Source organism: Elaeis guineensis, chromosome 6 (genome assembly GCF_000442705.2).
Source record: "Elaeis guineensis isolate ETL-2024a chromosome 6, EG11, whole genome shotgun sequence".
Classification (NCBI taxonomy): domain Eukaryota; kingdom Viridiplantae; phylum Streptophyta; class Magnoliopsida; order Arecales; family Arecaceae; genus Elaeis; species Elaeis guineensis.
In genome coordinates this window covers 82,948,767-83,092,945 of record NC_025998.2, presented here as the reverse complement: position 1 = coordinate 83,092,945, position 144,179 = coordinate 82,948,767, and positions in this window count along the sequence as shown.

Genomic DNA, 144,179 nt, shown 5'->3' with positions numbered 1-144,179 from the left:
GCATCCAATGCCTAATGGACATGGTTGCATCTTTCTGATGCAACTGAGCCACTGTAACCAGCCGAGAACAATCAACCGTGGGAAGGGCCCGCGCATCCACAATGGTGGAAGACCTAGACTTAATATTTTCTTAGAGAGATTTGATTTAGGTTTCATTAAACTTGACTTGATATAGTCATAACAATTATGACTAACCTAGTGGCATGGGTTAGCTCGAATTGTTAGCCACCTCTAATCAGAACTGAGTCGACACATATGGCCAGGTAAGTGAGACCGGTGGGAGGGATATGCCATTAACTTGACAAGAATGCATTCGAGTCGAGTAGCTCCCAATTAAAAATCAGTCGATCGTATCTGCCTAACTTACCTTAGACACCAAATTATCGAAACAGAACTAATTGGGTTAGCCTACAATCCAGGCTCTAACCACTGAGCCAAATTAGGTCTTAACTTGATCGAGTCACATCTAAATATGATTCGACCTTGACCCAGACTTAATCCTGTTAGACTGGTCAATTATTAGCTTTCATGATCCCACCTAACCAACTCTTGATTCGGTTTGATCAACTACTAGACCTAATTGAGCTACCCAAGCCAGAACTCAATTTTATGAAAATATCTTAGATCTGAAATTTTCAATTTTAGACCTAACTTAATTTTATAAGCTGAATTCATTAATTAAGTTTGGGTTCATAAACAAAGCATGAAAAATAAATCCTAGGGTTTCAGGATCTAGAGTTTTGCAGAAAAGTAAGTTTTGATTTCTGATAATGGATGAACGCGCGGCACCCCTACACGTCATATGAACATCCCATTGAATGGGAAGAGAGGGTCTTAAAACTCTACTTTGTTCTTATGACCGGACGATCATGAGGAACACCTTAATCAAAAATATAAATTTAACTACAAAACTAGTTAGATCTAAATTAACATATCACATATACAATTTAAGATCTAACTAATACATACTTTGTGTTGGGCATAAAATACCCACAGCCGAAGTCCTCAGCAGAATCAACTCCAGGAAGACTCCGCCCAGACTCCTACAGGAACCGGGCTCCGCCTACGACTCCGACCCCAAGGGGGACTTCGTCCGGACTCCTACGGGAGCCGGGCTTCGTCGCCAACGTCAACCGCCGGTAAGGTCCGTCCGGACTCCTACGGGAGCCGGACTCCGCCGACAACTTCAACCGCAAGCAGACTCCGCCCGAACTCCTACGAGAGCCGAGCTCCGTCGCCAACTTTGACTGCCGGTAAGATCCGTCCGGACTCCTATGGGAGCCGGACTTCGCACCTGACTTTAGTTGCAGGGGACTTCGTCCGGACTCCTACGGGAGTCGGACTCCGCCGACAACTTCAACCGCAAGTAGACTCCGCCCGAACTCCTACGGGAGCCGGGATTCGTCGCCAACGTCAACCGCCGGTAAGATCCGTCCGGACTCCTACGGGAGCCGGACTCCACCGATAACTTCAACTGCAAGTAGACTCCGCCTGAACTCCAACGGGAGCTGGGCTCCGTCGCCAACTTCGACTGCCGGTAAGATCCGTCCGGACTCCTACGGGAGCCGGACTTCGCACCTGACTCTAGTTGCAGGGGACTCCGCCCAGACTCCTACAGGAGCCGGGCTCTGCCCGTGACTTCAACTCTGAGAGGACTCCGCCCGAACTCCCACGGGAGCCGGGCTCCGCCTACGACTCCAACCACGAGGAGGACTCCGCCCGAACTCCTACGGGAGCCGGGCTCCATCCTCGACATCAACTGCCGGTAAGCCTTGTCCGGACTCCCACGGGAGCCGGACTTCGCCTTTAACTTTAATTGCAGGAAGACTCCGCCCGGACTCCTACGGGAGCCGGGCTTCATCCTCGACTCCAACGGCTGCAGACAGACTTCGTCCGGACTCCTGCAGGAGCCGGACTCCACCGACGACTTCAACTGCAAGTAGACTCCGCCCGAACTCCTATGGGAGCCAGGCCCCGCCCATGACTCCAACCGCGAGGAGGACTCCGCCCGATCTCCTACGGGAGCCAGACTCCATCATCAACTCCGACCGCTGCCGAACTTCAGCCGACGGATCTGCACTCCCAGGCAGGCCACAATAACGGCCACGATCCTGCTCCACTTCCTGCGGCAGATTCCGTGCAGCTCCATCACTCCCTGACAGGCCGTAGTAACGGTCACAGCACTGCTCCACTTCCTACGACGGATCTCGTGCAGCTCCACTACTCCCTGGCAGGCCACAATAACGGCCACGATCCTGCTCCACTTCCTGCGACGGATACCGCATGATTCTCCCATCCGTTGGCAAGTCACGACAACAGACGCCGCTCTACTCCCCACGGCAGACTCCACATGGCACACCCCGGTGATAACCATGGGTCTACTCCACTACTCTTCGCAGCAAACTCTGCCTGATCCTGGGCAGCCCACTGCCAGACGGTTACAGATGTCGCTATCAGGCTACTGCCCCCTCCGCCTATAAAAGGGGGCTCCAGATACGTTATTCGATAAGCTCTCATCTTTCATCTAAAAACTCTGCTAAATTTTCCGTTCGAGCACTCCATTCTTGTTGAGGCAGAGAACTGACTTGAGCGTCGGAGGGTCTTGCCGGAGCAACCCCACCTCCGGTTTAGACTTCCTTTGCAGGTCCCGACGGTGACCGCAACTTCCTCGACTCCAGCTTCTCCGGTGCAAGCGGATTTTTGCACCAACAGGATTGGCGCTAGAGGAAGGGGTGTGTCTTCGCAGTACCCTTATTCTTGAAGGAGCGTTCAATGGAGCCGCCCCCGATCGTCTCCTCCGACACCCACTCCTTGTTTCCCCCATGGGATCCATACTTGATGCCTCCTCGCAAGGCGTCCACGCGATGGTCCACGGCCTCCGCGGCCAGATCCCAGGCTCCGGCCTCCCCTCCTGTTTCTCAACCTCCTCCTCCTCCTCCGGCGGCGGTGGTCGGTGCGGAGCAGTTTGACCTGCTGGCGCAGTAGGTCAGAGGCCTCACCGAAGCCGTGCAAGCTATGCAGCAGCAGCAGCCGCAGGCATCGGTACGCCCGGAAAGGGCATCCCCGGAACACCAGAATCCAGCGGTGGGGCGGGCCACCTGGGCCAGCCGCCCCGTCCTTCCTGGGAAAACGAACCCGAGGGTAGAGAGCCCTCAATCGGACCATGACTCCACCCCTGGAAGATCCCTGCCCCCATTCTGCCAGAGGACCCTCGAGACTCAAAGTCGAGAGGATTTCCTAGACCGGAGGCTCCAGGAGATGAACCGACGGATCGAAGAACTCCGCCATGCGCCCCCCGCTTGTGGTGAGGATATTTGTACTGACCCACCCTTCTCCCAAATGATCATGCAGGAACCAATCCCGCCAAACTTCAAGCTTCCCCAGTTCGAAAGCTACGATGGGACTTTGGACTCGGTTGATCATCTGGAGGCCTTCCAGATGATGATGCTGCTTCACGGTGCTCCTGATGCCATTTTATGTCGGGCCTTCCCGTCCACCTTGAAGGGAGCGGCGAGGAACTGGTACTCGGCTTTGAAATCGGGTACCATTTTTTCCTTCGATCAAATGAGCCACCAATTTGTGGCCCATTTTGTCAGCAGCCGGCGCCCTCGAAAGGGTTCGGAATCCCTCATCAACATCAAGCAAAGGGAAGGGGAGTCCATTCGGGCCTACATCAACCGCTTCAACATCGCGGCGCTGGAAGTCCGGAACTTGGACCAATCAGTCGTAATGGCCGCCCTGAAGGGTGGCCTTCAGAAGAATGATCTTTTGTTCTCTCTGGAGAAGAAGTATCCCAGGGATTTTGCTGATTTGCTGGCCCGGGCAGAAGGATACGCCCGAACGGAAGAAGCCTTCAAAATGAAGGATGAAGAGTCGGCGAGGGAGCGGCAAGCGGGAGACTCGAGTAAGCCCGCAATTGAAAAAAGGCCAAAGGAAGCCCGACTGCGTTCTCGATCCCCTCCTGGGCATAAGCGCGCCCATACTCCACCCCGGGCGCGCAGGCAGAGAAGCCCGGATCGTGGGGTTTGGCGGGGTTCCCCACCAGGGAGATTCTGCAACTACGCCCCCCTCAACACCTCAAAAGCCCAGGTATTGATGGAGGTCAGGGAGCAGCTCCCTAGGCTGGAGAGGATGCGCACACACCCCGGGAAGCGCAACCCCAACAAGTTCTGCCTCTACCACCGCGACCACGGCCACGACACAGAGGAATGCATCCAGCTCCGGGACGAGATCGAGGAGCTCATTCGGCGAGGCCGACTCGACAGGTTCATCCGACGCAGGCTTGAGAGTAGAGGAGATCGGCCAAGGGCCCTTCCGCAGCCTGAACCACCAAGAAGGGAGGAGCGACCCGGGGACCGGCCTCCCATAGGGACCATCGACTCCATCACCGGAGGGCCTCAAGGAGGAGTGGACCACCCGCGACCGTGGGACTCGAAAAATCTGTAAATGTATCACTTACGATTTCACCTTGAATCTAAATTTCTTTCTACTTGACGTACTCTTCCCATCTGGCGTGGATTTATTACGACTGGATATGACCCCTCCAAATGCTTGAAACAAAGTTATGTTAGGAACGGGGGAGAACCCCGTCCTAACATACCTAAAATGAAAGTCCGACTATCTCGAAATCGGATTGGGGGAGAAGCCTTACAGCGCCCTGATGTGCCCCCACAGCAATGTCAGGAACAGGAGGAGAACCTCGTCCTGACATGAGCAAAGTCAAAGGCCCGATTCTTTTAGACCGGATGGGGGGAGAGGCCTTACAGCGCCCTAATGTGCCCCCACAGCCATGTCAGGAACAGGAGGAGAACCTCATCCTGACATGAGCAAAGTCGAAGGCCCGATTCTTTTAGACCGGATGGGGGGAGAGGCCTTACAGCACCCTAATGTGCCCCCACAGCCATGTCAGGAACAGGAGGAGAACCTCGTCCTGACATGAGCAAAGTTGAAGGCCCGGTTCTTTTAGACTGGATGGGGGGAAAGGCCTTACAGCGTCTTAATGTGCCCCCACAGCCATGTCAGGAACAGGAGGAGAACCTCGTCCTGACATGAGCAAAGTCAAAGGCCCGGTTCTTTTAGACCGGATGGGGGGAGAGGCCTTACAGCGCCCTAACGCGCCCCCACAGCCAAACTGGGAATGGGAGGAGAACCTCGCCCTGGCTCGAGCAAAGTGGAAGGCCCAGACTCCTACGGGAGCCGGGCTTCGTCCACGACGCCAAGGAAGACTCCACCCGGACTCCTACGGGAGCCGGGCTTCATCCACGACGCCAAGGAAGACTCCACCCGGACTCCTACGGGAGCCGGGCTCCATCCACGACGCCAAGAAAGACTCCACCTGGACTCCTACGGGAGCCAGACTCCATCCACGATACCAAGGAAGACTCCACCCGGACTCCTACGGGAGTCGGGCTCCATCCACGACGCCAAGGAAGACTCCACCCGGACTCCTACGGGAGCCGGGCTCTGTCCACGATGCCAAGGAAGACTCCACCCAGACTCTTATGGGAGCCGGGCTCCACCCGCGACTTCTGCAGCAAGGGCTGATGGTGGCGAAAGCTGGCCGCCCAGCAAGATCGGATGAAAGGAAAAAGCCCTTCAACGGTACCTCCTCGCTTCTATGCAACCCCACGAAAAGCAGGGGGAGGGCCCTCACTCTGAGAAGAGGAGGAAAATTAAAAAGGAAGGATGACGAACTACGACGGGAACAGATGAAGGATGAACCGCACCAAAAGACCTAATGGACTTCATCCCAACTGAAATGGGGAGTTCCTACCGAACACCCCCGGCCTCTAAAAAGACTTTCGACACCGGTTAGGAAGACAACGACATCCCCGAAGTAATGCGGAGCTCGGACGGCCAAGCTCGGGCTTGCGGCCATGTACGACGAGAAAGGTGAGCTAATGCATCGACGACCGGGCGCCCCCCCAACGACGTCTACATCAGACAGGTCAAACGACAAGAAAAGTTCGGCGGACGGCAATTTAGTGCAACGTGCGGATGAGGTAAAACAAAACACCCTTTTTATTCCATTTTTGATATACACGCTACAAAGCCCGAAAGGCCAAGGAAAGAAAGGCAAAACGACAAAAAGAGAAGTAAATACATGGAAAGACAGAAAGACGAAAAGAGCTCTAAGGAGGCCCTGCTCCCTCCGACCTAGAATTATCTACTCCATCCCTTAACCAGGACTGCCTTAGATTCTCAATTTTCTCTTCTAGCTCTTTCCTCTTCTGCAGCGCATCCTGGAGCGCCCGACGAAGTCGCTGGCTCTCGGCCTCCGCCTCTCGATGCCTCTTCCTCAAGACCTCGGATTCTGCCTCCGCGTCCGCGACGGCCCACTGCTCGTATGCCAGTTGGATCTTCAGTTGTTGCAGCTCAGCCATCTTTTCCTCGAGGGAGACAGAAATCCCCTCAACGGTGCCTCTTAGGGCTTGGAGCTCATCAGAATCTCGAGCGAAAGTAAGCTGTGCCCTGCTGGCCAGCTGCCTCTGGAGACGGACGACTTCATCGACCGCCGCCCTGAACCTCCCTTTATATTCTTCCACCTACCTGCGCCAGCTAGCCCGATGCACGTCGTGGCTCACCTCGGCATCCTGAAGTTGCCGCTGAAGGTCGGAGACCTTCTTCGACCACTCTTGGTCACCATCGACCTGGGCCAAGAGCCGGGATGAATTTCCTTCCAGCTGGCCGATCTTCCCCTTCGCAGCTGACAGTTCCACCTTGAGGGCGCTGATCCTGGCGGCCTGTGCCCAAATTCGATCGCTGGCACTCTTCTTGCATTCCTCAAGTTCCTTCACGAAGTCCGCCTTCCTACGGCTATACTCCATGATCCCCTTCACGTGGAGATTCCGAAAGTGGGTGGCCTCAGCGGTGGCTTCAGAATGACCTTCTCTTAATCTGCAGAGCTCGCCTTCCATCTTCTTTAACTTCTTTGTCAGGTGAAGGACTTCCTTCTTCAGCCGCTGGATCGTCGATTTCAGCGAGACCCCCAGGGGCAGGGGGAGTGCTTCTGTAGGAAACTGCCATCGGAAGGCAAAAGCGTCAAAGCATGACTCATTGCAGGAAGGAGAACAGAGAAAAGGAGGGGGGGAGGAGAAGCCGTCCGCAATAAGAAATTCAACTTTATTGATTGGATGATTTTTGAAGACAAACAGAAAAGAAAAATTACGATGAAATAAAGGTACAAGATCGGAGGTCTCAGACATCGGGGGCAGGGGGTGGAGAACTCGGCATCCCCGGCAAGGGGGCTGCGACAGCGGTGGCGGCTGGCGAGGGATCGGTCTCGTCTTCAGACTCCTCGCCTAGGAAGCTGAGGTCGAGCTCTGGAAATTTTTTGGCCACCTTCTCTTGGCAGAGCTCGAACCCCTTTATGAACGCTTCCTGGCCAAATTGGACCTTCAGGTCCCTCATCTCCGCGGAGGCCTTGAATTCCTCTACCGCAAGGACTCTGGCCTCCGAGACAAGGACAGGAGTTTGCTCGATCAAGTTGGCGACCTCGGCCTCCGCCTTTCTCGTCGATTCCTCCAAGGTCTGCCTCTCCTCCTCCCGGGCTCGTTTCTCTCTTTCCAGGGCCTCCTGGAGGGTGACTACTTCGGCCGTCTTTGCTTGGAGGCGAGCAACCTCGGCCTGACAGTGTTCCTCCACCTGGAGGACGTCCCTCCTCGCACGGCTCGCCGCCTCGATATAGGCGAGGAGCTGGTGCCCAATCTGCAAGGGCGGCTAGGGAATTAGAACAAAGGCTGAATAGCCATGAAAATGAAGATTCGCTTACCTCAAGGAAGGACCCCAAAGAGTCCCAGGCCCGCTGCTCAGGATCGGTGCGGTCGATCCTCTCAACGACGTCAGGCAGAATGCAACCGTCGATCAACCGCCTGATCAAGTCCCTATCATTGAAGGGATTCTCCGACCCCTCTTCGGAGCAGAGGGACTCGTCCGCAGTAGTTTGGCGGCTACTCGCCCTGCGGGCCACCGATTTCCTTCTTTTCCTCTCGGCTATGGGCGCCTCCGTGGGGCGGACCCCCGAAATGGGGGCCCCAGTCGGCGGACTCCTCGAGGAGGCCCGGGGAGCCGTTGGCTCGGCTTCCGAGGGAATGTCGATGGCCGGGGCCACCTGGACGGGTGCAGCTAAGCTCGACTCCTCCGCCCTGGCCCTCTTCGCCGATCCGGAGGTCGCAGCACCCTTTCTCTTGTGGGCCCTAAGGCCTCTGGTAAGCATCCGCGCTGCTTCGGCATCCATTCCTAAAAAAAAAAAAAAAAAAGAAAAAAAAAAAAAAAAGAGAGAGAAAAGGAAAGAGGAAAAAGAAGCAAACCAATCAATCAAGAGTCAAAAAAAAAAAAAAAAGAAGAAAGAAGAAAGAGAAGGAAGGGGAAGAAAGAAAGAAAGAAACGGAGGGGAAAAAGAGAGAGAAGGAAGAAGAGGTAAAAAGAGAAAGGAAAAGGAGAAAGGCATGAAAAGTGAAGATAAGGTAAAAGATGAATACTCGCTGGATCTTAGAGACTCAGGCCGATGTTGAAAAAAAATTGCTCCCTCAGAAGGTTGGGAAGGGAAGGAGCGGAGTAAGCTAGAAGCTTCCGGGCAGCCTGGAGGTCATCTTCCCCCAGGCTGGGGGCCCGGCGGACAGAATCCCTCAGAGAGCCCCAAGGGGGCAGGCCCAGTCCCAAGGTCGGGCAGTAGACGAAGAGATATTTCTCCTTCCAATTATGGATTGAAGAAGGGGCGCCTTTCAGCAACCCCTTCTTGCCGAACTGGAGGGAGAAGTACCACCAGTCCTTCACCGAAGGATGGCGCTTAAAAGTGTAGAAGTGCCTAAACAGGGAGAGGGACGGTTGGACCTCGACTACGTGGCAAAGGGAGAGAAATCCTATCAAAAACCTAAAAGAATTCGGGGCCACGGAAGCCAAGGAGATGTCTAAGAAGTGGAAGAGGGCAACAACAAAGGAGGAAAGCGGAAGCCGGAGTCTGGCGCGGAATGCTTCCTGGTACAGACAAAAATGACCAGATGGGGGAGTGCTGGCCCGGTCAGAAGGGCCAGGCAGCTCTAGGTCGTACTCCGGAGGAACTCCATACTGAACCCTTATCAGAAGGAGTTCCTCCGAGGTTAGGGAACATGGAATGGTGCCCGGTGCAAAAATCGGGTGGAGCCCAGCCCCAGACGCAGGTTCGTCTACAGAGCAGGGGACTTGGGGGTTTGAGGTGGAAGAGCTCCCGAAACTGCAGGGAGCGGAAGAGCCGGACGACATTTCGGGTAGTTTCGAAAGAGGGCTCTAAAGGTCCCGAAGAAGGCGGACGGGATGGGGGACGAGAGGCCACAGGAAATTAACTCAGAGGGATGCAAAAAAAATAATGATAGAGAAGAAGTCCCTAGGCGGTGGGAAGAAGGTTGAAGGTGCTGGAACTAACCTATATCGCTCTGAGGGACCAGAGGGACGAAGACAGAGATAATTTGGAAGACACCTACGGCTCGAGAAGATGCCCACTGGAACAGGGCTCTCGAAGAGAAGGCAGACACTGATAGAAACTCTGGAATGGAATAGGGCACCTAAAGGCGGGAGGACGGGTTTAAATAGACCCTGAGATCCGACGCCATAATGAACACGAATCCCCCCAAGCCAGTCCACACCCGGCACGTGTCCCACTCCCCCCGGCAGGCGGCTAAAAGCGGCTGATGGATCAGCAGGGCCATTATGGCACCGTACCTAGGCCAGTGTACCGGCGAGAATTTCGAAGGGTCCCTTCGTATCGCCCCGATCCGAAAAGACTCTAGCACGCGCACATTTAATGTCAAAATATTTGGGGGCGGCAGTGCGTAGGATTTGAGGGGATGGTTTTGGCTGTGCCCATCTCTCTGTACTTCCTTCATTCGAAATTCAAACTCGAAAGTAGGGGGACTAGTGTTGGATATAAAATACCCACAGCCGAAGTCCCCCTTGGGGTCGGAGTCGTAGGCGGAGTCTGTCCGGACTCCTACGGGAGCCGGACTCCGTCGATAACTTCATCCGCAAGCAGACTCCGCCCGAATTCCTACGGGAGCCGGGCTCCATCGCCAACTTTGACTGCCGGTAAGATCCGTCCGGACTCCTACGGGAGCCAGACTTCGCACCTGACTTTAGTTGCAGGGGACTTCGTCCGGACTCCTACGGGAGCTGGACTCCGCCGACAACTTCAACCGCAAGTAGACTCCGCTCGAACTCCTAGGGAGCCAAGCTTTGTCGCCAACATCAACCACCGGTAAGATCCGTCCGGACTCCTACGGGAGTCGGACTCTACCGACAATTTCAACCGCAAGTAGACTCCGCCCGAACTACTACGGGAGCCGGGCTCCGTCGCCAACTTTGACTGCCGGTAAGATCCGTCCGGACTCCTACGGGAGCCAGACTTCGCACCTGACTTTAGTTGCAGGGGACTCCGCCCAAACTCCTACGGGAGCCGGGCTCCACCCGTGAGTTCAACTCTGAGAGGACTCCGCCCGGACTCCCACGGGAGCCGGGCTCCGCCCACGACTCCAACCGCGAGGAGGACTCCGCCCGAACTCCTACGGGAGCCGGGCTCCGTCTTCGACATCAACTGCCGGTAAGCCTTGTCCGGACTCCCACGGGAGCCGGACTTCGCCTTTAACTTTAATTGTAGGAAGACTTCGCCCGGACTCCTACGGGAGCCGGGCTTCATCCTCGACTCCAACGACTGCAGACAGACTTCGTCCGGACTCCTGCGAGAGCCAGACTCCACCGACGACTTCAACTACAAGTAGACTCCGCCCGAACTCCTACGGGAGCCGAGCCCCGCCCACGACTCCAACCGCGAGGAGGACTCCGCCCGGACTCCTATGGGAGCCAGACTCTGTCATCAGCTCCGACCGCTACCGAACTTCAGTCGATGGATCTGCACTCCCAGGCAGGCCACAATAACGGCCACGATCCTGCTCCACTTTCTGCGGCGGATTCTGCGCAGTTCCATCACTCCCTGACAGGCCGCAGTAACGGTCACAGCACTGCTCCACTTCCTACGATGGATCTCACGTAGCTTCACTACTCCCTGGCAGGCCACAATAATGGCCACGATCCTGCTCCCCTTCCTGCGACGGATACCGTGCGATTCTCCCATCCGCTGGCAAGTCATGACAATAGACGCCGCTCTACTCTCCGCGGCAGACTCCACGTGGCACACCCCAGTGATAGCCACGGGTCCACTCCACTACTCTTCACAGCAAACTCCGTCTGATCTTGGGCAGCCCACTGCCAGACGGTTACAGATGTCACTATCAGGCTACTGCCCCCTCCGCCTATAAAAGGGGGCTCCAGATATGTTATTCGATAAGCTCTCATCTTTCATCTAAAAACTCTGCTAAATTCTCTGTTCGAGCACTCCATTTTTGTTGAGGCAGAGAACTGACTTGAGCATCGGAGGGTCTTGCCGGAGCAACCCCACCTCCGGTTTAGACTTCCTTTGCAGGTCCCGACGGCGACCGCAACTTCCTCGACTCCAACTTCTCCGGCACAAGCGGATTTTTGCACCAACACTTTGCATACATCTTATGTATAAAAAATCAATCTAATTAACATGCTTTCAGATCTGATACATCACATGTAATATCTAAAAAATAAGATTTAAATTAAACTATTCAAAATTAAATCTATTCTAGACAAGTTACTAGAATAATTCTACAACTAGTCTAGGCATGCAGCAGATCAATTTTATGAAAAAACTAAAATTTTATTTTTTATTTTTTGATCTAATTATAATACTTATAACATCAAAAAAACAAAGAATAACTTAGATTTAATTTATATTTTAATCTCATTAAAATATAAGACTTAAGACTATTCATGGATTCAACTAATCCTAGTCTAGTCATGCATCTTATGCATGTTAGATCTTCTTAGATTTAATTTTTAAATATTTTAATTTTAGATCCTATCACATCTGATGTGACATCTAAAATCTTTAATATCAGATAAATAAGAATTAAAATTAGATCTAAATTAGATCTGAAATAGAGCCAACAACTTGGCTCTGATACCAGTTGAAGGAGGAAAACCACTTTTTCTCGTAGGATCTTCCAGAATTCACCAAATCTGGGGTGGAATAAATTTAAAATTTTTTTATACTACATGTATTTGAAATCTAAATCTCTAGATCTAACCTTATTATCTAATATTTTAAATCTAAAATTAAATCTAAAACTATGATGAAAGAAGAAATACCTCAAGGGTAATCTGATTACCCTATAGATGATCTCTGCACAGCCCGAGGTTCTGATGTAGCCATGCAAGCACCTGGCCTCTATCGGTATCCACTCAGGTAGGATTTGAAAAATATTCTTTTCATAAATCTATGCTCCAAAAATCAGATCTCTATCTGATTTGAAAGTGCTTCAGAACTCCTTCTGAAGTTGGAGCAGCAGCCTATCGAAGATGTCCTGCAGCCTTTTGTTCCAGGCGTCACCACGCCTTGGATCTTTGCCAGATGGATGTCCAATTCTTTGGATGTGAAGAGGGGAGGAAGGAGAGCAGGGAGGATGTAGAGAAGAGGAGAGGAGGCAGCAGCTTTTGGGTTTTGTGCATAAAATAACTTCTTACCTCGAAACCCTAGGCGCAGCAGGGTTTATATAGACCGTGTATGCTGTGCAGTGCCACATCATTCAACCAATCAAAAAATTCTAATAAATTTTAAAAAAAAATTGATTGGTGGAGTGATGTCATCTGATCATATCAGATAATATCCCCACCTTATCTCCAAAAGATGGCACCAACATTGGATAAGCACAAATAGAGGTGGCGCCCAAGAGTTTAAATTGATTTAGACTCTCCAATCCTTATCCACTTGGGGTGCCCACTTTAATCCAATTGGGCTCACACCATAATCTGATTATGGTGCCCAATTTGATGTGGCTTGGCTTGTAGACACTCCATAAAAATCCTCCAATGAGCCCTCTTCAGTTTAAGAGCCATATATCAACTTTTGATAGATATCCTAAAATAAAATTGGCAGGTGCTAGAAATTAGCAGGTATTGTCTTAAATTCATCTCATGAATTAAGACAAACCTTTTCTTAGCTGGACAAGCTTCATTTAGACTGAGAGAAACCTTCTTAAGGTTCTCTAGATAGGTCAAATCACATTTGGCTCAGTAGAGACAGAAAAGATTACACAAGGAGAAAGTTAGGCTCAATCGTGTGCTAGAATGATTTTCTTGAACCTAATTGGATCTTATCCAAATCAATTGGGTTAGCCCAATTGATGACATCCAGATCTTAACCTTGTTTGTGTGACCTAGTTAGGTTCAGTTTCGTATGGTAATGAGACATGTCATGATCTCATCATCGACATCATCAAAACTTCTTTTGATGGACCAGAACTCTTCTGACTCAGACAATTAGAATGATCGATCATCAATATCATTCTAATTACTCCCAAAATCCACCAGTGACACCTAGCAGTATGTGGTGGCAACTCATCAGAACTGAAGATGAACCTCTTGGTACAGCTATCTGTGTGATTGAGTTCCTCTATCATGAGTCCCGACTGAATTAGGGTTAAGGTGAACTCGTCAAACCCAACATCAGTCATATGAGTTAATCGATCGATCCGAGTCCGATGTGAAACCTTAGTGGAAAACTCTTTTCTATTATTTCACTCTATCATGGCCATGGGCTTAAGGACTCGATCTTTCAATTATCATAGGATTGTTCCTCTCATCTACCGAGATTGATAGATCCCATCTTAGAGCGACCTAGTTCTTACAATGAATATGCTACAACCAACATACACCTCAGGATTTTGAATGGCTAGGAGATCGAGTTATTGTGTAGTCAAACTATAACAGTCTCAAGGTGAATTGTCGATGCACCTCAGGTCAAAGAACTAGACACACAACTGCAGCATCGAGCTAGTCATTGACGAGAAAGTAGACTTCGTTATGACTGCTCGAAGTGGTCACACTCAGTACTCTCGTTCACAATGAATACCTGTACTCTCGCTCTGATATCTTCACACCATAGACTCAAGACACATCTATCTTAAGAAAGCAATCGTTCACCAACCTTTCAGATCGATCACCATCCTCGTGATGATCCTATGGTTAGGAGCTGTTTATGAGTTAGTTATGTAAATTCATGCCTTAAATTTTTAACTCTTGAAAATATAAATTTACATTCCTACTAATTCAAAAGATGTATCACAGACACAATGTACACAATGTGATAGAAGAATAACCCTTTTATTCATTTATAGTCAAAATTATAAATTTGCCCTTAGATTTGTACAGGAATGTGTCAGCCTATCTGGCATCTGGGGCACACATCTAACAGCCCAAACCAAATCTAATTAAATCATATTCAATTAGACTTAATCTCAACCTATTGGCTTAATCAAATTAAGCCAATTAGCAATCAAATTGCTAATCGATCTTCCTGTAATACTTGTACTAGGTTAAATGTCTATCATATCGATCATTTAACCCTAGAATGATTCTTAATCATTGATCAACCATCCGATTGGATCATGAATTATAATGTGTGTGACCTCATAGGTCCGAACCTAAGTCAGTAGCATAAAAATAAATTTTTATATCAATCAAAGTGACCATCTAGTAATGGTACCCGATGGTCGGATAAGTCAAATGTGTAGAACAACATCCTTAGAATCCATACGGATATAGTTTCCATATAATTCATCCCCTTGACCAAAATACTCATAGGACACCTCAAAGTTCAACTTTCAACTCTGATCAGGTTGTCCACATTGTATTTCAAAATATCAAATCCATCTGATGGATTATTCTGGCCAAGATTTTGCTAAATTGAAATATAGTGACTCATTCTTCTCCAACTCATGGAGTGGTCAATCCCATCTTGATCACACTATGAATTTGCAAGTGCTTGACTATGCCTAGAAGCCTTCGATCACTAAATTAGAAATTCAGTTAGTCCAGTACCAAAGCACAGTGAGTTACTTGCAAGTCACTGAGGCGATCTCAAGTCTAAGGGATACTTATACCTATATCCCATCAGAGATATTCTCGATAGCAAAATGCTCTGGAGTTGGTCATGTTCAATGATGATGTACCCTTACATCTCACTTGTATGCCATACCAATATCTCTACACTCCTTGGTTAAGAGGATAACCAACCCATATGACCTACAGCGACCTATGCTCGATAGAAGCTATCATCCTTATTAACAGCCTATCATTTGATCGTGAACAGTTTTAAGGACTAATCGATAAATCCTCTCTTTATCGAACCTAAATAGTTCTAAGGACTTCATCACAACAACGGAGTTTATTAGAAGATGAAAACTTGTGATGAAAATGCCAAAAATATATTTTATTTATTAACAAATCAATGACAATACAAGGTTGCTCAACCATCAAAAGCTTGACGATTGGTTTTTGAGATATATTTTCCAACAACTCCCACTTATCCTAAAGCCACTCGGTACAGTATCTAATACCCATCTTCAACTTGTGGTTGTTGAACTCCTTTATTGCCAAGGCTTTAGTGAAGGGGTCGGCCAGGTTCTCCTTTCTATCGATCTTCTGAAGGTCGACGTCATCTCGATCCACAATCTCTCAGACCAGATAGAAGCGGTACAAAATGTGCTTCGTTCACTGGTGTGTTTTGGGTCCCTTCGCCTGAGCTATGGCACCAGTGCTGTCGTAGTAGAGTAGGACCAGACCATCGAGGGAGGGTGCTACTCCAAGCTTGATGATGAATTTTCTCAGCCACACAGCTTTCTTTGCGGCATTCGATGTTGCGATGTACTCTGCCGCACAAACAGAGTCTGCCACAGATATTGCTTGGAACTCTTTCAGTAGATGGCTCCACCATTCAGAGTAAAGATATAACACGACACGCTTCTACTGTCATCCTGATCAGATTGAAAGCTGGAGTCTGTGAACCCCACAAGTTTCAGATTTGACTCGCCATAAACCAACTATTGGTCCTTAGTATTTCTCAAATACTTAAGGATGGCTTTAACCACTTTCCAATAGTTTTTTTCAGGATCAGATTGGTATCTACTCACTACTCCTAGTGAGCATGCCACATCTGGTCTTGTACATGTCATGATGTATATGATAGATCCCACGATCGAAGCATATGGGACTCTACTCATACGCTCTCTCTCTTCAGGAGTTGTCGGACAATCCTTCTTAGAGAGAGAAATTTTATGGCCTATCAGTAGATAGTCCTTTTTGAAATTCTTCATACTGAACCTCTTCAGCACAGTGTCTATGTATGTGGGGTGGGATAACCCAAGCATCCTTTTAGATCTATCCCTATAGATCTTTATTCTTAGAATGTTGGATGCTTCACCCAAGTCCTTTATGGAGAACTGCGATTATAACCAAACTTTTATTCCCTATAGTGCAGGGATGTCATTTTTGATTAAGAGAATGTCATCCACATACAAGATAAGGAATATCACAACTGGACAATTTGCCTATTTATTGATGCAGGGCTCTTCTCCATTCTTAATGAAGCCATACATTTTGATCACCTTATCAAAATGCATGTTCCAACTCCAAGAAGCTTGCTTCAATCAATAAATGGATCTTTGAAGCTTGCACACCTTAGACTTATTTGTGGATGTAAATCCCTCAGGTTGTATTATATACACCTCTTCGGTCAGCTCTCCATTCAGGAAAGCTATCTTTACATCCATCTGCCAGATCTCATAATCCAGATGGGCAGCTATTGCAAGCATTATCTGAATGGATTTGAGCATTGCCACAGGGGAGAACATCTCGTCATAGTCAATACCATAATATTGATGATACCCTTTGGCAACCAGACGAACTTTATAGGTCTCCACCTTTTCGTCTGCGCCCCTCTTCCTTTTGAAGACCCATTTACACCCATGGGTTTAACCCCTTCAGGTGGGTCAACTAATGTCCATACATCATTGACCTTCATGGACTCCATTTCGAATTTCATGACTTCAAGTCATTTCTCAAAATCAGATCTCTATATTGCATCCATATAGGTGATCATATCCTCATCATTCTCATTGAGTTCAATGGGATCACCGTCTCAGACCAAGAAACCATAGTATCTGTCTAGTTAATGTGGTACTCTACCGGATCGCCTTAATGGTGCAGGTACATTGGGCTTCAAATCTGACTCAGGTTCAACTATTGGTGTCGGTCCTTCTACCTATTGAACTTCATCAAGTTCAACTTTAGAGGCAACAGTTCCATCATCGAGGAACTTCTTTTTTAAAAAGGTTGCCTTAAAGCCAACGAACACCTTTTGTTCATCAGTATGGTAGAAAAAATATCTTTTGATCTCTTTGGGGTACCCTATGAATGTGCATTTGTCAGACCTAGGTCCAAGTTTATCTGTAACTAACCGTTTGACATAGGCCGGGCACCCCTAGACCTTAAGGTGTGAAAGTACTAGCTTACGTCCTGTTCATATCTCATATAGAGTCTTATTTACAGACTTACTTGAAATCCTATTTAACAGATGTTGGTGCAAAATTCTGCCGATGTCGAAGAAGCTGGAGTCGAGATGACCGCGGCCGCCACTGGGACCTATAAGAAAAGTCTAAACCAGAGTTGGGGGTGCTCCGACAAGACCCTCCGATGCTCAAGTCAGTACTCTGCTTCAACAGAAATGGAGCACTCAAATGAGATTTCAGCAGAGTTTCGAGATAGAGTTTAGAGCTTAGAGAAGAACGTATCTGGAGGTCCCTTTTTATAGATGGAGAGCATAACTGATTGATAGCGACGTCTGTAACCGCCTGGTAGTGGGCCATTCGGAGCCACGCGGAGTTTGTTGTGGAGAGTAGTGACGTCAGTGGGCCGTTCAGAGCCACGTAGAGTTTGTTATGGAGAGTGGAGTGGTGTCCATTATCGTGACTTGCTAGAGAGTGGTGGGGCCACGTGGAATCTATTACAGAGAGTGGAGTGGGGTAGTGGCCATTGTTGTCACTTGCCAGAGAGTTCGGGTCTAATGGTCGAAGCTCGGCTGGGATGTCTGATGAAGCGGAATGGCTCTCTGTCTCTGCAATCAAAGAGAGACTCGAATATTTTTGAGGTTGCTGACGAGTACACTGTTGTCGGATGCCTAGAGCGCTGATGCTGCAGGCGAAAGTCATCTGCTGTAGAAGCTCGGATGGGGACTTTCTGTTGGAGAAGTCCGATTTCATGAGGAATCCCATAGAGGGTCGATCGACAGTGAACTTCGGATGGCATTGTGGAGGTTCGTCTACTGGAGGAGTCTGGAGGATCCTGTGAAAGTTCGATTGGCGTTGTTGAAGTTCGACTGACGCTATTGAAGATTGATGGCTGGAGAGGTGCGGTAGACACTGGAGGCGGTCGGCCGTTGTAGAAATTCAGCTGCTGGAGCCCGTCTGTTGTAGAAGTTCGTCCGAAATCTATCCACTATGGAAGTTCAGATGGAGTCTGGTTCTTTTAGAAGTCCGGATGGGGGACCGCTTATTGAAGAAGCTCGGCTGAAGTCCGTCTGTAATAGAAGTTCGAAAGGAATTTGTTTACAGTAGAAGCTCAGATGGAATTCGCTTACAGTAGAGATCCAGAGTAGACCGCTTGCAGTAGAAGTTCGGAGTAGACTGCTTGCAGTAGAAGTTCGATTGAAATTCGGAAGGCGGTCGACCATCGTAGAAATTTGGATGGAGTCTAGTTACTGTAGAAGTCCTGCTGCTAAAGAAGCTCGATCATTGACGAAGTCCAGAGGAAGTTCGGAGTAAAGCCGATCGTGGCTGGGAGAAGTCTGGAAGAGATTCAGAGAATAGTCGACCACTATAGAGAATCGGCTGAAAGTGAAGTTCAAAGAGCATTTGGAGCAGTCCGATAGATGAATGGAGAAGCTCATGATTGGAGAAGTCTGGATGGTATTATGGAAGCTCGGACAATCGGGAGAGTTCGGAAAGATGCCACACAAGGTCAGAAGCTGGAAGAGCCCTGGAAGGGTCGGCCTTTTACGAACTTTGACTGGGGTTATTTTATACCCAACACCGGTCTCCCTACTTTCGAGTTCGAATTTCGAATGAAGAAAGTACAGAGAAATTTTCACAGTCGAAGTTGCCTCCCCCGATTTTCGTACTCGATTGTTTCTAGATATTTTGGCATTTGGCGAGCTGGTGCTGGAGTCTTTTCAAATCGAGGTGACCCGAAAAGATTTTCTCAAAATTTTTGCTGGAGCACTGCTCTAGATATAGTGAAATTTCTGCCACTTTCAGCCACCTGCCACGATGAGTGGGCCATGCGGCGGTTATAGATCAGCTAGAGGAGACCTGCAGTCATTATTGCACTGGACACCGTCGCCCATCTAAACCCGCCTCCCTCCTTCAGGGATCTCACTTTGCCTGGGAGTTTCTTCGATCCCTCCTTCCTCCTGAGAGTTCCGTTCTTCCTCAGCATCCTTCTCGGCCTTAGGCATTCTTTGAATCGTCCCCATCTCTGCATCTTTACATCCTTCAGACCAGCCTAGGTTAGCTCCAGAACTCTCCTTTTTCTATGGCTCTATTTCTAAACTATGCCGATCTTCTTTCGTTGCAGATATGGACGTGGACACGGCTCAGATGTTAGCCAAGAGTCTCAAGGCCCACAAGAGGAAAGGTGCTGCAACATCTAGGTCGGCGAAGAAGGCGAGGGTAGAGTAGATAGATCCGGTCGTGCTTTGCCTTGATCGCCCAGAGCCCGCACTTGTGGTACATCTTCGACTGTGAGTACTTTCCGATCCCGTAGAAGGGGGAAGCAGAAGGGGGACTGGGAGAAGAAGTCAGATACTTAAAGCAATCCTCGATGATGGCTGGAATCAAGAGTTCAAAGTCTGATGAAGCCGAGCTTCCTTAGAGCTTTTTTGCCTTTTATTCTATGTATTCCTTTCCTTTCTTGTTGCTCTTTTCTTTTCTTTTTTTTTTGTCCTTCAAAGGCTTTGTAACACGCACTTTACTAATGAAATGAAAAGAAAATTTTTCATTACCTTGTCCATTCTTACGTTAAGTTGTCGTTTACCGAACTTCTTTTGTCTTTTATCTTGTTCGATGTCGACATTGTTTGAAGGTTCCTAGTCGCCACCATGTTGATTTGCCCCTTTCATTCATGATCGAAGGTCTTTTCGAGGCCACTCAAGTTTGACGTTTCCTTTCGATGCTTGAGCTTGGGGGCCCGAACTTCTCGTTAACTTGAGGAAGTCGATTTTCTCCTACCGATGTTGGGTTCCCTCTTGGAGACTGAGTGTTTTTGACAAGAGTATCCTTCCTCGTTGAGATGAGGTTCCTTGTGTCTTTGATGTAATTTGATTTTTTCTTATCACAGGTGGGGCTCGCCGCTTTCCCTTTTTCTCTCTCCTCCTTTTTTTTATGTTCGAGTGAGGATTTTTCCACTGTCCTTAACGGGGTCGTAGGAGTGTAGAGGAGCCAATGAGGAGGCTTTCCTCCTCATCCGGTCTGATCGATCGGGTCTTCATTTATCTCAGGATGAGGTTCTCCTCCTGTTCCTGACACAATCAATTTCAGCTCATGTTAGGATGAGGTTCTCCTCCTGTTCCTAACAGGATTGAGGGGGCACGCAAGGGCCGTTGTAAGGGCCTCTCCCCCCATCCGATCTCTAAATAATCAGGCCTTCGACTTTGCTCATGTTAGGATGAGGTTATCCTCCTATTCCTAACATGGCTGGAGGGGCACATAAGGGCCATTGTAAGGGTCTCTCCCCCCATCCGATCTTTAAATAATCGAGCCTTCGACTTTGCTCATGTTAGGACGAGGTTCTCCTCCTGTTCCTAACATGGCTGTGGGGGCACATAAGGGCCGTTGTAAGGGCCTCTCCCCCCATCTGATCTTTAAATAATTGGGCCTTCGACTTTGCTCATGTTAGGATGAGGTTCTCCTCCTGTTTCTAACATGACTATGGGGGCACATAAGGATCATTGTAAGGGCCTCTCCCCCATTCGATCTTTAAATAATCGGGCCTTCGTTCGTGTCAGGATGAGATTTTCCTCTTGTTCCCAACATGCTTAATTTTGATTGTCTGAAGGAGCTACTCCCTGTTGTTATAAGCTCATACCAAAAGCAAAGATATGCGAATATGGAAGAAACTTTTATTTAAGACAAAGTTATCGATAGTACATTCGTAGATTTTTCGAATTCCATGGTCGCGGAAGGTCTGTTCCTCCGAGCTCTTTCAAATAGTATGTTCCGGACCGAACCGCCTCCCTGACTTTATACGGGCCTTCCCAGTTAGGGGTGAGTTTTCCTTGATTCTAATGTTGTGAGACAGTAGCTCGTCGAAGTACTAAGTCCCCCACTGTGAAGGCCTTGCTCTTGACCCGGGAGTTGTAGTAGCGGGCCACTTTCTGCTTGTAGGTGGCCATCCGAACTTGAGCTGTCTCCCGCTTTTCTTCTAATAAGTCAAGATTGGCTTTGAGATCCTGTGAGTTGCACTGCTCGTCGAATGCCACAACTCGTGCCGATGGGAGTTTGAGTTTGATCGGGATCACGACTTCTGTTTCGAAGGCTAAGGCAAAGGGGGTCTCCCCTGTGGGCAGTCTTTCGGTGGTTCGGTGTGCCCACAACACATGATAAAGCTCATCTGCCCAAGTTTTCTTTGCTCTTTCAAGTCTCACCTTGATCCCTTGCAGCAGAGTCCTGTTAGTAACCTCGGCTTCATCGTTTGGTTGCGGATGGGTTACTGACGTAAAGTTGTGGGAGATGTTTAAGTCCTCACAAAATTCAACAAATCTTGCCCCAGTAAATTGTCGCCCATTATCAGTAATGATAGTTTTGGGTAGGCCAAACCTACAGATAATTGACTTCCAAACGAAGTCCTGCACCTTAGCTTCTGTAATTTTTGCCAAAGGTTTAGCTTCGACCCACTTGGTGAAGTAGTCAATTGCCACCAGGAGGAACCTCCGCTGCTCGGATGCCATGGGAAAAGGTCCGAGGATATCCATCCCCTATTGTGCAAACAGCCATGGGGCACTCAAGGGTGTAAGTTTGGAGACGGATTGTCTTTGGATATTTGCATATCTCTGACACCGATCATACCTTCTAACATATTCGATGGAGTCGTGGTACATGGTAGGCCAGTAATAGCCTTGTCGGAGCAGCTTGTGGGATAAAGATCTGGCACCCAGGTGACTTCCGCAAACTCCCTAATGTACCTCCCACAAGGCAAAGTCAGCCTCAGAAGGCTGAAGACATTTTAAAAGGGGCAAAGAGTACGACCTCTTGTACAGCTTGCCTTCATAAAGAATATATCGGGAGGTCTGGTTCCTAAGCTTTCGAGCTTCTTTTGCATCAGGAGGAAGAACCCCGTCCTTGAGGTATGCAACGAGTGGGTCAATCTAGCTGGGTTCATGGTCGACCTCCATCACAAGCCGCGGTTCTTCCGTACTTGGGCACTTCAGAACCTCGAAGAAGACTTCCTTGGACAGTTCAGCCAGAGCCAGTGTAGCCATCTTAGAGAGAAGGTCGGCCCTGATATTTTATGTTCTCGAAATTTGCTTGATGTCAAAGCTACCGATGTCAGGGATGATCTCTTTCACCTTTTCGAGGTACTTGGCCATACTATCCTCCCGAGCTTCATAGTTTTCACTGACTTGTCTCACCACCAATTGGGAGTCACTGTAGACTTGGAGCTGATCTACTTCTAACTCTTTGACGATCCTCAATCCTGCAATCAGAGCTTCATATTCTGCTCTGTTATTTATCGTAAGAAATTTGAAGCGCAGTGCATACTCCGCAATAATTTCTTCTGGATTAACCAAGATCAGGCCCACACCTATGCCGACATGTTGGAGGAACCGTCCATGTAGAGAGCCCAAAAACCATCAGAGAGATTCGTTCTTTCTTCAGGAGAATTCGATTGGAGTCCTGAGTTGTCAGCTTCACCTTGTTCAGGTTCGGCCTCATTTGGAATAGTGCACTCCACTATGAAGTCTGCTAATATTTGGGCTTTAATCATCGGTCGAGGTTGATAGTTGATGTCGAATTTCATGAGCTCGATTGTCCATTTCGTTATCCTTCCGGAAGCATCCGCTCGATGCAGAACCGCCTTGATCTGCTGGTCGGTGAGCAGTATTATGGTGTGCCCTTAAAAGTAAGGTTGGAGCCTTCGAGCTGCAATCAACAAGATGTAAGTTAGTTTCTCTAACTTAGTATACCTGATTTTGGTGTTTCTCAATACTCGGCTGATGTAGTAGATCGGCCGTTGAATTTTTGCTTCCTCCTTAACCAGGATTGCTGCGAGAGCCACAGGGGAGACTGCCAGGTATAGGAACAACTTCTCTCCAGGTTCGGGCTTTGCCAATAATGGGAGTGAGCTGAGCAGCTCTTTAATTTTTTGAATACTTGCTGACATTCAGTGGTCCAACAGAAGTTCTTCGGCTGCTTGAGGGTCTGAAAGAAAGGCAGGCATCATTCGACCGACCTTGAGACAAAGCGATTCAGAGCTGCTACTCTCCCAGTAAGACGCTGAACTTCCTTTATTGACTTCGAGGCGGCCATTTCCTAGATGGCATGAATCTTTTCCAAATTTGCCTCAATCTTGTGCCCCGACACCATGAAGCCCAAGAATTTTTCTGAGGTTACTCCAAAAGCGCACTTGGCCGGGTTTAGCTTCATCTTATATTTTTGGAGGGTGCTGAAGGTCTCCTCAAGGTCGGCGATGTGGTTCTTTATGGACTTGCTTTTTACAAGCATATCGTCCATGTAGACCTCCATGTTGCGATCGATCTGCTCTTTGAAGATGTTGTTCACCAGCTGTTGGTAGGTCACCCCTGTATTTTTGAGGCCAAAAGGCATGACCCTGTAACAATAAAGACCATGGTTAGTAATAAAAGCAGTTTTTTCTTCATCCTCCGGTGCCATCCTGATTTGATTGTAGGCAAAAAATGCATCCATGAAAGTGAGAAGCTCGTGGCCCGAGGTTGCATCCACTAATTGGTCAATTCTGGGCAGAGGGTAACTATCCTTCGGACAGACTTTATTTAGCTTTTTGAAGTCTATACACATCCTTCACTTGTCGTTTGCCTTCTTGACGAGAACCACATTGGAGATCCAGTTCGGGTAGTTGACTTTCCTGATGAACCCGGCCTTCAGGAGTTTATCAACTTCCTCAGCTATTGCCACTTGCCTTTTCGATGCATGACTTCAAATTTTTTCCTTCGTCGACTGATGTTTGGGATCAACAGTCAGGCAGTGTTCCATGACTCCCACATCAATCCCTAGCATGTCTACTGGGACCCAAGCAAAAACATCTGCATTCTTTTATAGAAAATTAATGAGCTGTGTCCGTACCTCTTTTCCTAGATTAGAGCCGATCTTCACCACATGCTCCTCATTCCCATCGTCCAAAGGAATTGAGACAAGATCTTCAATTGGCTCACCCCATTCTTCAGCAATGTCATCGTGAGTGTCCAATCCATCAACCGGACAGGGGTCGGACTGTCCCTTTCTCTGAAGGGCTATGCTGTAGCAGTGTCTTGCTAGAGCTTGATCTCCTCTGACCTCTCTGACTCCTTGGCTAGTAGAAAATTTCAGCTTCAAGTGGTAGGTCGACACCACAACTCAAAGGGCATTGAGGCCAGGTCGGCCGAGTATTGCATTGTAGGTAGACAGTGCCCTTACTACCAGAAAATCCACCTGCGCTCTTGATTGCTTTGGCTACCGACCTGCAACCACGGTTAAAGTTATTACCCCTTCCACTAGTGTAGCATCGCCAGTGAACCCTACCAACAGGGAGTTTATCGGCCCTAATCGACCATCTGAAATGGATATTTTTGAGAATACCTCGTAAAATAGAATATTAGCTGAGCTTCCACTATCAACAAGAATGCGGCATACATCATAGTCAGCAATATTTAAAGAAACTACAACCGCATCATTATGTGGGAATTGAATCTCCCAGGCATCTTCTTTTGTAAAGGTTATAGACTCTTCAGTCCTCTGCCGCTTGGGCGGTATGGCCAATCCACTGGTTGCTCCCCGTCGAGGTCCTCTAGAAATGGTGTTGACGATCCCGGTTGGAGGCCGATCTTCAGGCTGTTTCTCCCTCCTTGGCGGCTCTAGCTGGGGTAAGGCCCTTGATCGATCCTCCCTACCTTCAGGTCGACGTCGGATGAATCTGTCAAGCCGACCTCATCTGATGAGCTTCTTGATCCACCAATTCATTTCTTAGAATCTTTGTCCCAGGAGGTCCTCTCGCTGTGAGTCTCGAGGGTCTTCTGGTAGAACGGAGGTAGAGACCCTTCCGGGGTGGAATCATGATCGGACGGAGGGCTCTCCGCCATCTGCTTCTCCTTTTTGGGGAAGATAGGGTGACTTGCCCAAGTGGCCCCCCCAGTCGTCGGATTCTGGAACTCCGATAAATGCTCTTTCCAGCCGCACTGATGCTTGCAGCTGCTATGGCTGCATGGCCTACACTGCTTCGATGAGGCCCCAAACTTGCTAAACCAGCAAGTCAAACTACTCCATACCGACTGCTATTGTCGGAGGGGGAGGAGCCTAGGAAACTGGAGATGAGGTCAGAGCTTACGGAGCTCGTTGAGATCTGACCGCAGAGGTTGTGGATCGCCTGGTGGATGCCTTTCAGGGAGGCATCAAGTGGAGATCTGGCAGGAGAAGGGAAAGAAGATGTCGGAGAAGATGACCGGAGACAGTCCCGTTGAGCACTCCTTTAAAAATAAGGGTACTGCGAAGACACAGGGCCCTCCTTCTAACGCCAATTCTATTGGTGAAGAATTCCACCAACGTCGGAGAAGCTGGAGTCGAGATGACCGCGGCCGCCGTCGGGACCTGCAAGGAAAGTCAAAACCGGAGTTGGGGGTGCTTCGGCAAGACCCTCTGATGCTCAAATCAGTACTCTGCTTCAACAGAAATGGAGCACTCAAATGATATTTTGGCAGAGTTTCAAGATAGAGTTTAGAGCTTAAAGAAGAACATATCTGGGGGTCCCTTTTTATAGACGGAGAGCGTAACTGATTGACAGCGATGTCTGTAACCGCCTGGTAGTGGGCCGTTCGGAGCCACACGGAGTTTGTTGTGGAGAGTAGTGGCATCAGTGGGCCATTCAGAGCCATGTGGAGTTTGTTATGGAGAGTGGAGCGGTGTCCGTTGTCGCGACTTGCTAGAGAGTGGTGGGGCCACATGGAATCTGTTACAGAGAGTGGAGTGGGGCAGTGGCCATTGTCGTGACTTGCCAGAGAGTTCAGATCCGATGGCCAAAGCTCGACTGGGATGTCTGATAGAGTGGAATGGCTCTCTATCTCTGTAATCTAAGAGAGGCTCGGATGTTTTCGAGGTTGCTGATGAGTCCACTGTTATCGGATGCCTAGAGCGCTGATGCTGCAGGCGGAAGTCATCTGCTGTAGAAGCTCGGATGGAGACTTTCTGTTGGAGAAGTCCGATTTCATGAGGAATCCAGCAGAGGGTCGACTGACAGTGAACTTCGGATGATGTTGTGGAGGTTCGTCCGCTGGAGGAGTCTGGAGGATCCTGTGGAAGTTCAGTTGGCGGTGTTGAAGTCCGACTGACGCTATTGAAGGTTGATGGTGTTAGATGTATGCCCTAGATGTCAGATCGACTGACACATTCCTGTACAAATCTAAGGGCAAAATTATAATTTTGACTATAAATGAATAAAAGGGTTATTCTTCTATCACATTGTGTATATTGTGTCTGTGATACATCCTTTGAGTTAGTGAGAATGTAAATTTATATTTTCAAGAGTTGAAAATTTAAGGCATGAATTTACATAACTAACTCATAAACTGCTCCTAACCATAGAACCATCACGAGGATGGTGATCGATCCGGAAGGTTGGTATACGATCGCTTCCTTAGGGTAGATGAGCCTTGAGTCTATGGTGTGGAGACATCAGAGCGAGAGTACAGGTATTCATTAAGAATGAGAGTACTGAGCGTGACCACCTCGAGCAGTCATAAGGAAGTCTACCTTCTCGTCGATGACTAGCTCGATGCTGCAGTTGTGTGTCTAGTTCTTTGACCTGAGGTGCATCGACGGTTCACCTTGAGTGTGTTATAGTTTGACTATACCATAATTCAGTCTCCTAGCCATTTGGAATCCTGAGGTGTATGTTGGTTGTAGCATATCCGTTGTAGGAACCAGATCGCACCAAGATGGGATCTATCAACCTTGGTAGATGAGAGGAGTAGTCCTATGATGATCAAAAGATCGAGTCCTTAAGCCCATGGCCATGGCAGAGTGAAATAATGGAAAAGAGTTTTTCATTGGGTTTCACATCGAATTCGGATCGATCGATTGATTCATATGACTGATGTTGGGTTTGACAAGTTCACCTTAACCCTAATTCAGTCGGGACTCATGATAGAGGAACTCAATCACACAGGTAGCTGCACCAAGAGGTTCATCTTCAATTCTGATGGGTTGCCACCATATACTGCTAGGTGTCACTGATGGATTTTGGGTGCAATTAGAATGATTTTGATGATCGATCATTCTAATTGTCTGAATCAGAAGAGTTCTGATCCATCGAAAGGAGTTTCGATGATGTCGATGATGAGATCACGACATGTCTCATTACCATACAGAATTGAACCTAACTGGGTCACACAAACAAGGGTTAGGGTCTGGATGTCATCAATTGGGCTACCCCAATTAATTTGGATAAGATCCAATTAGGTTCAAGGAAATCGTGCTAGCACTCGATTGAGCCTAACTTTCTCCTCGTGTAATCTTTTTTGTCTCTACTGAACCAAATATGATCTAGCTCATCTAGAGAATCTTGAGAAGATTTCTCTCAGTCTAATTGAAGCTTGTCTAGCTCAAAAAAGGCTTGTCTTAATTCATGAGATGAATTTAAGACAACACCTTCTAATTTCTAGCACCTGCCAATTCTATTTTAGGATATCTGCCAAAAGTTGACATATGGGTCTTAAACTGAAGAGGATTCATTGGAGGATTTTTGTGGAGTGTCCACATATTCAAACCACTTCAAATTGGGTGCCATAATCAAATTATGGCATGAGCTCAATTGGATTTAAGTGGGTGCCCCAAATGGATAAGAACCAAAGAGTCCTGATAAACTTGGACTCTTTGGCGCCACCTTATTTGCGCTTATCCAATGTTGGTGCCAACATAGGAGAGAGTATGGGGATTCTCATCTGATGTGATCAGATGACATCGCTTCATCAATCAAAATTTTTCCAAAATTTATTAGAATTTTTTGATTGGTCGAATGATGTGGCACTGCGCAGCATACAAGATCTATATAAACCCGGCTGCACCTAGGATTTCGAGAGAGAACTTGTTTTATGCAAAAAACCTATTAGGTGCTGCCCCCTCCCCTCTTCTATATGTCCTCCTTTCTCTCCTTTCTCTGCTCTTCACATTCAAGAAGTTGGACGATCATCTGGCAAAGGTACAAGGCGTGGTGATGCCTGGAACAGAAGGCTGCAGGACATCTTCGACAGGCTGCTGCTCCAACTTCAAAAGGAGTTCTGAAGTACTTCCAAATCAGATATTGATCTGATTTTTGGAGCATAGAATTGCAAGGAGAAGATGTTTTGGATCCTACTTGAGTGGATACTGGTAGAGGCTAGGTGCTTGCGTGGCTACATCAGAACCTCAGGCAGTGCTGCGATCATCTATAAGGTAATTAGATTACCCTTGAGGTATGTCTATATTTCTCATACTTTTAGATTTAATTTTAGATTTTAAATATTAGATAATAAAATTAGATCTAATAAATATTAGATCTGAAATAGTGTAGGATAAAAATTTTTAATTTATTCTGCCCCAGATTTGATGAAATCTGGAAGATCCTACACAGGAAAAAGACGGTTTTCCCTTCAAGTGGTATCAGAGCCAGATTGTTGGCTCTATTTCAGATCTATTTTAGATCTGATTTTAATTTTAATTTATCTGATATTAAATGATTTCAGATGTCATATCAGATATGATAGGATCTAAAATCAAAATATTTAAAATTAAATCTAAGAAGATCTAACATGCATGAGATGCATAACTAGACTAGGATTAATTGAATCCATGAATAGTCTTAAGTTTTATATTTTAATGAGATTAAAATATGAATTAAATATAATTTATTATCTATTTTTTTTGATGTTATATTTGTTATAATCAGACCAAAAAATAGAAAATAAAATTTTAATTATTTCATAAAATTGATTTGTTGCATGCCTAGACTAGTTGTAGAATTGTTCTAGTAACTTATCTAGAATAGTTTTTATTTTGAATAATTTAGTTTAAATTTTATTTTTTAGATATTACATATGATGTATCAGATCTGAAAGCATGTTAATTAGATTGATTTTTGATACATGAGATGTATGCAAAGCATGTATTAGATAGATCTTAAATTGTATATGTGATATGTTAATTTAGATCTAACTAGTTTTATAGTTAAATTTATATTTCTGATTAAGGTGTTCCTCATGGTCGTCCGGTCATAAGAATAAAGTAGGATTTTAAGACCCTCTCTTTTCATTCAATGGGGTGTTCATATGACGTGTAGGGGTGCCGCGCGTTCATCCTTAATCAGAAATCAAAACTTACTTTTCTGCAAAATCCTAAATCCTGAAACCCTAGGATTTATTTTACATGCTTTGTTTATGAACCCAAACTTAATTAATGTATTGAGCTTATGAAAATAAGTTATGTCTAAAATTGAGAATTTCAGATCTAAGACATTTTCATAAGATTGGATTTGGGCTTGGGTAGCTCAATTAGGTCTAGCGGTTGATCAAACCGAATCAAGAGTTGGTTAGGTGGGATCATGAAAGCTAATAATTGACCAGCCTAATAGGATTAAGTTTGGATCAAGGTCGAATCACATTTAGATGTGACTCGATCAAGTTAAGACCTAATTTGGCTCAGTGGTTAGAGCCTAGATTGTAGACTAACTCAATTAATTCTGGTTCGATAATTTGGTGTCTAAGGTAAGTTGGACAGATGCGACCGACTGATTTTTAATTGGGAGCTACTCGACTCGAATGCGTTCTTATCGAGTTAATGGCATATCCCTCCCATCGGTCTCACTTATCTGGCCATATATGTCGATCCAGTTCTGATTTGAGGTGGCTAACAATTCGAGCTGACCCATGCCACTAGGTTAGTCATAATTGTTATGACTATGTCAAGTCAAGTTTAAAGAGACTTAAATCAAATCTCCCTAAGAAAATATCAAGTCTAGGTCTTCCACCATTGTGGATGTGTGGGCCCTTCCCAGGGTTGATTGTTCTTGGCTAGTTACAGTGGCTCAGTTGCACCGGGAAGACGCAACCATGTCCATTAGACATTGGATGCTACGGATTAGAGGATGGGTTGGGCTCAATATTTTGGATACGGTGAGGGACCCAATCAGAAATCTAGTTCATGTAAATGGTGGGTTTGGCTTAACTAAGGATTGGAGCAATATCCTGGATACGGTGAGCTTCATGAATTAGAGACCAAGTTTTGGGTGCACCATGATTAGAGAATCATTGGACAAGAGTTGTCCACTCATCGGTTGACCCATCACCAATAACTATTAGGTGAGGTGATGAGCCAGTCGGTGAAACTGCACCACCCATTAGAAATCACTAATCACGAAGATTTTCACATCTCTACCAAGAGAGTGTAGGGATCTGAGAAAATAGTGAGAGCCTAATTTATTTTAAAAATAAAAATCCTAAATAAATTGGTTGAGTCTGATTACAAAATCTAATTAGAAACTTTTGACTCTCTACAGGAAACATGTCTGCCTCAAACCTCCTGACCAAAATTCTAGACCCTCATAGACTGACTGGACCAATTTTTAAGGACTGATTGAGGAACTACAAAATTATTTTGGGTTTCGAAAAATTGACTCATGTCTTGGATCAGGACCCACCTGCCATGCCAGCACGTCCGACTGCTGAACAGAGAGCGTCTCTGAAAAAGTGGACGGATGATGATAACAAAGCCAGGTACTACATGTTGGGTGCAATGTCTGATGATTTGTAGCACCAACATGAAAATATTTTGACTACCCGCCAAATGTTGGCCACCTACAAGAGTTGTTTGGTGAACAGAGTCGCGTGGCCAAGTATCAAGTCTGTCAAAGACTTTTTAAGGCCAAGATGCATGATGGACAGTCAGTCCAAGATCATTGTTTGACAATGATCAAGGATCTTGAGGAGCTTGAGAAGCTTGGTATCATCTTAGACAAGGATTTTTAGATTGATGTGATCCTTCAATCCTTGTTCGATGCATATGCTCAGTTCATCATGAACTTCCATATGCATAAGATACAATGTACCTTGGTCGAGTTAATGAATATGCTGGTTACGGCTGAGCTTTCAATGAAAGGTTCAAAAGGCTCAGTTCTTACTGTGGAGCAGACTTCTTCCAAGAGAATGTCTTTTGAAAAGAAAAAGAAGTCCGTAAAGAAGCAGAAGGTGAATGGCAAGAACAAGAAGATAGGACCGAAGAAGAAGGCTTCTGAAAAAGGAAAGTATTTTCACTGTCAGTCAGAAGGCCATTGGAAGCGAAACTGTCCTCAGTACCTGGCCATCCTGAAGAATAAGAAGGATGGTCCTTCTGGAGGTATGCTCATTATCGAATCTAATCTTATGGTTTCTTCTGCATCCAGTTGGGTGCTTGACTCTGGTTCTAGTGCTCATTTGTGCACTTCTATACAGGGTCTTGAGGAGAGCAGGAGGCTGAGGGATGGGGAGATGATCTTATGTGTCGGGAATGGAGCAAGAGTTGCTACTGTAGCCGTAAGAACCTACCCTCTGCGATTATCGTTAGGATTAGATTTAGTTTTAAGAGACTGTTATTATGTGCCTGCAGCAAGCAGGAATTTGATTTATGTTTCATGTTTAGCACAAGAAGGCTATGTGATTAGCTTTCATAAGGACCATTGTAACATATTTTATGAAAATAATAAAGTTGCAAATGGTTTTATTATTAATGATCTCTATCAGTTACATGTTGATGTATCTTTTTTTAATATTGAGCAAAATATGAATGCCATAGGAATTAAAAGGCCTAGAGATAGTCTTAATGATAAGTATCTGTAGCACCTAAGGCTAGGTCATATAGCAGAAGACAGGATTAACAAATTGAAGAAATCTGGGCTACTGAGTCTGTTGACTTTCGAGTCATATCCAGTTTGTGAATCATGCTTTCAAGGCAAAATGACCAAGCTCCGTTTTGTGGGACATGGGGAAAGGGCCACAGACCAACTTGTCCTAGTACATACGGATGTGTGAGACCCATTTTATGTGCCGACTAGAGGCAACTTTGTCTACTTCATTACCTTTACCGATGATATGTCAAGGTATGGGTATGTGTTTCTAATGAAACACAAGTCTAAAGCCTTTGAAAGGTTCAAAGAATTCAGACATGAGGTAGAAAAATAAATAGGAAAGCCCATTAAGGTTCTTCGATCAGATCGAGGAGGTGAATACCTTAGTCGAAAATTCCTAGACTATCATAAGGACAATGGTATAGTCTCTCAATGGACTCCACCTGGAATGCCTCAACTCAACGGGGTTTCAGAATGGAGAAATCGAACCCTATTAGATATGGTCCGTTCCATAATGGGCTTCACAGACCTTCCAGAATTTTTTTAGGAACATTGTCTCATGACAGCAATTTATGTATTGAATATGGTTCCCTCTAAAACTGTTCCTGTTGGGTATAAAATCCCCCCCCAGCCGAAGTTCGTGTCAGGAGTGACCACTCAGGGATTCTACCGACGTCCGACCTTCGGCGACTTCTCTCCGCGGTCGAGTCTCCGCAGCATTCCTGAGTTCTGCCGACGGATAAACCCCCACCAGTGTCGATCAGATTCTTCACGACTACAGGAAGACTTCGTCCGGACTCCTATGGGAGCCGGACTTCATCCCCGACTTCAATTGCAGGAAGACTTCGTCCGGACTCCTATGGGAGCTGGACTTCATCCCTGACTTCGACTGCAAGAAGACTTCGTCTGGACTCCTACGGGAGCGGGACTTCATCCTCGATTTTGGATGCAGGGAGACTTCGTCCGGACTCCTACGGGAGCCGGACTTCATCCCCGACTTCAATTGTAGGTAGACTTCGTCCGGACTCCTACGGGAGCCGGACTTCGCCCCCGAATTCAATTGCAGGAAGACTTCGTCCGGACTCCTACGGGAGCCGGACTTCATCCCCGACTTCAATTGCAGGTAGACTTCATCCGAACTCCTACGGGAGCCGGACTTCGCCCCCGACTTCAATTGCAGGTAGACTTCGTCCGAACTCCTATGAGAGCCAGACTTCATCCCCGACTTCGACTACAAGAAGACTTTGTCCGAACTCCTACGGGAGCCGGACTTCGTCCCCGACTTCAATTACAGAAAGACTTCATCCGGACTCCTACGGGAGCCAGACTTCATCCCCGACTTCAATTGCAGGTAGACTTCATCCGAACTCCTACGGGAGCCGGACTTCACCCCCGACTTCAATTGCAGGTAGACTTCATCCGAACTCCTACGGGAGCCGGACTTCATCCCTGACTTCAACTACAGGAAGACTTCGTCCGGACTCCTACGGGAGCCAGACTTCGTCCCCAACTTTAATTGCAGGAAGACTTCATCCGGACTCCTACGGGAGCCAGACTTCATCCCTGACTTCAATTGCAGGTAGACTTCGTCCGGACTCCTACGGGAGCCGGACTTCACCCCCGACTTTAATTGCAGGTAGACTTCGTCCGGACTCCTACGGGAGCCAGACTTTATCCCTGACTTTGATTGCAGGTAGACTTCATCCGGACTCCTACGGGAGCCAGGCTTCGTCCCCGACTTCAACTACAGGAAGACTTCATCCGGACTCCTACGGGAGCCGGACTTCATCCCCGACTCCGACTGCAGGAAACTTCGTACGGACTCCTTCAGGAGTCGGACTTCATCCCTGACTCCGACTGTAGGAAGCCTTCATCCGGACTCCTACGAAAATCGAACTTCATCTACAGAAAGCCTCTGACTGGGCTCTTACAGCAAATAGCCCTCGCCTATAGTACTAACGCTCAAGGCACCCAACGGTAGACCCCAACGGTAGACGGTCCGCCAGCAACATCCGAGCTCCATTCAGATGGATAGCCACCTCTCTCCGCCAGGCGCTTCAACCGAGCTTCGACCGACAGGCCTGGACTCCCTGACAGGCCACAGTAACGGCCATGACTTTGCTCCACCTCCTACGACAGATTCTGTGCGGCTCCCCCACTCCCCATAATAGGCTCCACGCGGCAGGCCGCAGTAATGGCCATGATTCTGCTCCACTTCCTGCGACGGATTCTGCATGGCTCCACCACTCCCTGATGAGTCGCGACAACGGATGCCGCTCCACTCTCCGCAATAGACTCCACGTGGCGAGCCATGGTGACAGCCACGACTCCCCCCATTACTCCTTATAATAAACTCTTCCTGGCCCCGAGCGGCCCACTACTAGGCGGTTACAAACGTCGCTATCAATCCGTTGCTCCCTCTGCCTATAAAAAGGGGGCCCCAGATACGTTATTCTCTAAGCTCTAATTTCTATCCCAAAACTCTGCTAAAATTTTCATTCGAGCACTCTATTCTTGTTGAGGCAGAGAACTGACTAGAGTGTCGGAGGGTCTTGCCGGAGCAACCCCAACTCTGGTTTAGACTTCTTTTGCAGGTCCCGACGGCGACCGCGACTCCCTCGACTCTAGCTTCTCCGACGCAGGCAGATTTTTGCACCAACAGGATTGACGCTAGAGGAAGGGCCTGTGTCTTCGCAGTACCATTATTCTTAAAGGATCACTCAACGGGACTGCCTTCGTTCATCTTTTCCGATGTTCTCTCCTCCTTCCCCCACTAGGTCCTCACTCGATGCCTCCCCGCAAAGTGTCCACACGGCGATCCATGACCTCCATGACCAGATCTTATGCTCCGGCCTCACCTCCAGTTTTCCAGCCTCCTCCTCCTCCTCCGGCAACAGCAGTCGATCTGGAGCATTCTGATGATCGGCCTCCGACGGGTTTCGCCAACACCATCTCGGGAGAATCCCGACAGGGAACAATCGATGTATTGGACGGACCTCTTAAGCGATAAAGAATTGAGGAATCCATAACGTTTACTGAAAAAGATACTCGGGGAGTTCAAGTTCCTCATAACGATGCAGTTGTAGTTTTTTTAAATATAGCTAATTACGATGTCCGCCGCATTCTTGTCGATAATTAAAGTTCGGCCGACATTTTGTTCTACGATGTCTTCTCAAAAATGTCCATCCTTGACGGTCATTTGGGGCCGATCAGCTCCCCCTTGGTAGGGTTTACCGATGATGCTGTCCTGGTGGAGGGGGTAATAACTTTGGCTGTGGCTGCGGGTCGATATCCAAGACAATCCAAGGCTTTGGTGAATTTCCTGGTGGTGAAGGCGCCGTCAGCCTACAACGCTATTCTCGGCCGACCTGGCCTCAACGCTCTCCGGGCCGTGGTGTCAACCTATCATTTGAAATTGAAATTCTCTAATATCCAGGGAGTCGGAGAAGTCAGGGGAGACCAGGCCATGGCCAGACACTGCTGCAACATAGTCTTGCAAAGAAGTGACCAATCTGACCTCTGTCCGATTGATGGATTGGACGCCCGGGACGATCTCACTGAGGAAAGGGGCGGCCCAATCGAAGACCTGGTTTCGATCCCTTTGAACGATGGGAATACGAAACATGTGGTGAAGATCGGCTCCAACCTGGGGGAAGAGATGCGGACGCAGCACATTGATTTCCTATGGAAGAATGTGGATGTTTTCGCTTGGGCCCCAGTAGACATGCCAGGGATTGATGCAGAAGTCATGGAACACCGCCTGGCCGTCGATCCGAAGCATCGACCGACGAAGGAAAAAATCTGAGGTCATGCATCGGAGAGGCAGAAAGCGATAGTCGAAGAAGTGGACAAACTCCTGAAAGCCGGATTCATTAGAGAAGTTAATTATCCTGACTGGATTTCCAACGTCGTCCTAGTCAAAAAGACAAACGGCAAGTAGAGGATGTGTGTAGATTTCAAAAAGCTGAATAAAGCCTGCCCGAAGGACAGCTACCCTCTGCCCAGAATTGATCAACTGGTGGATGCAACCTCGGGCCATGAGCTTCTCACCTTTATGGATGCATTGTTCGGCTATAATCAAATCAGAATGGTGCCAGATGATGAAGAAAAGACTACTTTCATTACTAACCGTGGTCTTTACTGTTACAGGGTCATGCCTTTCGGCCTCAAAAATGCAGGTGCGACCTATCAGCGGCTGGTGAACAAAATCTTCAAGGAGCAGATCGGCCGCAACATGGAGGTCTACATGGACGACATGCTCGTGAAAAGCAAATCTTCCATGAACCATATCACCGACCTCGAGGAGACCTTCGGCGCCCTCTAAAAATATAAGATGAACCTGAACCCGACTAAGTGTGCTTTCGGAGTGACCTCAGGGAAATTTTTGGGCTTTATGGTATCGAGGTGTGGGATCGAAGCCAATCCAAAGAAAATTTGCGCCATCCAGGAGATGGCTGCCCCGAAATCGATAAAAGAGGTTCAACGCCTTACGGGGAGGGTGGCAGCCCTGAATCGCTTCGTTGCGAGGTCGGTCGAACGGTGCTTATCCTTCTTCCAAACCCTCAAGCGATCGAAGGACTTCTATTGGACCGCTGACTGCGAACAGGCATTCGAAGAACTAAAGAGCTACCTCAGCTCACCTCCGCTGTTAGCGAAGCTCGAGTCTGGAGAGGAGCTGTTCTTATACCTGACGGTCTCCCCTACGGCTCTCGCAGCAGTTCTCATCAAGGAAGAAGCAAAAATTCAATGGCCGATCTACTACGTCAGTCGTGCGTTGAGAGACGCTGAAACCAGGTATACTAAATTAGAGAAGCTAACTTACGCCCTGTTGATTGCAGCCCAGAGGCTCCGACCCTACATTCAAGGGCACACCGTAACGTTGCTCACTGACCAGCCGATCAAGGCAATTCTCCACCGAGCAGATGCCTCTGGGAGAATAGCGAAATGGGCGATCGAGCTCACATAATTCAACATCAACTATCGACCCAGACCGATGGTGAAAGCTCAGATATTGGTAGATTTTATAGTAGAATGCACTATCTCGAAGGAAGCCAAACCTGAACAGGGTGAAATTGATGGCCTGGAGCCCCGATCGAACTCCTCCGAAGAAAAAGCAGCCCCCCCGATTGCTTTTAGGCCCTCTACGTGGACGGATCCTCCAATATGTCGGGCGCAAGTGCGGGCCTGATCTTGATCAGTCCGGAGGGAATCATCACAGAGTACACTCTGCACTTTGAGTTCCCCGCAACTAACAATGGAGCGAAATACGAAGCTTTGATCACAGGATTGAGGATCGCCAAAGAATTGGGAGCAGATCAGCTCTGAGTTCACAGCGACTCCCAATTGGTGGTGGGACAAGTCAGCGGAAACTACGAAGCACGGGAGGACAGCATGGCTAAGTATCTTGAAAAGATAAAGGAGCTCGTCCCTGCCTTTAGTAGCTTCAACATCAGGTAGATCCCAAGAATGAAAAATACCAGGGCCGATCTTCTCTCCAAGCTGGCTACGTTGGCTCCAACTGAATTGCCCAAGGGTGTTCTCTTTGAAGTTCTGAAGTGCCCAAGTACGGAAGAATCATGGCCCATGATGGAAATTGACCATGAGCCCAGTTGGATCGACCCATTGGTGGCATATCTCAGGGACGGGGTTCTCCCTCATGATGCAAAAGAAGTTCGGAAGCTCAGAAATCAAGCCTCCCAGTACATCCTTTATGAGGACAAGCTGTACAAGAGATCATACTCTTTGCCCCTTTTAAAATATCTCCGGCCTTCGGAAGCTGACTATGCCTTATGGGAGGTGCATGAGGGAATCTGCAGAAGCCATCTGGGGGCTAGATCCTTATCCCACAAGTTGCTCCGCCAAGGGTATTACTGGCCGACAATGTACCGTGATTCCATTGAATATGTCAAAAAGTGTGACCGATATCAGAGGTATGCCAACATCTAGAGATAGCCCACCGTCGAGCTTACACCCTTGAGTGCCCCATGGCCGTTTGTGCAATGGGGAATGGATATCCTTGGACCCTTTTTCATGGCGTCGGGGCAGAGGAAGTTCCTCCTAGTAGCGATTGACTATTTCATCAAGTGGGTCGAAGCCGAACCACTGGAGAAAATCACAGAAGCTAAAGTACAAGACTTCGTCTGGAAGTCATCGTTTGCAGGTTCGGCCTGCCGAAAACCCTAATTACTGATAACGGGCGGCAATTTGTGGGAGCGAGATTCATCAAATTTTGTGAAGACCTAAACATCTCCCACAACTTAACATCGATAGCCCATCCTCAGGCGAACGGCGAAGCCGAAGTGACCAACAGAACTCTGCTGCAAGGGATCAAGACAAGGCTCAAAAAGGCGAAGGGAACTTGGGCAGATGAACTTTACCATGTGTTGTGGGTGTACCGAACTACCCAAAGACTGCCCACAGGGGAGACCCCCTTCGCTCTAGCCTTCGGTACAGAGGCTGTTATCCCAATTGAGCTCAAGCTCCCGTCGGCACGAGTCGTGGCATTCAACGAACATCACAATTCGCAAGGTCTTAAAGCCAATCTCGACTTACTGGAAGAAAAATGGGAGGTAGCTCAAATTTGGATGGCAGCCTACAGACAGAAAGTCGCCTGCTATTACAATTCCTGGGTCAAAAATAAAGTCTTTAGAGTAGGAGATCTAGTACTTCGATGAGCCGCTATCTCGCAACCTCAGGATCGAGGGAAGCTCACCCCAAATTGGGAAGGCCCATACGAAGTCAAGAAAGTAGTCCGGCCCGAAACTTATTACCTCAAGGAGCTCGGAGGAGCAGACCTCCCACGACCATGGAGCTCAGAAAATTTATGAATGTATTACCGATAACTTCATTTTAAATAAAAGTCTTATATCTACATGTCTTTTCTCTTGGCACGAGCCTATATCAACAGGACGATCGAGACAAACCGTGTCGGGAGCAGGAGGAGAACTTCGCCTCGATAAGGTCAAAGGCCCGGTTACATTTAGACCGGATGGGGGGAGAGGCCCTGCAACGCCCATATGTGCCCCCATAGCCATGTTAGGAACAGGAGGAGAACCTCGTCCTAACATGAGCAAAGTCGAAGGCCCGGTTACATTTAGACCGGATGGGGGGAGAGTCCCTGCAACGTCCATATGTACCCCCACAGCCATGTTAGGAACAGGAAGAGAACCTCATCCTAACATGAGCAAAGTCGAAGGCCCGATTACATTTAGACCGGATGGGGGGAGAGGCCCTGCAACGCCCATATGTGCCCCCACAGCCATGTTAGGAATAGGAGGAGAACCTCATCCTAACATGAGCAAAGTCGAAGGCCCGGTTACATTTAGACCGGATGGGGGGAGAGGCCCTGCAACGCCCATATGTGCCCCCACAGCCATGTTAGGAACAAGAGGAGAACCTCGTCCTAACATGAGCAAAGTCGAAGGCCCAGTTACATTTAGACCAGATGGAGGGAGAGGCCCTGCAACGCCCATATATGCCCCCACAGCCATGTTAGGAACAGGAGGAGAATCTCGTCCTAACATGAGCAAAATCGAAGACCCGATTACATTTAGACCGGATGGGGGGAGAGGCCCTACAACGCCCATATGTGCCCCCACAGCCATGTTAGGAACAGGAGGAGAACCTCATCCTAACATGAGCAAAGTTGAAGGCCCAGTTATATTTAGACCAGATGGGGGGAGAAGCCCTGCAACGCCCATATGTGCCCCCACAGCCATGTTGGGAACAGGAGGAGAACCTCATCCTAACATGAGCAAAGTCGAAGGCTCGATTACATTTAGATCGGATGGAGAAAAAGGGAACTTTCCCAGCAATCCCTCCGTGCTCCCACGACCCCACTAAGAGCAAGGGAAAAACCCTCACTCGAAAAAAGAAAAAAAAAAGAGAAAGGGGGAGGGGTTAAAAAGGAAAGCGACGAGCTACATCAGCGATAACTGAAAAATAATTTACATTAAAAACATAGGGAACCTCATCTTGGCAAGGATGGGGGTTCTCATCAAAATCCTCGATCTCCAAAAGGGCTCTCGACATGGGCCAAGGATAAGATGGCTTCCTCGGGGCGACGAGAAGCTTAAACCTCTGGGCTTGAACTCTGAAAGGAGGCATCAAACTCAAGCGGTCCCGGACAAATCAGTGGCCATAGATAGGGAGACGAGTCAATGCGATGGTGATCGGGTACCTCTGAATGGCATCGATACCGAGCAAGGCAAAAGCTGAAGGAAGATCAGCAAACGACAATTCAACATGTGAGTAAAAGAGGTAGCGAAAAATCTCCTTCTCATGTTATTTATTAAATATGCATTACAGAGCCCTTAAGGCTGAAGAAGAAAAGAGAAAGAGGAGGGGAATACAACAATAACAATAGCAAATGAAAGAATCTTGGCAGGCGATGATTTGATGCAAAGTGCGGACAAGGTAACAAAATCACCTTCTCATTCTCGATTAACAAGATTACGTTACAAGACCCTGAGGGTCGAGAACAAAAAAATGACAACATTACTACAAGACTTGGAAGGAACACATTAGGGACCACTTCAAACTTTCGACTTCTCCTTCCGATTCCGTCCTTCTTGGTAACATTTTTCAGTACATGTGATAAATCCCTCGGCTCTCACCCCCTACCTCGTTCCGCTCCATCGTCGAAACCCCAACCCTAAGGGGAAAAGGGGGGGATGGAATTCAAGGGGCAGCGACGGCGACGGCAGCAGCGACGACGACCTGCATCGGGAAGAATCGGAAGTATCCCAGAGGCCGTGATGGCGCCGAAGGCATGCACCACCACCGTGTGCTCCACGACAACCACCGTCCTAGGTACTTCGACAAGATCGGCATGCGCTACTTCCACCGTCCCTGCAACAAGTGCTACTGTCCCACCGTCAGCACCGACCGCTTCTGGTCCCTCGGCCCTGACGACATCAAGAAATCCACCACCGCTTGTGATGACAACTCTGCCCCCCTGACCGATGTCACCCCGTTCAACTACTCTGAAATTCTCGGGCGAAATGCACTCACCGGTTGCTTCCATTATTAAATCCCTGTTGTTGAAGGAATTCTCCCTCGAGCCCCCTTTGAGATGGTGGGAACCCTCAGCGACAGTTCGACAGTCGGAGAATTTGCAGGCTGCTATTTTCCCCCTCCTACTCTAATTGATCCATGGCATCCTCTCGAGGTTGGCCTCCGGGGCAGAAGCCCCAGTGGGAGAACCCCTCGAAGGGGCTTGGAAGGCTGAAGGCGGTGGGGTGCTGGCGGAGATGGCGAAGACTAGTGCGAAGAGTGCTTAGAGTCGAAAAGGGCGCCGATGGAGTGACTAAACTCTCAGGCAGAAGAAAGGTGTCAACTCTCAAGCGAAGTGAAACCCCTGGAGGGAAGGAGGGGGGCTTAAATAAGTGACGGGGCATGGCGCCGTTATGGTGGCGGATATCCCTAAGTCCACCAGTGCCCACCACGCGTCCGACTCACCGTGACGTAGGGCCAGCTGCTAGCGGGACCATTATGGTGTGGAGCTTAGGACTACGCTCTGAGGGGAATTTCAAAAGGACTCTTCGAATCGCCCAAATCAGAAAAAGACTCCAGCACGCGCACATTGAATGCCAAGATTTTCAAGGGCGGTCGTGTGCAGAATTCAAGGAAACGACTTCGGCTATGAAAATTTTTCTGTACTTCCTTCGTTCGAAACTCATACTCGAAAGTAGGGGAACTGATGTTGGATATAAAATCCCCCCCCAGCCGAAGTTCGTGTCAGGAGTGACCACTCAGGGATTCTACCGATGTCCGACCTTCGATGACTTCTCTCCTGCGGCCAAGTCTCCGCAGCATTCCTGAGTTCTGCCGACGGATAAACCCCCACCAGCGTCGACCAGATTCTTCATGACTACAAGAAGACTTCATCCGGACTCCTACGGGAGCTGGACTTCATCCCCGACTTCAATTGCAGGAAGACTTCGTCCGGACTCCTACGGGAGCCGGACTTCATCCCCGACTTCGACTGCAGGAAGACTTCGTCCGGACTCCTACGGGAGTCGGACTTCATCCACAATTTTGGCTATAGGGAGACTTCGTCTGGACTCCTACGGGAGCCGGACTTCATCCCCAACTTCAATTACAAGTAGACTTCATCCAGAATCCTATGGGAGCCAGACTTCACCCCCGACTTCAATTGCAGGAAGACTTTGTCCGGACTCCTCCGGGAGCCGGACTTCATCCCCGACTTCAATTGTAGGTAGATTTCGTTCGTACTTCTACGTCGGACTTCATCCCCGACTTCAATTGTAGGTAGACTTCGTTCGTACTCCTACGGGAGCCGGACTTCGCCCTCGATTTCAATTGCAGGTAGACATCGTCCGAACTCCTACGGGAGCTGGACTTTGTTCCCGACTTAGACTACAGGAAGACTTCATCCAGACTCCTACGGGAGTCGGACTTCATCCCCAACTTCAATTGCAGGAAGACTTCATCTAGACTCCTATGGGAGCCGGACTTCATCCCCAACTTCATTTGCAGGTAGACTTCGTCCGGACTCCTATGGGAGCCGAACTTCACCCCCGACTTCAATTGCAGGTAGACTTCGTCCGAACTCCTACGGGAGGCGGACTTCATCCCCGACTTCGACTACAGGAAGACTTCGTCCGGACTCCTACGGGAGCCGGATTTCATCCCCAACTTCAATTGCAGGAAGACTTCATCCGGACTCCTATGGGAGTCGGACTTCATCCCCAGCTTCAATTGCCGGTAGACTTCGTTCGGACTCCTACGGGAGCCAGACTTCGCCCCCGACTTTAATTGCAGGTAGACTTCATCCAGACTCCTACGGGAGCCGGACTTCATCCCCGACTTCGATTGCAGGTAGACTTCGTCTGGACTCCTACGAGAGTCGGGCTTCATCGCTGACTTCGACTACAGGAAGACTTCATCTGGACTCCTATGGGAGCCGGACTTCATTGCCGACTCTGACTGTAGGAAGACTTCGTTCGGACTCCTTCGGGAGCTGGACTTCATCCCCGACTCCGGCTACAGGAAGCCTTCATTCGGACTCCTACGGAAACTGAACTTCGTCTACAGAAAGCCTCTGACTGGGCTCCTACAGCAAATGGCCCTCGCCTATAGTACTAACGCTCAAGGCACCCAACGGTAGACCCCAACGGTAGACGGCCCGCCAGCAACATCCGAGCTCCTTTCTGATGGATAGTCGCCTCTCTCCACCAGGTGCTTCAACCGAGCTTCGGCCGACAGGCCTGGACTCCCTAACAGGCCACAGTAATGGCCACGACTCTGCTCCACCTCCTGCGATGGATTCTGCAAGGCTCCCCCACTCTCCGTAACAGGCTCCATGCGGTAGGCCGCAGTAATGGCCACGACTCTGCTCCACTTCCTGTGATGGATTCTGCGTGGCTCCACCACTCCCTGCGATGGATTCTGCACGGCTCCACCACTCCCTGACGAGTCATGACAATGGATGCCGCTCCACTCTCCGCAACAGACTCCACGTGGCGAGCCATGGTGACAGCCACGACTCCCCCCATTACTCCTCATAATAAACTCTTCCTGACCCCGAGCGGCCCACTACTAGGTGGTTACAAATGTCGCTATCAATCCGTTGCTCCCTCTGCCTATAAAAAGGGGGCTCCAGATACGTTATTCTCTAAGCTCTAATTTCTATCCCAAAACTCTGCTAAAATTTTTGTTTGAGCACTCCATTCTTGTTGAGGCAGAGAACTGACTTGAGCATCAGAGGGTCTTGCCGGAGCAACCCCAACTCCGGTTTAGACTTCTTTCGCAGGTCTTGGTGGCGATCGCGACTCACTCGACTCCAGCTTCTCCAACGTAGGTGGGTTTTTGTACCAACAGTTCCTATCACACCGTATGAGATATGGCATGGTAAGAAGCCAAGTCTGAATCATCTTAGAATTTGGAGTTGTCCGGCTCATGTCAAGAGACAGCAGATAGACAACTTAGAGTTCAGGTCTTTTAGAGATCGGTTCATAGGATATCCTAAAGAGTCATTAGGATATTATTTTTATATTTTGGAAGACCATAATGTGATTGTGAGTCGAGATGCTATTTTTCTTAAAAAATAGTTTATTCAAGATGGTGGCATCGGAAGAATAATTAAGCTCAAAAAGAATGTCTCCCAAGAGCAACAAGCTAAAGAACCTGAGGAACCTAATCAATCAGAACCAGTCCTAACACAACCTCTTCCACCTCGTAGATCGACTAGAGTTTTCCATCCTCTTGAAAGGTACTTAGGTACCATACAAGAGGATGTAGAGAAAATGTTCCTCATGAAAAATGGGGTTCATGGTGATGATCCCAAGACCTATGATGAGACGATATAAGATATCAAATCCAAAAAATAGTTAGAGGCAATGAGATCAGAAATTGACTCGATGCACTCAAACCAAGTCTGAACCTTGGTAGATCCACCTGAAGGTATTATACCTATTGGGTGTAAATGGATCTTCAAAAGAAAGATAGGTGCAGATGGGAATGTGGGGACATTCATGTTGTGATCCAGGTGGTGTGCCCAAGGCCCAGGGGACCAAGGCTAAGGCCAAGGTCCATCATTTATGAGGGCTTCATGGAGGCTCTAGGGCTAGTTGGGCCCTAGGTTGAAAGGCTGTGGGTCTTTCAGGTTCTTGAGGTCTAGGTTATTTGGGCCTCAAGGGACCAACTCTTTATGGGCCAAGTCTGGGCCCAGGATAGGTGAGATTAGGTCAAGTCATGGATGTACATGGGCTTGGGTTAACCTAATCTCCCATAGAGTTGGTCAAGGGAGTTTTGGGTTTGGGTCACTTGACCCTGTGTTTATATATACATACACTGTATAGGTTTGATTAAGCCAAGAAAATACAGGACTCTTTCTCCCAAGTCTCTCTCTCTCTTCTCCCTCTCTCTCCAGCCATTCTCCATGCCCCAGGAGCAAGAAACCCAAGGGAGTTTTGGGTTTGGGTCACTTGACCCTGTGTTTATATATACATGCACTGTATAGGTTTGATTAAGCCAAGAAAATACAGGACTCTTTCTCCCAAGTCTCTCTCTCTCTTCTCCTTCTCTCTCCAACCATTCTCCATGCCCCAGGAGCAAGAAACCCTAGGGTTTCTTGCCGCCAGGTCCAAAAAGGAAAGAAAAGAAGGGGAGGCGCTAGCCCCCTTCTCCTTTGTGCCGCCAGCCATTTTCTTCTCTCCCTCTCTTGCAGCCACCCAAGCATTAGGTCCAAGATCTGGAATCTCTTGAGAAGAGGTTGATACAAGTCTCTCTCAGATCTGGAGTTGATTTGAGGTCGTTTGAGGTGCGGGTGAGATCTCTATCAACAGATCTATAGAAAAGGCTGCAGCAGGACAGATCTGCAAGGTCTGTCTCCATCTACCTTCTTCTCTATCTAGAATATCCTGATTTGAGATCTATGAATTAGAAGACCTCGATCCAGGCCTGATCTGGTTGGGCATCAGATCTTGAATTTTTTAGAGTGATTTCAGAGGCATTCTTCATCTGGAACGAAAGGCTGACGAAGAAGACAGCAACCAGGCTGATTTCGTCAAGGGCCTTAGATCGAGTCCAGAAGTCTCCAGATCTGTTTGTTGCTGGTTCTGCTGCACCCAAGGTCCATGGGAGGAGCCGGGATCGTGCTTCAATAGTTGGTATCAGAGCCACGATGGTGAGGAAGCGGTTCCAAGCACGAGAAGTTAAAAATCCCAAGGGCTGAAAATTTTCAGCAAGGTACCATCAAGGTATATTCTACACTTCTTGATTTTATATTGCTTGTTTGGCTTGGATCTAGTCATGGGCAGCAATATGAAGGTCAAATTTGAGAAGTTTGATGGCAAAAAAAATTTTTCCATGTGGAAAATCTGGGTAGAGGATCTTCTGGTGCAAGCAGATCTGGATCAGATTTTGGATGAGAAGCCTGAGGGAATGACAGATAGACAGTGGGCATCGTTGGAGAAGAAAGCATGCTCGGTAATCAGAGGATGTTTGGCAGATGTGGTGTTGTATTCGATGCTGGAAGAAAAGACTCTGAAGGGCCTTTGGTCAAAGTTGCACACCATGTATATGGGGAAGAATATGTGCAACAAGCTAATGCTGAAGAAGAGGTTGTATAGTCTTCAGATGCAGGAGGGATCTGATGTGATTGGCCACATTCAGAGGTTCGACCAGTTGTGCACGGAGTTGATGAATATCGGGGTGAAGCTGGATGAGGAGGACAAGTCCCTATTGCTTTTGTATTCGCTCCCAGGATCATATGATTCTTTGGTGACTACACTGCTCTACGGCAAGGAGACTCTGGAATATGAGGACATGGTCTCGGTGCTGAGGTCTAATGAGCAAAGAGAAAAGTTGATCAGAGATTGGGCTCCCCAGGAGGGTTTGGCAGTAGGGGAGAGGACAGGTAGAGGCAGAGGTAGAAGCAAGTCCAGGGGGCGGTCCAAGTCCAGGAAGGAAAAGAAAGAGATGAAATGCTTCAAGTGCAATGAGTTCGGGCACTTCAAGCAAGAATGTCCACTATGGAAGAGCAAGAAGGGAGAAAGAAGTGGCTCAGAATCAGTGAGTGCAGTTGCTGGGCAGCAGGTGGAGGATGATCTACTTGTGGTATCAGATGGTCACAGGCATTACACAGAGGAGTGGACACTAGACTCTGTGTGCTTACATCACTACACTCCACACAGGTCTTGGTTTGCGACATACACCAAGATAGATGAGGGATCAGTGACTCTAGGCGACAATCATCCTTGCAAGGTGGCTGGGATAGGGACAGTCAGGGTGAGGATGTTTGATGGGATTGTGAGGATATTGACAAATGTAAAGCACATCCCGAAGCTGGAAAAGAATCTGGTGTCACTAGGCTACTTGGAGCGCAGTGGATACAGCTTCAGCAGTAGGGCTAGAAGTGGAGTACTGAACATCTCCAATGGAGCTATGGTAGTTATGAGAGGTAGGAGGTTGGACAATAACCTCTATCGCATGGAGGGATCTGTGGTGACCAGAGAGTCTGATGCAGCAGCTGCAGCACAGGACCAGCAGGGGGCTTACAGGATGTGGCACTACCGCCTAAGCCACATGGGTGACAAGGGACTGAGGGAGTTGAGCAGGAGAGGACTTATCTCTGATCTGGAGGATGGTGCTACAGGAGAGATCTATGAGCCTTGCCAGATGGGAAAGTAGAGGAGAGTTCAGTTTAACATTAGTACAGCCCGTAGTGCAACCCCTCTGAAGTTAGTACACACGGATGTGTGGGGACTAGCCCCAGTTTTAGCTAAGAATGGGGCCAGATACTTCATGATCCTGATTGATGATTTCTCAAGAAAACTTTGGATTTACTTCATGAGAGAGAAGTCAGAGATCTTCACCAAGTTCAAGATCTGGAGAGCTGAGGTGGAGAAGGAGCAGGGGAGGAGCGTGAAGTGTCTGAGGTCAGACAATGGCGGGGAGTACACCAGCAGAGAGTTCCAGGACTACTGTGAGGAGTGTGGGATCAAGAGATACTTCTCAATTAAGGAGACTCCATAGCAGAATGGGGTGGCCGAGAGGATGAACATAACACTTCTGAAAAAGGCACGATGCATGAGGCTGCAGGCAGGGCTTCCAAAGGAGTTCTGGGTTGACACAGTAGACGCAGCGGGTTACTTGGTCAATCGATCACCTCACACTAGGTTGGATGGTAGGCTTCCAGAGGAGGTGTGGTCTGGGAGGACAGTTGGGTTGGGCCATCTACGGGTACTTGGGTGCACGGCCTATGTGTACATTGGAGCTGGTGAGCGAAGCAAGCTAGACGTCAGATCATGCAAGGCGGTGTTTCTAGGCTATCCGCGAGGAGTCAAGGGATACAGGCTATGGGATCCCTTGAAAAAGAAGGTCATCATTAGTCAGGATGTGATTTTTGATGAGAAGTCAGTCTTACGGAGGTGAGTAGGCATGGAAGAGCAGCAGGAGCAGGAGGAGGTCCAGTAGGACGCTGCTGGACAGCTAACCTCTTTGATCTTGCCTCTTGCAGGTACTACTGGAGGATATGACATTCAGGTGGAGCACCTACCTAAGGTGTCTCCACAGGTGGAGAGGACTCGGATGGATGACGAGGTGGAGAGGTCCAGCAGGAGCGAGCTGGATCGAGGACTGATATCGGTATTGCCCTACATAAGCCCAAGAGGACCATCAGGCAACCGTACCGATATGGCTTCAAGGAGATGCTATCATATGCCTTGGTGATAGTGAATGGAGACCCATATATGTATCAGGAGGTTATTGAGAGCCAGGACAGAGAGCGGTGGGTCCAGACGATGTCCGAGGAGATGCAGTCTCTCCACCAGAACCAGATGTGGTGATTGGTGCAGTTGCCACAGGGGAAGAGGCCCATTGGCTGCAAATGGGTCTACAGTCGCAAGGAAGGGCCTTCAGAGCAGGGAGGTATCAGATTCAATGTGAGGTTAGTGGCCAAGGGATACTCTCAGAAGGAAGGCATCAACTTCAGCGAGGTCTTCTCTCCCATCGTCAGACATACTTCCATCAGAGTGTTACTGAGCATTATAGCAGCTCAGGATTTTGAGCTGGAGCAGATGGATGTCAAGATGGCATTCCTCCATGGGCATTTGAAGGAGAGGATTTACATGGAGCAGCCACCCAATTTCAGGGATCCAGGATCAGAGGGAAAGGTTTGTTTGTTGCAGAAGTCACTGTACGGGCTTAAGCGGTCGCCGAGGCAATGGTACAAGCGGTTCGACTCCTATGTATGCAGCATTGGACTTTCCAGGTGTGAGTTTGATCCCTGTGTTTATGTTTAGTCTCTTGAGGATGGTTCTAGGTTGTTCCTACTCTTGTATATGGATGACATGCTTATAGTATGCAAGAGTAGGAAGGTTGTGCAGGATCTGAAGGCATCCTTATCTCGGGAGTTTGAGATGAAGGATTTGGGCCCTGTAAGGAAGATCCTAGGCATGGAGATTTTTAGAGACCGAGCCCGGAGGGTGTTGCATCTATCTCGGGGGGCTACATACAGAAGGTCTTAGAGAGGTTCGGGATGAAGGGAGCAAAGCCGACGGAGCTGCCACTTGTCGGTCACTTCAGACTCTTGAAGAACATGGCACCACAGACTGAGGTGGAGGCTCAGAAGATGGAGATGGTCCCTTATGCTTCAGGAGTTGGGAGCTTGATGTATGCGATGGTCTGTTGTAGGCCAGATATCGCTCATGCAGTGAGTCAGGTTAGCAGGTTCGTGGCGCAGCCTGGCAGGGAGCACTGGAGAGCTCTGAAGTGGATATTCAGATACCTGACGGGTTCAGTTGGAGTTGGCATCTGCTACAGATAGTGAGGAGGTGCAGTGGGATACTCTGACATGTTCAGGGAGGCTCAGGGGCTGATTGGCAGTTATGTAGATGCAGACTTCGGTGGAGATGTTGATATCCGGAGGTCTACGACAGGCTTCATCTTTAGCCTGTATGGAGGTCCTATTTCTTGGAGATCGTGTCTGCAGCCTATCACGGCCCTATCCACTACAGAGGTGGAGTACATCGAGCTGACAGAAGCAGCTAAGGAGGCAATTTGACTGAAGGGTTTGTTGACGGTGATGGGCCTTACTCAGGAGGCCATTAGAGTGCACTGTGATGCCAGAGTGCACTTCTATAAGCACAGAACTCAGTCTATCATGCAAGGACAAAGCACATCGACATTCGGTATCATCGAATCAGGGAGCTTGTGGAGGATGGCGAGGTGGAGCTGATAAAGGTACACACCAAGAAGAACCCAGCTGATGCACTTACGAAGGTACTTCCACGGGATAGGTTTCAGAGATATGTTGAGCTGATTTGGCTGATGGACAGAGTGGAGATGGTTGAGGCCTTGAGACACCAAGGTGGAGATTGTTGTGATCCAGGTGGTGTGCCCAAGGCCCAGGGGACCAAGGCTAAGGCCAAGGTCCATCATTCATGAGGGCTTCATGGAGGCTCTAGGGCTAGTTGGGCCCTAGGTTGAAAGGCTGTGGGCCTTTCGGGTTCTTGAGGTCTAGGTTATGTGGGCCTCAAGGGACCAACTCTTTATGGGCCAGGTCTGGGCCCAGGATAGGTGAGATTAGGTTGAGTCATGGGTGTACATGGGCTTCGGTTAACCTAATCTCCCATAGAGTTGGTCAAGGGAGTTTTGGGTTTGGGTCACTTGACCCTGTGTTTATATATACATGCACTGTATAGGTTTGATTAAGCCAAGAAAATATAGGACTCTTTCTCCCAAGTCTCTCTCTCTCTCTTCTCCCTCTCTCTCTAGTCATTCTCCATGCCCCAGGAGCAAGAAACCCTAGGGTTTCTTGCCGGCAGGCCCAAAAAGGAAAGAAAAGAAGGGGAGGCGCTAGCCCACTTTTCCTTTGTGCCGCCCGCCATTTTCTTCTCTCCCTCTCTTGCAGCCACCCAAGCATTAGGTCCAAGACCTGAAATCTCTTTAGAAGAGGTTGATACAAGTCCCTCTCAGATCTAGAGTTGATCTGAGGTCGTTTGAGGCACGGATGAGATCTCCATCAACAGATCTACAAAAAAGGCTGCAGCAGGATAGATCTGCAAGTTCTGTCTCCATCTACCTTATTCCCCATCTAGAATATCCTGATTTGAGATCTGTGAATTGAAAGACCTCAATCTAGGCCTGATCTAGTTGGTTACCAGATCTTGGATTTTTCAGAGGTGATTTCAGAGGAGTTCTTCATCTGGAACGAAAGGCTGACGAAGAAGACAGCAACCAGGCTGATTTCGTCAAGGGCATTAGATCGAGTACAGAAGTCTCCAGATCTGTTCGTTGCTGGTTCCACTACACCCAAGGTCCATGGGAGGAGCCAGGATCATGCTCCAATAATTCAAGGCTAGGCTCATAGTGAAAGGTTATAGTCAGCACGAAGGCATTGACTATCAGGATACCTTCTATTCCGTAGCCATGCTAAAATCCATCTGCACATTGCTTGCTGTTGCAGCCTATTTCGATTATGAAATATGATAGATGGATGTGAAAATAGTATTCTTAAATGGATATCTTGAGGAAGATATCTATATAGAATAGCCGCTTGGTTTCACATCCAGTGATGATGATCACAAGGTCTGCAAACTGTAAAGGTCCACTTATGGACTTAAGCAAGCATCTCGGAGTTGGAATACTCGTTTCAATGATGTGATCAAAATGTTTGGTTTCATTAAGAATGAGGAGGAACCATATGTGTTCAAAAAAGTCAGTGGGAGTGTAGTTGTCTTCCTCGTATTGTACGTGGATGACATCCTCCTAATTGAGAATGACATTCCCATGTTGACCTCAGTCAAAGTATGGTTGTCTAAGGAGTTCTCTATGAAAGATCTAGGAGAGGCATCCTTTATACTGGGTATTAAGGTCTATAGAGATAGACCAAATAGGATGCTGGGACTTTCACAGAAGATGTACATAGAGGAGGTGCAAAAAAGGTTTAGCATGGATAACTCCAGAAGAGGTTTATTGCCTTTTAGACATGGAATTCATCTCTCCAAGAAGATGTGCCCTAGCACATCTGAGGAGATTGAACGCATGAGCAAGATCCCTTATGCTTCGGCAATAGGGAGCCTCATGTATGCCATGCTATGTACACGACCTGATATAGCCCATGCTGTGAGTGTCACAAGCAGATATCAGTTGAATCCAGACGAAGAGCACTAGACTTCTGTGAAATGTATCCTTATGTACTTGAGAAGGACTAAGGATATGTTTCTAGTCTTTAGGAATGGAGAACTCCAGATTCAGAGATTTACAGACTCAGACTTTATATCTGATATAGATGATCAAAAGTCAACATCTGGGAGTCTGTTAATTTGCAATGGTGGTGCAGTTAGCTGGAAGAGTTCCAAGCAAACGGTAATTGCAGATTCCACCATGGAGGCAGAGTATATTGCTGCATCAGAAGCTGTGAAAGAGGTATTCTGGTATAAAAAATTTGCCACAGAGCTTGGAGTGATGTCATCGAATACCATACCTCTTTACTGCGACAATAATGGCACCATAGCCCTAGCTAAAAAGCCAAGGTCTCACCAGAAGTCCAAGCACATCGAGTGGCGATTCCATCTGATCCGTGATTACCTCGAAAAAGATTATGTCGAGATCAAGAGAGTCGACTCCACAGACAATATGGCAGACCCGCTGACTAAGCCATTGGGCCAATAGAAGATTGAAGCCCACCTTGAGAAGATGGGACTTAGATATGTAGCCAATTGGTATTAGGTCAAGTGGGAGTTTGTTAGATGTGTGCCCTAGATGCCAGATCGACTGACACATTCCTGTACAAATCTAAGGGCAAAATTATAATTTTGACTATAAATAAATAAAAGGGTTATTCTTCTATCACATTGTGTATATTGTGTCTGTGATACATCTTTTGAGTTAGTGGGAATGTAAATTTATATTTTCAAGAGTTAAAAATTTAAGGCATGAATTTACATAACTAACTCATAGACTACTTCTGACCATAGGATCATCACGAGAATGGTGTTCGATCTGGAAGGTTGGTGTACGATCGCTTTCTTAGGGTAGATGAGTCTTGAGTCTACGGTGTGGAGATACCAGAGTGAGAGTACAGGTAATTATTGAGAATGAGAGTACTGAGCGTGACCACCTCGAGCAGTCATAAGGAAGTCTACCTTCTCATCGATGACTAGCTCGATGCTATAGTTATGTGTCTAGTTCTTTGACCTGAGGTGCATCGATGGTTCATCTTGAGTGTGTTATAGTTTGACTACACCATAATTCGATCTCCTAGCCATTCAAAACCCTGAGGTGTATGTTGGTTGTAGCATATCCATTGTAGGAACCAAATCGCACCAAGATGGGATCTATCAACCTCGGTAGATGAGAGAAGTAGTCCTATGATGATCAAAAGATTGAGTCCTTAAGCCCATGGCCATGGCAGAGTGAAATAATGGAAAAGAGTTTTCCATTGAGTTTTACATCGGACTCGAATTGATCGATTGATTCATATGACTGATGTTGGGTTTGACGAGTTCATCTTAACCCTAATTCAGTCGGGACTCATGATAGAGGAACTCAATCACACAGGTAGCTGCACCAAGAGGTTCATCTTCAATTCTGATGGGTTGCCACCATATACTGCTAGGTGTCACTAGTAGATTTTGGGAGCAATTAGAATGATTTTGATGATCGATCATTCTAATTGTCTGAATCAGAAGAGTTATGGTCTATCGAAAGGAGTTTCGATGATGTCGATGATGAGATCACGACATGTCTCATTACCACACAGAATTGAACCTAATTGGGTCATACAAACAAGGGTTAGGGTCTAGATGTCATTAATTGGGCTATCCCAATTGATTTGGATAAGATCCAATTAGGTTCAAGAAAATCATGCTAGCACTCGATTGAGCCTAACTTTCTCCTCGTGTAATCTTTTCTGTCTCTACTGAGCCAAATATGATCTGGCTTATCTAGAGAACCTTGGAAAGGTTTCTCTCAGTCTAATTGAAGCTTGTCCAGCTCAGAAAAGACTTGTCTTAATTCATGAGATGAATTTAAGACAACACCTGCTAATTTCTAGCACCTGCCAATTTCATTTTAGGACATCTGCCAAAAGTTGACATATGGGTCTTAAACTGAAGAGGATTCATTGGAGGATTTTTGTGGAGTGTCCACATATCCAAACCACTTCAAATTAGATGCCATAATCAGATTATGGCATGAGCTCAATTGGATTTAAGTGGGCGCCCCAAATGGATAAGAACCAAAGAGTCCTGATAAACTTGGACTCTTTGGCGCCACCTTATTTGTGCTTATCCAATGTTGGCACCAACATAGGAGAGAGTATGGGGATTCTTATCTGATGTGATCAGATGACATCACTCCACCAATCAAAATTTTTTCAAAATTTATTGGAATTTTTTGATTGGTCGAATGATGTGGCACTGCACAGCATACAGGATCTATATAAACCCTGCTGCACCTAGGGTTTTGAGAGAGAACTTGTTTTATGCAAAAAACCCATTAGTTGCTGCCCCCTCTCCTCTTCTCTATATCCTCCCTGCTCTCCTTTCCCCCCTCTTCACATCCAAGATGTTGGACGTTCATCTGGCAAAGGTACAAGGCATGGTGATGCCTGGAACAGAAGGCTGTAGGACATCTTCGACAGGCTACTGCTCCAACTTCAGAAGGAGTTCTGAAGTACCTTCAAATTAGATATTGATCTAATTTTTGGAGCATAGAATAATGAGGAGAAGACATTCCAAATCCTACCTGAGTGGATACTGGTAGAAGCCAGGCACTTGCATGGCTACATCAGAAACTCAGGCAGTGTTGCGATCATCTACAGGGTAATTAGATTACTCTTGAGGTATGTCTATATTTCTCATACTTTTAGATTTAACTTTAGATTTTAAATATCAGATAATAAAATTAGATCTAATAGATATTAGATCTAAAATAGCATAGAATAAAAATTTTTAATTTATTCCACCCCAGATTTGATGAAATCTGGAAGATCTTACATAGGAAAAAGGCAGTTTTTCCTTCAGATGGCTGGAGAGGTACGACAGACACTGGAGGTGATCGGCCATTGTAGAAATCCAACTGCTGGAGCCCATCCGTTGTAGAAGTTCATCTAGAATCTATCTACTATGGAAGTTCAGATGGAGTCTGGTTCTTATAGAAGTCCGGATGGGGGACCGCTTATTAAAGAAGCTCGACTGAAGTCCGTCTGTAATAGAAGTTTGGAAGAAATTTGTTTACAGTAGAAGCTCGGATGGAATTCACTTACAGTAGAGATCTGGAGTAGACTGCTTGCAGTAGATGTTCGGAGTAGACTGCTTGCGGTAGAAGTTTGGCTAAAATTCGGAAGGCGTTCGACCACCGTAGAAACTTGAATGGAGTCTGGTTATTGTAGAAGTCCTGCTGCTGAAGAAGCTCGATCATTGATGAAGTCTGAAGAAAGTTTATAGTAAAGTCGATCATGGCTGGGAGAAGTCTGGAAGAGATTCAGAGAATAGTTGACCACTGTAAAGAATCGACTGAAAGTGAAGTTCAGAGAGCATTTAGAGCAATTCGGTAGACGAATGGAGAAGCTAATGATTGGAGAAGTCCGGATGGTATTATGGAAGCTTGGACGGTTGGGGGAGTTCGGAAAGACGCCACACAAGGTCGGAAGCCGGAAGAGCCTTGGAAGGATCGGCCTTTTATGAACTTCGGCTAGAGTTATTTTATACCCAACAACAGATAACAGGCCGATTCGAGTGCATATCCCCAAAAGGATATCAGCAAGTTGGCAAAACCCATCATGGATCGGACCATGTCTAACAGAGTCCGATTTCTCCTTTTAGACACACCATTATGCTGTGGTGTTCCTGGAGGAGTCATTGAGAGAGAATACTATTCTCTCCTAGATATGTGAGAAACTCACCAGAAAGATATTCCCCTTCTCGATCAGATCGAAGAGTTTTAATACTCTTCCTAGTTTGTTTTTTTACTTCACTTCGAAATTGTTTGAACATTTTAAATGAATCCGACTTATGTTTCATCAGATAGATATATTCATATCTAGATAGATCATCCATGAAAGTGATGAAGTAAAAATATCCACCTCTAGCACTTGTGCTCATGGGCCCGCATACATCAGTATGTACTAGGCCCAAGAGCTTAGTAGCTCTCTCACCTTTTTCAGTAAAATGTGACTTGGTCATTTTACCAAGAAGATAGGACTCATAGGTTGGAAGTGATTCACAATCACTGACTTCGAGGATTCCCTCTTGAGTCAACCTGTTTATTCTATTCTTGTTTATATGACCTAGCTAACAGTGCCATAAGTAGATATCTGATACACTATCTAATCTAGAGTGCTTGCCAATAGAATAGACTACGTTAATAGGTTATGATAACATATACACACCATTGTTCAAATATCCATAAAATATAGTAACACCATTCATAATGATATTACAAACTTGTGAACTTGCACCTTCTTCACTTTCTTCTTCTTGTTCTTCTTCCCTTTCTCAAAGGGTCGAGAACCGGAAGACGAACCTCCCACTAAGTTCACCGACTCTTTATGGAGTTGGTGATCCTTCTTAAAGTTCTAAAGCAACCCCAGTAACCCATGGTAGTTTACTTCAGGCTTTGACATTCTATAATGAGTGAGGAATGGGAGATAAGACTTGGGCAGTGAGTTCAGTATTGCATCTTTCCCAAGCTGCTCATGCAAGGGAAAGCTGAGGTTGCTCAAATGCTCCATCAGCTTGATCATGTACAATACATGATCAATGATAGAGGCACCATCCCGTAATTTGGCGTTGAAGATGGCACAACTAGTCTTGTGCCTCTTCACGTCATCGGGTGTGCCAAAGGCATCCTCCAACACTTGAAGCATGTCCTTTGGCTGAGCCATCTCAAATCTACGACTGAACTCATTGCTCATGGCAGCCAGCATGATGCAGCACATCATGATCCGATCACTGAGCCACTTCTGATAAGTATCTCTGACTGTTCCATGTGCATTGACAGCTAGCTCCTCAGGTGTAGGATCCGTTATCACATATAGGATTCATTCATGCTATTGAAAAATATATCCTAAAGCCAATCATCTAAGTGATAGATGATTGGAATTAGTATATGAATTATCTAATAATAATAGTTATTTGGCAGGTTCATCATAAAAGTTCTATCTTCCTTAAATGAACTCCTAAATTATGATGAAGTCCTTAGAACCACAATCAACTGATAAAAGAAAATTTATCAGATGGTTCTTAAATTATTCACAACCAAATGATAAGTTATTAATAAGGATGATAACTTATCAAGTGTAGGTCACTATATGCCATATGCGTTGGTTGTCCTTATAATCAAGTGGTGTGGAGACACTGGTATGGCATCCAGATGAGATGTAAGAGTACATCTGCATTGAACGTGATCAATGTAACACTCTACTATCAAGAGTAGTTAGCTAAGGCCAATGGGTATAAGTGTCCCTCCAACCTGAGATCACCACGATGACTTGCAAGCAACTCACTGTGCTTTGGTGCCGGACTATCTGTATTTTTAATATAGGTTCGAAATATTTTTAGGTATAGTAAAGTACTTGTGAAGTCAGTGTGTGAGTCAAGATAGGATTGACCACTCCTGATTAACTTCAGGAAGAGAATGTCTCGCTGTGTTTCAATTTAGCAAAACCTAGGCCAGGGTAATCCTCGTGAGGAGTCACGAGATTTGCAAAATTTTGAGACACAATAGAGATGACTTATATGAGTGTTGACAGTATACTCGAAGTTGACTTGAGCATTATTGGTCAAAGAGATAAATTATACGGTAACCATGGGTCAGGATTCTTAGAAAGTTGCTTTGCATACATTTGACCTATCTGGACATCGGGAACCATTGCTAGATGGTTACTTCGACTAGTACAAAAATTAGTTCTTATGCTACTGACTTAGGTTCAAACCTATAAGATCACACACATAAGAGGTTGTAACCTAATCAGATGGTTAATCAATGATTGAGAATCATTCTAAGGTTAAACGATCAATGTGATTGATGTGTGACCTAATACAAGTGTTGCAGGAGGATCAATTAGCAATTGGATTGCTAATTGGTTCAATTTGATTGTGCAATTGGGTGGAGATCAAGTCTAATTGAATTTGATTCAATTAAATTTTTTTTAGATTTAATTGGTTTAAGTCTAATTGATTTATTGGATAAGTCAGTTGCAAGGGAGAACAAATCCCTATTCGACTAGGACTTGAATGCACCTAATTCCTAATTAAGTTAGGACTTAAATCAGAATTAAATATGATTTAATCTGATTTAATTGAATTTTTAGTTAGACTAGGATCATCATTAATTAGGTTGTAATTAATTTGGATTGGGTTCAAAGAGCTTGACCTAGTCTACATAAGAATCCTAGTTAGACTAGGATTCCATCTCTTATCTTGTGCCACCTAAGAAACTCCAAGCCTACGCCACATATTTAATTCCAGATAATTTTTATGTTATATCCACATCCAAAAAAAGTAATCTCACACCACTTATTCTAGAGATTTGAATCAGATTTGATTTGGTTCAATATGGAAAGTAATATGGTTTATTATGGAAACTGGTTTAGGTTCATTTCTTTTTTGAAAGAATCCCTCTTCACAAGAACTCTTCTCTCCTTTCATGCGCCCACTTTCTCCATGCTTATCATTTCTTTTTGACACCCTTTTGTGCTTGTTATCAGGCTCTCCATGAAAATTAAAAGGCAAGGGGCATCCAAGAGTTGGACGCCCCATGGACTCCTTGTTGGACTAGGTCTCTTGACCTAGTCTACCATATAAAATGGTGCCGCCCATATGAGAAGAAAAAGGAGTCAAAAATTGCTGGATTATTAATAGAAAAACTAGAGGAGAAAGAGGATGGCATGGGTGGTTTGAGGTGCCAATATCCTTGGAGGAGAGTCTTCTATCAAGAGATCAAAAGTTGATGTCTTGTAGAGAAAGAAAGGTAAGAGAGAAGATTATTTTCTCTTATTATTTTCTTTTCAGATTACTCTCTCTTTATTTTATATTTTTATATGATAAAAATTTGAGAGAGAAAGAGGGATGGCATGGTGGATTTATGCTCCAATGAGTTGGGGCATGGTGATCTAATTTTAGGCATGATCGATCATGTTCTGATGAGAGAAGAAAAAGAAAAGAAGGTCTTCTCTTAAGGTTTCTTTTAGAACCCTTCTTTTCCATAAATCATGAGATTTTTCTATGAAAAAAATCAGATATTATAAGATCTAAAAATTTAAAAAATATCTAGGGAAGAAGGTCTTTTCATGTCCTAGCATAGAGATGTTCTCAGGGCATCAATCGTTGATGTACTGAAAGAGAAGATCTGTCTACTCTTAGGACCCTTTCTTTTACATATTATTTCTGATTTTAGAGAGGTCAAAAGGTTTGACTTCTCTCTTATTCCTCCTCATATTCTTCATCTCTTGGAATATCCAAGAGATTCGAAGAATATTTTTAGATTAATCATCTGGAGGGATTTGCAAGAAGCTAGCACTTCGAGCGGATCTTCATTCGACAAACCTTCAATTTTGTTGCAGCCTCGTGTGGATCATCTGTAGAGGTGGAACGCGTGTGCAGCTCCAAAGGAAGCAAAAAAAATCAACCGTGGAGTTCTTGACCTGCATGAAGGTAAGAGATCTGATCTCTTCTCTTATCTAGATGTGATCTAGGTTTTAGATCTAAAACTATTTTAGATCTAGGGTATTGATTTGATCAATACTAAAGCTTTTATTTTTTGATTTATAAATGCAACATGACATATTATAGGTCCTAATTGTGAGGTTTAGTAATCGATTACATACATTTATATATTAAATTATTTAATTTACATATTCTACTGTATTATTTTCAAAATTATTTTGAAATTCATGCATGAAACTTTGTATCTTTTCTAACAGTGGTATCAGAGCATCTAGGTTCTTTTATAATATATTTATAATTATATTAAAATAAGTTTAAAAAATAAAATAATGATCACACTGATTGTAGGTTATCCTACTGTAAGGTTTACCCCTTACAGTGCAAAGGTTATCCTGGTACATTGCGATCTAGAAAATTTAAAAGAGTTTAAATAAATCTTGTCATGAATGTTTTAGATTAGGTCTATTTCATTTCATAAATTTTTATATAATGTATATAGATTAAAATCAATCAAGAACAGGATCTTACGAAGGTTCTGTTTGCTAATCAAACCAGCTCGCTTGAAACTTGGGCTGGCACGACCAGCATGCCAGCTCGACTGAAATATTGGCTGAATTATATTTTTAATTAATTTTAATTATTTTAATCTATAATTAGTGTTTGTTAGTGAAATAAATCGACCCATTTTTGAAATGAGTTGACCTATTTAGTGAAACAACACTAGATTGTATTAAATCTTTCAAAAGTTGAAAATGGATTTTGAAATGTCGAACCTCAACCCTCAGCCATGAACTTAATTAAAAGAATTAAGTGATTGTTTAGGATTTAGGCTTGTGATTTAAAGATCCTAAGATAATTTCATAAAATATGGGTTAAAGGGTAATGGGTTAGCTTTGATCAGATCATTAACTAGGTTAGACCTAGGGTTAAATTAAATATGGACTAAGTTAAAAAATTGATCAAACCTAATTAAAAGTTAATTAGGATTAGGTCATTTCTATAGATCACTTCAATAGTTGTAGTTAATCAAAGTCTATATATCTAACAAATAGACACTGATCATGGCTCAGCGGCTGAGTCCGAGTCTTTAGGTAGATCAAATCAAAATTGATAAACCAGTTGGTGTCTAATGTAAATCTGACCGGTGGTTTTTAATTGGGAGCCCGCTTACCTGACCATTTCTTATGGTGTCTAAGGCAAGCTTTGGCAGACCCTCCCACCGATCATATTTATCTGGCCAATGTGGTTAATCAGGTCTTGATTAGGTTGCTTATTGATTTGTGCTAACCCATGTCACATAAAAAATCAGTGAGTCTGATTTCATTCAGTGAGACTGATCTAGGTGCCCATGGACCAAATTTGATCCTAGTCCTTGTTAATGACTTGAGAAATCAGTGGAATGACTTGACTTTATGAAGTCAGTGGGAGCAAATTGGTCTATGTCATTTCTATCCTTAAATCACTAATAATTTTAAATTTTTTAAAATTATTAGATTTTTAAAATGATAAAGTTATGGAGATAACTGAGTCATAGCCTCCTATTAAGGTGTTTGATAATGGGTCCATTAACTCAATAATCATTGCAGACCCAAAGGCTTGGTGCTTATTGACTAATGAAATTATCACTCATCATATGATGACTTGAAAGTATCTCTCTAATAGTGGTTAGGTTAGCCAACCAATGTTGGGCTTAATCATTCCTTGGTTAGATGCACCAAGTATGGTCATGTTAATGGTTGGACCTAACCGGATCCTTACAGTAGAGGCCAAAGCCTACTAATTAGGTTTTGGGATAAAATTTAATTACTAGAAGTTGTTTGGAAAAATAATTGGTTAATGAACCTATCCGTAGATGTAGATGGGTTGGTCGACCAAAGTCGGGCTTGTCTATAGTCTATGTGGATTCTAGTACCTACTAGAAAATTAAAGTAATTTTCCGAATTGGAGGTAGAGGCTACCAATTTGAATAAAATAGAAGGAGAACCTTGAGACTAAAGTCCAAGTTTCTAGGCTTAAAATAATTCATATACATTAGGTCATTATTCTCTTTTCTCAAAATAAGGCTAAACCTTAATTGTTCTAATCGCTATTAGACAGTGATGACTTATGGGACCCAACTTCGTTAATTAGTATCGAAAGTTGAATTTGGTTCAGCAATACGAATGGGTTCGTATTGGGGCTTCTTAGTCCAGTCAAAATAATTAGTCCAAAATCGATCCAAATCAGGCATGTTGCTTTTACTGTCAGAAGCAGGGTCATAGGAAGAAGAATTATCTTGCTTCCCTTGACCATAATAGGCTGAACAAGAGAAAGGAGCAAGAGTTGCTCATCAAGGATGTTATATAATAACACCTTAAAGTTTCTCTATGAAAATCTACTACCTAGGTATTAGATATCGATTATCTTATGCAATTTATTGCTAGGACTACATGTAAGTGGAATGTTTGAAAATGATGAGAAATTTTTGAATATTAGGGATGGAAGTCTCATTCCAATCCTAACTTTAAGAATTGTAGAGCTTATTTTCAAATATTGACATTTAGAGTAATTGTTACTATTGTCCATTGTTTATGATGAATGTAATCTTTGTTGGCCTTTTGGCCAAAGATGATCATCATTCATTAATAAAGGAAGATTATTGTGATATTATTATGAATAATATTACAATAATACATGGACAAGAAGGAAATGATATTTAACATTTACACAGCCTATTAAGTGTAATGTACACACCCAAGTTAGATAATGTCATGAAAGTCTATCTTTGGCTTAGTCACCTTGACAAGAACAGGATAAATGGATTAGCTTGAGAGAAAAATCTTGACATCAATGATTGTGAATCATTGATAGCCTGTGAGTCTTGTCTTCTTGGAAAGATGACAAAGTCACCTTTTAATGAAAAAAGTGAAGGAGCTGATATAGTTCTAAGTCTCATACATAGTGATGTATGTGGACTTGTGAACTTAAGTGCCTGAGGAAGATTTTAATATTTCATTACAGATGACCTATCTAGGCATGGGTGCGTCTGGCCTAATCATTTGAAATGTTCAAATGATTCAATAATGAAAGAATGAAACAAACTTGATAAGGTGTTAGAACTCTTCGATCAGATCAAAAAGACAAATACTTATCCAGTGAGTTTGTGACATATCTAGGAGAGAATTGGATTCTTTCTCAGTGGATTCTTTTTCGAACACAGTGTATCTGAAAGGAGAAATTGAACTTCGTTAGACATGGTTCAATCCATGATAAGGTTCACTTCTCTGTCTGTTTCAGGATTGTGCTCTTTTGTGATTACCTGTTTTACTCTGAAAACATACTGAGTAAGTCTGTTGTGCAGATTCTATATGAGATATGGATCGGGCATGGACCTACACTCTCTCACCTTTGGATTTGGAGTTGATCGGCCTATGTCAAAGGTTTGTATACAGATAAACTTGGTTCTTGATCCAATAGGTGTTTAAAGGTTACTAATTCTATCATGTTGAAGAACATAAGATGCTCATCAGTAGTAGGGCAATCCTTTTGGAAAGGAGTTCCTTAGAGAAAGAATTGATGCCTATCAAGTTGAACTTGGAAGTTTGACTGGTAGAAAATGAACCAACATAATCTAGTAAACCTACAGAATCAAATTTGATTAGATCAAACTCAGAGCCCATTAAAGTAACACCTTTAAGAAGATCTGGTAGAGTACTGTGTTAGTCAGACAGACACTTCAGTGTCTAGGTCTGGGATGGCGATCCTGTTGATCTCGATGAGATTAACAAGGATCCGATCACCTATAGGGATGCAATGCAGTGGTCTAACTCTGAGAAGTGGCTTAAAGCCATTAAATCCAAATTGAAGTCCATGAAAATCAATAGTGTATGGACACTAGATGATTCACCTAAAGGGATAAAATTCACTGGGTGTGAATGGATTTTTCAAAAGGATCAAAGTAGCATAGACGGGAAGGTGGAGATCTATAAAGTCCGTTTCGCTATCATCCCAGAGTTGGAACATGTTGGGTATAAAATACCCCCCAGCCGAAGTTCGTGATGGGAGTGACCCTCCGGGGACCCAACTGACTTTCAACCTCCGACAACATCTCTGCAAACCTCCCGGGCGGCCGAGCCTCCGCCACACTCCCAAGTTTTGCCGACGGACAGGACCCCGCCAGCATCGATCGGATTCTTCGCGACGTCCGGACTCCCACGGGAGCCAGACCTCGCCCACGACTTCACCCGTAGGCTCCGCACAGGCTCCTACGGGAGCCGAACTCTGATTCAAGCTGCAGGTAAACTTCGTCCGGACTCCTACGGGAGCAGGACTTCATCCCTGACATTAATTGAAGGTAAACTTCATCCGAACTCCTACGGGAGCCAGACTTCACCCCTGACTGTGATTACAGGTAGACTTCGCCCGAGCTCCTACTGGAGCTGGGTCTTGTCCCCAACTCCGAATGCAGAAAGACTTCGTTCAGACTCCTACGGGAGCCGGACCTCGCCCACGACTTTACCCACAGGCTCCACCGGACTCCTACGGGAGCCGGATCCCGCCCACGACTCGAGCTGCAGGTAAACTTTGTCCGGACTCCTACGGGAGCCAGACTTCGTCCCTTACTCTAATTGAAGGTAAACTTCGTCCGAACTCCTACGGGACCCGGACTTCACCCCTGACTGTGATTACAGGTAGACTTCGCCCGAGCTCCTACGGGAGCCGGGTCTTGTCCCCAACTCTGAATGCAGAAAGGCTCCACCCGGACTACTACGGGAGCTGAAACCTCATCCACGACTTCACCTGCAGGCTCCGCACAGGCTCCTACCAGAGCCGAACTTCACCCCTGACTGTGATTACAGGTAGACTTCACCCGAGCTCCTATGGGAGCCGGATCTCATCCCCAACTCCGAATACAGAAAGGCTCCGCCCGAAATCCTATGGGAGCCGGACCTCGCCCACGACATCACCTGCAGGCTCCGCACGGACTCCTACGGGAGCCAGACTCCGCCCACGACTCGAGCTGCAGGTAAACTTCGTCCGGACTCCTACAGGAGCCAGACTTCATCCCTCACTCTAATTGAAGGTAAACTTCGTCCAGACTCCCACGGGAGCCAGACTTCACCCCTGACTGTGATTACAGGTAGACTTCGCCCGAGCTCCTACGGGAGCCAGATCTCGTCCCCAACTCTGAATGCAGAAAGGCTCTGCCCGGACTCCTACGGGAGCCAGACCTCGCCCACGACTTCACCTGCAGGCTCCGCACGGACTCCTGCGGGAGCCGGACTCCGCCCACGACTCGAGCTGCAGGTAAACTTCGTCCGGACTCCTACGGGAGCCAGACTTCATCCCTGACTCTAATTGAAGGTAAACTTTGTCTGGACTCCTACGGGAGCCGGACTTCACCCCTGACTGTGATTACAGGTAGACTTCGCCCGAGCTCCTACGGGAGCCGGGTCTTGTCCCCAACTCCGAATGCAGAAAGGCTCTGCTCAGACTCCTACGGGAGCCAGACCTCACCCACGACTTCACCTGCAGGCTTCGCACAGGCTCTTACAGGAGCCGGGCTCCACCCACGACTCCCACTGCAGGAAGACTTTGCCCGAGCTCCTATGGGAGCCGAATCTCGTCCCCAACTTCGAATGTAGAAAGGCTTCGCCCAGACTCCTATGGGAGCCGGACTCCGACTCGAGCTACAGGTAAACTTCGTCCGGACTCCTACAGAAGTAGGACTTCATCCCTGACTCTAATTGAAGGTAAACTTCGTCCGGACTCCTACAGGAGCCGGACTTCACCCCTGACTGTGATTATAGGTAGACTTCGCCCGAGCTCCTACGGGAGCCGGATCTCGTCCCCAACTCCGAATGCAGAAAGGCTCCGCCCGGACTCCTATGGGAGCCGAACCTCACCCACGACTTCACCTGCAGGCTCCGCACGGACTCCTACGGGAGCCGGACTCTGCCCACGACTCGAGCTGTAGGTAAACTTCGTCCGGACTCCTACGGGAGTCGGACTTCACCCCTGACTGTGATTACAGGTAGACTTCGCTCGAGCTCCTACGGGAGCCGGGTCTTGTCCCCAACTCAAAATGCAGAAAGGCTCCGCCCGGACTCCTACGGGAGTCGGACCTCGCCCACGACTTCACCTGCAGGCTCCGCACAGCTCCTACGGGAGCCGGGCTCTACCCACGAGTCCCGCTGCAGGAAAACTTCACCCGAGCTCCTACGGGAGCCGGATCTCATCCCCAACTCCGAATGCAGAAAGGCTTCGCCCGGACTCCTATGGGAGCCGGACTCCGACTCGAGCTACAGGTAAACTTCGTCCAGACTCCTACGAGAGCCAGACTTCATCCCTGACTCTAATTGAAGGTAAACTTCATCCAGACTCCTACAGGAGTCAGTCTTCACCCCTGACTGTGATTATAGGTAGACTTCACCCGAGCTCCTACGAGAGCCGTGTCTTGTCCCCAACTCCGAATGCAGAAAGGCTCCGCCTGGACTCCTATAGGAGTCGGACCTTGCCCATGACTTCACCAGCAGGCTCCACACAGGCTCCTACGGGAGCTGGGCTCCACCCATGACTCCCACTGCAGGAAGACTTCACCCGAGCTCCTACAGGAGCCGGATCTCGTCCCCAACTCCGAATGCAGAAAGGCTTCGCCCGGACTCCTACGGGAGCCAGACTCCGACTCGATCTGCAGGTAAACTTCGTCCGGACTCCTATGGGAGCCGGACTTCATCCCTGACTCTAATTGCATGTAAGCTCCGTCCGAACTTTTACGGGAGCCGGACTTCACCCCTGACTGTGATTACAGGTAGACTTCGCCTGGGCTCCTACGGGAACCGGATCTCGTTCTCGACTTCAACAGAAAGAAGACTCCATCCGGGCTCCTGCGAGAGCCGTACTCCAAGCTCCTCTCAGATGGGTAGCCAGTCACATCTACCCGTCAAACACCCCGACTGAACTCTGATCGATAGGCCTGGACCCCCTGGCAGGCTGCAGCAACGGCCATGACTCTGCTCCACCTCCTGTGATGGATTTCACGCGGCTCCATCACTCCCTGATAGGCCATAATAATGACCACGATCCTGCTCCACTTTCTACGACAGATACCGTGCGATTCTCCCATTCTCTGGCAAGTCGCGACAACAGATGCCGCTCCGCTCCCCGTGGCGGACTCCACGTGGCACGTCCCGGTGATAGCCACGGGTCCGCTCCACTACTCTCCGCAACAAATTTCCTCTAACTCTGGGTGGCCCACTGCCAGATGGTTACAGGCATCGCTATCAGTTTGTTGCCCCCTCCACCTATAAAAAGGGGACCCCAGATACGTTATTCTATAAGCTCTCATTTTTACCTAAAAACTTTGCTAAAATTTCTGTTCGAGCACTCGATTCTTGTTGAGGCAGAGAACTAACTTGAGCGTCGGAGGGTCTTGCCGGAGCAACCCCACCTCCGATTTAGACTTCTTTTGCAGGTCCCGGCGGCGACCGTGACTCCAGCTTCTCCGGTGCAAGTGGATTTTTGCACCAACAGAACATATCTTTTGAACATATGTCTTTATTATGAACAAAGAGGAACCCTGTATTTATAAGTGGGCAAAATATTTTGTAGTGTTATTCCTTGTGTTGTCTATGGATGAAATTCTCTTAATCGGGAATGGCATTCCAGCATTGCAAAGAATAAAGGTTTGGATGTCATATAATTTCTCCATGTTCAAGATCAGATATGGTATACTCACTAATGGTAGTGAGCAGATACTAGTCTAATCTAAGTAAGAACCACTAAAAGATTTTATGGACAATCCTTAAGTATTAGGAAATACTAAAGTCCATTGACTCAAATATAGAAATACTGACTTTAAACATGTTGATGTTTTGATTTCAGTCAAATCAAGATGACAACAAGAAAGTATTGGATCATACCCTAATTATAGGAGCAATTTGCTTGAAAGATTTCAAGCAGGATACTTTAGTCTACTCAGTTAGTGATGTAGAGTACATCGTAGCATATGATACTGCCATGTAAGCTGTGTAGTTGCTGAGCTTCATTAGCAGGTTGGGAGTGGCACCCTCCACTAATGGTCTAGTCCTATCGTAGCACTGGAGCCATAAATCTAGCTAAAGAACTGAAGGACCAGCATACTTTGTATTGCTCTCACTTTTGATTTTAGATAAGGGTGATATCGATCTTTGGAAGATCGATAATAAAGGAGAACTTGATCGACTCATTTGTTGAGGTCTCGGAACTAAGAAGTTCTATAAAATCAAATGAAAGATAGGATATTTGATATCATTTTGATTGGCTTTAGTACAAGTGGGAGTTGTTGGAAAATGTGTCCTAAAGCCAATCATCTAAGTGGTAGATGATTGGAATTAGTACATGGATTATCTAATAATAATAGTTATTTGGCAGGTTCATCATAAAAGTTCTATCTTCTTTAAATGAACTCCTAAATTATGATGAAGTTCTTAGAACCATAATCAATCGATAAAAGAGGATTTATCAGATGGTTCTTAAATTATTCATGATCAAATGATAAGTTATAAACAAGGACGATAACTTATCAAGTGTAGGTCGCTGTATGTCATATGCGTTGGTTGTCCTCATAACCAAATGGTGTGGAGACACTGGTACAGGATCTAAGTGAGATGTAGGAGTACATCTATATTAAACTTGACCAATGTAACACTCTACTGTCAAGAGTAGTTAGCTAAGGCCAATGGGTATAAGTGTCCCCCGATCAAAGATCACCATAGTGACTTGCAAGCAACTCACTGTGCTTTAGTGTCGGACTGCTTGTAATATAGGTTCGAAAGATTTTTAGATACAGTCAAGTACTTGTGAAGTCAGTGTGTGAGTCAAGATGAGATTGCCTACTCTTGATTAACTTCAGGAAGAGAATATCTCACTGTGTTTCAATTTAGCAAAACCTAGGCTTGGGTAATCCTCGTGAGGAGTCATGAGATTTATAAAATTTTGAGACATAATAGAGATGACTTATATGAGTGTTGATAGCATACTCGAAGTCATCTTGAGCATTATTGGTCAAAAAGATAAATTATACGGTAACCATGGGTCAGGATTCTTAGAATGTTGCTTTGCATACATTCGACCTATCTGGATGTCGGGAATCATTGCTAGATGGTTACTTTGACTAGTACAAAAATTAGTTTCTATGCTACTGACTTAGATTCAAACATATAAGTTCACACACATAAGAGGTTGTAACCTAATCAGATGGTTAATCGATGATTGAGAATCGTTCTAAGGTTAAACGATCAATGTGATTGATGTTTGACCTAATGCAAGTGTTGCAAGAGGATCAATTTGCAATTGGATTACTAATTGGCTCAATCTGATTAAGCAATTAAATTGAATCAAGTATAATTAAATTTGATTTAATTAAATTAGTTTGGATTTAATTGGATTAAGTCTAATTGGTTTATTGGATAAGTCAGTTGCAAGGAAGAACAAGTCCCTGTTCGACTAGGACTTGTACGCACCTAATTCCTAATTAAGTTAGGATTTAAATCAGAATTAAATATGATTTAATCTAATTTTATTAGACTCTTAGTTAGACTAGGATCACCATTAATTAGGTTGTAATTAATTTGGATTCGATTCAAAGAGCTTGACCTAGTCTACATAAAAATTCTAGTTAGACAAGGATTCCATCTCTTATCTTGTGCCACCTAAGAAACTCCAAGCCTACGTCACATATTTAATTCTAGATAATTTTTATGTGATATCCACATCCTAGGAAAGTAATCTCATGCCACTTTTTCTAGAGATTTGGATCAGATCTGATTTGGTTGAATATGGAAAGTAATATGGTTTATTATGGAAAGTGGTTTAGGTTCAATTCTTTTTTGAAAGAGTCCCTCTTCACAAAAACTCTTCCCTCCTTTCATGCATCCACTTTCTCTATGCTTATCTCTTCTTTTTGACACCCTTTTGTGCTTGTTATCAGGCTCTCCATGAAAATTAAAAGGCAAGGGGCGTCCAAGAGTTGGACACCCCATGGACTCCTTGTTGGACTAGGTCTCTTGATCTAGTCTACCATATAAAAAGGTGCCACCCATATGAGAAAAAAAAGGAGTCAAAAATTATTGGATTATTAATAGAAAAACCAGAGGAGAAAGAGGATGGCATGGGTGATTTGAGGCACCAATATCCTTGGAGGAAAGTCTTCTATCAAGAGATCAAAAGTTGATATCTTGTAGAGAAAGAAAGGTAAGAGAGAAGATTGTTTTCTCTTATTATTTTCTTTTCAGATTATTCCCTCTTTATTTTATATTTTTATATGATAAAAATCTGAGAGAGAAAGAGGGATGGCATGATGAATTCATGCTCCAATGTGTTGGGGCATGGTGATCTAATTTTAGACATGATTTGATCATGTTCTGATTAGAGAAGAAGAAGAAAAGAAGGTCTTCTCTTAAGGTTTCTTTTAGAACCTTTTTTCTCCATAAATCATGAGATTTTTCTATGAGAAAAATCAGATATCATATGATCTAAAAATTTGATAAATATCTAGAGAAGAAGGTCTTCTCATGTCCTAGCATAGAGATGTTCTCAAGACATCAATTGTTGATGTACTGAAAGAGAAGATCTGTCTTCTCTTAGGATCTTTTTCTTTTACATATTATTTTTGATTTTAGGGAGGTCAAAAGGTTTGACTTCTCCCTTATTCCTCCTCATATTCTTCATCTCTTGAAATATTCAAGAGATTCGAAGAATATGTTTAGATTAACCATCCGGAGGGATCTGCAAGAAGATAGCACTTCGAGCGGATCTTCATTCGATGAACCTTCAATTTTGTTATAGCCTCGTGTGGATCATCTGTAGAGGTCGGACACATATGTGGCTCTAAAGGCAACAAAAAAAATCAACTACAGAGTTCTTGACCCATATGAAGGTAAGAGATCTGATCTCTTCTCTTATCTAGATGTGATCTAGGTTTTAGATCTAAAACTATTTTAGATCTAAGATATTGATTTGATCAATATCAAAGCTTTGATTTTCTGATTTATAAATGCAATATAACATGTTATAGGTCCTAATTGTAGAGTTTAGTAATCTGATTACATGTATTTATATATTAAATTATTTAATTTACATATTTCACTGTGTTATATTTCAAAATTATTTTAAAATTTATGCATGAAACCTTGCACCTTTTCCAACGCATGCTCCAGGACTATCTTCAACTTTCGATACCAGCTACCGAAGTTGGGTGCCACCAACTTATCATTGTCCAACAATGATCGAAGCAATAGAAAAGTGGCCATATCTGCACAAAGGAAAATCATAACCTAATCAGTAATTGATTTATTAAACCTAAAGATTTGAACTTTAATCAAAAAGTTTTTCTCACTATTTTATTCGAATTGGTAGCTTCTACCTCCATTTCGAGAAATTATCCTGATTCCTTAGTGGCTACTAGAATCCACTTAGACTGCACACAAGCCCAACTTTGGTTGGCCAACTCATGTACATCTAAGGGTAGGTTCATAATCAATTATTTCTCTAAATAATTTTTAGTAATTTTAATTTTGTTCCAGTCCCTAATCAGTAGGATTTGGCCTCCACTGAAAAGGTCTGGTTAGGTCCAACCATTAACATGACCATACTTGACCCATCTAGCCAATGAATGATTAGGCCCAACTTTGGTTGGCTAACCTAACCACCATTTAGAAAGATACAATCGAGAAATCATATTATGAATGATAATTCCATCAATCGAAAAGCACCAGGCCTTTGGGCCTCCAATGATTATCCAACTGATGGATCCATTATCATCCACTTAATAGAAGGCTATGATCTAGTTATCACCATAACTATTTTATTTTAAGGATCTAATAATTTTAGAAGATTTAATTAATTTATAGGAGGAGGTCAGATGAACCAGCTTATCATGATCCTCCCACTGGCTTCACCAAGTCAGCTTAAGGGAGACCATTAAAAGGGTTGGTCTAGGAGCACCTAAATTAGTCACATTGATTTACCTAGCTGATATAGGTCAGCTTGAATAGTCAAGTGATCCAATCAAAACATAATTTCACCAAGAGGCCAGGTAAGTTCGATCGGTGCGAGGGTCTGCCAAAGCTTGCCTTAGACACCATTAGAAATGGCCAGGTAAGCAGGCTGCCAATAAAAAACCACCGATCTGGTTTACCTTAGACAACAACTGATTTAATTAGTTTCAATTAGATCAATCTAACAGTTCATGCTAGACCACTTAGCCAAGAATTAAATCCATTTGGTTCTCATTAAAGACATGGACTTGACCAACTACAACTATTGTAATTGAACTAGAGAATTCTTGACCTAATCTAAGACAACAGTTGATTAGATTTAGTCAATTCTTTAATTAAGTCCATCTTTAATCTAACCTTAGGTCTAACCCAATTAATGGACCTAATTTTCACTAACCCATTAACCCAATGTGTTATTTTTTGTGTCTTAGGTTCTCCAATTCACAATTCTAGAACCTAATTAAACAACTTCTTAATTCTCAATTAAGTTTTGGGCTGAGGGTTGGGGTTCGACTTTTCGAAAATAATTTTTATATTTATAAAATATTTTTATAACATAGTTCTACCTATCGAGTTGCATGTTTAATTTATAATCAAAATGCAAGTGAAATAAGTATGAAACTACTTTAGATCTAATCTAAACAGGTTTATGTAATTGAAACAATTTCAACTTTAAACTGCACAAATTTTCCAGACAAAATATATGATGATTCTTTATGCGAGAATTATTAACAAAGAGATTTTATTTTAGATTTAAATATTTTTTAAATCTAATAAATTATAAATTTAATCTAGATCATATCTAACAAATTTATGATTAAAGATAGATCTATACGAACTAGGACAATCTTTGCACTGTAAGGACAAACCTTACAGCAGGACAACCTACAGTTCGTGATTGATCTAAAAATTTTAATTTTAGATTTAACAATCAGATTATAAATTAAATTTAATCTAAAAAATAATCTAAGCATGTATAAATAATCATGTAATAAACAACTTAGGCTCTGATACCAATTGAAGGAATCAGATCTAGGGTTTCAGGGTTAGATCTTGAAATATTTTCAAGATCAGGTAGTGGAAGACTAAAATAAATCATAATTTATCTTATAAAATCAAAAAATTTTTAGATCTAAGATCTTATTACATGATTATTATATGGTATTAAATTAAAAATTAAAATATAAAGAGCAAGAACTACATGTTGATCATATCAACATGTTTCTATACTACATCTAATGTATGTAAAATATAATAGATCAGATCTATTACCTTGCAAGTTAGACGTTCTAATTTTGCTGATCTAGACTTGAGGATGATATTGCAAGCTGTACACATATCCGGCCTATAGGAGTCATCCACATGAGACCACGAATCACGATCAAAAGTCCTGATCCAGAAAATCAGCACAGTATGCTAGTACGGCGTTGATCCTTCTTCGATGGTCGATCAGATGCCTTCTTCTTCTTGATTAAGACTCTTCCAAAAATGAGAAGTAGGAGAAGGAGTTTTAGATCTGAGATACTCTTAGAAAACTCAAGATGGAGGAAGGAAAGAGGTGAACACAGCAACCCTAGAAGAAGACTCTCTTCTTCTTCTCTTTGCTCTCACCTAGACACCTAGTCTTGTGTCTATTGTATCTTTATACCCCAAACTTCTTTCTCTCTAATTTTTATATGCCCCAAATGTCTCTCTTTTCTCTATTTTTCACAAAAGTTTCATAAAAAAATTTATTTTAAATAGAAAGATATGATAGAGTCCTTGTCTAGGTCAAATACCTAGTCAAGGATTATCCAAACATGGCAAGACAAGGGGCGCCCAACTCTAGGGTGCCCCCTCTTTCTTTTTGTGTGTGGACCACCAGAAAAGGGTGCATATTATGTGCCATAAAATTCATGAAAATATTAAAAAAAATTTGGATAAAATCAGTGCCATAAGGAAAGAGTTTTGATTTCCTAAAACTCTATCTTATAGAATTTGAAATCCAAACTAATTCCTACTTTGACTTGATCCATTACCACTTTCCATGTAAGAGAGAAAGAGAGAAAAGTTTTGGGCATATGTAAAGACCTAAGAGGAAAGTTTTGTCACACAAAATAAGAGAGAGTGGGCGTGGGATAAGAGAGAGTGGGCGTGGGGGCTAAATTGGCACAAGATGGAGTCCTAGACTTACTAGGATTCAATCTATGTCTTGTTCCAATCTGGTTTCTCAAACCAAATCAAACCAAAACCAAATCAACCCAATTAATATAGGTCTTAATCTAATTAAAAATATAATTTAATTAGGTTAAATTAGATTTAAATCTGATTTAATTTTTCAATCAAATTTGAAATTAGGTTGACCCAAGTCCTAATTGAACTAGGACTAGTTTTTTCTTGCACTTGGCTTATTCAATAAACCAATTGGACTTGATCCAATCAATCTCAAATCAAATATAATTAAATTATATTCAATTAGACTTAATCTCAGCCCATTGGCTTAATCAAATTAAGCCAATTAGCAATCGAATTGCTAATCGATCCTCCTGCAACACTTGCACTAGGTTAAATGTCAATCATATTGATCGTTTAACCCTAGAATGATTCTTAATCATTGATCGACCATCCGATTGGATCATGAACTCTAATGTGTGTGAGCTCATAGGTCCAAACCTAAGTTGATAGCATAGAAATAAATTTTTATACCAATCGAAGTGATCATCTAGCAATGGTATCCGATAGCCGGATAGATCGAATGTGCAGAACAACATCCTTAGAACCTATGTGGATATAGTTTTCATATAATTCATCCCCTTGATCAAAATGCTCATAGGATACCTCATAGTTCAACTGTCAACTCTGATCAGGTTATCCACATTGTATTTCAAAATATCAAATCTATTTGATGGATTACCCTGACCAAGGTTTTGCTAAATTGAAATACAGCGACTCATTCTTCTCCAACTCTTGGAGTGGTCAATCCCATCTTGATCATACTCTGACTTCGCAAGTACTTGACTGTGCCCAGAAGTCTTCCATCACTGAATTAAAAATTTAGTTAGTCTAGTACCAAAGCATAGTGAGTTGCTTGCAAGTCACTAAGGTGATCTCAGGTCTAAAGGACACTTATACCTTTATCCCATCAGAGACATTCTTGATAGTAGAATACACTGGAGTTGGTCATGTTCAATGATAATATACCCTTACATCTTACCTGTATGCCATACCAGTGTCTCCACACTCCTTGGTTAAGAGGACAACCAACCCATATGGCCTACAGCGATCTATGCTCGATAGAAGCTGTCACCCTTATTAACAGCCTATCATTTGGTCGTGAATAATTTTAAGGACTAATCGATAAATCTTTTCTTTATTGAACTTAAATAGTCCTAAGGACTTCATCACAACAACGGAGTTCATTAGAAGATGAAAACTTATGATAAAAATATCAAAAATATATTTTATTTATTAACAAATCAATTACAATACAAGATTGCTCAACTGTCAATAGCTTGATGATTAGCTTTTGAGACATATTTCTTAACACTCTATTGATCAAGTTTGAAGAAAGGCCTTTGGAATGTCTACATCACTAAACAATCTCTGTTCGACTTCAATAAGACCAAATTGGTCAGGTCAATAGGTAGGAGGCTCCCTGTAGCTTTTCTTAGATACCAATAAAGTTGGCCAGGCCAGCATACGGATCTAATTAGAAAACTACTTTTCACACTTTCTTCGATACCTGTTGGTGCAGAATTCCATCGAAGCTGGAGTTGTTGGAGTCGAGATGATTGCAGCCGCTGTCGGGACCTGCAAAGGAAGTCTAAACCGGAGTTGGGGGTGCTCCGGCAAGACTCTCCGATGCTCAAGTCAGTACTCTGCTTCAACAGAAATGGAGTGCTCGAGTGAGAATTTTAGTAGAGTTTTGAGATAGAGTTTTTGAGCTTAGAGAAGAACGTATATGGGGGTCCCTTTTTATAGATGGAGTGAGTAACTAGTTGACAACGACGTCTGTAACCGCCTGGTAGTGGACTGTTCAGAGCCCCCCAGAGTTTGTTACGGAGAGTAGTGATGTCAGGGGTCGTTCAGAGCTACATGGAGTTTGTTACGGAGAATACGGTGGTGTCCGTTGTCACGACTTGCCAAAGAGTAGTGGAGCCATGAGGAATTCGTTGCAGGGAGTGGAGCAGGGTAGTGGCCATTGTCGTGACTTGCTAGAGAGTTCGGATCTGTCAGCTGAAGCTCGACTGGGACATCTGATGGAGCGGAATGGCTCTCTATCCCATCGATCTGGGAGAAGCCCGGATGTCTCCGAAGCTGCTAACGAGTCTACTATTGTCGGGTACCTTAGGCACTGATACTACAGATGGGAGTCATCTGCTGTAGAAGCTCGGATGGAGACTTTTTGTTGGTGAAGTCCGGTAGGAGTCCGATTGCTAGAGAAGTCCATCTGAGATTCGCCTGATATGGAAAGTCATCTGAAGATGATCCACCAGAGAAGTTCGGTTTCATGAAGGATCTGGCAGAGGGTCGGCCGACGATGAACTTCGGATGGAGCTGGGGAGGTTTGACAGACGTCGGAGGTGATCGATCATTGTAAGAATCCAGCTGCCGATGTCCATTCATCATAGAAGCTTGTCCGATATCCATCCATTATGGAAGTTCGGTCGAGGTCTGGTTCTTGCAGAAGGCTGAAAGGAGACCGCTTATTGTAGAAGCTCGATCGAGGATCGGTTGTCGTGGGAGCTCGGAGTAGTGATCTGGCCGATAGGTCCTTGTCCCACTGTAAAAGCTCGTAGTAGAGATCCGAAATAGACCGCCCGCTGTAGGAGTTTGGAGTAGACCGCCCGCTGTAGGAGTTCGGAGTAGACTGCTCACTGTAGGATTTCGGAGTAGATTGCCCGCTGTAGGAGTTTGGAGTAGACCACTCGTAGTAGAAGTTCGGAGTAGACCGCTCATAGTAGAAGTTCGGCTCTCACAGGAGCCCGGTTAGAATCTTGAAGGCGGTCGACCGTCGTAGAAACTCGAATGGAGTCCGATCTCTGTACAAACCTCATTGTGGAAGAAGCTTGGATATCGATGGAGTTTGGAGAATAGTTGGTCACTGTAGAAGGTCGGCTGATAGTGAGGCCTAGAGAGCCTTTGGAGCGGCACGGTAGATGGATGGAGAAGCTCATTGTCAGAGAAGTCCGAAAGCTGGGACGGTCGGGGGGGTTCAGAGAGATGCCACACAAGATCAGAAGCTGGAGAAGCCCTGGAAGGGTCGGTCTTTTACAAACTTCGGTCGGGGGGTATTTTATACCCAACACCAGTCTCTCTACTTTTGAGTTTGGGTTCTAAATGAAGGAAGTACAGAAAAATTCTCACGGTCAAAGTTACCCCCCTCACTTGCCGCACTCGGAGGTTGCCAGATATTTTGGCGTTCGACACACTGGTACTAGAGCCTTTTCAAAAAAGATTTCTTCTTTTTGGAATTCCTGCCAGAGTGCTATCCTAAGTGTAGCACAATAATGGTTTTACTAATTGTCAGCCACCTTCAGCCGCTTGCCACAGCGAGTGGGCCACGCAGTGGTCATGGACTGGCCAGAAGAGTCCTGCAGTCATTATTGCTTCGGACCCCGTCGCCTATTTAAACCCGTCTCCCCCCTTCGAGGATTTCACTTTGCATGGGAGTTTTTTTGGTCCTTCCCTCTTGGCCTTAGGCATCCTTCAAGTTATCCTCATCTCTACATCCCTGCATCCCTCATATCAGCCTAGGTCAGCCCCAGAACTTTCTTCACTTTCATGGCCCCGTTCATAGGCTGTGCCAATCATCCTTTGTTGCAGATATGGGCGCAGATGTGGCTCGGATGTTGGCCCTGAATCTCAGGGTCCACGAGTGGGAAGGCACTGCAACTTCTGGATCGGCAAAGAAGGCGAGGGTAGAAGAGACAGATCCAGTCGTATTTCACCCTGATCGTCTAGGGCCCATGCTTAGGCACACCTTTGACCGCGAGTGCTTCCCAGTGTGCGTCATTGTGTGGGAAAACCTGACCTCTGAAAGAAGGTCATGCCCGCCGTCACTGTGAGGGGGAACTTGACCTCAGAAAGAAGGTCATGCCCGCCGTCATCGTGAGGCAGCAGGACCCATGGCACAGAAAAGATGGCGTCTACATGTACTTTGAAGATAATGCTAGAGCAATTGCCGAAAAAGGGGCTGGAAGAAGAAGTCAGGTACTTAAAGTAATCCTCGACGATGGTCGGAACTGAGAGTTCGAAGTCTGATGAAGCCGAGCTTCCTTAGAACTTTTCTCCTCTCTTTTTTGTATTCTTTTTCTTCTCTAGTCGTTTCTCTTTTTGTTTTTGGCTTTCAAGGCTTTGTAATGTATACTTTACCAATGAAATGAAAATGAGATTGTCTATTATCTTGTCCATTCTGGTATGAAATGGTTGTTTACCAAACTTCCTTTGTCTTCCACCTCAATTGGTGTCAGCGTAGTTTGTAATTTCTCGTCTGTTCTGGCTTCGAGTCATCATTTACTGAACTCCTTTTGTCTTCCATCTTGCTCGATGTCGGCGTTGTTTGAAGGTTCCCGATCGTCGCTATGCTGATTCACCCTTAGGGACTGGAGATTTTCAACAAGGGTTTTCTTCTTCGTTGAGACGAGGTCCCTTGAGTCTTTGATGTAGATCGTTTTCACTTATCGCTGGTGTAGTTCGTTGCTTTCTCTTTTTATCTCTCCTTCTCTTCTATGTTCGAGTGAGGGTCTTCCCTCTGCTCTTGACGGGGTAGTGAGAGTACAGAGGGGCCATTGAGGAGGCTTTCCTCCTTGTCCGATCTTGATCGATCGAGCCTTTGTTTGCATCAGGATGAGGTTCTCCTCTTGTTCCCAACAGTCAGTTTCAGCTCATGTTAGGATGAGGTTCTCCTTCTGTTCCTAACAGGGTTATGGGGGCACGCAAGGGCTGCTACCAGGGCCTCTCCCCCTATCCGATCTTTAAGTAATCGAGCTTTCGACTTTGCTCATGTTAGGATGAGGTTCTCCTCCTATTCCTAACAAGGCTGTAGGGGCGCATAAGGGCTGTTGCAAGGGCCTCTCCTCCCATCCGGTCTTTAAGAAACCAGGCCTTCATCTTTGCTCATGCTAGGATGAGGTTCTCCTCCTGTTCCTAACAAGGTTGTGGGGGTACATAAGGGCCGTTGCAAGGGTCTCTCCCCCCATCCGGTCTTTAAGAAATCGGGCCTTCATCTTTGCTCATATTAGGACGAGGTTCTCCTCATGTTTCTAACAAGGCTATGGGGGCACATAAGGGCCATTGCAAGGGCCTCTCCCCCCATCCGATCTTTAAGAAACCGAGCCTTCGTCTTTGCTCAAGTTAGGACGAGGTTCTCCTCCTGTTCCTAACAAGGCTATGGGGGCATATAAGGGCCGTTGCAAGGGCCTCTCCCCCAATCCAGTCTTTAAGAAATCGGACCTTCGTCTTTGCTCATATTAGGATGAGGTTCTCCTCCTGCTCCTAACAAGGCTGTGGGGGCACATAAGGGCCGTTGCAAGGGCCTCTCCCCCCATCTGGTCTTTAAGAAATCGGACTTTCGTCTTTGCTCATGTTAGGATGAGGTTCTCCTCCTGTTCTTAACAAGATTGTGGGGCCACATAAGGGCCGTTACAAGGGCCTCTCCCTCCATCCGATCTATAAGAAATCGGGCCTTCATCTTTGCTCATGTTAGGACGAGGTTCTCCTCCTGTTCCTAATAAGGCTGTGGGGGTACATAAGGGCCGTTGCAAGGGCCTCTCCTCCCATCCGATCTTTAAGAAATCGGGCCTTCGTCTTTGCTCATGTTAGGACGAGGTTCTCCTCCTGTTCCTAACATGCTTAATTTCATTTGTATGAGGTAGTTACTTCCTGTCGTTATAAGCTTATGCCAAAAGAAAAATATGCAGGTATAAAACTTTTATTTAAGGCAAAGTTATTGATAATACATCCACAGATTTTCTAAATTCCATGGTCGCGGAAGCTCTGCTCCTCCGAGCTCTTTTAGATAGTATGTTCCGGACCGGACCACCTCCTTAACTTCATACGGGCCTTCCCAGTTTGTGGCAAATTTTCCATGATTCTGAGGTTGTGAGACAGCGGCTCGTCGTAGTACCATGTCCCCTGCTTTGAAGACTTTGCTTTTGATCCGGGAATTGTAGTAGCGGGCTACTTTCTGCTTGTAGGCTGCCATCCGAACTTGAGCTGTTTCCCGCTTTTCTTCTAACAAGTCGAGGTTGGCCTTGAGGTCCTGCAGGTTGCACTGCTCATCGAATGCCATAACTCATGCTGATGGAAGCTTGAGTTCAATCGGGATCACGGCTTCTGTCCCAAAGGCTAGGGCGAAGGGAGTCTCTCCTGTGGGCAATCTCTGAGTAGTTCGGTATGCCCATAATACATGATAAAGCTCGTCTGCCCAAGTTCCTTTTGCCTTTTCAAGTCTCGCCTTGATACCTTGCAACAGAGTCCTGTTAGTCACTTTGGCCTCATCGTTTGCCTGCGGATGGGCTACCGAAGTGAAGTTATGGGAGATATTCAGGTCCTCACAAAATTTGACAAACTTTGCCCCAACAAATTGCTGCCCATTATCAGTAATGAGGGTTCTGGATAAGCCGAACCTACAAACAATTGACTTCCAGACGAAGTCCTACACTTTAGCTTCTATGATTTTTGCCAAAGGTTCAGCTTTGACCCACTTGGTGAAATAGTCTATTGCCACTAGGAGGAACTTTCGCTGCCTGGATGCCATGGGAAAAGGTCCGAGAATATCCATCCCCCATTGCGCGAATGACCATGGGGCACTCAATAGTGTTAGTTCGGAGGCAGGTTGCTTTTGTACACTTGCATATCTCTGACATCGGTCGCATCTTCTGACATATTCGACGGAGTCGTGGTACATGGTAGGCCAGTAATAGCCTTGATGGAGCAGCTTGTGGGATAAAGATCTAGCCCCTAGGTGACTTCCGCAGACTCCCTCATGTACCTCTCTCAACGTGAAGTCGGCTTCAGAATGTCGAAGATATTTCAGGAGGGGCAAGGAGTACGACCTCTTGTATAGCTTGCCTTCGTAAAGGATATATCGAGAGGCCTGGTTCTTAAGCTTACGAGCTTCTTTTGCATCAGGAGGAAGGACCCCATCCTTGAGGTATGCAACCAGTAGGTCGATCCAACTGGGTTCATGCCTGATCTCCATCACAGGCTGTGATTCTTCCGTGCTTGGGTACCTCAGAATTTCGAAGAAGACTTCCTTAGGCAGTTCAGCCGGAGCTAGTGTAGCCAGCTTGGAGAGAAGGTCGGCCCTGATATTTTCTGCTCTTGGGATCTGCTTGATGTCGAAGCTGTCGAAGGTAGGGATGATCTTCTTTACCTTTTCGAGATACTTGGCCATACTGTCCTCCCGAGCTTCATAATTTTCGTTGACCTATCCCACCACTAATTGAGAGTCACTGTAGGCTTGGAGCCAATCTATTTCCAATTCTTTGGCGACCTTTAGTCCTACAATCAGAGCTTCATATTCTGCTCCATTATTGGTCACAGGGAACTCGAAGCGCAGTGCATACTCCGCGATAATTCTATCAGGATTGACCAAGATCAGGCCCGCGCCTGCGCCTGACATGTTGGAGGAACCATCCATGTAGAGGGCCCAAAAACCATCAGGGAGATCAGCTTTTTCTTTAGGAGAGTTCGGTCGAAGCCCCCGGTCATCGGCTCCATCTCATCTAAGCTCGGCCTCCTCCGAGATAGTGCATTTCACCACGAAGTCTGCTAGTATCTGGGTTTTTATTATCGATCGAGGTCGATAGTCGATGTCGAACTCTGTGAGCTCGACTGCCCACTTCGCTATCCTCCCAGAGGCATCCGCTCGATGCAAAACTACCTTGATTGGCTGGTCAGCGAGCAGTATTATGGTGTATCCCTGAAAGTAAGGTCAGAGCCTCTGAGCTGCAACCAACAAGGCATAAGTTAGTTTCTCTAACTTAGTATACCTGATTTCGGCGTCTCTCAATACTCGGCTTATGTAATAGATCGACCATTGAATTTTTGCTTCTTCCTTAATTAGAACTGCTGCAAGGGCCACAGGGGGGACCGCCAGGTACAGGAACAACTCCTCTCCAGGCTCGGGCTTTGCCAATAGTGAAGATGAGCTGAGGTAGTTCTTCAGTTCCTCGAATGCTTGCTGACATCTAGGGGTCCAACATAAGTTCTTTGGATGCTTAAGAGTCTGAAAGAAAGGCAGGCACTGCTCGACCGATCTTGAGACGAAGCGATTTAGGGCCGCTACTCTCCCAGTAAGGCACTGGACTTCCTTTATTGACCTCGAGGCGGTCATTTCCTGGATGGCACGAATCTTTTTCGAATTTGATTCGATCCCGTGCCCTGATACCATAAATCCCAGGAATATTTCTGAGGTTACTTCAAAAGTGCACTTGGTCGGGTTCAGTTTCATCTTGTATTTTCAGAGGGCGCTGAAGGTCTCCTCAAGGTCGATGACGTGGTTCATCAAGGATTTACTTTTTACGAGCATGTCGTCTATGTAGACCTCCATGTTGCGGTTGATCTGCTCTTTGAAGATCTTGTTCACCAGCCGCTGATATGTCACCCCTGTATTTTTTAGGCCAAAAGGCATGACCCTGTAATAATAAAGGCCATGGTTAGTAATGAAAGCAGTCTTTTCTTCGTCCTCTGGCGCCATCCGAATTTGATTGTAGCTAGAGAATGCATCCATGAAAGTGAGAAGCTCGTGGCCCGAGGTTGCATCCACCAATTGGTTGATTCTGGGTAGAGGATAACTGTCCTTCGAGCAGGCTTTATTCAGCTTTTTGAAGTCTATGCACATCCTCCATTTACCGTTCACCTTCTTAACTAGGACCACATTGGAAACCCAGCTCGGATAGTTGACCTCTCTGATGAACCCAGCTTTCAGGAGTTTATCAACTTCCTCGGCTATTGCCATCTGTCTTTCTGGTGCATGACTTCAAACTTTTTCCTTCGTTGGCCAGTGTTTGGGATCAACAGCCAGACGGTGTTCCATAATCTCGGCATCGATCCCTGGCATGTCTGTCAGAACCCAAGCAAAAATATCTGCATTCTTTTGTAGGAAATCAATAAGTTGTGTCCGCACCTCTTTCCCCAAGCTGGAGCCAATCTTCACCATGTGCTCTTCATTCCCATCGTTCAAAGGAATTGAGACAAGATCTTCCATTGGCCCACCCCGTTCTTCAGTCAGGTCATCACGAGTGTCCAATCCATCAATCGAAAAGGGGTTAGGCTGACCACTTCTTTGCAGGGCTATATTATAGCAATGCCTTGCCAGAGCTTGATCTCCTCTAACTTCTCCAACCCCCTGGCTAGTAGGAAATTTTAATTTCAGATGGTAGGTCGATACTAAAGCTCGGAGGGCATTGAGGTCGGGTCGGTCGAGAATTGTATTGTAGGCAGACGGCGCCCTCACCACCAGGAAATCCATCGGTGCTTTAGATTGCTTTGGATACTGACCTACAACTACAGTCAAAGTTATTACTCCCTCCACTAGCACAGCATCACCAGTAAACTCTACCAACGGGGAGCTAATCGACCCTAACCGACCATCAGGGATGGATATTTTTGAGAATGCATCGTAAAATAGAATATTGACCGAGCTTCCACTATCAATAAGAATGCGGCGTACATCATAATCAGTGATATTTAAAGAAACTACAACCACATCATTATGAGGGAACTGGATCCCCCGGGCGTCTTCTTCAGTAAAGGTTATAAATCCTTTAGTTTTTTGCCGCTTGGGCGGCCCGACCGATCCACTGGCCGCTCTCCTCCGAGATCCTCCAAAGATGGTGTTTACGATCCCAATTGGAGGCCAATCTCTAAGCTGTTCTTCCCTCCTTGACGGCTCCGACTGCGGCAGGGCCCTAGGCCGGTCTTCTCTACCTTCAGGTCGGTGTCGAATGAATCTGTCGAGCTGATCTCGCCTGATGAGCTCCTCAATTTAATCTCGAAGCTGAATGCATTCTTCCGTGTCGTGGTCGTGGTCATGATGATAGAGGCAGAATTTGTTCAGATTGTGCTTTTCGGGGTGCGAGCGCATCCTTTCTGACCTTGGCAGCTGCTCCCTAACCTCCATCAGCACTTGAGTTTTCGATGTGTTGAGAGGGGCGTAACTGTGGAATCTTCTGGGGGAAGAGCTCTATCGAACTCTACAGTCCGGGCTTCTCTACTTATGAGCTCGGGGAGGAGTCCGAACATGCCTGTGTCCGAGAAGAGTTCGAGCAAGCAATCGAGCTTCACTCGGCCCTTTTTCAACTGCGGGCTTGCTTGAGTCTCCCACCTGTCGCTCCTTCACGGTCTCCTCGTCCTTCATCTTGAAGGCTTCTTCTGCTTAGGCATATCCTTCGGCCCGAGCCAGCAAATCAGCAAAGTCCCTGGGATACTTCTTTTCCAGAGAAAATAAAAGATCATTCTTCTGAAGATCGCCCTTTAGGGCGGCCATCGCGACCGATTGGTCCAAGTTCCAGACCTCCAATGCAGCAACATTGAAATGGTTGACGTAAGCTCGGATGGATTCTCCCTCCCTTTGCTTGATATTGATGAGGGACTCTGAGCCTCTCTGGGGACACCGACTGCTAACAAAATGAGCCGCAAACTGATGGCTCATCTGGTCAAAAGAGAAGATGGTACCCGACTTCAACGCTGAGTACCAGTTCATTGCTGCTCTCTTCAGAGTGGATGGGAAAGCTCAGCACAGGATGGCGTATGGCGTGTCATAGAGCAGCATCATTATCCGGAAGGCCTCCAGGTGGTCAATCGGATCCGAGGTCCCATCGTAGCTTTCGAATTGGGGGAGCTTGAAGTTTGGCGGGATCGATTCCTGCATGATCATTTGAGAGAAAGGAGGGTCAGTGTAGATGTCCTCACCATAAGTAGGGGGAGTGTGGCGGAGCTCTTCGATCTGCCATTTCATCTCCTGGAGCCTTCGATCCAGGAGGTCCTCTCGACTGTGAGTCTCGAGGGTCTTCTGGTAGAGTGGAGGTAGGGATCCTCCGAGAGTGGAATCATGATCAGACTGGGGGCTCTCCACCCTCGGATTCCCCTTGTCGGGGAAGACAGGATGACTGGCCCAAGTGGCCCGCCCCACTACCGGATCTTGGAGCTCCGATGATGCTCTTTCCAACCACACTGACACCTGCGGCTGTTGCTGCTATTGCTACATGGCCTGCACTGCTTCAGTGCAGCCTCTGACCTGCTGAACCAGTAGGTCAAACTGCTCCATACCGACTGCCGTTGCCAGAGGAGGAGGAGGAGCCTGGGAAACTGGAGGCGAGGCCGAAGCCTGAGATCTGGCCGCGGAGGCCATGGATCGTCTGATGGATGCCTTTCAGGGAGGCATTAGGCGGAGATCTAATAGGAGAAGGAGAGGAGGACATCGAAGGAGATGACTGGAGAAAGTCCCGTTGAGCACTCCTTCAAGAACAAGGGCACTGCGAAGACACAGGCCCTTCCTCTAGTGCCAATTCTGTTGGTGCAGAATTCCATCAAAGTCGGAGTTGCTGGAGTCAAGATGACCGCAGCCGTCGTCGGGACCTGCAAGGGAAGTCTAAATTGGAGTTGGGGGTGCTCCGGTAAGACCCTCCGATGCTCAAGTCAGTACTCTACTTCAACAGAAATGGAGTGCTCGAGTGGAAATTTTAGCAGAGTTTTGAGATAGAGTTTTTGAGCTTAGAGAAGAACGTATCTGGGGGACCCTTTTTATAGATGGAGTGCGTAACTAGTTGACAGCGACATCTGTAACCGCCTGGTAGTGGGCTGTTCAGAGCCGCCCGGAGTTTATTACAGAGAGTAGTGGCATCAGGGGTCGTTCAAAGCCACGTGGAGTTTGTTACGGAGAGTAGAGTGGTGTCCGTTGTCGCGATTTGCCAGAGAGTAGTGGAGCCACACGAAATCCATTGCAGGGAGTGGAGTAGGGTAGTGGCCATTATCGTGACTTGTCAGAGAGTTCGGATCTGTCGGCTGGAGCTCGGTTGGGACATCTGATGGAGTGGAATGGCTCTCTATCTCGTTATCTGGGAGAAGCCCAGATGTCTCCGAAGCTTCTAACAAGTCTACTATTGTCGGGTACTTTAGGTGCTGATACTACAGATGGGAGTCATCTGCTGTAGAAGCTCGGATGGAGACTTTTCGTTGGTGAAGCCTGATAGGAGTTTGGTTGCTAGAGAAGTCCATCTGGGATTCACCTGATGTGGAAGCTCGTCTGAAGATGATCCACCTGAGAAGTTCGGTTTCATGAAGGATCTGGCTGAGGGTCGACCGGCGATGGACTTTAGATGGCGTTGGGGAGGTTCGACAGACGTTGGAGGTGATCGATCATTGTAAGAATCCAGCTGTCGGAGTCCGTTCATCGTAGAAGCTTGTCCGATATCCATCTGTTATGGAAGTTTGGTCGAGGTCTGGTTCTTGTAGAAGGCTGAAAGGAGATCGCTTATTGTAGAAGCTCGATCGAGGATCAGTTGTCGTGGGAGCTCTGAGTAGTGATCTGGCCGGTAGGTCCTGTCCCGCTGTAGAAGCCGTAGTAGAGATCCGGAGTAGAACGCCAGCTGTAGGAGTTCGGAGTAGACCGCCTGCTGTAGGAGTTCGGAGTAGACCGCTCGCTGTAGGAGTTTGGAGTAGACCGCCCGCTATAGGAGTTCGGAGTAGACCACTCGTAATAGAAGTTTGGAGTAGACCGCTCGTAGTAGAAGTTCAACTCTCACAGGAGCCCGATTAGAATCTTGAAGGCGGTCAACCATCGTAGAAACTCAGATAGAGTCCGATCTCTGCAGAAACCTCGTTGTCGAAGAAGCTCGGATATCGATGGAGTTCGAAAGGAGTTCGGAGAATAGTTGGTCACTGTAGAAGGTCGGCTGACAGTGAGGCCTAGAGAGCCTTTGGAGCGGCACGATAGATGGATGGAGAAGCTCATTGTCAGAGAAGTCCGGAAGCTCGGATGGTCGAGAGGGTTCAGAGAGACGCCACACAAGGTCGGAAGCCGGAGAAGCCCTGGAAGGGTCGGTCTTTTACAAACTTCGATCGGGGGATATTTTATACCCAACAATACCAATTAGTCAAAAGAATTCGACTTTAGATATGAAAGTGAATCCTGACATTACAACTTAATATAATTTTTAAGAGGATCTTTGAACTGGTCTCGGCATATCCTAACTATGACTACATAAAATTTACTTTACATATTATGCAATATGACATGTAATCACAAATCATAATAGCAATCATATAATTATGCCAAAAATTATATACGGATACAATTCAAGTCATAACATATGACAAGCAAATTAAAATAATAAAGCAACCCCTAATCATATTAGGCATGCAAAACACCCTTAACCATGTATCGATTTAAGCATCACACAACCATGATAATATAAATTTTAAATTATCATAAATTCATAATTTTAATAACTAAAATTTAAAATTATAGTACATATAAAGTCAAAAATATTTTTTTGATTTTAAAGATTGATACTAAAAATTGAAGCAATATTTTTGGTAATATATAAACAAGAATAATTCTATACTACTACTTTGTACTTATTTGATAGAATCAGACAAGAGTGGCTCTGATACTACTGTTGGATTCTGATCATACAACAAAAACTAATTTTTAAAATTTTAAAATCAAACAAATCAATAGTTTTAATATATAAAACTATCGAGCTGAAACTCAAATCCTAGAATCACCTTGCCGATATCGATCAAAACAAAACAAGCATGTAAAAGGGATAGAATTTCTACTTTTACCAAAATGACAATATGGCACATTGATGATCTTCATGAGACTCTAAAGTAGAAGCCCTCCAATGGTGATCCACATGAAAATTGGCCAAGATCCTTCCTAACCAGTGCACCGCCGCAGCTTTGTCTTATTAATCATACTGTTGGTTTCAAACTCAAAGAATGATCGTGTCAAAGCCTAGTTGCTTCCAAACTTGCCACCAAGATCACACAAAGAAGATACTCTTCAGATGTCTTACAACTTAGGATTTGATTTTTGGCTCCAACATATAGAAAAACTAAACCCTAAGGCATACTAGAAATACTTGCTAGTTCTTTCACCATCCTTCTTACAACTTTTGCCACTCAATTTCTCCTTGCTTTTCTCTCAGATTTTTTTTAGAATTTTTTCACTAATTCATACACCTCTTTTCTCTCATTTCCACCCAAATTCCCAGTAGCTGGGCCATGAGGGATGTCCCATATATATAAGGGACCAAGAGATGTGTCATGAGACCAAGGGGTGCCAACCTTTGGTGCTCCACATTCTCATGCAGTGAATAAATTCATCATGTAGAATTATAGTGCAAGAGAGCCTTCACATAGAAGGACTCTTCCTCTTTTATGTGCCATAAAAATCTCATCTTTAATTGGCATTAAATCATAAGAGATCAAGTTGAAAAATTAAGGCAACACGTTAAGATAAAAGTCTTCATGAAGAAGGACTCTTCATCTTCACATGCTAAATTGAGTGGGGTGGTAATTAATTTTTGGTGTGGCATCTAGTGGTACAGAGGAGTCCTTCTCTACTTAAAATTGTTTCATGTTGGGTAGGAAACCAATTAAGATAAACCCAACCCATTAGGTCAAAGACAACTGGTCTAGGTTAGCTCAAACACATTGATCTAAACCAATTTAAGAATTTAGGTCAATACAATATGTTAGCATATCAAATTTGTTGGATTCTGATGGTGCAGTAGAAAGATTAGGTGTTTAAAATTTTTATTAAAAGCACCCGATGCACTGAAAACCCTAACGCGCAGAAACTCTTGATTATATCAATCAAAGTACAATAAAATAAATTTGGATCAGAAGAATACCTGTAATGCTAATCTAATTTCTACAAGGCATCCATGTATCTACCCTTTAATGATGATCCATACAAAAATTAAACCAAGGATAGCACTCCTTCATCTTGCTTCAAGAGTTCTAGCCCCTAGAACTCAACCAGCCACCAATCGATCAGATCTTCTTCCAGACCTGAGTCTGAACCTTTCTGAACCATCCACTAGATTTGACCACCTTTTTCTAGACCTCTTAAATCCTTAGAGCTATTAGAATTAGGCTTGTCTTAAAAGAACAAGCCTTATCCTAAAACCTAGAGTTGTAAGAGAGGGAGAGAGGGAGTGGATAGGGAATGTAAGAATTGAATGATCACCCCATCTACCATTCCCTATTTATAGCACCAGATGGGGCACTAATAGAGAAAGCACATCTCATCTAGAAAGGTATATCAAGTCCACATATCACTTATCTGGGAGTTCTTAAATAGAAGGACTCTTCAGGGGGTGATACATCAATTCCTGCCTTCTCACACGCACATGCCCAGAATAAGATGCTTTTTGCATTTCTTCACATATCAGATTAGTATGAAATTTTGCCACATAAACCTCTATTCAAATAAAAAGGTCATCACCAAATGACACATTATTTGGATAAGAGTTCATATGTGAGAAGGACTCTTCACCAAAGAGATGCGCGAGCACCATCTCGCTATCGCACGCATGCATACCCAGAAAAGGGTGTGAAAAGCAACCTTTCTTAATCTGATAATTTTTTAAATTTTTACCACATGATCAACACTTAAAACTGATCCTTATCACAAAAATTATTAGATAAAAAATTACTTAAGACTCCCTAAATAGAAGGAGTCTTCACATCCCTTCGCACCTAGAAAAACCTATCACGCGTGTATTAATGCTTCAAGCAATTTTTTCATGCACAATCTAATAGATTTTTCATACTTCAAAAGGTGTGCTAGATGGCTCATCATCTGATCTACTTGTCATATAAATAGAGGCACAAAACAAAAGGATTCTTAGTCCTTTTCCATGCTAGAAATAAAGTGCGCATGCATTCTGCATATGAGCACCAAGTGTCCTTCTTAAGTTGGACTCTTAGTTATTTGGTGTGTACACTAGATATGGTGCCTCTTTTTGGCTACTTCCAGGTGGCTTAACCTGATCTAAATGCCCACCATGTTGGACTAGTAAATGAGCAAGGCATGAGACTAAATTGATCTCTAAAATAGCTAGGGATTTCACACGTTCTAGCATGCTTACCGAAACCCTGGTTGAATCCAAAATTCCAATCAATCTTTTTAAAAAGGGTTCCACATCTAGCTAGTAGTAGGTCTGGATGCAAGTTGATCTAATTTGATTATAATTTAATCTAACTAATTTAGGTTCAATCGAGCTATCCCAATTTTAGTAATTAGAATTCTTTCTAATTGGTGTTTAAATTAAACTCTTTAATTCGATCAAAAACCTACAAGTCAAGATTGACGTCCAGCTGAAAGGGAGAAAATAGTTTCACTCCAGAATGCTCAGGTTGCATCTAAATATTTTCTTTAATATTCTACTTATTTAAGGATCAAATTCTTACTTGAATCACAATGGAATCAGAGAACAAATCTCAAATTATCTGATATACCTTCGTGGAGGCTTGGATATGCAGACCCTCTACTTCGCATACATGTCAAATACCGTAGAAAAGTAGGATGGACTCCAATCCAATTGGCTTCACATACACAATCAATCAAGAGATAAGATGTGATGATGTGACATCTCACATCAGCAGGTAGGATGTCCAAGAAGGATCTATGCCCAAGGAGAGGAGGTGGCAATAAAGGGAGAGATGTAGAAGATGAAGGACCTCTCTCTTCACATGCCTGTCTCTCTCTCTTTTTCTCTTCTCTCAATTTGATTAGTTTGCTATTCTATTCTCTTCTTTCATCCATAGGTAGAGATCCTTTCTATTTATAGATGATTCTCATGACCCAATGAGAGGAGGACTCTTTATTCAAATCGGATTTGAATTGGTCCAATACTCCTGATAGAAGGACTCCTATATGAGATATAATTGCCATCACTTATGAAATCTACTTTGCACCCACTCTCACACCCACTTAGGATGCCCCAAATAAGTATAAAACTAATTTATGATCATACTTCAAGATTGTATATTTTCAGTGCAAGTAGGAATACTCATATCTCATCCAAAACAGATCCGATTCGAATCCAATTCGAAGTCGGTTCGAAATAATTTTGAAAGGCTGTCAATCCTTAACTCTTTAGGACTTTTGTATCAAGTCTAACTTAGATTTTAGATCTATTTAAGTCTAATTAATTTAGATCTAATTTAAAATTAATTAGTACTTAAATCTAATCTTTCATATGTTCCAAAGATTATAGATAGAAATTATTCATCCCTGAGATTGAACCTGAACCTTATGTGTAGTGCTAGCTAGACATAGTCAACTCTTCAATCCCGTTTGATCTATAACTCAATTCTCAATCAAGTTAGCTTATAATGTTCAATCAAGTCAAGTACTTTTAGATTGGACATATAAACATAAATCAATTTCTTTCTATTTTGTCTGACTTGTGTGCGTGACTCCATAGGTTCAAACACTAAGCCGATAGCATAGGAATCAATTTCTATACTAATCGAGATATCATCTAGCAATGATTCTCGATGTTCAGATAGATCGAATTATCATAAAAAAATATTTTAGAATCCATACTCATGGTTACCACATAATTCATCTTTTTGACCCTGGATGCTCAAGGATAGTCTTAGGTTAACTGTCAACCAAGATTGATTCATCCATATTATAGTTTAACCTTTCAAATCTAGCTCATGGATTACCCTGACCAAGGCTTTACTAAATTAAAATACAGTGATGCATCAACTCCAATAATCCAGAGGGGTCAATCCTATCTTGATCCACACATAGGTTTTCTAAGTACTTGACTGTACCCAGTAGCCTTCTGTCACTGCATTAAAAATTCAAGTAGTTTAGCATCAAAGCATAGTGAGTTGCGTACAAGTCACTATGGTGATCTCAGATCTGAAAGATATTTATACCCATGTGTTTCACGAGTAGCTCTTGATAGCAGAATGCTTAATAGGTGAGTCATTTGTTTTGTGATGATGTACTCTTATATCTCACCTGTATGCCATACCAGTGTCACTACACTCTTTGATTAAAAGGACAACCAACCCATATGGCACACAATGACCTTCACTCAATAAACATCATTGTTCCGTAATGATGTATCATTTAGTCGTGAACTTGTTTAAGAACTATACAATAAATCTTCTCTTTATTGTACACTAACATAGTTCTAGGGACTTCATCACAGTACAAGAGTTCAAGAAAGATGTCACTTTATGATGAAAAATATCAGAATAACTATTTTTTAATAATCAATAATTCATATACAAGGATACACTCAATCGTCACATGATTGGTTTTAGAACATAATTTCCAACAACTCCTACTTAGACTAAAGCCAATCGGGATAGTATCTTATACCCATCTTCCATTTGAAGTCATCGAACTCTTTGATCCTGAGAGCTTTAGTCAAGGGATCGGCTAGGTTCTCCTTTTTATCGATCTTTTGAAGCTCGACGTCACTTTGGTTCACGATCTCTCACACTAGGTGATAGCGGCACAGAATATGTTTAGAGCGATGGTGTGACTTAGGTTCTTTCATCTGAGCTATGGCACTGGAGCTGTCACAATACAGCAGGACAGGACCATCAATGAAAGGTACAACTTCCAGCTCGATAATAAACTTTCATAACCACACCACCTCCTTTACAGCATCCGATACAGTAATGTATTTCGCTTTGCATATAGAATCGACCATAGTATGTTGTTTGAAACTTTTTTAGCAAACAGCTTCTCCATTCAAGATAAATATGTAGCCCAACATGCTTCTGCTGTCATCACAATCTGACTAAAAATTAAAATTAGTATATCTCATAAATTTTAGATCAGAGTCTCCATAGATAAGCCATTGGTCTTTAGTATTTCTCAAATACTTAAGAATTGCTTTTGTAATCTTCCAATGCATCTCACCCGGATCTAACTGGTACCTACTCACTACCCCTAATGAATAGGCCATATCTGCCTTTGTACATATCATAGCATACATGATAGATCCCACTGTCGAAGCATGTGGTATTCTACTCATGCATTCTCTCTCCTCAGGAGTTGTCGAACAATCCTCCTTGAAAAGAGTAATTCCATGGCCTATCAGAAGATAGCCTTTCTTAGAATTTTTCATGTTGAACCACTTCAACAAGGTGTCAATGTACGTGGATTGGGATAATCCAAGCAACCTTTTAGATTTATCCCTATAGATCTTCATCCCTAAGATGTAGAATGCTTCTTTCAAATTTTTTATGAAGAACTATGATGACAACATAGCTTCACACTCTGCAAAGTCGGGATATCATTTTCTAATAATAGTATGTCATCCACATATAGCATAAAAAAAATGATCATAGAATCACAAGCCCATTTGTAGACGCAAGGGTTTTCTCCATTCCTAACGAAGCCGTACGTTTTGATTACTTTATCAAAATACATGTTCCAACTCCTTGATGCCTGCTTAAGTCCATAAATTTACCTTTTCAGCTTGCACACTTTCAACTCATCTGTCGATGTAAATCCTTCAGGTTGTATCATATATACCTCTTCTTCTTGCTCCCCATTAAGAAAAGTAATTTTGACATCCATCTGCCAGATCTCATAATCTAAGTGTGCAGCGACAGCAAGCATAATCCAGATGGACTTGAGCATTGCCACAGGAGAGAATGTCTCATCATAGTCAATACCATAATGCTGATGGTAACCCTTAGCAACTAGACGGGCTTTATAGGTCTCTACCTTCCCGTCCGCTCCTCTTTTTCTCTTGAAAATCTATTTACACCCTATGAATTTTATCCCTTTGGATGGATCAACTAGTGTCCAGACACTATGGATCAAGAGAGTCGACTCCACAGATAATGTGGCAGACCCGCTGACTAAGCCATTGGGCCAACAGAAGATTGAAGCCCACCTTGAGAAGATGGGACTTAGATATGTAGCCAATTGGCATTAGGTCAAGTGGGAGTTTTTTAGATGTGTGCCCTAGTTGCCAGATCGACTGACACATTCCTATACAGAACTAAGGGCAAATTTATAATTTTGACTATAAATGAATAAAAAGATTATTCTTCTATCACATTGTATACATTGTGTTTGTGATACATCCTTTGAGTTAGTGAAAATATAAATTAATATTTTTAATAGTTGAAAATTTAAGGCATGAATTTACATAACTAACTCATAAACTGCTCCTGACCATAGGATCATCACGAGGATGGTGATTGATCCAGAAGGTTGGTATACGATCACTTTCTTAGGATAGATGAGTCTTGAGTCTATGGTGTGGAAACACTGGAGCGAGAGTACAGATATTCATTGAGAACGAGAGTACTGAGTGTGACCACCTCGAGCAGTCATAAGGAAGTCAACCTTCTCATCGATGACTAGCTCGATGCTGCAGTTGTGTGTCTAGTTCTTTGACCTGAGGTGCATCGATGGTTCACCTTGAGTGTGTTATAGTTTAACTACACCATAACTCAGTCTCCTAGCCATTCGGAATCCTGAGGTGTATGTTGGCTGTAGCATATCCATTGTAGGAACTAGATCGCACCAAGATGGAATCTATCAACCTCCGTAGATGAGAGGAGTAGTCCTATGATGATCAAAAGATCGAGTCCTTAAGCCCATGGCCATGGCAGAGTGAAATAATAAAAAAGGGTTTTCCATTGGGTTTCACATCGGACTCGGATCGATCGATTGATTCATATGACTGATGTTGGGTTTGACGAGTTCACCTTAACCCTAATTCAGTTGAGACTCATGATAGAGGAACTCAATCACACAGGTAGCTGCACCAAGAGGTTCGGCTTTAGTTTTGATGGGTTACCACCATATACTGCTTGATATCACTAATGGATTTTGGGAGCAATTAGAATGATTTTGAAGATCGATCATTTTAATTATTTGAATCAGAAGAGTTCTGATCCATCGAAAGGAGTTTCGATGATGTCGATGATGAGATCATGACATGTCTTATTACCATACAGAATTGAACCTAACTGGATCATACAAACAAGGGTTAGAGTCTGGATGTCATCAATTGGGCTACCTCAATTGATTTGGATAAGATCCAATTAGGTTCAAGGAAATCGTGCTAGTACTCGATTGAGCCTAACTTTCTCCTCGTGTAATCTTTTCTGTCTCTACTGAGCCAAATATGATCTAGTTCATCCAGAGAGTCTTGAAAAAGTTTTTCTCAGTCTAATTGAAGTTTGTCTAGCTCAAAAAAGGCTTGTCTTAATTCATGAGATGAATTTAAGACAACACCTGCTAATTTCTAGCACCTGCCAATTTTATTTTAGGACATCTATCAAAAGTTGACATATGGGTCTTAAACTGAAGATGATTCATCGAAGGATTTTTATGGAGTGTCCATATATCCAAACCACCTCAAATTGAGCACCATAATCAGATTATAGCATGAGCCCAATTGAATTTAAGTGGGCACCCCAAATGGATAAGAAGCAAAGAGTCCTGATAAACTTGGACTCTTTGGTGCCACCTTATTTGTGCTTATCCAATGTTGGCATTGAAGCGAAATTCAGTGTAGGGATAAAATGATAATTTTAAAATATTTTCAAAATTATGATTTTACAGTAGAAAAATATTAATTAATCTAATTAATTAATATAAATTTATCCTACACTAGGATCTAAATATGATATATAGCATGCATGCATTTAAATTTAAAATTCGAATTTGAACAGTAAACACTTTACTGTAATGTGTTCAGAACATAATATCTTTGTGCGGGTAGTAGATCACTGTAATCTGATCACCATCAGGAGAGTCTAATCATCGTGATGTAGCCACACAGCATGTCTGGTCTCTGTGGATCATCCACACGAAGCTTTCGGTCTGATCGACTCCTTACGAGTGCTAGCTCGTTGTAGAGCCCTTTCGACGGCCGATGCTGATCAAACTCCTTCGATCAATGTTTATCGATTCTTTAGATGCTCTGGATCATCAACAGACATGCTTGAGAGGATGTTGAAGATCTCTCTGAATTTTGGTGGGCTCACGATACTCGTAGCTCACCTTCTCACTTCTCGAACTCCAGGCTGAAACCCTGAAGGACTCACTGAAACCTTGCACACACTTTTTCTTTCTTTTTTTTTTTTTCTCTCAGAAGGATATAGACCTTCACCTTCCACACAAGGATTCCTCATGCCCAGATTTTTTCTCAAATTTTTTTTTTCACATGCGCCACTCTTCTCCTCCTTTTAAAACAGTGTCAAACGTCTTATCCACGTGAGAGGATAAAGATGAGTAATTGCACATTTGAATTCAAATCAAATTTTGAATTCAAATGAAAACCAATTTATTTTTATCCACTAAGGGCGTGAGAAGAGGAGGGTGTGGCTTAATTTGTGCATGAGTGATTTCATGAGAAATATTTTCTCATGTAATAAATGGGCGTTAAAAGAGGATAAGGTCAAGGCGCTAAGATTGGTTGCTCATTCAAATTCAAACTTTATTTTGAATTTAAATGGCCAACCAATCATCCTTATCCACTCATTTGATGCATTAAAGTAGGGCATGAGGAGGGCTTTGCATGAGGAAAAATTCATGAGAACTTCTTTCTCGTGAATTCAAATGGGTGCAGTGGAAGTGAGGTGGCGCAGGGAGAATGGGTCAAGGTGGTTTCATTATTTAAACCAACCTAATTGAATCAAATAAGTTAGGCCCAATTAGACTAATTTAAACCCAACTAAATTAGGCTTAATTAGGCTCAATAAAATCCTAATCAAATCAGCAATTGATTAAGTCCAATCCCTGATCATATCAGGGACCAAACCATCTCGACGATTATGTCAACTCTTAACCTAATCGGGTCAAACCCAACTGAATTCAATTCAATTGGACTTGATCCAAAATAATTACTCAATCAAATTGAGTTAATTAGTGATTAAATTATTAATTAAATCTTTCATAAATATTGAGTCTAAATCCGATGGATAATCGGGCATCAAAATTCATCGATATGTAACCCTAATCGAAGAGTCCCAAACCAGTGGGACTCTTGACCTCGGTACCCAAAATGTGTGGGACTCATGATCAGAGAATCTCGATTCTTGATAACAGAGTCCCAGACACGTAGGACTCATAGACCATGAGCATTAGGACTCTTCATCAGCCATCAGATCAGATAGGAACCTCTAATGTGTGTGACCCCGCAGGTTCGAACCTAAGCCGGTAGCACAGGAATCAATTCCTGTACTAATCGAAGTGACCATCTAGCAATGGTACCCGATGTCCAGATAGATCGAATAGTCGCAATCGTAACACTCAGAACCTACGTGAATATGGTTACTGTATAATTCATCCTTTTGACACCTATGTTTAGGATGACTCAGTATTAAACTGTCAACCCTGATCAGATCATCCGAATCGTGCTCAACTCAAACAGTCCTGTGACTCCTCACTAGGACTACCTTGGCCAAGATTTTACTAAATTGAAACACGACTGTACACAGCTCCTAAACTGGAGTGGTTAATCCCATCTTGACACACGCACCGACAAGTCAAGTACTTGACTACACCCAGCAGCCTTCCGTCACTGAATTAGAAATTCAGGTAGTCCAGTTCCTAAGTGCAGTGAGTTGCTTGCAAGTCACCATGGCGGTCTCAGGTCGGAGGGATATTTATACACATATTCCATCGGAGTAAATCTTGACAGCAGAAATAGCTCTGGGGTCAGTCACGTTTAGTGCAGATGTATCCTTACATCTCACCTGTATGCCATACCAGTGTCTCCACACTCATTGGTTAAGAGGACAACCAACCTATATGGCACACAACGACCTATGCTTGATAAACATTGTCGTCCTTGGTAACAACGTATCATTTGGTCACAAACAGATTTAAGGACTAAATGACAAATCCTCCTTTGTCGAGTCTAAATAGTCCTAAGGACTTCACCACAATAAAGGAGTTCATTAGAAGATGAAACATTTTGTGATGAAAAATATCAAAATAATTTTTATTAATTCATAATTCATGTACATATACAAAAATGAGCACAACCGTCAATAGGCTGACGATTGACTTTGGGATACTATTCCCAACAATCTCTCACTTGACCTAAAGCCAATCGGTGCAGTATCTAATACCCATCTTCGACTTGTAGTTGTCGAACTCCTTCACTATAATGGCTTTAGTGAATGGGTCGGCCAGGTTCTCCTTCCCATCGATCTTCTGAAGGTCGACGTCACCTCGATCCATAATTTCTCGGATGAGATGGTAGCGACGCAGAATATGCTTCATCCGCTGGTGTGCCTTCGGTTCCTTCTCCTGAGCAATGGCTCCAGAGCTGTCACAGTAGAGCAGAACTGGACCAACAAGAGAGGGTGCTACTCTGAGCTCGATGATGAACTTCCTTAGCCACACCGCTTCTTTGGCAGCATCTGATGCAGCGACATACTCCACCTCGCAAACTGAATCAGCCACTGTGTGCTACTTGGAACTCTTCCAGCAGATAGCCCCACCATAAAGGGTAAAAATAAATCCCGACACACTTTTGCTGTCATCGTGATCAGACTGAAAACTAGAGTCTGTAAACCCTATAAATCTCAAGTCTGATTCACCATAAACAAGCCACTGGTCCTTAGTATTTCTTAAATACTTCAGGATGGTTTTAACAACCTTCCAGTAATTCTCCCCTGGATCAGATTGGTATCTACTTACTATCCCTAGTGAGTATGCCACATCTGGTCGTGTACATGTCATGGCGTACATGATAGATCCCACTGTCGAAGCATATGGAATCCTACCCAATAGCTCTTTCTCTTGAGGTGTTGTCGGATAATCCCTCTTCAAGAGAGAAATTCAATGGCCTATCGATAGATAGCCTTTCTTAGAATTCTCAATGCTAAACCTCTTTAACATAGTATCTATGTACGTAGATTGGGATAAACCAAGCAACCTTTTAGATCTATCTTTATAGATCCTCATCTCTAGGATGTAGGAAGCTTCTCCCAAATCCTTCATGGAAAACTATGATGACAGCCAAATCTTTATTCCCTGTAATGCAGGGACATCATTCTCGATTAAGAGAATATCATCCACATACAATACAAGAAATACTATTACTGGACCATTAGCCCACTTATAAATACAGGACTCTTCTCCGTTCTTAATGAAGCCATACGTCTTGATCGTCCTATCAAAACATATGTTCCAACTTTGGGATGCCTGCTTAAGTCCATAAATGGACCTCTGTAGTCTGCACACCTTAGACTCATCAGTGGATGTGAATCCTTCAGGTTGTATCATATACACTTCTTCATTCAGCTCTCCATTTAGGAAAGCTGTCTTCACATCCATCTACTAGATTTCATAGTCCAGATGGGCAGCTATCGCAAGCATAATCTGAATAGATTTGAGCATTGCCACAGAAGAAAACGTCTCATCATAGTCTATACCATAATGTTGACGATATCCCTTGGCAACCAGACGGGCTTTATAGGTTTCCACCTTTCCGTCTGCGCCCCTCTTCCTCTTGAAGACCCACTTACACCCTATGGGTTTTACTCCTTTGGGTGAGTCAACCAATGTCCACACATCGTTGACCTTCATGGACTCCATTTTGGATTTCATGGCCTCTAGCCATTTCTCAGAGTCGGGTCTCCACATTGCATCCATATAGGTGATCGGATCCTCATCATTTTTATCAAGTTCGATAGGATCGTCATCCCAACCAAGAAACCATAGTATCTGTCCGGTTGACGTGGTACTCTACCAGATCGCCTTAAGGGTGCTTGAATAATGGGCTCTGGATCTAATCTAATCAAATTCGATTCAGGTCAGCAACTTCTATCGATTTTTTCACCTATCGAACTTCGTCAAGTTCGACCTTAGAGGCAACGATCCCTTCACCAAGGAACTCTTTTTTCAAAAAGATTTTCTTAAGGCTGACCAACACCTTTTGCTCATCAGTCAGGTAGAAATAATACCCTTTGGTCTCTTTTGGATACCCTATAAAATTATACTTGTCAGACCTAGGTCCAAGCTTGTCCGTAATTAAACGTTTAACATATGCCGGACACCCCCAAACCCTAAGGTGCGAGAGTACAGGCTTACGTCCTATCCATATCTCATATGGTATTTTGGTTACAGACTTACTTGGAACCCTATTTAGAAGGTAACAAGCCAATTCGAGCGTATATCCCCAAAGGAAGATCGGCAGACTAGCAAATCCCATCATGGATCGAACCATGTCCAACAAGGTCCGATTTCTCCTTTCAGATACACCATTATGCTGTGGTGTTCCAGGAGGAGTTCATTGAGAGAGAATTCCATTCTCTCCAAGATATGTCCAAAAATCATTGGAAAGGTATTCACCTCCTCGATCAGATCGAAGAGTTTTAATACACTTTCGAGTTGGTTTTTCTACCTCATTTCAAAATAGTTTGAACATTTCAAACGACTCTGACTTATGCTTCGTTAAATAGACATACCCATACCTCGATAGGTCATCTGTGAAGGTTATGAAGTAGAAATATTCACCTCTTGCACTTGAGCTCATGGGTCCACATACATCAGAATGTACCAGAGACAAGAGTTCACTGGCTCACTCACCTTTTTTAGTAAAAGATGACTTGGTCATTTTACCAAGAAGACAGGACTCACAGGTTGGAAGTGATTTACAATCACCTACTTCAAGAATTCTTTTTTGAGCCAATCTGTTTATCCTATTCTTATTGATATGATCTAGCCTATAGTGCCAAAGGTAGACTTCTGACACATTATCTATTCTAGGGTATTTACTGGAGGTTTGAACCACATTAACAGGTTGTGATAGAAAGTAAATTCCATTATTAAGTTGTCCAACAAATATTGTAACACCATTTAAAATGATATTGCAAACGTTTCTTTTTATTAAAAATTGATAACCATACATGGCCAAAAGGCCTACAGAAATAATATTTAATAAAAAGCTTGGATAATAGTGACATTCACTCAGAATTACATTTCGAGAATTGATTACAAGGTTCATGATTCCTAATGCTAGAACTGGAACTTTGCTTCCATCTCCAACATTCAGGAACCTCTCACCTTCATCAAATCTCCTACTGACCTGCAGACCCTGCATCGAATTGCAAATATGATAAGGGCTTCCGGTATCTAATACCCAAGCAGTACTATCACAAATAGAAAAGTTGTAAGATGTTATCATATAAGTACCTTGCTTCTTCTTCGGCCTGTTCGAGTCCAGAGAGGCAATGTATAGAGGACAGTTCCTCTTCCAGTGCCCCTGCTTCTTGCAAAAGAAGCACTCTGCCTAGCTCTGGTCGGGCTTGCACTTCTTGGTCTGACCCTGTGCAGACATCCCAGCATGCAGCTGCACCTTCTTATTCTTCTTCTTCTTGTTCTTCTTTCCTTTCTTAAAGGGTCGACGATCAGAAGAAGGCCCTCCCACAACATTCACCGACTCCTTATGGAGCTGGTGATTCTTCTCAAAGTTCTGCAGCAACCCCAACAAGCCGTGGTAGTTCACTGCAAGCTTTGTCATTTGAAAATGAGTAAGGAAGGGAAGGATGGACTTGGATAGAGAATTAAGGATCGCATCCTTATCGAGCTACTCATGCAGGGAAAAACCCAGTTTACTTAGGCACTCAATCATTTCGATCATGTACAGTACATGATTAGTGACTGAGGCTCCATCCCTCATCCAAGTATTGAAAATGGCACAACTAGTTTTGTGCCTTTCAACGTCATCAGGCATGCCAAAAGAGTCGTTCAACATTTGAAGCATCTCCTATGGCTGGACATTCTCGAACCTGCGACTGAGCTCATCATTCATTGCTGCCAGTATTATGCACCGGACGGTGGTGCGATCGTTGAGCCACTTCTGGTAAGTGTCTCGGACCGTCCTTCTAGCGTTCAGGGCTAGTTCCTCAGGTGCCCGATCCGTTACTACATAAAGGATCTGCTTATGCTCAAGAACGATTTTTAATTTTCGATATCAGCTATCGAAATTAGGTCCAATGAGCTTGTCATTATCTAATAATGATCAGAGCAACAGGGTAGTGGCCATAGCTGCATAAAGAAAAATCATACCTATATTAGTACATAAATTATTAATACTAAAGACTGAGACTTTAGTCTAAAGTTTCTCCCAGTATTTTTGTGAATTGGTAGCCTCAACCTCCAATTTGAGGAATTACTTTAATTCCTTAGTGGGTACTAAAATCTACACAGACTACACACGAGCCCAACTTTGGTTGGTCAACCCATGTGTATCTATGGGTAGGTTCATAACCAGTTATTTCTCTAAACAACTTCTAATAATTAATTTTACCCCAAAACCTAATTAGTAGGCTTTGGCCTCCACTGAAAAGATCTGGTTAGGTCCAACCATTAATATGATTTGATTTGATGAATCGGACCAATAAATGATCAGGCCCGACTTTGGCCGGCCAACTTGACCACCATCAGAAAGACTCAAACCAAATTATCATATTATGAATGATAATTCCATTAGTCAAAAATCACCGGGCCTTTGGGCCTCCAATGATTATTAAACTAATGGACTCATTATCACTCACTTAATGGGAGGCTATGACTTAGTTATCAATATAACTTAATCATTTTTAGGACCTAATAATTTTTGAGGATTTTATTAAAGAATAGATGAGAAGATAAATTACCAGCCAATTTCAATCCTCCCACTGTCTTCACCAAGTCAGATTAAAAAAAAAATTTAATTAAGCCAGCATTAGAAGTACCTAAATCAGTCAAACTGATTTATCTAATGACATGGGTGAGCCCTAATCACCAAGTGATCTAATCAAAACCTAATTCACCAGATTGGCCAGGTAAGTGTGATCAGTGGTGGGGATATGCCATTAACTCATCAGAGATCGAATCACTACGAGCAACTCCCGCTTAAAAATCACTAGTCAAACTGCCAAACTTACCTTAGACACCAACCGGTTCATTAGTTTTAATTTGATCAACTTAGTAAATTGGGTTCCACCATGTAGCCATGAATTAAGTCCATCTTGGTCTAGTTAAAGACATGGACCCATTCAACTACAACTATTGGAGTTGAGTCTAGAGTATCCATGACCTAATCTAATTCAACTTTTGATTAGATTTGACCAATTACTCTAATTTAGTCTATTTCTTTAAGCTAACCATAGGTCTAACCCAATTATGGACCTAATCCATCTAACCCATTGACCTACAAGTTTATGCAATTGTCTTAGGTCTTAATTCACAATTCTAGACCTACTAGACAACACTTAATTCTTTTAATTAAGTATTTGGGCTGATGGGTCAGGGTTTGGCATTTCGAAAATAATTTTCAAAGTTAAAAAATTTTATTTTCTATTCACCAAATATGTTGACTCATTTCACAAATAGATCACCACATTTCATAAATAGCAATCCTATTGCTAATTACATAACAGAAAATAACTCAATCAAAATAAATCATGAATATTCCTTTAGATCTAATCTAACACATTCATGATAAATTTCATAATTGAACCTATACAATTAATTCCTTTCGCTGCTTCATCTGCATGGGATATAATTGCAGCGGCATCCCAACCGCCATAGGAGACCCCATCGAATGGGAGAAAAGGGACTTTAAACCCTACTTTTCTCCTATGATCGGATGGCCATGGCAACTAACCCAATTCGATTACTTGCTACTTGGATCAAGTATATCTAAATATACCAATTTCAAAATTTAAATTTTAAATTTTAAATTTTAAATTTTAAATTTAAAATTTTGAATTTTGAATTTCAAATTTCAAACAAATTTTAAATTTCAAATTTCAAATTTTTGAATTTCAAATTTTTGAATTTTAAATTTTGAATTTCAAATTTTAAAATTTAAATTTCAAATTTTGAATTTCAAATTTTGAATTTTGAATTTCGAACAACTTTCAAAATTCAAATTTCAAATTTAGAATTTCAAATTTCAAATTTTGAATTTCAAATTTCAAATTTAAACTTTTAGATTACAACTTAATCTACGCATGCAAATATATATATCATATCTTAGAACCTTGCTCTGATACCATTTTGAAGCAAAATTCAGTGCGGGGGTAAAATGGTAATTTTAAAACTTTTTCAAAATTATAATTTTATAGCTGAAAAATATTAATTAATCTAATTAATTAACATGAATTTATCCTACACTAGGATCTAAATATGATATATAGCATGCATGCATTTAAATTTAAAATTCAAATTTGAATAGTAAACACTTTACTGTAATGTGTTTAGAACACAATACCTTAGTGCGGGTAGTAGATCGCCATAATTTGATCACCGTCGGGAGAGTCTGATCATCATGATGCAGTCACACAGTGTGTCTGGCCTCTACAGATCATCCACACGAAGCTTCCGATCTGATCGACTCCTTACGAGTGCTAGCTCGTTGTAGAGTCCTTTCGACGATCGATGCTGATCGAACTCCTTTGATCGATGTTTGTTGATTCATTGGATGCTTTGAATTGTCAGCAGACATACTTGAGAGGATGTTGAAGATCTTCCTAAAATTTGGTGGGCTCACGACACTCGTAGCTCACCTTCTCACTTCCCGAACTCCAGGCTAAAACCCTGAAGAACTCACTAAAACTCTGCGCACACTTTTTCTTTCTTTTCTTTCTTTTTCTCTCGGAAGGATATAGACCTTCACCTTCCACACAAGGATTTCTCACACCTAGATTTTTTTCAAAAAATCTTTTTTCACATGCCCCACTCTTCTCCTCCTTTTAAAACAATGTCAAACGTCTTATCCACGTGAGAGGATAAAGATGAGTAATTGCACATTTGAATTCAAATCAAATTTTGAATTCAAATGAAAACCAATTTATTCCTATCCACTAAGGGCATGAGAAGAGGAGGGTGTGGCTTAATTTGTGCATGAGTGATTTCATGAGAAACATTTTCTCATGTAAAAAATAGAGTGTTAAAAGAGGATAAGGTCAAGGCGCTAAGATTGGTTGCTCATTCAAATTCAAACTTTGTTTTGAATTTGAATGGCCAACCAATCATCCTTATCCACTCATTTGGTGCATTAAAGTAGGGCATGAGGAGGGCTTTGCGTGAGGAAAAATTCATGAGAACTTCCTTCTCGTGAATTCAAATGGGCACAGTGGAAGTGAGGTGGTGCAGGGAGAATGGGTCAAGGTGGTTTCATTATTTAAACCAACCTAATTGAACCAAATAAGTTAGGCCCAATTAGACTAATTTAAACTCAACTAAATTAGGCTTAATTAGGCTCAATAAAATCCTAATCAAATCAAGAATTGATTAAGCCCAACTCCTGATCATATCAGGGACCAAACCATCTCGACGATTAGGTCAACTCTTAACCTAATCGGGTCAAACCCAACTGAATCCAATTCAATTGGACTTCATCCAAAATAATTACTCAATCAAATTAAGTTAATTAGCAATCAAATCACTAATTAAATTTTTCATAAATATTGAGTCCAAATTCGATGGGTAATCAGGCATCAGAATTCATCGATATGTAACCCTGATCGAAGAGTCCCAAACCAATGGGACTCTTGACCCCGGTACCCAAAATGTGTGGGACTCATGATCGAAGAATCTTGATTCTCGATCACAGAGTCTTAGACACGTAGGACTCATAGCTTATGAGCATTAGGACTCTTCATCAGCCATCAGATCAGATAGGAACCTCTAATGTGTGTGATCCCGCAGGTTCGAACCTAAGCCGGTAGCACAGGAACCAATTCCTATACTAATCGAAGTGACCATCTAGCAATGGTACTCAATATTCGGATAGTTCGAATAGTCACAATCGCAACACTCAGAACCTACGTGAATATGGTTACTGTATAATTTATCCTTTTGACCCCTGTATTTAGGATGACTCAGGGTTAAACTGTCAACCCTGATCAGATCATCCAAATCGTGCTCAACTCAAACAGTCCTGTGACTCCTCACTAGGACTACCTTGGCCAAGGTTTTGCTAAATTGAAACACGACTGTACACAGCTCCTAAACTAGAGTGGTCAATCCCATCTTGACACATGCACCGACAAGTCAAGTACTTGACTACACCCAGCAGTCTTCCGTCACTGAATTAAAAATTCAGGTAGTCCAGTACCTAAGTGCAGTGAGTTGCTTGCAAGTCATCATGGCGGTCTTAGGTCGAAGGGATATTTATACCCATATTCCATCGGAGCAAATCTTGACAGCAGAAATAGCTCCGAAGTTGGTCACGTTCAGTGCAGATGTACTCTTACATCTCACCTGTATGCCATACCAGTGTCTCCGCACTCATTGGTTAAGAGGATAACCAACCTATATGGCACACAATGACCTATGCTTGATAAACGTTGTCATCCTTGGTAACAACGTATCATTTGGTCGCGAATGGATTTAAGGACTAAACGATAAATCCTCCTTTGTCGAGTCTAAATAGTCCTAAGGACTTCACCACAACATAGGAGTTCGTTAGAAAATGAAATATTTTGTGATGAAAAATATCAAAATAATTTTTATTAATTCATAATTCAAGTACATATACAAAAATGAGCACAACCGTCAACAGGCTGATGATTCGCTTTGGGACACTATTCCCAATAGGCATCAATATAGGAGAGAGCATGGAGATTCTTATCTGATATAATCAGATGACATCACTCCACCAATCAAAATTTTTCCAAAATTTATTGGAATTTTTTGATTGGTCGAATGATGTGGCACTACGCAGCATACAGGATCTATATAAACCCTGCTGCACCTAGGGTTTCGAGATAGAACTTGTTTTATGAAAAAAACCCATTAGCTGCCACCCCCTCCCCTCTTCTCTATATCCTCCCTGTTCTCCTTTCTCCCCTCTTCACGTCCAAGAAGTTGGACATTCATCTGGCAAAGGTACAAGGCGTGGTGATGCCTGGAACAGAAGGCTGCAGGACATCTTCGATAGGCTGCTGCTCCAACTTCAGAAGGAGTTCTGAAGTACTTCCAAATCAGATATTGACTGATTTTTGGAGCATAAAATTGCAAAGAGAAGACATTCTAGATCCTACCTGAGTAGATACTAGTAGAGGCTAGACGCTTGCATGGCTATATCAGAACCTCAGACAGTGCTGCGATCATCTACAAGGTAATTAGATTACCCTTGAGGTATGTCTATATTTCTCATACTTTTAGATTTAATTTTAGATTTTAAATATCAGATAATAAAATTAAATCTAATAGATATTAGATCTAAAATAGCATAGGATAAAAATTTTTAATTTATTCTACTCCAGATTTGGTGAAATCTAGAAGATCCCACACAGGAAAAAGGCAGTTTTTCCTTCAATCCTTAGTCCTTCTCAAGTACTTAAAGATACATTTCACAAAAGTCGAGTGCTCTTCATCTGGATTCGACTGATATCTGATTGTGACACTCACAGCATGGGCTATATCAGGTCGTGTACATAGCATGGCATACATGAGGCTCCCTATGGCCGAAGCATAAGGAATCTTGCTCATGCGTTCAATCTCCTCAGGTGTACTAGGGCACATCTTCTTGGAGAGATGAATGCCATGTCTAAAAGGTACTAAATTTCTTTTGAAGTTTTTCATGCTAAACCTTTTTAGCACCTCCTCTATGTACATCTTCTGTGAAAGTCTGAGCATCCTATTTGGTCTATCTCTATAGACCTTAATACCCAGTATAAAGGATGCCTCTCCTAGATCTTTCATAGAGAACTCCTTAGACAACCATACTTTGACTGAGGTCAACATGGGAATGTTATTCCTAATTAGGAGGATGTCATCTATGTACAATACGAGGAAGACAACCACACTCCCACTGATCTTTTTGAACACACATGGCTCCTCATTTTTGATGAAACCAAATATTTTGATCACATCATTGAAATGAGTATTCCAACTCCGAGATGCTTGCTTAAGTCCATAAATGGACCTTTGCAGCTTGCAGACCTTGTGATCATCATCACTGGATGTGAAACCAAGTGGCTATTCCATATAGATATCTTCCTCAAGATGTCCATTTAAGAATGCCGTTTTCACATCTATCTGCCATATTTCATAATTGAAATAGGCTGCAACAGCAAGCAATGTACGGATGGATTTTAGCATGGCTACGGGCAAGAAGGTATCCTGATAGTCAATGCCTTCGTGCTGACTATAACCTTTCACTACGAGCCTAGCCTTGAATGTCTCCACATTCCCATCTGCACCTATCTTTCTCTTGAAGATCTATTTACGCCCAATAGGTACAATACCTTCAGGTGGATCTGCCAAGGTCCAGACTTGGTTTGAGTGCATCGAGTCAATTTCTGATCTCATTGCCTCTAACCATTTCTCGAAGTCGATACTGATATCGCCTCATCATAGGTCTTGGGATCATCACCATGAACCCCATTTTTCGTGAAGAACATTTTCTCTACATCCTCTTGTATGGTACCTAAGTACCTTTTATTGAAGCATGATCCCAGCTCCTCTCATGGATCTTGGGTACAGCGGAACCAGCAACGAACAAATCTGGAGACTTCTGGACTCGATCGAAGGCCCTTGATGAAATCAGCCTGGTTGCTATCTTCTTCGTCAGCCTTTCGTTCCAGATGAAGAACGCCTCTAAGATCACCTCTAAAAAATCTAAGATCTGGTACCCAACTAGATTAGGCCTGGACCGAGGTCTTTCAATTTATAGATCTCAAATCAGGATATTTTAGATAGAGAAAAAGGTAGATAGAACCAGACCTTGCAGATCTGTCCTGCTACAGCCTTTCCTGTAGATCTGTTGATGGAGATCTCACCCGCACCTTAAACGACCTCAGATCAACTCCAAATCTGAGTGAAACTTGTACCAACCTTGTAGCAAGAGATTTCAAGTCTTGGACCTGATCTTTGGGTGGCTGCAAGAGAGGGAGAGGCAATATGGTTGGCGGCACAAAGGGGGAGGGGCTCAAAACCCTAGCGCCTCCCCTACTTTTCCTGCCTTCTATGGACCTGGCGGCAAGAAACCCTATGGTTTCTTGCTCCTGGGGCATGGAGAATAGCTGAAGAGAGAGGAAGAAGAGAGAGAAAGACTTGGGAGAAAGGGTTTTCGTATTTCATGGCTTAATCAAACCTATACAGTGCATGCATATATAAACACAGGGTCAAGTGACCCAAACCCAAAACTCCCTTGACCAACTCTATAGGAGATTAGGTTAACCCAAGCCCATGTACACCCATGACTTGACCTAATCTCACCTATTTTGAACCCAGACCTAGCCCACAAAGAGTTGGTCCCTTGAGGCCCACATAACCTAGACCTCAAGAACCCGAAAGGCCCACAGCCTTTAAACCTAGGGCCCAACTAGCCCTAGAGCCTCCATGAAGCCCTCATGAATGATGGACCTTGGCCTTAGCCTTGGTCCCTTGGGCCTTGGGCACACCACCTGGATCACAACAATCTCCACCTTGGTGTCCCAAGGCCTCAACCAGCTCCACTCTGTCCATCAGCCGAATCAGCTCAACACATCTCTGAAAGCTATCCCATGGAAGTACCTTCGTAAGTGCATCAGCTGGGTTCTCCTTGGTGTGTACCTTTACCAGCTCCACCTCACCATCCTTCACAAGCTCCCTAATTCGATGATACCGAATGTCGATGTGCTTTGTCCTTGCATGATAGACTGAGTTCTGTGCTAATAGAAGTGCACTCTGGCTGTCACAGTGCACTCTAATGGCCTCCTGAGTAAGGCCCATCTCCATCAACAAACCTTTCAGCCAAATTGCCTCCTTAGCTGCTTCTGTCAGCCCGATGTATTCCGCCTCCGTAGTGGATAGGGCTATGATAGGCTACAGACTCGATCTTCAAAAAATAGGACCTCCATACAGGCTAAAGATGAAGCCTGTCGTAGACCTCCGGGTATCCACATCTCCATCGAAGTCTGCATCTACATAACTGCCAATCAGTCCCTGAGCCTCCCTGGACATGTCAGAGTATCCCTCTACACCTCCTCACTATTCGTAGCAGATGCCAACTCCAACTGAACTCGCCAGGTATCTGAATATCCACTTCAGAGCTCTCCAATGCTCCCTGCCAGGCTGCGCCATGAACATGCTAACCTGACTCACTGCATGAGCGATGTCTAGCCTACAACAGACCATCGCATACATCAAGCTTCCAACTCCTGAAGCATAAGGAAGCGTCTCCATCTCCTGAGCGTCCACCTCAGTCTGTGGCGCCATGGTCTTCGAGAGTCTGAAGTGACCGGCAAGTGGCAGCTCCGCCAGCTTTTCTCCCTTCATCCCGAACCTCTTTAAGACCTTCTGTATGTAGCCCCCCTGAGATAGATGCAACACCCTCTGGGCTCGGTCTCTGAAAATCTCCATGCCTAGGATCTTCCATGCAGGGCCAAAATCCTTCATCTCAAACTCCCGAGATAAGGATGCCTTCAGATCCTACATAACCTTCCTACTCTTGCATGCTATAAGCATGTCATCCACATACAAGAGTAGGAACACCCTAGAACCATCCTCAAGAAACTGAACATAAACACAGAAATCAAACTTGCACTTGAAAAGTTCAATGCTGCGCACATAGGAGTCAAACCGCTTGTACCATTGCCTCGGCGACTGCTTCAGCCCGTACAGCGACTTTTGCAACAAACAAACCTTTTCCTTTGATCCTGGATCCCTGAAACTGGGTGGCTGCTCAATGTAAATCCTCTCCTCCAAATGCCCATGGAGGAACGCCGTCTTGACATCCATCTGCTCCAGCTCTAAATCCTGAGCTGCTATAATACTCAGCAACACTCTGATGGAAGTATGTCTGACGACGGGAGAGAAGACCTTGCTGAAGTCGATGCCTTCCTTCTGGGAGTATTCCTTGGCCACTAACCTCACCTTGAATCTGATACCTCCCTGCTCTGAAGGCCCTTCTTTGCAACTGTAGACCCATTTGCAGCCAATGGGCCTCTTCCCCTGTGGCAACTGCACCAATCGCCACGTCTGGTTCTGGTGGAGAGACTGCATCTCTTCGGACATCGCCTGGACCCACCGCTCCCTATCCTGGCTCTCAATAGCCTCCTGATACGTATATGGGTCTCCATTCACTGTCACCAAGGCATATGACAGCATCTCCTTGAAGCCATATCGGTCCGGTTGCCTGATGGTCCTCTTGGGCTTGTGTAGGGCAACACCGATATCAGTCTTTGATCCAGCTTGCTCCTGCTGGACCTCTCCACCTTGATCATCCATCCGAGTCCTCTCCACCGGTGGAGACACCTTAGGTAGGTTCTCCACCTGAATGTCATGTCCTCCCGTAGTACCTGCAAGAGGCAAAATCAAAGAGGTAAGCTGTCCAGCAGCATCTTGCTGGACCTCCTCCTGCTCCTCCATGCCTGCTCGCCTCCGTAGGACTGACTCCTCATCAAAAGTCACATCCCGACTAATGATGACCTTCTTTTCCAAGGGATCCCATAGCCTGTATCCCTTAACTCCTCGCGGATAGCCTAGAAACACCGTCTTGCATGATCTGAAGTCTAGCTTGCTCCGCTCACTAGCTCCAATGTGCACATAGGCCGTGCACCCAAATACCCATAGATGGCCCAGCCCAACTATCCTCCCAGACCACACCTCCTCTGGAAGCCTGCCATCCAACCAGGTGTGAGGTGACCGATTGACAAAGTAACCCACTGCATCAACTATGTCAACCCAGAATGCCTTTGGAAGCCCTGCCTGCAGCCTCATGCATCGTGCCTTTTCCAGAAGTATTCTGTTCATCCTCTCGGCCACCCCATTCTGCTGTGGAGTCCTCTTAACTAAGAAGTGTCTTTTGATCCCACACTCCTCACAGTAATCTTGGAAATCTCTGCTGGTGTACTCGTCGTCATTGTCTGACCTCAGACACTTCATGCTCCTCCCCTGCTCCTTCTCCACCTCAGCTCTCCAGATTTTGAACTTGGTGAAGACGTCAGACTTCTCTCTCATGAAGCAAATCCAGAGTTTTCTTGAGAAATCATCAATCAGGGTCATGAAGTATCTGGCCCCATTCCTAGCTGAAACTGGGGCTGGTCCCCACACATCTATGTGTACTAACTCCAGAGGGACTGCACTGCGGGTTGTACTGATGTTGAACTGAACTCTCCTTTACTTTTCCATTTGGCAAGGCTCACAGATCTCCCCTGTAGCACCATCCTCCAGATCAGAGATGAGTCCTCTCCTGCTCAACACCCTCAACCCCTTGTTACCCATGTGGCCTAGGCCGTAGTGCCACATCTTGTAAGCCCCCTGCTGGTCTTGTGCTGTAGCTGCTGCTCAGACTCTCCGATCACCACAGATCCCTCCATGCGATAGAGGTTATTGTCCAACCTCCTGCCTCTCATCACTACCATAGCTCCATTGGAGATGTTCAGTACTCCGCTTCTAGCCCTACTGCTGAAGCTGTATCCACTACGCTCCAAGTAGCCTAGTGACACCAGATTCTTTTCCAGCTTCGGGATGTGCTTTACATTTGTCAATATCCTCACAATCCCATCAAACATCCTCACCCTGACTGTCCCTATCCCAGCCACCTTGCAAGGATGATTGTCGCCTAGAGTCACTGATCCCACATCTGTCTTGGTGTATGTCGCAAACCAAGACCTGTGTGGTGTGTAGTGATGTGAGCACACAGAGTCTAGTATCCACTCCTCTGTGTAATGCCTGTGACTATCTGATACCACAAGTAGATCATCCTCCACCTGCTGCCCAGCAACTACACTCACTGATTCTGAGTCACTTCTTTCTCCCTTCTTGCTCTTCCATAGTGGACATTCTCGCTTGAAGTATCCGAACTCGTTGCACTTGAAGCATTTCATCTCTTTCTTTCCCTTCCTGGACTTGGACCACCCCCTGGACTTGCTTCTACCTCTATCTCTACCTGTCCTCTCCCCTACTGCCAAACCCTCCTGGGGAGCCCGATCTCTAGTCAACTTTTCCCTTTGCTTATTAGACCTCAGCACCGAGACCATGTCCTCATATTCCAGAGTCTCCTTGCCGTAGAGCAGTGTAGTCACCAAAGAGTCATATGATCTTGGCAGCGAACACAAAAGCAACAAGGACTTGTCCTCCTCATCTAGCTTCACCCCGATATTCATCAACTCCGTGCACAACTGGTCAAACCTCTGAATGTTGCCAATCACATCAGATCCCTCCTACATCCGAAGACTGTACAACCTCTTCTTCAGCATTAGCTTGTTGCACATATTCTTCCCCATATACATGGTGTGCAACTTCGACCAAAGGCCCTTCGGGGTCTTTTCTTCTAGCACTGAATACAATGCCGCATCTGCCAAACATCCTCTGATCACCGAGCATACTTTTTTCTCCAACAATGTCCACTGTCTATCTGTCATTCCCTCAGGCTTCTCATCCAAAGCCTGATCCAGATCTGCTTGCACCAGAAGATCCTCCATGTGGATTTTTCATATGAAAAAATTTCTCTTACCATCAAACTTCTCAAAATCTACCTTCATATTGCTGCCCATGACTGGATCCAAGCCAAACAAGCAATATAAAATCAAGAAGTGTAGAATATACCTTAATGGTACCTTGCTGAAAATTTTCAGCACTTGGGATCTTCAACTTCTCGCACTTGGAACCGCTTCCTCACCAATGTGGCTCTGATACAAACTATTGGAGCAAGATCCCGGCTCCTCTCACGGACCTTGGGTGCAGCAGAACTAGCAACAAACAAATCTAGAGACTTCTGGACTCGATCGAAGGCCCTTGACGAAATCAGCCTGGTTGCTGTCTTCTTCGTCAGCCTTTCGTTCCAGGTGAAGAACGTCCTCTAAGATCACCTCTAAAAAATCCAAGATCTGGTACCCAACTAGAAAAGGCCTAGATCGAGGTCTTCCAATTAATAGATCTTGAATCAAAATATTCTAGATAGGGAAGAAGGTAGATAGAACCAGACCTTGCAGATCTGTCCTGTTGCAGCCTTTCCTGTAGATCTGTTGATGGAGATCTCACCCGTGCCTCAAACAACCTCAGATCAACTCCAGATCTGAAAGAAACTTGTACCAACCTCGTAGCAAGAGATTTCAAGTCCTGGACCTGATGTTTGGGTGGCTGCAAGAGAGGGAGAGGCAATATGGTTGGTGGCACAAAGGGGGAGGGGCTCAAAACCCTAGCGCCTCCCCCGCTTTTCCTACCTTCTATGGACCTGGCGGCAAGAGACCCTGGGGCATGGACAATAGCTGAAGAGAGAGGGAGAAGAGAGAGAGAGATTTGGGAGAAAGGGTTTTCATATTCCTTGGCTTAATCAAACCTATACAGTGCATGTATATATAAACACAGGGTCAAGTGACCCAAACCCAAAACTCCCTTGACCAACTCTATGGGAGATTAGGTTAACCCAAGCCCATGTATACCCATGACTCGACCTAATCTCACCTATCCTGGGCCCAGACCTGGCCCATAAAGAGTTGGTCCCTTGAGGCCCACATAACCTAGACCTCAAGAACCCGAAAGGCCCACAGCCTTTCAACCTAGGGCCCAACTAGCCCTAAAGCCTCCATGAAGCCCTCATGAATGATGGACCTTGGCCTTAGCCTTGGTCCCCTGGGCCTTGGGCACATCACCTGGATCACAATACCTTTCAGGAGGATGGGAAATCCTAGTCGATCTACAAGGTGGAAGAGGTTGTATTAGGACTGGTTCTGATTGATTTGGTTCCTCAGGTTCTTTAGCTCGTTGCTCTTGGGAGACATTCTCTTTAAGCTTAATTATTCTTTCGATGCCACCATCTTGAATAAATTATTTTTCAAGAATAATAGTATTTCGACTCATAATCACATTATAATTTTTTGAAATATAAAAATAGTATCCTAATGACTCTTTAGGATATCTTATGAACCGAGCTCTAAAAGACTTGAACTCTAACTTATCCATCTACTGTCTTTTGACATGAGCCGGACAACCCCAAATTCTGAGATGATTCAGACTTGGCTTCTTACCATGCCATATCTCATACGGTGTGGTAGGAACGATTTTAGAGGGAACCCTATTCAATACATAAATTACTATCATGAGACAATATCCCCAATGAAATTCAAAGAGGTCCGTGAAGCTCATCATGGAACGGACTGTAGGAACCAGATCTAGGATTTCAGGGTTAGATCTTGAAACTTTTTCAAGATCATACAGCGGAAGACTAAAATAAATCAAAATTTATTTTCTAAAACCAGAGAATCCTTAGATCTAAGATCCTATTACATGATTATTACATAGCATTAAATCAGAAATTAAAATATATAAATATAGCATGAACTACATGTTGATCATATCAACATGTTTCTATACCACATCTAATGTATGTATTAAACAATAGATCAGATCTATTACCTTGCAAGTTAGATGCTCTAACCTCGCTTATCCGAGCTTAAGGATGATGTTGCAAGCCGCACATGCGTCCGGCCTCTAGGAGTCGTCTACACGAGCCCATGAATCTCGATCAAAAGTTCTGCTTCAGGAAATCAGCACAGTATGCTAGTACTGCGCTGATCCTTCTTTGATGGTTGATCAGGTGCCTCCTTCTTGATTTGGACTCTTCCAAAGATGGAAAGTAAAAGGAGGAGTTTCAGATCTAAGATGATCTCAGGAAACTCAAGATGGAGGGAGGAAAGATAAGAAAACAAAAAACCCTAGAAGAAGACCCTCTTCTTCTTCACATTTTTCTCTCTAGACACCTAAACTTGCATCTTTTATATCTCCACTACCCAAAGGTTTTTCTCTCTAATTTTTGGATGGCAAAAAGGACTCTCAAATCTATATCTTCTCCTAAAATTTTATAAAGAAACTTATTTTATACAGAGAGATATGATAGAGTCCTTGTCTAGGTCAAATACCTAGTCAATGCTTATCCAAACATGGCAAGTTAAGGGGCGCCCAACTCTTGAGGACCTCCTCTATATTTTCGTACATGGATCACTAGCAAAGGATGTACAATGTGTACCCTAAAAGCCATAAAAATTCCAAAAAAAATTTGGATAAATTCGGTGCAAAATTGAAAGAGTTTTGGATTTCTAAAACTATATCTCATAGAATTCGAAATCCAAACTTATTCCTTATTGATTTGATCCAAACCACCTTCCATGTAAGAAAGAAGAGAGGAAACCTTTTGTGAACGTGGGAGAGACCTGGGAGAGGGCTTTTGTCACACAAAATAAGTGGAGATTGATGTTGAATAAGAGAGAGGGCGTGGGGATGGCTTATGTGGCGCAAGGTGGAATCCTAGTCTTACTACATAAAGGATCCACTCATGCTTAAGGATGATTTTTAATTTTTGATACCAGCTATCGAAATTAGGTCCCATGAGCTTGTCATTATCTAATAATGATCAGAGGGACAGGGCAGTGGCCATAGCTGCATAAAGAAAAACCAGACCTCTATTAGTACATAAATTATAAATACTAAAGATTTGAACTTTAGTCTAAAGTTTCTCCCAGTATTTTTATGAACTGGTAACCTCAACCTCCAATTCGAGGAATTACTTTAATTCCTTAGTGGGGACTGAAATCCACACAGACTACACCGAGCCTAACTTTGGTTGGTCAACCCATGTGCATCTATGGGTAGGTTCATAACCAATTATTTCTCTAAACAACTTCTAGTAATTGATTTTGCCCCAGAACGTAATCAGTAGGCTTTGGCCTCCACTGAAAAGATCTGGTTAGTTCCAACCATTAACATGATTTGATTTGGTGAATCGGACCAATAAATGATCCGGTCCGACTTTGGCCGGCCAACCTGATCACCATCAGAAAGACTCAAACCAAATTATCATATTATGAATGATAATTCCATCAGTCAATAAGCACCAGGCCTTTAGGCCTCCAATGATTGTTAAACAAATGGACTCATTATCACTCACTTAATGGGAGGCTATGACTTAATTATCAATATAACTTAATCATTTTTAGAGATCTAATAATTTTTGAGGATTTTATTAAAGGATAGATGAGAAAAAAATATCCAACCAATTTCAATCCTCCCACTGACTTTACCAAGTCAGATTAAAAAGGATTTAATTAAAGCTGGCATTAGAAGCACCTAAATCAGTCAAACTGATTTACCTAATGACATGGGTCAGCCCTAATCACCAAGTGATCTAATCAAAATCTAATTCACCTGGTTGGCCAGATAAGTGAGATCAGTGGTGGGGATAAGCCATTAACTCGTCAGAAATCGAATTAATGCGAGTAGCTCCCACTTAAAAACCATTGGTCAAACTACCAAACTTACCTTAGACACCAACCGGTTCATTAGTTTTAATTTGATCAACTTAGTAAATAGGGTTCCATTGCGTAGCCATGAATTAAGTCCATCTTGGTCTAGTTAAAGACATGGACCCATTCAACTACAACTATTGGAGTTGAGTCTAGAGTATCCTTGACCTAATCTAATTCAACTTTTGATTAGATTTGACCAATTACTCTAATTTAGTCCATTTCATTAAGCTAACCTTAGGTCTAACCCAATTATGGATCTAATCCATCTAACCCATTGACCCACAAGTTTATGCAATTGTCTTAGGTCTTAATTCACAATTCTAGACCTACTAGACAACACTTAATTCTTTTAATTAAGTATTTGGGCTGATGGGTCAGGGTTTGGCATTTCGAAAATAATTTTCAAATTTGAAAGATTTTATTTTTTGTTCACCAAATATGTTGACTCATTTCACAAATAGATCAGCACATTTCATAAATAGCAATCCTATTGCTAATTACATAATAGAAAATAACTCAATCAAAATAAATCATGAATATTCCTTTAGATCTAATCTAACATATTCATGATAAATTTTACAATTGAACTTTTATAATTAATTTCTTTCGCTGCTTCAACTGCATTGAATATAATTGCAGCGGCACCCCTACCGCCATAGGAGACCTCATCGAATGGGAGGAGAGGACCTTTAAACCTTGCTTTTCTCCTATGATCGGACGGCCATGGCAACCAACCCAATTCGATTACTTGGTACTTGGATCAAGTATATCTAAATATACTAATTTTAAAATTTAAATTTTAAATTTTAAATTTTAAATTTCAAATTTCAAATTTTAAATTTTAAATTTTTGAATTTCAAATTTTTGAATTTTAAATTTTGAATTTTAATTTTTGAATTTTAAATTTTGAATTTCAAATTTGAAATTTCAACCAAATTTTAAATTTCAAATTTCAAATTTTGAATTTCAAATTTTTGAATTTTGAATTTCAAATTTCAAAATTCAAATTTCAAATTTTGAATTTCAAATTTTTGAATTTTTGAATTTCGAACAACTTTCAAAATTCAAATTTTAAATTTTGAATTTCAAATTTCAAATTTAAACTTTTAGATTATAACTTAATCTATGCATGCAAATATATATATCATATCTAAGAACCTGCTCTGATACCATTTGTGGGGAAATTCAGTGCAGGGGTAAAATGGTAATTTTAAAACTTTTTCAAAATTATGATTTTATAGTGAAAAAATATTAATTAATCTAATTAATTAATATAAATTTACCGTACATTAGGATCTAAATATGATATATAGCATGCATGCATTTAAATTTGAAATTCGAATTTGAACAATAAACACTTTATTGTAATGTGTTCAGAACACAATACCTTTGTGCAGGTAGTAGATCGTCACAATCTGATCACCATCGAAAGAGTCTGATCATCATGACATAGCCACACAGCGTGTCTGGCCTCTGTGGATCATCCACACGAAGCTCCTAGTCTGATCGACTCCTCATGAGTGCTAGCTCGTTGTAGAGCCCTTTTGACGACCGATGCTGATCGAACTTCTTCGATCGATGTCTGTCGATTCTTCGGATGCTCCAAATCGTCAACAGACATGCTTGAGAGAATGTTGAAGATTTTTCTAAGATTTTGTGGGCTCATGACACTCGTAGCTCACTTTCTCACTTTTCGAACCCCAGGCTAAAACTCTAGGGAACTCACCGGAAACCTTGCACCCACTTTTCTTTCTTTTCTTTCTTTTTCTCTTGGAAGGATATGGACTTCCTTCTCATGCACAAGACTTCTCACGCCTCAGAATTTTTCTCCAAAAATCTTCTTCTTGCATGCCCCACTCTTCTCCTCCTTTTATAACAACGTCAAATGTCTTATCCAAAAGAAAGGATAAAGATGAGTAATTGCACATTTGAATTCAAATCAAATTTTGAATTCAAATGGACACCAACTCATCCCTTATCCACTAAAGGCATGAGGCATGGCTTAAATTGTGCATGGAGTGATTTCATGAGAAACCTTTTCTCATGTAATAAATGAGGCATAAAAAAAAGGGATAAGATGCAAAGATTGATTGCTCATTCAAATTCAAACTTTATTTTGAATTTGAATGGCCAACCAATCATCCTTATCCATTCATTTGGTACATTAAAATGGGGTGTGGAGAGGGCTTGGTGTGAGAAAATAATTCATGAGAAGTTCCTTCTCATGAATTCAAATGGGTGCAATGGAAGTGAGGTGGCGCATGGAGATTGGGTCAAGGTGGTTTAATTATTTAAACCAACCTAATTGAACCAAATAAGTTAGGTCCAATTAGACTAATTTAAATCCAACTTAATTAGACTTAGTTAGGCTCAATAAAATCCTAATCAAATCAAAAATTGACTAAGCCCAACCCCTGATCAAATCAGGGACCAAACCATCTCGACGATTAGGTCAACTCTTAACCTAATCGGGACAAACCCAACTGAATCCAATTCAATTAGACTTGATCCAAAAATAATTACTCAATTAAATTGAGTTAATTAGTTATCAAATCACTAATTAAATCTCTCATAAATACTGAGTCCAAATCTGATGGGCAATCAGGCATCATAATTTATCGATATGTAACCCTGATCGAAAAATCCCTACCAGTGGGACTCTTGACCCCGGTACCCATAATGTGTGGAACTCATGATCAGAGAATCTTGATTCTCGATTATTTAGTCCCAAATATGTTGGATTCTACATCAGCCATCAGATCAGATAGGAACCTCTAATGTGTGTGACCCCGCAGGTTCGAATCTAAGCCGGTAGCACAGGAACTAATTCCTGTACTAATCGAAGTGACCATCTAGCAATGGTACCCGATGTCTGGATAGGTTGAAGAGTCACAATCGCAACACTCAGAACCTACATGAATATGGTTACTGTATAATTCATCCTCTTGACCCCTGTGTTTAGGATGACTCAGGGTTAAACTGTCAACCCTGATCAGATCATCCGAATCGTGCTCAACTCAAACAGTCCTGTGACTCCTCACAAGGACTACCCTGGCCAAGGTTTTGCTAAACTGAAACACGACGGTACATAGCTCCTAAACTGGAGTGGTCAATCCCATCTTGACACACGCACCGACAAGTCAAGCACTTGACTACACCTAGCAGCCTTTCGTCACTGAATTAAAAATTCAGGTAGTCTAGTGCCTAAGTGCAGTGAGTTGCTTGCAAGTCACCGTGGCGGTCTCAGGTCGGAGGGATATTTATTCCCATATTCCATCGGAGCAAATCTTGACAGCAAAAATAGCTCCGGAGTCAGTCACGTTCAGTGCAGATGTACCCTTACATCTTATCTGTATGCCATACCAGTGTCTCCATACTTATTGGTTAAAAGGACAACCAACCTATATGGCACACAATGACCTATGCTTGATAAATGTTATCATCCTTGGTAACAACGTATCATTTGGTCGCGAACAGATTTAAGGACTAAACGACAAATCCTCCTTTATCGATTCTAAATAATCCTAAGGACTTCACCACAACATAGGAGTTCATTAGAAGATGAAATATTTTATGATGAAAAATACCAAAATAATTTTTATTAATTCATAATTCATGTACAAATACAAAAATGAGCACAACCGTCAATAGGCTGACGATTGGCTTTGGGACACTATTCCCAACACTGTCTTCTTCTTCTTGCCATCCACCTTCTGCTTCTTTGCAAACTTCTTTTTCTTTTCAAAAGATTTTCTCTTGAAAGAAGTCTGCTCCACAGTAAGAACTGAGCCTTTTGAACCCTTCATTGAAAGCTCAGCCATAACCAGCATGTTCATTAACTCAGCCGAGGTACACTGCATCTTATGCATATGGAAGTTCATGATGAACTGACCATATGCATCAGACAAAGACTGAAGGATCACATCAATCTGAAAATCCTTGTCTAAGATGATATCGAGTTTTTCAAGCTTCTCAAGGTCCTTGATCATTGTCAAACAATGATCTTGGACTGATTGCCCATCACGCATCTTGGCCTTAAAAAGTCTTTGATAGACTTGATACTTAGCCGCGCGACTCTGTTCACGAAACAACTCTTGTAGGTGAGCCAACATTTGGCAGGTAGTCAAAATATTTTCATGTTGGCACTGCAAGTCATCAGACATTGCACCCAACATGTAGTATCTTGCTTTGTTATCATCATCCATCCATTTTTTCAGAGACACTTTCTGTTCAGTAGTCGGACGTGCTAGCATGGCAAGTAGATCCTGGTCCAAGATATGAGTCAATTTTTTGAAATCTAGAACAATTCTGTAGTTCCTCAACCAGTCTTTGAAATTGGGTCTAGTCAATTTATGGGTGTCTAGTATTTTGGTCAGAGGGTTGGAGGTAGACATGTTTCCTATAGAGAGTCAAAAGTTTCTAGTTAGATTTTGTAATCAGACTTAACCAATTTATTTAGGAGTTTCATTTTTAAACAAATTAGGCTCCCACTATTTTCTCAGATCCCTACACTCCCTTGGTAGAGATGTGAAAATCTCCATGATCAGTGATTTCTAGTGGGTGGTGTGGTCTCAACAACTGACTCATCACCTCACTTAACAATTATTGGTGATGGGTCAATCGATGAGTGGACTGAAGCGAAATTTGAGTGTAGGGGTAAAATGGTAATTTTAAAACTTTTTCAAAATCACTATTTTACAGTGAAAATAATTAATTAATCTAATTAATTAACATATATTTATCCTACACTAGGATCTAAATATGATATATAGCATGCATGTATTTAAATTTGAAATTCAAATTCAAATAGAAAATAATTTACTGTTCTATGTTCAGAATACAATACCTTTATGCGGGTAGTCGATCTCTGCAATCTGATCACTGTCGGGAGGATCTGATCATCGCAATATAGTCACACAGTATGTCTGACCTCTGCGGATCATCCACACGAAGCTCCCAACCTGATCAGCTCCTCACGAGTGCTAGCTCATTGTAGAGTGCTTTCGACAGTCGATGCTGATCGAACTCCTTCGATCGATGTCTGCCGACTCCTCAGAGGCTTTGGATCATCAGCAAATGTGCTTGAGAGGTTGATGAATCTCTCCCTAAAATTTGGTGGGCTCACAACACTCGTAGCTCACCTTCTAACTTCGCGAACCCCAGGCTGAAACCCTAGGGAACACACTGAAAACCTTGCGCCCAATTTTCTTTCTTTTCTTTCCTTTTCTCTCGAAAGTTTTAGACTTCCTACTCATGCACAATGGTTCCTCACACCCCACTTTCTCTCTCAAAAAATTTCTACACATGCCCCACCTCCCTATCTCTTTTAAAATAGTTCAAAATGTGTCTTATCCGCATGAGAGGATAAAGATAAGTGGTTGCACATTTGAATTCAAATCAAATTTGAATTCAAATGCAAACCAACTCATCCCTATCCACTTGGGCGTGAGAAGAGAAAATGTGTGGCTGCTTTGTGCGTAGAAAGGTTTTAGGAGAAACTCTTTCTCATGTAAGAAATGTGGCGCTAAAGAAGATAAGAACATGGCGCATAGATTGGTTGCTCATTCAAATTCAAACTTTGTTTTGAATTTGAATGGCCAACCAACCATCCTTATCCACCTATGTGGCACACAAATGTGGGGCATGGGAATGGCTTTGCGTGAGAGAAAATTCATGAGAAGTTCCTTCTCGTGAATTCAAATGGGCGCAGAGATATGAAGTGGCGCAGGGATTCAAATTCAAATGGTGGTTTAATCTTAATTGAACCAACCTAATCAAAATAGGTTAAGCACAATTAGACTAAATTAAACCTAACTTAATTAGGCTTAATTATGCTCAATAAAATCTTAATCAAATTAAAAATTGACTAAGCCTAACTCCTGATCAAATCAGGGATCAAACCATCTCGACGATTAGGTCAACTCTTAACCTAATCGGATCAAACCAAACTGAATCCAATTCAATTGGACTTGATCCAAAAATAATTACTCAATCAAATTGAGTTAATTAGTGATCAAATCACTAATTAAACCTCTCATAAATATTGAATCCAAATTCAGTGGGCAATCGGGCATCAGAATTCATCGATATGAAATTCTGATCGAAAAGTCCCAAACTAGTGGGACTTTTGACCCCGGTACCCAAAATGTGTGGGACTCATGATCAGAGAATCCTGATTCTCGATCATAGAGTCCCAAACATGTAGGACTCATAGCCCACGAATATTAGGACTCTTCATCAGCCATCAGATCAGATAGGAATCTCTAATGTGTGTGACCCCGCAGGTTCGAACCTAAGCCGGTAGCACAGGAACCAATTCCTGTACTAATCGAAGTGACCATCTAGCAATGGTACCCGATGTCTGAATAGGTCGAATAGTCATAATTGCAATACTCAGAACCTATGTGAATATGGTTACTATATAATTCATCCCTTTTGACCCCTGTGTTTAGGATGACTCAGGGTTAAACTGTCAACCTTGAGTAGATCATTCGAATTGTGCTCAACTCAAACAGTCATGTGACTCCTCACTAGGACTACCCTGGCCATGGTTTTGCTAAATTAAAACATGACTGTACACAGCTCTTGAACTGGAGTCGTCAATCCCATCTTGACACACGCACCGACAAGTCAAGTACTTGACCACACCCAGCAGCCTTCCGTCACTGAATTAGAAATTCAGGTAGTCCAGTGCCTAAGTGCAGTGAGTTGCTTGCAAGTCACCATAACAGTCTCAAGTCGGAGGGACATTTATACCCATATCCCATCGGAGCAAATCTTGACCGCAGAGATAGCTCCGGAGTCGGTCATGTTCAGTACAGATGTACCCTTACATCTCACCTATATGCTATACCAGTGTCTCAACACTCTTTGGTTAAGAGGACAACCAACCTATATGGCACACAAGGACCTATGCTCGATAAACATTATTGTCCTTGGTAACAACGTATCATTTGGTCGCGAACAGGTTTAAGGACTAAATGACAAATCCTCCTTTGTCGAGTCTAAATAGTCCTAAGGACTTCATCACAACACAGGAGTTCATTTGAAGATGACAATTTGTGATGAAAATGCTAAAATAACTTTTATTTATTTATGATTTATGTACTAATACAATAAAGAGTACAACCGTCAACAGACTGACGATTGGCTTTGGGACACTATTCCCAACAATCTCCCACTTGGCCTAAAACCAATCGGTGTAGTATCTAATATCCATCTTCGACTTGAAGTCGTCGAACTCCACTGCAATGGCTTTAGTGAATGGGTCGGTCAGGTTCTCCTTTCCGTCGATCTTCTGATGGTCGACGTCACCTCGATCCATGATTTTTCAGATGAGATGGTACCAGCATAGAATATACTTCGTCTGCTGGTGTGCCTTCTGTTCTTTCGCCTGAGCAATGGCTCCAGAGCTATCACAGTAGAGCAGAACTGGACCAACATGGGAGGGTGCTACTTTGAGCTCGGTGATGAATTTTCTCAACCACACCGCTTCTTTGGCAGCATCTGATGTAGCGACATACTCTGCCTCGCAAACTGAATCAGCCACTATATGCTGCTTGAAACTCTTCCAGTAGACAGCCCCACCATTAAAGGTAAAAATAAATCCCGACACACTCTTGCCGTCATCATGATCAGACTGGAAACTAGAGTCTGTAAACCCTATAAGTCTCAAATCCGATTCACCAAAAACAAGCCACTGGTCCTTAATATTTTTTAAATACTTTAGGATGGTTTTAACAACCTTCCAGTGATTCTCTCCTGGATCAGATTGGTATCTACTCACTACCCCTAGTGAGTATGACACATCTGGTCGTGTACATATCATGGCGTACATGATAGATCCCACTACCGAAGCATATGGAATTCTATCCATATGCTCTCTCTCTTGAGGTGTTGTCAGACAATCCCTTTTCGAGAGAGATTTCATGGCTTATCGTTAGATAGCCTTTCTTGGAATTATCCATGCTGAACCTCTTCAGCATAGTATCGATGTACGTGGACTGGGATAAACCAAGCAACCTTTTAGATCTATCCCTATAGATCCTCATCCCTAGGATGTAAGAAGCTTCTCCCAGATCCTTCATGGAGAATTGTGACGATAGCCAAATCTTTATTCCTTGTAATGCAGGAATATCATTCCCGATTAAGAGAATGTCATCCACATACAATACAAGAAATACTACTACTGGACCATTAGCCCACTTATAAATGCAGGGCTCTTCTCCATTCTTAATGAAGCCATACGTCTTGATCGTCCTATCAAAATGTATGTTCCAACTCCGGGATGCCTGCTTAAGTCCATAAATAGACCTCTGTAGCTTGCACACCTTAGACTCATCTGTGGATGTGAATCCTTTAGGTTGTATCATATACACCTCTTCGTCCAGCTCTCCATTTAGGAAAGCTATCTTTACATCCATCTACCATATTTCATAATCCAGATGGACAGCTATCGCAAGCATAATCCGAATGGATTTGAGCATTGCCATAGGAGAAAACATCTCGTCATAGTCTATACCATAACGTTGACGTTATCCCTTTGCAACCAGACGGGCTTTATAGGTTTTCACCTTTCCGTCTGTGCCCCTCTTCCTCTTGAAGACCCACTTACACCCTATGGGTTTACTCCTTCTGGTGGGTCAACCAATGTCCACACATCGTTGACCTTCATGGACTCCATTTTAGATTTCATGGCCTCTAGCCATTTCTCAGAGTCAGGTCTCTGCATTGCATCCATGTAGGTGATCGGATCCTCATTATTTTCATCAAGTTTGATAGGATCTCTGTCCCGGACAAAGAAACCATAGTATCTATCCGGTTGACGTGGTACTCTACCAGATCGCCTTAAGGGTGCAGGAACAATGGGCTTCGAATTTGATCTAATCAAATCCAGTTCAGGTTCAGCTACTTGTGTCAGTTTTTTCACCTGACGAACTTCCTCAAGTTCAACCTTAGAGGCAACAGTCCCTTCACCAAGGAACTCCTTTTCTAAAAAGATTGTCTTAAGGCTGACAAACACCTTTTGCTCATTAGCTAGGTAGAAATAATACCCTTTGGTCTCTTTGGGTACCCTATGAAATTACACTTGTCAGACCTAGGTCCAAGCTTGTCCGTAATTAAATATTTAACATAAGTCGGACACCCCCAAACCCTAAGGTGCGAGAGTACTGGCTTACGTCCTATCCATAACTCATATGGCATTTTGGTTACAGACTTACTCGAAACCCTATTTAGAAGGTAACAAGCCGATTCGAGCGCATATCCCCAAAGGAAGATCGGCAGACCAGCAAACCCCATCATGGATCGGACCATGCCTAACAAGGTCCGATTCCTCCTTTCAAACACACCATTATGCTGTGGTGTTCCAGGAGGAGTCCACTGAGAGAGAATCCCATTCTCTCCTAAATATGTCAAAAACTCATTGGAGAGGTATTTACCTCCTTGATCAGATTTAAGAGTTTTAATACACTTCTCAGTTTATTTTTCTACCTCATTTCAGAATAGTTTGAACATTTCAAACGACTCTGACTTATGCTTTATTAAATAGACATATCCATACCTCGATAGGTCGTCTGTGAAGGTTATGAAGTAGAAATATCCACCTCTTGCACTTAAGCTCATGGATCCACATACATCAGAATGTACCAGACCCAAGAGTTCATTGGCTCGCTCACCTTTTCCAATAAAAGGTGACTTGGTCATCTTCCTAAGAAGATAGGATTCACAGGTTGGAAGTGATTCACAATCACCAACTTCAAGAATTCCTTCTTGAGTCAACCTGTTTATATGCCAAAGGTAGACTTCTGACACATTATCTATTCTAGGATGTTTACTGGATGTTTGAACCACATTAACAGGTTGTGATAGTAAATAAATTTTATTATTTATTTATCCAACAAACATTGTAACACCATTCAAAATGATATTGCAAACGTTTCTTTTTATTAAAAATTTATAACCATTCATGGCCAAAAGGCCTACAGAAATAATATTTAATAAAAAGCTTGGACAATAGTGACATTCACTTAGAATTACATTACGAGAATTGATTACAAGGTTCATGCTTCCTAAAGCTAGAACTGAAACTTTGCTTCCATCTCCAACGTTCAGGAACCTCTCGCCATCATCAAATCTCCTACTGACCTACAGACCCTGCATCGAATTGCAAATATGATAAGGGCTTCCAGTATCCAATACCCAAGCAGTAGTATCACAAATGAAAAAGTTGCAAGGTGTTATCATATAATTACCTTACTTCTTCTTCGGCCTGTTTGGGTCCAGGGAGGCAATGTATAGAGGACAGTTCCTCTTCCAGTGCCCTTGCTTTTTGCAAAAGAAGCACTCCGCCTGGCTCTGGTCGGGCTTGCACTTCTTGCTCTGACCCTGTGCAGACGTTCCAGCAGGCAGCTGCACCTTCTTATTCTTCTTCTTCTTGTTCTTCTTCCCTTTCTTAAAGGGTCGATGACCAGAAGAAGACCCTCCCACAACATTCACCGACTCCTTATGGAGCTGGTGGTCCTTCTCAAAGTTCTGCAGCAACCCCAACAAGCCGTGGTAATTCACTGCAGGCTTTGTCATTCGAAAATGAGTAAGGAAGGGGAGGAAGGACTTGGACAATGAATTAAGGATCGCATCCTTACCGAGCCGCTCGTGCAGGGGAAAGCCCAGTTTACTTAGGCACTCAATCATTTCGATCATGTACAGTACATGATCGGTGACTGAGGCCCCATCCCTCATCCGATCATTGAAAATGGCATAACTAGTTTTGTGCCTTTCAATATCGTCAGGCATGCCAAAGGAGTCGTTCAACATTTGAAGCATCTCCTGTTGATGGGCGTTCTCAAACTTGTAGCTGAACTCATCATTCATTGCCACCAGCATTATGCATCGAACGGTGGTGCGATCGTTGAGCCACTTCTGGTAAGTGTCTCGGACCATCCCTCTAGCGTTTGGGGCTGGCTCCTCAAGTGCTGGATCCGTTACAACATAAAGGATCCGCTCATGCTCAAGGATGATTTTTAATTTTCGATACTAGCTATCAAAATTAGGTCCCATGAGCTTGTCATTATCTAATAATGATCGAAGTGATAGGGTAGTGACCATAGCTGCATAATGGAAAATCAGACCTCCATTAGTACATAAATTATTAATACTTAAGACTTGAACTTTAGTCTAAAGTTTCACTCAATATTTTTACGAACTGGTAGCCTCAACCTCCAATTCGAGGAATTACTTTAATTTCTTAGTGGGTACTAGAATCCACACAGACTACACACGAGCCCAACTTTGGTTGGTCAACCCATGTGCATCTATGGGTAGGTTCATAACCAGTTGTTTCTCTAAACAACTTTTAGTAATAAATTTTTGCCCCAGAACCTAATCAGTAGGCTTTGGTCTCCACTGAAAAGATCTGGTTAGGTCCAACCATTAACATGACTTGATTTGGTGAATCAGACCAATAAATGATCAGGTCCGACTTTGGCCGGCCAACCTGACCACCATCAAAAAGACTCAAACCAAATTATCATACTACGAATGATAATTCCATTAGCCAATAAGCACCAGGCCTTTGGGCCTCCAATGATTATTAAACTAATGGACTCATTATCACTCACTTAATGGGAGGCTATGACTTAGTTATCACTATAACTTAATCATTTTAGGGACCTAATAATTTTGAGAATTTTATTAAGTGAAGGAAGAGAAGAAATTAACCAGCCAATTTCAATCCTCCCACTGACTTCACCAAGTCAGATTAAAAAAGATTTAATTAAAGTCGGCATTAGGAGCACCTAAATCAGTCACACTGATTTACCTAATGACATGGGTGAGCCCTAATCACCAAGTGATCTAATCAAAATCTAACTCACCAAGTTGGCCAGGTAAGTGAGATCAGTGGTGGGGATAAGCCATTAACTCGTCAGAGATCAAATCAATGCGAGTAGCTCCCACTTTAGAACCACTGGTCAAACTGCCGAACTTACCTTAGACACCAACCGGTTCATTTGTTTTAATTTGATCAACTTAGTAAATAAGGTTTCACCACGTAGCCATGAATTAAGTCCATCTTGGTCTAGTTAAAGACATGGACCCATTCAACTACAACTATTGGAGTTGAGTCTAGAGTGTCCTTGACCTAATCTAATTCAACTTTTGATTAGATTTGACCAATTACTCTAATTTAGTCCATTTCTTTAAGCTAACCTTAGGTCTAACCCAATTATGGACCTAATCCATCTAATCCATTGACCCACAAGTTTATGCAATTGTCTTAGGTCTTGTTGGTGCAAAAATCCGCTTGCACCGGAGAAGCTGGAGTCGGGGAAGCCGCGGTCGCTGCCGGGACCTGCAAGGGAAGTCTAAACCGGAGGTGGGGTTGCTCCGGCAAGACCCTTCGATGCTCAAGTCAGTTCTCTGCCTCAACAAGAATGGAGTGCTCGAATGGAGAATTTAGCAGAGTTTTGAGATAAGGAAAATGAGCTTAAAGAATAACGTATCTGGGTCTCCCTTTTATAGGCAGAGGAGGCAACGGATTGATGGCGACGTTTGTAACTGCCTGGTAGTGGGCCGCCCATGGTCAGGGGGAATTGATTGCGGAAGATGGTGGAGCAGACACGTGGCCATCACCGCGGCCCGCCATGTGGAATCTGTTATGAGGGGTGGAGCAGCGTCCGTTGTCGTGACTTGCCAGCGGATAGGACAATCGCATGGTATCCGTCGCAGGAGGTGGAGCAGGTTCGTGGCCGTTACTGTGGCCTGCCAGGGGATAGTGGAGCTGTGCGGAATCTGCCACAGGAAGTGGAGCAGGGTGGCGATGGTTACCGCGGCCTGTCAGGGGGCGTGGATCTGTCGATTGAAGCTCGGCAGCGGCCGGAGCCCGGTTTCTGTTGAGGTCCGAGAGAGGTCCTCCTGGTGGTTGGGGTCGTGGGTGGAGCCCGACTCCCGGGGGAGTCCGGGCGGAACCCTCTCGGAGCCGAAGTTGCGGGCGAAACCCGGCTCTCATAGGAGTCCGGGCGGAGTCTGCTTGCGGCTGTAGTCGTTGGCGTCGGAGATGAAGCTCGACTCCCTTAAGAGCACGGGCGAAGTCTTCCTGCAACGTAAAATTAAAGGCGAAGTCCGGCTCTCGTAGGAGTCCGGATGGAGCTTACCAGCAGTTGAAACTGAGGATGGAGCCCGGCTCCCGTAGGAGTCTGGGCGGAGCTGCACTGTCGTCGGTGGTGGAGCCCGGCTCCTGTAGGAGTCGGGGCGGAGCTGCGTCGCTGTCGGCGGTGGAGCCTGGCTCCCGTAGGAGTCCGGGCGGAGCTGCGCTGCTCGAAGTCGGCGGTGGAGCCCGGCTCCCGTAGGAGTCCAGGCGGGGCTGTGCTGATGTCGGCGGTGGAGCCCGGCTCCCGTAGGAGTCTGGGCGAAGCTGTGCTGCTCGAAGTCGGCGGTGGAGCCCGGATGGAGCTCACCGCAGCTGATACTGAGGGTGGAGCCTGGCTCTCGTAGGAGTCCGGGCAGAGCTGCACTGCAATCAAAGTTAAGGGTGAAGTCTGGCTCCCGTAGGAGTCCGTACGAAGCTTACCAGCAGCTGATATTGAGGTCGGAGCCCGGCTCCCGTAGGAGTCCGGGCGGAGCTGTACTGCTGTCGATGGCGGAGCCCGGCTCTCGTAGGAGTCCGGGCGGATCTACGCTGATGTCGGCGGTGGAGCCTAGCTCCCGTAGGAGCCCGGGCGGAGCTGTGCTGATGTCGGCGGTGGAGCCCGGCTCCCGTAGGAGTCCGGGCGGGGCTGTGCTGCTCTAAGTCGGTGGTGGAGCCCGACTCCCGTAGGTGTCCGGGTGGGGCTGTGCTGATGTCGGCGGTGGAGCCCGGCTCCCGTAGGAGTCCGGGCGGGGCTGTGCTGCTCGAAGTCGGCGGTGGAGCCCGACTCCCGTAGGAGTCCGGGCAGGGCTGTGCTGATGTCGGCGGTGGAGCCCGGCTCCCGTAGGAGTCCGGGCGGAGCTGGGCTGCTCGAAGTCGATTCCGTCGAGGATCTCGGTTATGGGTATTTTATACCCAACACCATTCCCCCCACTTTCGAGTTTGAATTTCAAGCGAAGGAAGTACACAGAGAGAAAGGTGGGTACAGCCGGAACCGTCCCTTCGAATCCTGTGCACTGCTGCCTCCAGATATTTTGACATTAAATGAGCGCATGCCGGAGTCTTTTCGAATTGGAGCAGTACGAGGGGACGCTTCAAAAATCCCATAGGTACATTGGCCTAGGTACGGTGCAATTATGGTCCTGCCAACCGTCAGCTGCTTTTAGCCGCCCGCCAGGGGGAGTGAGACACGTGTCGGGCGTGGACTGGCCTGGGGGGATTCGCGATGATTATGGCGTCGGATCCCAGGGTCTATTTAAACCCATCCTCCCCCCTTCAGGCATCCTACTCCATTTCTGATTTTTTGCTGGCGTCTGTCTTCTCTTCGAGAGCCTGCTCTAGTGAACGTCTTCTCGAGCCGTAGGCGCCTCCCGCTTCTCGCTCCCCAGGTCCCCAGAGCAATATAGGTTAGTGCCAACCTTCTTCTTACCGCCTAGGGGCTTCTCCTCTCTTCATTTCCTTTGTGTCTTCTTCTGAGTTGGCCTTCGGCGTCTCGTTCCCCTTTCGATCTGCCTTTCTTGGATCCTTTAGGTTCTCCCTACGAAACTGCTCAAAATGTCTTCCGACTCTTCTGCCCCCGTCAGTTTCGAGAGTTCATCCGCTTCGAACCCCCAGGTCCCTGTCTCTGCGGACGAACCTGCGTCCGGGGCAGGGCCTCGCCCGGTTTTTGCACCGGGCGCCATTCCATGTTCGTCGACTCCGGATGAACTCCTTCTGATAAGGGCTCGGTACGGGGTTCCTTCGGAGTACGACCTGGAGCTTCCTGGCCCCTCTGACCGGGCCAGTGCTCCCCCTCCTGGTCGCTTTTGTTTGTATCAGGAGGCATTTCGTGCCGGACTCCGGCTTCCACTTCCTGTCTTTGTTGCTGCCTTCTTCAGCTTTTTGGACATTTCTCTCGCCTCCGTGGCCCCAAATTCCTTTAGGTTCTTGATAGGGTTTCTCTCTCTCTGTCACATAGCCGAGGTCCAGCCGTCCCTCTCCTTATTCAGGCATTTTTACACTTTCAAGCGCCATCCTTCAGCGAAGGACTGGTGGTACTTCTCCCCCCAGTTTGGTAAGAAGGGGTTGTTGAAGGGCGCCCCTTCTTCGATTCACAATTGGAAGGGGAAATTTCTTTTTGTCTACTGCCCAACCTTGGAACTGGGCCTGCCCCCTTGGGGGTCCCTGAGGGATTCCGTCCGCCGGGCTCCCAGCCTGGAAGAGGACGACCTCCAGGCCGCCCAGAAGCTTCTAAGTTACCCCGCTCCTTCTCTTCCTAATCTTCTGAGGGAGCAGCCTCTTTTCAACATCGGCCTGAGCCCTCAGGATCCAGCAAGTATTTATCTTTCCTTTTCTTGCCTTCTTCTTCTCTTTATTTTTTCCTTCCCGCTCTTTTCTTCCCCTTTCTTTCTCTCTCTTTTTTTTTTTTTTTTTTTTTTTGGACTGATCGGTGTCGCTTCTTTTTCTTCTTTTCTTTTCCTTTTTTTTTTTTTTTATTATTTTTAGCAATGGACGCCGAAGCCACGCGGATGCTCGCCAAGGCTATGAGAGCTCAGAAGAGGAAGGGCGCGACGGCCTCCGGATCGACGAAGAGGGCTAGGGTGGAGGAGACGAGCTTGGCTGCGCCCGTCCAGGCAACCCCGGCCATCGACATTCCTTTGGATGCCGAGCCAGCGGCCCCCCGGGCTTCCTCAAGGAGTCCGCCGACTGGGGCCCCCGTTCTGGGGGCCCGCCCCACGGAGGCGCCCGCCGCGGGGAGGAGGAGGAAATCGGTGGCTCGCAGGGTGAGCAGCCACCGAGCTGCTGCAGACGAGTCCGTCTGCTCCGAGGGGGGATCAGACAACCCCTTCAACGATAAGGACCTGATCAGGCGGCTGCTTGATGGCTGCATTCTGTCCGATGTCGTGGAGAGGATCGACCGCACCGATCCCGAGCAGCGGGCTTGGGATTCTTTGGGGTCCTTCCTTGAGGTAAGCGGATGTTTATTTGCATGGTCACTCGGCCTTTGTTGTGATTCCCTTCCCGTCCTTGCAGATTGGGCACCAGCTCTTCGCCTATGTCGAGGCATCGAACCGCATGAGAAGGGACCTCCTTCAGGCGGAGGAGCACTGCCAGGCCGAGGTCGCTCGTCTTCAAGCGAAGACGGCCGAAGTAGGCGCCCTCCGGGAGGCCCTGGAGAGAGAGAGGCAAGCCCGGGAAGAGGAAAGACAAGCCTGGGAGGAGGAGAGACGAAGCTTGGAGGAGTCAGCAAGGAAGGCAGAGGCCGAGGTCGCCCATTTGGCCGAGCAAACCCTGGTTCTGGTCTCGGAGGCTAGGACCCTTGCGGTGGAGGAGTTCAAGGCCTCCGGGGAGATGAGGGAACTGAACGTCCAGTTCGGCCTGGAGGCGTTCACCAAGGGGTTCGAGCTCTGCCGAGAGAGGGTGGCCAGCAGATACCCCGACCTTGATCTCGGCTTTCTGGAGGAGTCTGAAGATGAGGCCGGCCCTTCGTCCGCTGCCACCGCAGTCGCACCCCCCGCGCCGAGCTCTCCACCCCTCGCCCCCGAGGTCTGAGACCTCCGATCTTATGTTTTTCTTTTGTCGCCATATTTCCCTTCCGTTTGTCTTCAAAATTAATCAATAAAGTCGGATTTCTCATTGTGGATGGCCTCTCCTTACCCCTCCTCCTCCTTTCTGCCTTTCTTCTTATAATGAGCTGGTCTTTGACGTTTGCATCTTCCGATGGCAGTGCCCTGCTGAAGCACTCCCCTTGCCCCTGGGGGTCCCGCTGAAGTCAGCTGTCCAGCGGCTGAAAAAGGAGGTCCTCCACCTTACGAAGAAGTTGAAGAAGTCGGAGGACGAGCTCCGCAAGTCGAGAAAATGCTATTCCGAAGCCGCCGCTGAGGCCGCCCACTTCAGGAGTCTCCAAGTGAAGGCAATCATGGATTACAGCCGGAGGAAGGCGAACTTCACAAAGGAGCTCGAGGAATGTAAGAAGAGCGCCAGCGATCGAACTTGGGCTCAAGAAGCCAGGATCAGCGCTCTTAAGGTGGAGCTATCAGCTGCGAAGAAGAAGATCGGCCAGCTGGAAGGAAACTCGTCCCGGCTCCCGGCACGGGTTGATGATGAACAAAAATGGTCGCAGAAGGTCTCCGACCTCCAGAAGCAACTTCAAGATGCTGAGATGAGCCACGATGTGCAGCGGGCCAGCTGGCGCCGGCAAGTGGAAGAGCACAAAGGGAGATTCCGTCAGGCGGCGGACGAGGTTGTTCGTCTCCAAAGGTAGTTGGTTACTAGGGTGCAGCTTACTAACGCCCAAGATACCGAAGAGCTCCTAGCCCTGAGAGGCACTGTCGAAGGGATTTCCGTCTCCCTTGGGGAGAAGACAGCCGAGCTTCAGCAAGTGAAAATCCAACTGGCGCTCGAGCGGAAGGCCATCGCGGATGTAGAGGCGGAGTCCGAAGTTCTGCGGAAGCGGCGTCGAGAAGCGGAGGCAGAGAGCCGACATCTTCGTCAAACGCTCCAGGATACGCTGCGGAAGAAGGAAGAACTAGAAGAAGCAGTGGAGAATCTGAGGCAGTCCTGGTTGAGGGATGGAGGTGATAACCCTAGGTCAGAGGGAGCAGGACCTCCTTAGAGTTTCTTTGTAGTCACCCCCTTTTTGTAGCTGCTTTTTTCTTGTCGTTTTGTCCCTCTTTCCCTGGCCGTCCTGGCCCTGTAGTACATATATCGAAAATGAAGAAAAAGCACTTTGTGTTACCTTGTCCACACGTAACACCGATATTGTCGTCCGTTGACCCTTTCTCGTCGTTTGGCCTGTTTGGCTTAGAGGTCGTCGTGGGAAGGGGCTCTTCCCTTCCATCCGATCTCGTCATGTGGCCAAGTCTCGCCATCATTTTTAACCTTTGCTGGCGAAGTAGCGGATGGAGCCCGGCTTCCTTAGGAGTCCGGGCGAAGTCTTTTTTGGCAGCGGAACCCGGCTCCCGTGGGAGTCCGGGTGAAGCTTCCTTGGCGGCGGAACCCGGCTCCCGTAGGAGTCCAGGTGAAGCTTCCTTGGCGGCAGAATCTGGCTCCCATAGGAGTCCGGGTGAAGCTTCCTTGGCGGCGGAACCCGGCCCCCGTAGGAGTCCGAGTGAAGCTTCCTTGTCGGCGGAACCCGGCTCCCGTAGGAGTCCGGGTGAAGCTTCCTTGGCGGCGGAACCCGGCTCCCGTAGGAGTCCGGGTGAAGCTTCCTTGGCGGCGGAACCCGGCCCCCGTAGGAGTCCGGGTGAAGCTTCCTTGGCGGTGGAACCCGGCTCCCGTAGGAGTCCGGGTGAAGCTTCCTTGGTGGCGGAACCCGGCCCCCGTAGGAGTCCGGGTGAAGCTTCCTTGGCGGCGGAACCCGGCTCCCGTAGGAGTCCGGGTGAAGCTTCCTTGTCGGCGGAACCCGGCTCCTGTAGGAGTCCGGGTGAAGCTTCCTTGGCGGCGGAACCCGACCCCCGTAGGAGTCCGGGTGAAGCTTCCTTGGCGGCGGAACCCGGCTCCCGTAGGAGTCCGGGTGAAGCTTCCTTGTCGGCAGAACCCGGCTCCCGTAGGAGTCCGGGTGAAGCTCTCCTTGGCGGCGGAACCCGGCTCCCGTAGGAGTCCGGGTGAAGCTTCCTTGTCGACGGAACCCGGCTCCCGTAGGAGTCCGGGTGAAGCTTCCTTGGCGGCGGAACCCGGCTCCCGTAGGAGTCCGGGTGAAGCTTCCTTGGCGGCGGAACCCGGCCCCCGTAGGAGTCCGGGTGAAGCTTCCTTGTCGGCGGAACCTGGCTCCCGTAGGAGTCCGGGTGAAGCTCTCCTTGGCGGCGGAACCCGGCTCCCGTAGGAGTCTGGGTGAAGCTTTCCTTGGCGTAGGGACCCGGCTCCCGTAGGAGTCCGGACCTTCCATTTTGCTGGAGCCAGCGCGAGGTTCTCGTTATCAGCCTGGCTTGTGGGGGCGCGTTAGGGCGCTGTAAGGCCTCTCCCCCCTCCGGTCTAAAAGAACCGGGCCTTCAACTTTGCTCATGTCAGGACGAGGTTCTCCTCCTGTTCCTGACATGGCTGTGGGGGCACATTAGGGCATTGTAAGGCCTCTCCCCCCATCCGGTCTAAAAGAATCGGGCCTTTGACTTTGCTCAAGTTAGGGCGAGGTTTTCCTCCTGTCCCTAACAGGGCTGTGGGGGCACATTAGGGCGTTGTAAGGCCTCTCCCCCCATCCGGTCTAAAAGAACCGGGCCTTTGACTTTGCTCATGTTAGGGCGAGGTTTTCCTCCTGTCCCTAACAAGGCTGTGGGGGCACATTAGGGCATTGTGAGGCCTCTCCCCCCATCCGGTCTAAAAGAACCGGGTGTTTGACCTTGCTCATGTCAGGACGAGGTTCTCCTCCTGTTCCTGACACGGCCGTGTTTTTGGAGGAATCATATCCAGTCATAATACATCCACGCTAGGTGGGAGGGGCATTTTAGCTAAAAAGAAAAGTAGATTCAAAGCGAAATAGTAAGCGATACATTTACAGTATTCCCGCTCCTTCTTGAGGCCCTCCGGTGATGGAGTCGATGGTCCCGATGGGCGGCCGGTCCCCGGGCTGCTCCTCCCTTTTCTGCGGTTCAGGCGGCGGGAGGGCTCTTGGCTGGTCTCTTCTATCCTCAGGCCTGCGGCGGATGAATCTGTCGAGTCGACCTCGCCGAATGAGCTCCTCGATCTCGTCCTGGAGCTGGATGCATTCCTCCGTGTCGTGGCCGTGGTCGCGGTGGTAGAGGCAGAACTTGTTGGGGTTGCGCTTCCCGGGGTGCGTGCGCATCCTCTCCGACCTAGGGAGCTGTTCCCTGACCTCCATCAGCACCTGAGCCTTCGAGGCGTTGAGGGGGGCGTAGTTGCGGAATTTCCCTGGCGGGGAACCCCGCCGAAACCTGTTGTCCGGGCTTCTCTGCCTGCATGCCCGAGGGGGAGTATGGGCGTGCTTATGTCCAGGAGGGGATCGGGAGCGAGGCCGGGCTTCCTTTGGCCTCTTCTCAACTGCGGGCTTACCAGAATCTCCCGCCTGATGCTCCCTCGCAGTCTCTTCGTCCTTCTGAAGGCCACCTTTCAGGGCGGCCATGGCAACTGACTGGTCCAAGTTCCGGACCTCCAACGCCGTGATGTTGAAGCAGTTAACGTAGGCCCGTATGGACTCCCCTTCCCTCTGCTTGATGTTGATGAGGGACTCCGAACCTTTTCGGGGACATCGGCTGCTGACAAAATGGGCCACGAATTGGTGGCTCATTTGATCGAAGGAGAATATGGTACCCGGCTTCAGAGTCGAGTACCAGTTCCTTGCTGCTCCCTTCAAAGTAGATGGAAAAGCCCGGCACAAGATGGCGTCGGGAGCACCGTGAAGTAGCATCATCGTTCGGAAGGCCTCCAGATGATCAACCGGGTCCGACGTCCCGTCGTAGCTTTCGAACTGGGGAAGCTCGAAATTCGGCGGGATCGGTTCCTGCATAATCATTTGGGAGAAGGGAGGGTCAGTGCAAATATCCTCACCATAAGCGGGAGGCGCGTGGCGGAGTTCTTCGATCCATCGGTTCATCTCCTGGAGCCTCCGGTCCAGGAAATCCTCTCGACTTCGAGTCTCGAGGGTCCTTTGGCAGAACGGGGGCAGGGATCTTCCAGGGGTGGAGTCGTGGTCCGATTGAGGGCTCTCTACCCTCGGATTCGCCTTCCCAGGAAAGATGGGGCGGCTGGCCCAGGTGGCCCGCCCCACAGTCGGGTTCTGGCATTCCGGAGATGCCCCCTCCGGATGCGCCGACGCCTGCGGTGGCTGCTGCTGCATTGCTTGTACGGCTTCGATGAGGCCTTTGACCTGCTGCGCCAGCAAGTCAAACTGCTCTGCGCCGACCGCCGCTGCCGGAGGGGGAGGAGGAGGCTGAGAAATGGGAGGGGAGGTCGGAGCCTGAGATATGGCCGCGGAGGCCGTGGACCACCGGGTGGACACCCTGCGTGGAGGCATCGGGTGTCGATCTTGCGGGGGGGGGATTAGGAGTGGATGATGGAGAAACGGTCGGAGGCAGCTCTGTTGAACACTCCTTTAAGAACAAGGGTGCTGCGAAGACAAGCTGCCCTTCCTCTAGCGCCAATCCTGTTGGTGCAAAAATCTGCTTGCACCGGAGAAGCTGGAGTCGGGGAAGCCGCGGTCGCCGTCGGGACCTGCAAGGGAAGTCTAAACCGGAGGTGGGGTTGCTCTGGCAAGACCCTCCGACGCTCAAGTCAGTTCTCTGCCTCAACAAGAATGGAGTGCTCGAATGGAGAATTTAGCAGAGTTTTGAGATAAGGAAAATGAGCTTAAAAAATAACATATCTGGGTCTCCCTTTTATAGGCGGAGGAGGCAACGGATTGATGGCAACGTTTGTAACCGCCTGGTAGTGGGCCGCCCATGGTCAGGGGGAATTGATTGCGGAAGATGGTGGAGCAGACACGTGGCCATCACCGCGGCCCGCCACGTGGAATCTATTATGAAGAGTGGAGCAGCGTCCATTGTCGTGACTTGCCAGCGGATAGGAGAATCGCATGGTATCCGTCGTAGGAGGTGGAGCAGGTTCGTGGCCGTTACTGTGGCCTGCCAGGGGATAGTGGAGCTGTGCGGAATCCACCACAAGAAGTGGAGCAGGGTGGCGATGGTTACCGCGGCCTGTCAGGGGGCGTGGATCTGTCGATTGAAGCTCGGCAGTGGTCGGAGCCCGGTTTCTGTTGAGGTCCGGGAGAGGTCCTCCTGGCGGTTGGGGTCATGGGTGGAGCCCGACTCCCGGGGGAGTCCGGGCGGAACCCTCTCGGAGCCGAAGTTGCGGGCAGAACCCGGCTCTCGTAGGAGTCCGGGCGGAGTCTGCTTGCGGCTGTAGTCATTGGCGTCGGAGATGAAGCTCGACTCCCTTAAGAGCACGGGCGAAGTCTTCCTGCAACGTAAAATTAAAGGCGAAGTCCGGCTCTCGTAGGTGTCCGGATGGAGCTTACCAGCAGTTGAAACTGAGGGTGGAGCCCGGCTCCCGTAGGAGTCCGGGCGGAGCTGCACTGCCGTCGGTGGTGGAGCCCGGCTCCTGTAGGAGTCGGGGCGGAGCTGCGTCGCTGTCGGCGGTGGAGCCCGGCTCCTGTAGGAGTCCGGGCGGAGCTGCGCTGCTCGAAGTCGGCGGTGGAGCCCGGCTCCCGTAGGAGTCCGGGCGGGGCTGTGCTGATGTCGACGGTGGAGCCCGGCTCCCGTAGGAGTCCGGGCGAAGCTGTGCTGCTCGAAGTCGGCGGTGGAGCCCGGATGGAGCTCACCAGCAGCTGATACTGAGGGCGGAGCCCGACTCTCGTAGGAGTCCGGGCGGAGCTGCGCTGCAATCAAAGTTAAGGGTGAAGTCCGGCTCCCGTAGGAGTCCGTACGAAGCTTACCAGCAGCTGATATTGAGGTCGGAGCCCGGCTCCCGTAGGAGTCCGGGCGGAGCTGTACTGCTGTCGATGGCGGAGCCCGGCTCCCGTAGGAGTCCGGGCGGATCTACGCTGATGTCGGCGGTGGAGCCTAGCTCCCGTAGGAGCCCGGGCGGAGCTGTGCTGATGTCGGCGGTGGAGCCCGGCTCCCGTAAGAGTCCGGGCGGGGCTGTGCTGCTCGAAGTCGGCGGTGGAGCCCGGCTCCCGTAGGAGTCCGGGCGGGGCTGTGCTGATGTCGGCGGTGGAGCCCGGCTCCTGTAGGAGTCCGGACGGGGCTGTGCTGCTCGAAGTCGGCGATGGAGCCCGGCTCCCGTAGGAGTCCGGGCGGGGCTGTGCTGATGTCGGCGGTGGAGCCCGGCTCCCGTAGGAGTCCGGGCAGGGCTGTGCTGATGTCGGCACTGGAGCCCGGCTCCCGTAGGAGTCCGGGCGGAGCTGGGCTGCTCGAAGTCGATTCCGTCGAGGATCTCGGCTGTGGGTATTTTATACCCAACAAGTCTTGTTGGGTATAAAATACCCACAGCCGAGATCCTCGACGGAATCGACTTCGAGCAGCCCAGCTCCGCCCGGACTCCTACGGGAGCCGGGCTCCAGTGCCGACATCAGCACAGCCCTGCCCGGACTCCTACGGGAGCCGGGCTCCACCGCCGACATCAGCACAGCCCCGCCCGGACTCCTACGGGAGCCGGGCTCCACCGCCGACATCAGCACAGCCCCACCCGGACTCCTACGGGAGCCGGGCTCCACCGCCGACTTCGAGCAGCACAGCCCCGCCCGGACTCCTACGGGAGCCGGGCTCCACCACCGACATCAGCACAGCTCCGCCCGGGCTCCTACGGGAGCTAGGCTCCACCGCCGACATCAGCGTAGATCCGCCGGGACTGCTACGGGAGCCGGGCTCCGCCATCGACAGCAGTACAGCTCCGCCCGGACTCCTACGGGAGCTGGGCTCCGACCTCAATATCAGCTGCTGGTAAGCTTCGTACGGACTCCTACGGGAGCCGGACTTCACCCTTAACTTTGATTGCAGTGCAGCTCCGCCCGGACTCCTACGAGAGTCGGGCTCCGCCCTCAGTATTAGCTGCTGGTGAGCTCCATCCGGGCTCCACCGCCGACTTCGAGCAGCACAGCTTCGCCCGGACTCCAACGGGAGCCGGGCTCCACCGCTGACATCAGCACAGCCCCGCCCAGACTCCTACGGGAGCCGGGCTCCACCGCCGACTTCGAGCAGCGCAGCTCCGCCAGGACTCCTACGGGAGCCGGGCTCCACCGCCGACAGTGACGCAGCTCCACCCCGACTCCTACAGGAGCCGGGCTCCACCACCGACGGTAGTGCAGCTCCGCCCGGACTCCTACGGGAGCCGGGCTCCGCCCTCAGTTTCAACTGCTGGTAAGCTCCATCCGGACTCCTACGAGAGCCGGACTTCGCCTTTAATTTTACGTTGCAGGAAGACTTCGCCCGTGCTCTTAAGGGAGTCGAGCTTCATCTCCGACGCCAATGACTACAGCCACAAGCAGACTCCGCCCGGACTCCTACGAGAGCCGGGTTCCGCCCGCAACTTCGGCTCCGAGAGGGTTTCGCCCGGACTCCCCCGGGAGTCAGGCTCCACCCACGACCCCAACCGCCAGGAGGACCTCTCCCGGACCTCAACAGAAACCGGGCTCCGGCCGCTGCCGAGCTTCAATCGACAGATCCATGCCCCCTGACAGGCCGCGGTAACCATCGCCACCCTGCTCCACTTCCTGTGGCGGATTCCGCACAGCTCCACTATCCCCTAGCAGGCCACAGTAATGGCCACGAACCTGCTCCACCTCCTACGATGAATACCATGCGATTCTCCTATCCGCTGGCAAGTCACGACAACGGACGCTGCTCCACCCCTCATAACAGATTCCACGTGGCGGGCCGCGGTGATGGCCACGTGTCTGCTCCACCATCTTCCGCAATCAATTCCCCCTGACCATGGGCGGCCCACTACCAGGTGGTTACAAACGTCGCCATCAATCCGTTGCCTCCTCCGCCTATAAAAGGGAGACCCAGATACGTTATTCTTTAAGCTCATTTTCCTTATCTCAAAACTCTGCTAAATTCTCCGTTCGAGCACTCCATTCTTGTTGAGGCAGAAAACTGTCTTGAGCGTCGGAGGATCTTGCCGGAGCAACCCCACCTCCGGTTTAGACTTTCCTTGCAGGTCCCGGCGGCGACCGCGGCTTCCCCGACTCCAGCTTCTCCGGCGCAAGCGGATTTTTGCACCAACAGGATTGGCGCTAGAGGAAGGGCAGCGTGTCTTCGCAGCACCCTTGTTCTTAAAGGAGTGTTCAACGGAGCTGCCTCGGATCGTTTCTCCGTCATCCACTCCTAATCCCCCCCCCCACAAGATCGACACCCGATGCCTCCGCGCAGGGCGTCCACCCGGCGGTCCACGGCCTCCGCGGCCAGATCTCAGGCTCCGGCCTCCCCTCCCGTTTCTCAGCCTCCTCCTCCCCCTCCGGCGGCGGCGGTCGACGCGGAGCAGTTTGACTTGCTGGCGCAGCAGGTCAAAGGCCTCGTCGAAGCCGTACAAGCAATGCAGCAGCAGCCACCGCAGGCGTCGGCGCATCCGGAGGGGGCATCTCCGGAATGCCAGAACCCGGCGGTGGGGTGGGCCACCTGGGCCAGCCGCCCCGTCCTTCCTGGGAAGGCAAATCCGAGGGTAGAGAGCCCTCAATCGGACCACGACTCCACCCCTGGAAGATCCCTGCCCCCGTTCTGCCAAAGGACCCTCGAGACTCGAAGTCGAGAGGATTTCCTGGACTGGAGGCTCCAGGAGATGAACCGGCGGATCGAAGAACTCCGCCACGCACCTCCCGCTTATGGTGAGGATATTTGCACTGACCCTCCCTTCTCCCAAATGATTATGCAGGAATCGATCCCGCCGAATTTCAAGCTTCCCCAGTTCGAAAGCTACGACAGGACGTCGGACCCGGTTGATCATCTGGAGGCCTTTCGAATGATGATGCTGCTTCACGGTGCTCCCGACGCCATCTTGTGCCGGGCTTTTCCGTCTACTTTGAAGGGAGCAGCAAGGAACTGGTACTCGGCTCTGAAGCCGGGTACCATATTCTCCTTCGATCAAATGAGCCACCAATTCGTGGCCTATTTTGTCAGCAGCCGACGTCCCCGGAAAGGTTCGGAGTCCCTCATCAACATCAAGCAGAGGGAAGGGGAGTCCATACGGGCCTACATCAACCGCTTCAATATCGCGACGTTGGAGGTCCGGAACTTGGACCAGTCAGTTGCCATGGCTGCCCTGAAAGGTGGCCTTCAGAAGAATGATCTCTTGTACTCCCTGGAGAAGAAGTACCCCAGAGATTTTGCTGATCTGCTGGCTCAGGCTGAAGGATACGCCCGAGCGGAAGAGGCCTTCAAAATGAAGGACGAAGAGACTGCGAGGGAGCATCAGGCGGGAGATTCTGGTAAGCCCGCAGTTGAGAAGAGGCCAAAGGAAGCCCGGCCTCGCTCCCGATCCCCTCCTGGACATAAGCACGCCCATACTCTCCCCCGGGCACGCAGGCAGAGAAGCCCGGACAACAGGTTTCGGCGGGGTTCCCCGCCAGGAAAATTCTGCAACTACGCCCCCCTCAACGCCTCGAAGGCTCAGGTGCTGATGGAGGTCAGGGAACAGCTCCCTAGGCCGGAGAGGATGCGCATGCATCCCGAGAAGCGCAACCCCAACAAGTTTTGCCTTTACCACCGCGACCACGGCCACGACACGGAGGAATGCATCCAGCTCCCGGACTAGATCGAGGAGCTCATTCGGTGAGGTCGACTCGACAGATTCATCCACCGCAGGCCTGAGGATAGAAGAGACCGGCCAAGAGCCCTCCCGCCGCCTGAACCGCAGAAAAGGGAGGAGCAGTCCGGGGACCGGCCGCCCATCGGGACCATCGACTCCATCACCGGAGGGCCTCAAGAAGGAGCGGGAATACTGTAAATGTATCGCTTACTATTTCGCTTTGAATCTACTTTTCTTTTTAGCTAACATGCCCCTCCCACCTAGCGTGGATGTATTATGACTGGATATGATTCCTCCAAAAACACGGTCGTGTCAGGAACATGAGGAGAACCTCGTCCTGACATGAGCAAGGTCAAAGGCCCGGTTCTTTTAGACCGGATGGGGGGAGAGGCCTCACAACGCCCTAATGTGCCCCCACAGCCTTGTTAGGGACAGGAGAAAAACCTCGCCCTAACATGAGCAAAGTCAAAGGCCCGGTTCTTTTAGACCGGATGGGGGGAGAGGCCTTACAACGCCCTAATGTGCCCCCACAGCCCTGTTAGGGACAGGAGGAAAATCTCGCCCTAACTTGAGCAAAGTCAAAGGCCCGGTTCTTTTAGACCGGATGGGGGGAGAGGCCTTACAATGCCCTAATGTGCCCCCACAGCCATGTCAGGAACAGGAGGAGAACCTCGTCCTGACATGAGCAAAGTTGAAGGCCCGGTTCATTTAGACCGGAGGGGGGAGAGGCCTTACAGCGCACTAACGCGCCCCCACAAGCCAGGCTGATAACGAGAACCTCGCGCCGGCTCCAGCAAAATGGAAGGTCCGGACTCCTACGGGAGCCGGGTCCCTACGCCAAGGAAAGCTTCACCCGGACTCCTACGGGAGCCGGGTTCCGCCGCCAAGGAGAGCTTCACCCGGACTCCTATGGGAGCCGGGTTCCACCGACAAGGAAGCTTCACCCGGACTCCTACGGGGGCCGGGTTTCGCCGCCAAGGAAGCTTCACCCGGACTCCTATGAGAGTCGGGTTCCGCCGACAAGGAAGCTTCACCCGGACTCCTACGGGAGCCGGGTTCCGCCGCCAAGAAGAGCTTCACCCGGACTCCTACGGGAGCCGGGTTCTGCCGACAAGGAAGCTTCACCCGGGCTCCTACGGGAGCCGGGTTCCACCGCCAAGGAAGCTTCACCCGGACTCCTATGGGGGTCGGGATCCGCCGCCAAGGAAGCTTCACCCGGACTCCTACGGGAGCCGGGTTCCGCCGACAAGGAAGCTTCACCCGGACTCCTACGGGAGCCGGGTTCCGCCGCCAAGGAAGCTTCACCCGGACTCCTACGGGAGCCGGGTTCCGCCGACAAGGAAGCTTCACCCGGACTCCTACGGGGGCCGGGTTCCGCCGCCAAGGAAGCTTCACCTGGACTCCTACGGGAGCCGGGTTCCGCCGCCAAGGAAGCTTCACCCGGACTCCTACGGGGGTCGGGTTTCGCCGCCAAGGAAGCTTCACCCGGACTCCTACGGGGGCCGGGTTCCACCGACA